The 117249-nt window shown below is 48.7% G+C and overlaps 3 protein-coding genes across 3 annotated transcripts in view; 2 read left to right on the top strand and 1 right to left on the bottom strand.

The window, feature by feature from the left end:
- LOC113451674 (D-serine dehydratase-like) overlaps window positions 1-17275 on the top strand; it is a 24610-nt gene extending 7335 nt beyond the window's left edge. The window contains exons 3-8 of the mRNA XM_087917730.1: window positions 4357-4626; window positions 6415-6592; window positions 8653-8774; window positions 11416-11605; window positions 13562-13667; window positions 14075-17275. Coding sequence (XP_087773856.1) covers window positions 4357-4626; window positions 6415-6592; window positions 8653-8774; window positions 11416-11605; window positions 13562-13667; window positions 14075-14164 — 956 coding nt within the window. The 3' untranslated portion in view covers window positions 14165-17275. The remainder of the gene's footprint in view (window positions 1-4356; window positions 4627-6414; window positions 6593-8652; window positions 8775-11415; window positions 11606-13561; window positions 13668-14074) is intronic.
- Window positions 17276-19521: 2246 nt separating this feature from the next.
- Window positions 19522-37372, top strand: LOC113451676 (tumor necrosis factor receptor superfamily member 16-like). The gene is given in 7 exon segments (XM_026723059.2): window positions 19522-20039; window positions 27080-27212; window positions 28715-29098; window positions 33104-33323; window positions 34884-35029; window positions 36956-37162; window positions 37165-37372. Coding segments are annotated over 7 exon segments (1239 nt in total). The 5' UTR covers window positions 19522-19988; the 3' UTR covers window positions 37263-37372.
- A 5387-nt stretch (window positions 37373-42759) lies between these two features.
- Window positions 42760-115430, bottom strand: SETD2 (SET domain containing 2, histone lysine methyltransferase). Its single transcript, XM_087917124.1, is given in 26 exon segments — window positions 42760-43666; window positions 44430-44531; window positions 46693-46773; window positions 48484-48595; window positions 48753-48910; window positions 49782-49898; window positions 50426-51107; window positions 52227-52386; window positions 53079-53127; window positions 63610-64025; window positions 64028-64060; window positions 64063-64261; window positions 76672-76800; window positions 86491-86625; window positions 87432-87558; window positions 90948-91045; window positions 91403-91480; window positions 92691-92814; window positions 95006-95134; window positions 95686-95817; window positions 97170-98007; window positions 98010-101586; window positions 102343-102358; window positions 111108-111251; window positions 114448-114586; window positions 114914-115430. Coding segments are annotated over 26 exon segments (8454 nt in total). The 3' UTR covers window positions 42760-43504.
- Window positions 115431-117249: the final 1819 nt, after the last annotated feature.

Here is a 117249-nt window from a genome sequence, read left to right as displayed (position 1 = left end):
TCTTCCTCCTCCTCCTCCTCCCTCCTCTTCCTCTCCTCCTCCTCTCCTCCTCCTCCTCCTCCTCCCTCCTCCCTCTTCCTCCCTGCAAGGAAACCACCCAATCTCCCTCCTCCTAGCACTGATGATGTTCCCTAGTTGGGTCATGAGATGTCTGCAAGGAAACCACCCAGCTCAGAGAGCATCAGGGACCCCTCAGTCCTCCTCCTCCTCCTCCTCCTCCTCCTCCTCCTCCTCCTCCTCCTCCTCCACCTCCTCCTCCTCGTCTTCCTCCTCCCCGTCCTCCCTGCAATCCTCCCTCCCTCCTAGCACTGATGATGTTCCCTAGTTGGGTCATGAGATGTCTGCAAGGAAACCACCCAGCTTAGAGAGCATCAGGGACCCCTCAGTCCTCCTCCTCCTCCTCCTCCTCCTCCTCCTCCTCCTCTTCCTCCTCCCTCCCTCCTCCTCCTCCTCCTCCTCCTCCTCCCATCCTCCCTTCCTCCCTGCAATCCTCCCCTCCCTCCTAGCACTGATGATGTTCCCTAGTTGGGTCATGAGATGTCTGCAAGGAAACCACCCAGCTCAGAGAGCATCAGGGACCCTCAGTCCTCCTCCTCCTCCTCCTCCTCCTCCTCCTCCCTCCTCCTCCTCCTCCTCCCCCTCCTCCTCCCTGCAATCCTCCTCCTCCCTCCTAGCACTGATGATGTTCCCTAGTTGGGTCATGAGATGTCTGCAAAGGAAACCACCCAGCTCAGAGAGCACCAAGGGACCCCTCAGTCCTCCTCCTCCTCCTCCTCCTCCTCCTCCTCCTCCTCCTCCTCCTCCTCCTCCCTCCTCCTCCCGTCCCCCTGCAATCCTCCTCTCCCTCCTAGCACTGATGATGTTCCCTAGTTGGGTCATGAGATGTCTGCAAAGGAAACCACCCAGCTCAGAGAGCATCAGGGACCCCTCAGTCCTCCTCCTCCTCCTCCTCCTCCTCCTCCTCCTCCTCCTCCTCCTCCTCCTCCTCCTCCTCCCCGTCCTCCCTGCAATCCTCCCTCTCCTCCTAGCACTGATGATGTTCCCTCAGTTGGGTCATGAGATGTCTGCAAGGAAACCACACCAGCTCAGAGAGCATCAGGGACCCCTCAGTCCTCCTCCTCCTCCTCCTTCTTCCTCCCTCCTCCTCCCTCCTCCTCCTCCCTCTTTGCCAGCATCCCTCCCTCCAGCACTGATGGATGTTCCCTAGTTGGGTCATGAGAGGCCTGCAAGAAAACCATCAAACTCAGCACCAAGGGACCACACAATCCTGCTCCTTGTCCCATTCTCCTCCTCCTCCTCTCTCCTCCTCCTCCTCCTCCTCCTCCTCCTCCTCCTCCTCCTCCCTCCTCCTCCTCCCTCCTCCTTTGCAAGAAACCACCCAATCCTCCCTCCCTCCTAGCACTGATGATGTTCCCTAGTTGGGTCATGAGATGTCTGCAAGGAAACCACCCAGCTCAGAGAGCATCAGGGACCCCTCAGTCCTCCTCCTCCTCCTCCTCCTCCTCCTCCTCCTCCTCCTCCTCCTCTTCCTCTTCCTCCACCTCCTCCTCCTCGTCTTCCTCCTCCCCGTCCTCCTGCAATCCTCCCTCCCTCCTATGCACTGATGATGTTCCCTAGTTGGGTCATGAGATGTCTGCAAGGAAACCACCCAGCTCAGAGAGCACCAGGGACCCCTCAGTCCTCCTCCTCCTCCTCCTCCTCCTCCTCCTCCCTCCTCCTCCTCCTCCTCCTCCTCCTCCTCCTCCCTCCTCCTCCTCCCTCCTCCCTCCTCCCGTCCTCCCTGCAATCCTCCCTCCCCTCCTAGCACTGATGATGTTCCCTAGTTGGGTCATGAGATGTCTGCAAGGAAACCACCCAGCTCAGAGAGCATCAGGGACCCCTCAGTCCTCCTCCTCCTCCTCCTCCTCCTCCTCCTCCTCCTCCTCCTCCTCCTCCTCCTCCTCCTCCTCCTCCTCCTCCCCTCCCGTCCTCCTGCAATCCTCCCTCCCTCCTAGCACTGATGATGTTCCCTAGTTGGGTCATGAGATGTCTGCAAGGAAACCACCCAGCTCAGAGAGCATCAGGGACCCCTCAGTCCCCTCCTCCTCCTCCTCCTCCTCTTCCTCCTCCTCCTCCTCCTCCTCCTCCCTCTTTGCCAGCATCCCTCCCTCCTAGCACTGATGGATGTTCCCCTAGTTGGGTCATGAGAGGCCTGCAAGAAAACCATCAAACTCAGCACCAAGGACCACACAATCCTGCTCCTTGTCCCATTCTCCTCCTCCTCCTCTTCTTCCTCCTCCTCCTCCTCCTCCCTCCTCTTCCTCCTCCTCCTCCTCCTCCTCCTCCCTCTTTGCCAGCATCCCTCCCTCCTAGCACTGATGGATGTTCCCTAGTTGGGTCATGAGATGTCTGCAAGGAAACCACCCAGCTCAGAGAGCATCAGGGACCCCTCAGTCCTCCTCCTCCTCCTCCTCCTCCTCCTCCTCCTCCTCCTCCTCCTCTTCCTCTTCCTCCACCTCCTCCTCCCTCGTCTTCCTCCTCCCCGTCCTCCCTGCAATCCTCCCTCCCTCCTAGCACTGATGATGTTCCCTAGTTGGGTCATGAGATGTCTGCAAGGAAACCACCCAGCTTAGAGAGCATCAGGGACCCCTCAGTCCTCCTCCTCCTCCTCCTCCTCCTCCTCCTCCTCCTCCTCCTCCTCCTCCTCCTCTTCCTCCTCCCCGTCCTCCCTGCAATCCTCCCTCCCTCCTAGCACTGATGATGTTCCCTAGTTGGGTCATGAGATGTCTGCAAGGAAACCACCCAGCTCAGAGAGCATCAGGGACCCCTCAGTCCTCCTCCTCCTCCTCCTCCTCCTCCTTCCTCCTCCTCCTCCCTCCTCCTCCTCCTCCCTCTTTGCCAGCATCCCTCCCTCCTAGCACTGATGGATGTTCCCTAGTTGGGTCATGAGAGGCCTGCAAGAAAACCATCAAACTCAGCACCAAGGACCACACAATCCTGCTCCTTGTCCCATTCTCCTCCTCCTCCTCTTCTTCCTCCTCCTCCTCCTCCTCCTCCTCTTCCTCCTCCTCCTCCTCCTCCTCCTCCCTCTTTGCCAGCATCCCTCCCTCCTAGCACTGATGGATGTTCCCTAGTTGGGTCACGAGACGCCTGCAAGAAAGACGCGCAGCTCAGAGAGGCCCTGTCGGTCGGATCTCCAGTCTGCGTTTTTATCCCTTTGATGCTTGCTTGTTATCGGCTGCCATAGTAACAGGGACTGGGGGTGGGGGGGGCGAGGGGGGGTCGAGATGGCCCTGGGGTTCGGGAAGAGTGAGAAAGGCCCATGGGAACTAAAAGGGAGTTTTGCTCTCGAGAACCGCCGGGGTGGCTGAAGGGAGTTGTTTACGCGCCGTCCAAGGCCAACCCGTCTCGCAACTCCAGGTGGCCGAAAACAACTGAAGAAGATGGGCGCCCACCCCCACCAGGACACCATCTGGGTCATAGATTAGATATTCAGCCTGGGTCGCTGGTGTGGGGAGGGGCCGGGGATCGGGGGCGGGGGAGACTTTTATCTAGCTTTTTGCGCCTCTTGGCTCAGGTCCTCCTTTCCTTTCTCTGCCCTCATTTCAAACTCGGTAAAAGTACTTTGCCTCTGTCTCAGCAGAGTCCGCGGGGTGTGTGTGTGTGTTTGTGTGTGTGTGTGCGTGCTTCCTTAGGGTTTGAACCGAGGCCGGCCTGACAGCACCAAGGATCCCACCCCAAACACCCTCCTTCCTAGCACTGATGACAGGCCCTAGTTGGGTCGTGAGACGTCTGCAACGAAGGCACCCAGAACCCCACAATTTTCCTTTCTTCCTTTCCTTCCTTCCTTTCCTTCCTTCCCTCCCTTCCCTCTTCCTCCTTTCCTCTCCTTTCCTCCCCTCCTTCCCCTCTTCCTTCCCTGATGATGTTCCCTAGTTGGGTCATGAGACGTCTGCAACGAAGGCCCCCAGCTCAGAGAGCACCCAGAACACCACAATTTTCCTTCCTTCCTTTCCTTTCCTTCCTTCCCTTCCCTCCCCTCCCCTTCCCTCGTCCTCCTTTCCTTTCCTTTCCTCCCCTCTTTCCCCTCTTCCTTCACTGATGATGTTCCCTAGTTGGGTCATGAGACATCTGCAACGAAGGCCCCCAGCTCAGAGAGCACCCAGAACCCCACAATTTTCCTTTCTTCCTTTCCTTTCCTTCCTTTCCTTCCTTCCCTCCTCTTCCCTCTTCCTCCTTTCCTTTCCTCCCCTCCCTCCTTCCCCTCTTCCTTCCCTGATGATGTTCCCTAGTTGGGTCATGAGACGCCTGCAAGGAACCCAACGCAGCCTCCCCCCGCGCCCCAGCCTCCTCCTTCCTTTGCCTCCCCGGGAGAAGGTGGGGCGCCTCATGACTGGGCTCCTGAGGAAGTCAGTCTCACGCTGGCGGAGGCCCGCCACTTTGCCGATGGCGGCTTCGATGACATCCTGTACGCCTACCCGCTGCCCTTCGACAAGGTGGCGGATTGCGCCTCCCTGGCCGAGAAGCTGGAGGCCTTCCAGGTGATGGTGGACAGTCCGCAGGCCCTGGGGCAGCTGAAGGGGAGGCCCCTGCAGACCGGTCGGCCCTGGAAAGTTTGGCTGAAGATCGACTGCGACAACGGACGAGGTACCTGCCCTTCCTCCCTCCCTCCCGCGGGTCCGGCGGGTAGTCCTCGACTTACGCCCACGATAGGGAGCACTTTCGTCGCCAAGTGAGACAGTTTGCTAATTGAGCTGCGCCCAATTTTACAACCTCCTTTCGCCACATTCATTAAATGAATCACTATGGCCATTAAGCGAGTCACGTGGTTTTTAAGCGAATCCGGCTTCTCCTGCTGTCTTTGCTCACCTGGGGAAGTCACAAAAGGCGATCACGTGACCCACATCACGGACCCTGCAACCGACGTAAGTTCATGCCAGTTGCCAACGTTGATCCCATGGCAACAGGGACCCTGCAAGGGTCATAAGTATGAGGACTAATCATCAATCCCCTTTTTCAGTGAGGTCTTCACTTCAAACGGTCATGAAGGGAATAGTTGTAAGTCGAGGACCAGCTGTGTCCCCTTAGCTTCCTCTTCCTCCTTTCTGCTAGTCGTGACCCCCAAATCTTAAACTGGGGGTCTAGAAAAAAATTTGTGGCAGAAAATAAAGGACACAGAACAGCTAAAAATTGAAAGCAATACAGACAGTCCTCAACTTATGACCAAAATGGAGTCCAAAATTTCCATTGTTAATCAAGGCAGTTGTTAAGTGAGTTTTGACCCCTTTTATAAACCTTTCGGTCACACTGTTAAGCGAACCACTGTGGCTGTTAAATGAATCATGCGGTCGTTAAGCAAATCTGGCTCCCGCCTCAACTTTCCTTGTCACAAATGGTAATCACAGGATTCCTGGCACACTCCGACTGTCGTAAATACGAGTCAGTTTGCCAGGCGTCTGAAGTTTGATCACGTGACCATGGGGAGGCTGCCACAGTCGCAAGTGTGAAAAACAGTCACAAGTCACTTTTTTCAGTGCCGTTGCAACTTCAAATGGTCGCTAAATGAACCACCTGCGGACAAAAAGTCTAGGCCGGGCCCAACTTCCAAAGGAATTCTGGGAATTGAAGTCACCCATTTTAAACCTGCCAGGAAATCCTGAATCGGCACATATCGGATAAACAAAGAAAAAAATAATACATAAATAAGGAACAAGTCCATATTGAGGAAGCTTATGCCTCTCCCTCCCCCTCTTCCCTCCCAAGCTCATCCCCCTCCCCCGGTTGATCAACAGAGTAACGAGTTCGAATTTGCCAGATTCCTTGCAGGATAGGGTGCTGTATTTTCTCTTGCGTTCCCATCTTAACAATTCTAAGATAGACTGCTCCTGAGAGTGGAGGTTTTGCCTGTCCGAACTCAAATCTTTAGGTTTCTCGAAGGCTTCAGGCACGTGAGGAGGTTGGGCTTTAATTCCCACAATCTCTTCCCTCCAGGATGACGGGCTGCCTGGGGTGTTTTTCCTGAGGGTGCCAGGTGGCAGAAGAAAACCTTGCAGGGCAAACCTCAGACTTATAACAGTTCATTTAAGGACCGAGCGGAAAAAAGCAGCTTATGACCGTTTCTCACACTTACGACCATTGCAGCATCCCTGTGGTCACGGATTCACATTTATAACGGTGGTTGCAGTGTCATTCCCCCCACTTGTGACCTTCAGCCAAGTGAAGTCGAGTCAAGATTCACTTTAACAACCGGGTGACTAACTTTACAACTGCAGGGATTTGCTTAACGATGGCGGCCAGAAAGGTCGTGAAATGGGGAAAAACTCACTTCACAACTGTCTCGCTTTGCAGCGGAAATTTTGGGCTCAATGGTGATCGTAAGTCGAGGACTTCCTGCGCGGTCGGGAATCAATCCCTTTTTTCTCCGCTTTCTTGCAGCCGGCGTGAAACCCTCGGACCCGTCAGCCTTGCAGCTGGCCAAGGCCATCTCCGAGGGCGCGACGGAGCTGGCGGGCATCTATGCCCATTGTGGCAACTCGTACGGGTGCCAGGGGGTGTCAGAAATCCAGTCGGTCGCCCAAAAAACCACGGAGTTTACCCTGAAGTTCATGGAGCGGTACGTGTTTATTCCTTTACTCGTTTCTCTGAGTCCCTGGCTTGTTATTATTATTATTATTGTATAAATAACTCAAGATGACAAACCTACTATTTTCTGTTTTCCTCACAACAACAAGTGGGAGAGAAGGAGGGAAGGAGAGAGAGAGAGAGAGAGAGAGAGAGACTGAGACTGTCCAAAAGTCACCCAGCTGGCTTTTGTGCCCAAAACAAGACTAGAACTCACTGTCGCCTGGTGATTGGCCCAAAGTCACCCAGCCGGATTTCCCGCTTAAGGCAGAACTGGAACTCGCTGCAGGATTATAACTCAGTTTTCATCTCATCCGTGTTGTGCGTCTTTGGGCTGCAACATTTTTGACCCTTTTTTTCTCCCCATGCCATGCAGCTAGTCCTCAACTTGTAACCACAGTGGAGCCCAAAAGTTCCGTTGCTAAGCGAGACGTTGGTTAAATGAGTTTGCCCCGCTGAACGATCTTTCTTGCCACCGTTGTTAAGCTATTAGCACGGTTGTTAAGTGAATCTGGGTTTTTGCTTGACTTCGCTCGCCAGGCGGTCGCAAAAGGGGGGCGTGTGGGACAGCGACCTCTGAACTTTGACCACGTGACTGTGGGGACCCTGCAAAGTTCGTAACTCTGGAAAAATGGTCCTAAATCAAATGTTCGCTGCCGTGGCCAACTTTGAACGGGTCACTAAACCAACTGTTGTAAGTCAAGGACTTCTTGCGTGGCATGTCTCTTGAACGCCCCTCCCCCCATAATAACCCCACCCCACCCCCCCAAACCAGGCCTATCCAGCTAAACATCCTTTGTGGAAGTCTCTCCCTGATGCCCAATTCCGGTTAAAAGGCTGTAAAAGCTAATCCTTGTTTATTACAGGGTGTAAATGTTAAATGTTTGAACTGAACTGGAGAGGAGGGTGCAAGATGTTTATTTGCAGAATCTTTCATCTGCCCCTCCTTCCCTCCCCTCAATCCCTCCCCCTCCCCAATCCCTCCCCCTCAATCCCTCCCCCTCAAGCCCTTCCCAGAAATTCAGGTGAGCTGAGGCCCCTTTGAAGTTGCCTCTTCAAAGGTCCAGCCGTGTCCAGGTGGCCTTTAGTGGCGCTTGCCCTCCCCTCCCCCGCCTTTCCAGGGGGGGCCCTCCCCCCCCCCCCGCTCAGACAAAACTTGGGGAGGGGGATTTGCACCCCATAGAGAAAAGGCGGGCGGGATTTTAGTGCTGGGTTGGGGGAGGAAATTTTTGCCAAAGGATTTTGTAGATCCTGTCGATGAATCCGAGAGCAGCCCCTTCAAAACAAGGGTGAGGAAGGGGCTTTCTCCGTTTTCCCCCCTCCCTTCAGGACAAGCAGAGAATAAGGTGGCCTGTTTGGATGCCTTGAGGTCCTCCAGTCCAGCCCTATGATCCGGGAAGGGAGAAAGGGAGGGAGGGAGAAGAAAGAATAAGCGGAAAGGAGAGAAAGACAGAAGGAAGGAGGCATGACAGAAGGGGGAAAGAGGAGGAAGGAAAAAGGGGAAGGAGAGAGGGGAGGAAGGAATGGAGGAAGGAGGTAGGATGAGAAGGAGAAAGAGAAGGAAGGAGAAAAGAAAGAAAAGAGGAAGGGAGGGAAGGAAAAAGGAAGGAAGAAAAGGAAGCAGATAGGAAGATTGAGAAGGGAAAGATAAAAGGAAAGAAGCGGAAGGAAGGAAGGAAAAGGAAGCAATTAGAAATGGAAAGATAGAAGGGGAGAGGAGGAAAAAAGAAAGAGGAGGAAAAAGAAAGGAGATAGAAGCAGGAGGAAGGAAAGACGGGCAGGAGTGGAAAGGAAGCCAGCAGAAAGAAAAAGGAAGGAAGGAGAAAGAGAAAGAGAGATGACATTACCAGCATCCCTTCTCTCCCGCACTCCCACATTCTCACAGTCAAAACAAAACCTTTTTCTCCACATCCAAGAATCTGGCTCAAATGTCTCCCAGCCAGGCGCCTCCCTCCAAGGGCAGCCTGCAGCTTTGGACAGTGGCTAAACGCATGGTCGTAAGTTGGGGACCACGTGTATGACAGGAGAGTCCCTTGTGATTCCCTCTCTCAGGCTCCGGGAAGCTGGGGTGCCCTGTCCGAAGTCCAGTATCGGCTCCACCCCGTCCTGCAGCCACCCGGTGCCCGCCATGGGCGAGCTCAGCGAAGTCCACCCGGGAAATTACATTTTTTACGGTAAGTGGCAGCAACAGAGGTTCGCCCGCCTTGACAACCCCGCTTCCCAATCCCCCTTGTACCAGCCCTCTCCCTGAAACGGGCCTGTTCGTCTTGTGGACCTCAAGGGGTCCCACAATGCTCAGTGACACCCCTTGAGAGGACAGGTCCTCCCTTCTGCTCTGGGACCAACTAGGTGTCCTCTCTTACCCCCTTGTGCAGGCTGGGCATTATTTTATCATTTCATTTTATTTTATATGTTGTATCATATTTTTTTTATATTTTATTTTGTTTTATTTTACTTTATATTTCATGTCATTTGTTTATATTTTATTTTATTTATATATTATTACTTTATATTTTGTTTTATTTTTTATTTCAATTTATTTTTTTACTTCATATTTTCATTTTATATTTTTACTTCATGTTTTCATTTTATATTTTTACTTCATATTTTCATTTTATATTTTATATTGTTTTATTTTATATTTTATTTTACTTATATTGTTTTATTTTATTTATTTATTATTTATTATTCTTTGTTTTATATTATTCTATTATTTCATTATTTCATTTTTATTCTTTTATTTTATTATATCCCTTCTTTATTGTTTTTAAAAAATCAAGGTGGCAAATATCTCCAACACTCCTTCCTCCTCCTCCTCCTGCTCGTTTCCCCACAACAACAACCCTGCAAGGCGGGCTTGGGCTGAGAGGAGTCGGGGGCGCCGAGCCAAAGTCACCCAGCCAGCTTTGATGCCTAAGGCGGGACTAGAACTCCCAGCCACCCACTTTCTAGCCGGGTGCCTTAACCACCAGCCCAAACCGTCTCCCTCAGTTGGCCTGACAGGCTAAGCGGATGCAGGTGTTGGGCCTAATGCTTCCCATGTGTCAGCCGCCGGGCCTCAAGCCTTGTTCCAGAGCGGGACCAGGAGGGGAGAAAGGCAGCGCCAGATGACAGCGAAGATCCGGGCGGTTTTTGTTAGAAACTCCCCTCGCCTCCCCCGCGCCCCCCACCATCCAGCTCTCCCTTCCGGCAGCCAAAATGGCTGTTTGGGGGCTTCGGAGGCGAAGGGCCACCTGTCTCTACTGGCCCTCTTTCATACGATGCAAAATATGAAACATATGAAATTATAGATGTATGCACTGTGGAAGATGCACGGAGAGAGAGAGAGAGAGAGAGAGAGAGAGAGAGAGATCAGGATTAGGTAGGTAGGTAGATAGATAGATGGATAGATAGAAAGAAATGATAGATGATAGAGATCAGGATTAGATAGATGATAGATAGATAGATAGATAGATAGATAGATAGATAGATAGATAGATAGATAGATAGATAGATAGATAGATAGATAGATAGATGAGAGAGAGAGATCAGGATTAGGTAGGTAGGTAGATAGGTAGATAGATGGATAGATGGATAGATAATAGGTAGATAGATGGATAGATAGAGAGAGAAAAGAGAGAGAGAGAGAGAGATCAGATTAGGTAGGTGGGTAGGTAGGTAGGTAGAGAGATCAGGTTTAGGTAGGTAGGTAGGTAGATAGATGATAGAGAGAGAGAGAGAGATCAGGTGTAGGTTAGAGGTAGGTAGATAGATAGATAGATAGATAGATAGATAGATAGATAGATAGATATGATAGATGATAGAGAGAGGGATATCAGGATTAGGTAGGTAGGTAGGTAGATAGGTAGAGAGAGAGAGACCAGGTTTAGGTAGGTAGGTAGGTAGATAGATGATAGATAGATAGATAGATAGATAGATAGATAGATAGATAGATAGATAGATAGAGATATCAGGATTAGGTAGGTAGGTAGGTAGATAGAGAGATCAGGTTTAGGTAGGTAGGTAGGTAGATAGATGATAGAGAGAGAGATCAGGTTTAGGTGGTGGTAGGTAGGTAGATAGATGATAGATAGATAGATAGATAGATAGATAGATAGATAGATAGATAGATAGATAGATAGATATGATAGATGATAGAGAGAGGGATATCAGGATTAGGTAGGTAGGTAGGTAGATAGATAGATAGAGAGAGACCAGGTTTAGGTAGGTAGGTAGGTAGGTAGGTAGATGATATAGATAGATAGATAGATAGATAGATAGATAGATGAGATAGATAGATCAGGATTAGGTAGGTAGGTAGGTAGGTAGGTAGGTAGAGAGATCAGGTTTAGGTAGGTAGGTAGGTAGATAGATGAGAGAGAGAGAGAGATCAGGTTTAGGTAGGTAGGTAAGTAGATAGATGATAGATAGATAGATAGATAGATAGATAGATAGATATGATAGATGATAGAGGGATATCAGGATTAGGTAGGTAGATAGGTAGATAGAGAGAGAGAGACCAGGTTTAGGTAGGTAGGTAGGTAGATAGATGATAGATAGATAGATAGATAGATAGATAGATAGATAGATAGATAGATAGATAGATAGATAGATAAAAGATGATATAGACAGAAATGGTAGATAGGTAGACAGACAGTCAGGAAACTCTGGGAATTTAAGTTCACAAGGTTGAAGAATCACCAGGGTGAGAAATGGTGCACTGCTGTTTTGGCCAGCGGCTTTGCTTCCTTCCTGCCCCTCCGCAACAACCACCCTGCAAGGTAGGATGATGGTTGGAAGACCACGAGTGGCCCAAGAGATTTCCTTCCCTTCCAGATGTCCAGCAGACATTGATTGGCTCCTGTCAGCCTGAGGACGTGGCTGTGCGCGTCTGGACGCGAGTGATCGGTCACTACCCAGACCGCAACCAGTTGTTGGTGGACTGCGGATGGACCGGACTGAGCCTCCACAGCCTGGGTCAGCTGCCCACCGGCTTTGCCCTGGTGGACGGGCACCCAGACCTCAAGTAAGGGAGCTATAATTCTCGGGCACCTGGTCCTTCCTTCCCGTCTGTCCCTGCTTTGCGCCTGAGTCGTTCATCTTATCAAGATATCTCTCCTTCAGTCTCTTTATCCATCCCTGTCCCAGATCCGTCTCTCTGTCTGTCTGTCTACAGGTAGTCCTCGGTTTATGACCACAATTGAGCTCAAAATTCCTGTTGCTAAACGAGACAGTGGTTCTGTGAGTTTAGTTCTGTTTTAATGACCGTCGTAAATATGAACCAGTTGTCAAGCAGCTGAAATTTGAACAGGTAGTCATGGGGATATGCTGCAACGATCGTGAGTGTGAAAACTGGTCAAAAGTCCCTTTTTTCAGTGCCATTACAACTTTGAACAGTCACTAAGTGAATGGCTGTAAGTCGAAGAATACCTGTATTCAGTTACCTGCTGTGACATTTATCGATCTTTTTGTCATTGTGACTTTCTTCATTTATCTGTTATCTATCATTTATCTATATTTTCTGTCATTTTTACCATTTATTAGCATTTCTCTATTATTTATATCACATCTATCTCTTCATTTATTTATTTATCTATCTAAATCTATTTATTATCTATTATGTATCTAATTTTCTATCTTTCATTTATTATATATTAACAATCTATCCGTCCGTCCGTCTGTCTATTGCAACAAGTATTTATAGGCTTTCCTTCTGGGCTCCTGTGCAAAAACTGTGCGCACGCTTGCACGCTTGCGTGCCAGCACCCAGAAGCACGCCCCCCCCACGCCTCCTATGCATGTGCACGCAACCCCCACCCACCCAGCCCCTGCTGCCCCCTTACCTGCACTGAGCTTCACACATGATTTTTGGCCGGTTTGAGGCCTTTTTCGGCCTCCCAAAGGCTTCGGGAAGGCTTGTGCAGGCTTTGCAGGCCAAAAACTAGGCCCATTCCATCAGTTCTGGTATTTCCGGAAAAACAGGAAGTGACAAAACAGGCCTAGTTTTTGGCCTGAAAAGCTTGCAGAAGCCTACCTGAAGCCTCTGGGAGGCTGAAAAAGGCTTCAAACTGGGCCAAAATCAGCTGTGAGGTGCATGCATGTGCAGTGAGGCAAGTCTGCTTGCAGCTCACGTGCCGGCACAAATAGTTCTGCATGCCACCTGTGGCACGCGTGCCATAGATTCGCCATCACGGCCATATTGCATGCATAATGAAAAATATAATACGTTAGGGAAAAAAATCAATATATAAATGACCTTCATAAACATAAACCTTTAACTCAGGGCCAAGGGCTCCCTGGAGCAGAGAGGGGGCCCCTTCATTTCTTTCCCCAAAGCCAGCTGGACTTCCACAGGTCGCTCTCCCCGCGACCCACTCCCGCTTCCTCAAGGCTTACCCTAAAGGACGGCAGCCTGTCGAGTGGCTCCCCCTTTCGCTATTATTTTCCAGCAAGGACAATCCGGAATGATACAGATAGTCCTCAGCCTACGACCACAATGGAGGCCAACATTTCCATTGCTAAGCGAAACATTCGTTAAGTGAGCTTTGCCCCATTTTATGACATGCCACAGTTATTAAGGGAATCCCTGGAGTAGTTCGGTTAGGAATACAGTTGTTAAGCGAATCTGGCTTCCCCCATTGACTTTGCTGGTCACCAAATGTGATCACGTGACTCCGGGACACTGCAACCGTCGTAAATATGAGTCAGCTGCCAAGCGCCTGAATTTTGATCACGGGTCCAGGGGGGATGCCGCAACAGTTGTTAGCGTGCGGTTGTAACTTCAAATGGTCACTAAATGAACGGTTGTAAGTCGAAGACTACCTGCACAGTCTCCTACCTTGGGCAGGGGGTTGGACTAGATGACCTCTGAGGTCCCTTCCAACACCAGAACTCTGTGAAAGGGCACAGTCTTCAAAAGGAGACATTTGCAAAGCGAAAATCCTATCCATGAGGAGACAAGGCTTCTGACCTTCCTTTGCAGATTGGTGGGGATGACCCAGGAGCACGGAAGAATCGAACCCATGACCGGGGAGCTGGATTTTGCCAAGTACCCTCTGGGCAGCCTCCTGGCTCTGATTCCTTATCACGTAAGTCTGGCTTGGACCTAGAAACGGACATCCCCGTCCTTGCTGGTTTCCTGTTGGTCTAACTGCTCCCGAAGTTGCATTCACACAATCTATTTAACCTGGATTCTGAATCATCTATTTTTTTTCCCCTCTGCACAATGCCCAGAACCCTAAATTAACCAACCTGGCAGGAATGTCCCATGACATTCGGCCACAAAAGCACCCTAAACCAGGTTAATCGCAAGCAGGTTCTCCCCCCCACCCAACCCCAGGTTGTGTGAATGCATTCTCTGGGCTTTTTTAAAATTTTCTTGACCCTTCCGGGGGAAGAGTGCTTGCCAACAGAACTAGCCATGTTTCTGAATGTCTCATTTTTCTCTCTCTTTGTCTTTGCAACTGGGGGGTTGTTTGCTCTGCCCAAACGACAGGCGTGTGCCACGGCCGCGATGCACCCCGTCTTCTTTGTCCATAGCGGCGGTTGTGTGGTGGAGACGTGGAGGCCGGTGCGAGGCTGGTAGAAAGACAGGATGAAGAAAATGCGCAGATCTTGGCCTGTGGAAGCCTTCGAGGGTCTTCAGGTGATGCATTCCCACAATCGTTTGGACTTTCCGCTGGTGCGGGAATGTCCGGTTTCAACTTCCCAAGGTCTGAATTGGTGACTTAGCTGTATGTAAAGTCCACTCTGGGTCAAGCCCTGGTTGCTGAACCGTCCAACTCCTATCAAGCCACGAATGGTGGCTTATACAGGCATGACCAACTTAAGTCGGTGAAACTATTCTGTTTGTGAAAAGAAAGATCCACCTGACCAGCAGAGGTTGTCCTTGACATACGCCCATTGCTAAATTAAGTGAGTTTTGCCCCATTTTACAACTTCTCTTGCCACCTCCGTTGTTAAGTTAGTCACATGGTTGTTAAGTCAATCTGGCTTTCCAGTTGACTTTGTTTGTCAGAAGGTCGCAAAACGGGATCACCTGACCTCCTCCCCCCCATGGGACACTGCAACCGTCATAAGTATGAACCAGTTGCCAATTGTCTGCGGCAGTAGTTAAGTGTGGAAAATGGTCATACGTCACCTTTTTCACTGCTGTTGTGACTTCCAACGGTCACTAAATGAATGATTGTAAGTCGATGTATCAGTGGCGTTCCTGTTGTTTTTTAGAAATGCGTACAAAGCCTTCGAGGAAGGAGGAAGGACCCCTTTCCTCATCAGGCACAGGATTAGGGGTAGAGTAGTCCATCCCTGAGATGTAGACTAGATAGATGGGCCCAGGCCTGATCCCACGGGGTCTAAACCTGGTTTAAAGAATTTGCAGTTTTCAAAAACATCTAACAGGCATTCATCTTGCGGGTGTCACATGGAGACACACCCTGCAAATTGGAAATGAAGGCAGCCTTCCCTAGTGGGAAGGGGGAAGCTGAAGGGGCGGAGCTTCAGCCACGAGGCCGCGCCCACCCTCTCACAGATTTGATACCCCTCCGAGGATTTCCCGCCCCCCGTTGATGCCGCTGTGACCCCCATATTCAGATTTTGCCCCCAAAGCTGAAGGCAATCTCTAAGGACATTGATCCGTTTTGATTCCCAGAAGCCCACTCCTCTTAAAGCCTGCAGGCTGGGGGATTCTGGGAGTTGAAGTCCATCCATCCCTCTTAGAGCATCTTAACATTTCTGACGTTGAGAAACGCTCTGGCTTGTCCTACACCCCAATTTTGTATTTTTCTGAGGCACAGAATCAAAATTAGTGTTGCAATTTTTATATTCAATTCCCGATATGCCGTTGGTCCTTCCGTGCTAACCCCGGTTCCTAGGAAGAATCCATGAGGGAAGCAACTTTGGAACTAAGGAGAAATTTCCTCACAGCCAGAACAATTAACCAGTGGAACAACTTGCCTCCAGAAGTTGTGGATGCCCCAACACTGGAGGCTTTTAAAAGAAGAGACTGGACAGTCGTTTGTCCCAGGTGGAATAAGGACTCTTGCTTGAGCGACAGGTTGGACTAGATGACCGCCCGGGTTCCTTCTAACTCTGTTATTCTGCTATAAGCAGGATCCCTTGCATTCTGCTATAAGCAGGATCTCCCCCGTGCCTGTTCACTGCAAAAGCCACCCAGTCCGTTAGTCCACATTAAGGAAGAAGGAAGCCGAGGGATGAATCGATTCTTGACGCCCGCTGCCATCGCAGGACTTCAAAAGAGGACGTCATAAAATTCAGGGGGCTTTTCGGTGGGGGGAGGAAACAATGGCACCTTCCTCCCACCTTCTCTGATCTCCCCCAGCGACCCCTTTGAAGTGGCCCATTGTCGTCCTTCTTTGCATCCTGCAGAGAAAAAACACACAACCCTGCCAATTGTCAAATTGGGCAGGTACAAACTTCCAGGCCAGAGAGGCTAGCTGTAAAGAGCCTTGTAAATTGTCGACAATAAATTGCAAATTCCTCTTTTTCTTTTTTTAAATCTCCCAAGGCATTCTTGTTTGGGATCGATTCCTTTATTTCTGGAATTAATATTATTTTACTCAACGTTTCTACAACCCGTCTCCCCTCAGAAGGTGACCCGGGGCGCCTGACAGATGATAAAAAGACAAACAACTCAAGTTATTAAAATCACACAAATTAACATTTTGAGACTGCTTTTTTAAAGCAATGCCGCTGTTTTGCGATTTGGGGAATAGCCGTTCTGCCTTTTCGTTTCCTTTCTTGCAAAGTTGCAAGTTCAAGCATGCCGTTTTCTGTTTCTTCTTCCCTTGTGGTGCTTTATTTGATGAGACTTTTATTTTGTGGCATTTTATGATTATATTTTTTTATACGGAATCGGTTCGGGCACTTTCCAGCAGGCAAAATGATGATGAAGAAGATAATGATAACATAAGGCAATTAGATAACAGGAGGCAAGGCCTGGGGACAGGCTGTGAGAGATAGCTGATCTTGGAAGGTGGAAGCGCCAGTCAGAAGCTGACCTGTTTTGTGGTGAGATGGGAGACCACCAGGAGATCTGAGTATGACATTCCCGATTTCAAAACAGAAATAAAAATTATCCCCAAAAGGAATGATAAACCATTTATGTGTACATAAAGTTCCCAAAGTTGAAAAAAAAACTAGTACAAAACTGGATACCCCATTGCAATGGGGTATGAGACCACATTTGGGACCAGTAGTTATGACCATTTTTCAGACTTACGACCATCGCAGCCTCCCCATGATCATGTGATCAAAATCCAGAGGCTTGGCAAATGACTCAATGTATGACAATGTCACATGTTTCCCTTTTGCGACCTTTTTGACAAGTAAAATCAACGAGGAAGCCAGATTCCATTTAATGACCATGTCACTCGGCAACTGCAGGGATTCACTTAGCAGCTGCGGCAGGGCAGGTTGTAAATCGGAGCAAAATTCACTTAACAACCGTCTCACTTAGCAAAAGAAATTTTGGGTTCCCTTTCCTCCCATTTTATTCCATTACATAAACGTGGACACAGGGATAGTAACATTTAGAAAAACGTGATTTGTGACTGGTCTTGGCTCCATTGTGGACATAAGTCAAGCACTGGCGATACGTCTTTAGTGTCTCAGATCAAAGCTTCAGCAAGCAAAGGTTGATGTTAACAAAATAAAATAAAAACAGTTTTACAACAAAGTGTGTCCAATTTTTATTTTTTCTTAGCCATGGCTTCTTCCCATATTATTCCACTACACAAATTGGGACAGGCTAGGAAAAAAATGATTTACTGTCTGCCGTAAATTGATTTAAATCTGTGTTGCAGTCTTTCCTGTGGTCATTCGATTGCAATTCAGGCATTTAGCAAGGAGGATTTATTTAAAACGCTTTCACCATACATGATTTCATATACTTTATGCATTCAGAAGGAATGTGGTAGCTTTTTTCCCCCAGCTAATGATTTTATGAAAAGGCATGAAATTTTGTAAAGTCATAATTGATGCATCCAAAAGGAATGTCGTAGCTCTTTTTCTATGGCAATTTTATATAAAGGCACCAGGTTTTCTAAGGTACAGCTTGCTAGCCCAAAAAATAAATCAATCGGCAATTTGATAATAAAACTTATCAATTTCTCATTTTGCTTTTAATTTTTAAAGCGGGAGCTTTTATGACATTTTCTCTCCTCCGTCTTTAAGGAAGAATATCTCTGGCTAGCCCCCTCCCCTATTCCCTACCCCCCCCCTTTGTCTCCTGCAAGAGACCGGAAATACATCTCCTGGAATTTGGGGAGGGGGTAGCAGGGTCCGAAGATTGCAGAGATCAAAGGAGGGGAAAGAAAGGCCTCTGGGTCAATTCTCAAAGCCCCCCTGCGTGGAGGAACCGGGACAAGTTTATGTCCTGCACTTCAGGGTCTCAGCCATAACCCAAATAGCTGAAGGGGGGGAGACCCCTCCTCCCTGGCTTTAATTGTGGAGGCTGGACTGCCCAGTCGGGAGCAATTTTGGATTCAGGGATTCTGGCCGCAACTGAGAGCAGAATTCAGAATTTGGTTAAGCCCCCTACCCGAGTCACTAAAAGCGATCGGGCGTCCGTGTAAATTCTCTAATTAAATGGGCTGAATAATATTCCCTAAATAATAATAACTATGCTCGTTTTGGTTTTTAAGAAGAGATTGGCACAAACGTATTGTCTGAAATGCTATAGGGGCTCTGCCTGAGCAAGGGGGTTGGACTAGAAGACCTCAAAGGCCCCTTCCAGCTCTGTTTTATAGAATTTATATTCTATAATTACAGAAGTATAATTATAAACTATAGAATTTATATTCTATAATTACAGAACTATAATTAGAGAATTTACATTCTATAATTTAATTATAGAATTATAATTATATAAGTCTATACATATTTTATATGAAAGAAATGCTCTAATTATTCTCTAAATAAATGAACTTGAGTGAATTAATAAAATGAAATAAAATACAGGTAACCCTCAACTTACAACCGTTTGTTTAATGATCATTCAAAGTTACAATGGTAGTAAAAAAAAAGGGACTTGCTACCATTTTTCACACTTATGACCATTGTAGCATCCCCGGGGTCACCTGATCAAAATTGGATGCTTGGCAACTGTCTCATATTTATGACGGTTTGAAATGTCCCATGGGTCACCTGAACCCCTTTTGAGGCCAACTGCAGAGCAAAGTCAATGGGGAAGTCAGACTCATGTAACGACCGGGTAACTTAATTCAACAACTGCAGGGTTTCACGTAACAATTGTGCCAAGAAAGGTCATAAAATGGGACAAAACTCCCCTAATAACTGTCTCACTTAGCAACGGAAATGTTGGGCTCCATTGTGGTCATACATTGAGGACTACTACCTGTAACAAAATAATAAACAATAGAAAATAAACAAAATTAAATTAAAATAATAAAACATTTAGATCGGTAAACAAGGTGATTGTTAAGTGACTCACATCCAATTTTATGAGCTTTTTTTGCCCACTGTTGTTAACTAAATCACTCGTTGTTAAGTGAATCAGGCAGTTGTTAAGCAAATCCGGCTGCCCCCATTGACTTTGCTTGTGGGAAAGCTGCAGATGGTGTGACGATTGTGTTACTCACTGTACAACCGCAGTGATTTGCTTAACAATGGTGGCAAGAGACGTTGTAAAACGGGGCAAAACTCACTTAACAACTGTCCCCACTTGGCAGCAGAAATTTCGGGCTCCGTCGTAAGACGAGGACTACCTGTACAGGAGTCTGGCTCACCAGATTCCTAATGTGTCAGTGCGTCTGCGTGTGTGTCTTTGTGTGTGTGTATTGCATGTGCGTCGCAAACGCCCCCCCCAATACACACACACCCAGCGACTCTTTCGCCTCTTTGTCTCTCCTCCCCTCTGACGGGGCGGGCGGGGGGCTGGGAGGGGCGGGCGGGGGGCGAGGTCAAGGCGCAGGGGGGAGGGGGAGAAGGAGGGGGTGAGGAGGGCGTGTGAACGGGGCCGGCCCCACAGTCCCGGCAAAGGCAGAGCCCGCAGCAGAGACCCCGCAAACCGCCCAGCCCGGCCCGGAGGGGAAGCGGCCGGCGAATCCCGAGCAAAGCCGCGCAACTACCGACTAACTCCGGCAACTTCAAAGGCGCCGCTTCCCTCGGCTGGAAAATTGGGGAAGGGTCGCTTTCTTTCCCTTTCCTTTTTTTTGTTCCTTGCTAGCCGGGCGGGAGTTGGGAGGGCGACGACACGCATCTGCGGGTCTGCTGCGACCCCGGCCGGGAATCTGCCTGCCTGCCCGCCTCTCCCTCTCCCCCACCCGCGATCTTCCGAGGAGTGGTCAGACAAGAGGGTCTCCGTCGCCCCCCGCCCGGCCGGGATAAACGCCCCGCTCCCCTCCTTCCTCCGGATCGTCCCCGACGAGATGAAACTGACCGGGAGCTTCGTCCTGGCGCTGCAGCTGCTGGCTGCCAAGGTGGGTCGCTCCGGGGGTCGCTTGGAGGGAGGGATGGAGACCACCCCCCATTATTCCAAGCATGGGGTAGGTCCCTCGTTAAGGTGGTGCGTGCAAAAAGGAGGTCCAGGGGTCGGAGAAGGGCGGCTGGAGGTTTCCTTGGGAGTAAGGAGGACCCTTCAGGTATCCCCTCCCCAAGAGGAAAACCCCTTTCCTCTCGGGGAGGGGGATTGGGGGAGGTCTGGCTTTTTGGGGGAGGACGGGAGAGTTTGGGTCTCTTCGCAAACTGGCTGCAAGTTGTGGGCCTTGGGAGGGGGTCTCTCTGTCCCACCAAGGCCCCATTCACACGACCCGCTCAAGCCGCGTCCTGAGTGCGCCCCCTTTTCTGGGCTACGGAGGGTTAGGGTCGCTCCACACGCGCCGGGCAGGACCGAGCAAACGCCGGGACGGGAGAAGGCTGGCTCTGCGAAGCAGGAGTAAGCGAGGCGGGGCGGGTGGGGGCGACGGGAGCGTTTTCAAGCCCATCTGCTTCAAACTCGCTTTCAGTCTGTTTGGGGATAGGAAGGGAGGGGGGAAAGAGAAGGAGAAATAGGAGGACAGGAAGGAAAGGGGGAAAAAAGGAGGGAGGGGGAAGAAAAAAAGAAGGAAAAGGAAGGAGAAGAAGTGAGGGAGAAAAGAGGAAGGAGGGAAAAGGGAAGGAAGGAAAGAGGAGGAGGAATAGGAGGAGGAGGAGTAGTAAAAAGTTACGAAAGAGGGAGGGCAGGAGAGGAGGATGGGACCCTTAGAAGGGGAATACTTTGGGGAGGGAAGGCTGCATATTCCTGAGTCTCCTTGGAGCGTCTCCTCCAGTCCTCTCCTGGTTTCCATTGGGACTCAGTTTGCCAGTCTGTGAAATGGGAAGAGCTCCTTTTCCCAAGGAGCCCTGAGAGGCTGAATTTGCACATCAGGGGTTTTCCCAAACGGTTGCAATCACCTTCGAAGCTCCCTTTAAATTTAAATTGGTTTGGGATTCCCTGGCAGCGTTTGGCCCCATGTTAGTCAGGTCTCAGCGTTCACAAAACTCTGTCATTTTAGGGGTTTCATTTCAGCTCAGTTTAAAGTTGAGATCTACTGCAAAAAGAAAAGAAAAAAAATACAGGAAAATAGAGATTCAACCCAAGTTTGGTTTTGCATTCACACAACATCCTTAACCCAATGGATGGATTATAAATGCTTGCTTGATTCACACAGTACCTTGAATTGGGGGGAGTGGACTTCCCCCACAGAGCCAACTACTCCCCCTCTGGGCCCTATATTGTGTTAACCTGAACCCAGTAATGTGTGAATGCTTCGACTTTTACCTTCATGTGATTTTCAATGTCATGTGACAGCAACAAGTGGATTTGTTTGCCCTTACAACAAATGGATCACAAGGAAGGTGGGCATTTGAGAACCCATCTCTGGCGTGTTCGTTCCGTTTGCATAAATATTTAAATGGCATTATAAATGCATTTTTATTATTTATTTATGAAGACAATATATATGGGCCGCACAACATTCACGGTGACTCTCTGGGCTGCGTACAAAAATGTAACCCCAATCCAAAATCAAAATCCAAATAGAAAAATAAAACCCCAATACAGAAATAAAACCTCATTCCAAAAATAAAATCCATATAGGAAAATTAAACCTCATTTCAAAAAATAAAACCCCAACGCAAAAATAAATTTCCAATGCAAAGATGATTAGCAGTAACACTACAATACCAGTAACACTACAATACCAATGGTGCTTTGTAGCACCATTCAGAATCAACTTTGGCTCTTGAAGGACTTTTTCTCTTAAAAACTGAACCAAAACAAAGAGGAATGAATATCTAGGCTGAAAGGAGAAAAGAGAGGCACCATAAACTTAATTTTTTTAATTTTTTTTTTAAATGGGGGAAGCATCAGTTTGCATGCACAGTTAAATAAAATTCTTGAGACAAAGGAAATGGCGTGTCATTTTGACAAAGCTGAGCTGCTAAGGGCTTGCAATTTAAATATCATGTGTAAATAGATACAGAGACCAGTTAAAAAGACAGGAATTGCAAAGAATTTAAAAAGTGACTTGCAAGAATTTTGGCCTAATGCAAAACATATTGTTAAGCAGCTCAAAATATCTATTGTTCTCTTCCCATTAATTCCCACCCAGCTTTCCTTTCTAGCTCAGCCAATGGAAAATCATGAAAAAAAGAGGATTAAAGTTCCCATTGATGCTGGAAATGGAGATTGTAATATTTTATCTAAGAACTATTTTTCTAATCTCGAGACAACATAGAGCTTAAAAGAGTCTGGTTGATGTACAACTACAGTAATTAAAACTCTTTGGAAACTTTCCATGCACAGATAGCCTTCCATTGGCCACAACTGAACCTAAAATTTCTGTTGCTAAGCAAAACCAATTCCATTTTACAACTTTTCTTGCCTCAGTTGTTAAGTGAATCACTGCCGTTGTTAAGTTAGCCACACGGTCATTAAGTGAATCCGGCTTCCCCATTGACTTCGCTTGTCAGAAGGTCGCAAAAGGGGATCATGTGACCCCAGGAACACTGTGACTGTCATAAATATGAGACAGTTTGCAAGAATGCAAATTTTGATCATGTGATTATGGGGACTCTGCAACAGTCGCTAAGTGTGAAAAACGGTCATAAGTCCCTTTTTCCAATGCTGTTGTAACTTCAAACGGTGTGCTAAATGAACTTTTTAAAGTCGAGGACGTCCTGCACTGTGAAATTGTGGAATTAAGGATGAACCAGAAAATACCACCCAAAGTATTGTTTTATTTTGTTTTCTGTTTGGGTTTGTGCTATGACAGCAATAATTATTATATTTTTTTTGCAACTGGAAAAAGCTGTTGCGGTTTTTTAAAAAATAGGAGGATTAAATATTAATGTTAATAGCACAGATTTGTTTTTTGGAGACTGGCTAAATATATTAATTTTTTCTCCAAAATTTTGCAAATTTTTCCTTAAAGGAATATTTGGGGGGGGGGGAACACTTTTTGAAAATATCTAAATCAGTCTTTAGGCAATTTGGCAACCTTAAGGAAGGTGGACTTCAACTCCCAGAATTCCCCAGCCAGCATTCCAACTAGGGGATTCTGGGAGTTGGAGTCCACCTGTCTTAAAGTTGGGGAAATATCCATCTAAACAACTTGCAAAAGACGTGTGAATTTTATCGAAAACAAGAAAAACCTGCCCCTTTTAAGGAAACTCTGCCTCTTACTTTGTGGTCTCCTTTCCTCTACACCCCACCTGTAATTCAGCAAAAGGATGCCAAGATGTCCCCCAGTTGGGCTATACCCCCTATCCCGTCCCCTGGTCTGCGGGGCAAACCTCTCGTTTCAAGGCCACTCGGGGTCTGGCAAAGGGTACAATCATTCCCAGCACGCTTGTCAATGGGCCCATTTTACAGAGAGAAAACTGAGGCACGGAATCCCGAAGACGGTTGGTTAAAGAAAACCGTTTGGGTCTCTTTTTTTTTCCTGCATCCCGGCTGGATTGCTCCAGGGGGTTTGGGGTTCAGATTAAGCCCCGCTCCCCAAGAAAGAAGGGGGCATGCTGAGCCTCTTCCCCCTCCCTTCCTTTTTCCAAGAAAAGATTGGACCACCATATGTCTGGGATGGTATAAAGACTCCTGTTTTGGACAGTGGGTTGGACTAGATGACCTCCAGGATCCCTTAGGATTTTATGCTTCCTTCCCTCTAGTGGATTTCACTTTGGGGTTAGTGGAGACCACATTTTTCCAGGGTCACTCTTCACGTTTTTGCCTGGCTCATCTCCCTCACAAAGACCGGGTCCGGCTGCCTAAAAAGTCGCTTTATATAGGTGGTCCTCAACTTATGACCACAACGGAGCCTAAAATTTATGCTGCTGAGCGAGACAGTTAAGTGAGTATTGCCCATTTTGCAACCTTCCTTACCATCATCAAGTGAATCACTGTGGTTGTTAAGCGAGTTGCGTGGTTGTTAAGTGAATCTGGCTTCCCCCATCGACTCTGCTTGTAGGAAGGTTGCAAAAGGCAGAGTCACGTGACCACCACCACCCCGCCCAGGACACTGCGACTGTCATAAATATGAGTCCATTGCCAAGGGCCCAAATTTTGATTGCGTAACCCAGTGCGGTTTTAACTTTGAACGGTCACTAAGTGAACTAAACTGAGGACTACCCGTGTTTTCAATTTTTACGTGCTGCGCTGTCGCCTGCAGGGGTTTCTGGCTTGGAGGAAACGGCAGGAGAGTTTGGGGTGGGAATGTGGGTCTGTGCGCGCATATTTGTGCGTTCAAAACTGGAAGGAATCCAGAAGACATATACGAGTTTCAGCTTTTCCTGCCAAAACGCCGCAGGGCAAAAAAGCAAAACATTCTCGGCTGGTGGAAAGCGAGATCTTCCCTCGTCCCTTTCATAAGTGAAGATCCCCCCCCCCCCAAGTATCTCCATGGAAAGGCTAGCGGACTCTGTGCATTGCCTGTGGGTCTGGCCGGGCTTGCCCGCCTGGGAGAACTGGCTGGACTGTGGATGGGGCACCACCAGGAAATCTCAGGCAGTGATTATTGCCTAGATAGGAAACCTTAACTTGGAAGAACAGAGGTGGAAGGGAACTTGGAGGTCCTATAGTCCAACCCCCCCTGTTCCAGCAGGAGACGCACACACACACACCCCTGCCATTTCTGACAAGGGGCTGTCTAGTCTCTTCTTAAAATCCTCGAGTGTTGGAGCACACACAACTTCCGGTGGCAAGGAGTTCCACTGGCAAACAGTCCTTCGCTATTAGGAAACTATCCTAAATTCCAGGTTGATTAGTTTCCATCCATTGTTTCACACACACACACACACACACACACACACACACACACACACACACTTTTCTTTGGGGTAGCGCTGATAGGACAGGGCGTTTTGCAATCTCTTGAGATCCTTTTCTCTCCTACCCAACCCTTAGAAACCCCCAGAGGGCGAGAAAATTGAACAGGGTGACTTTAAGACGCATGGACTTCAACTCCCAGAATTCATAGCTGGATGGAGAACCCTGGGAGTTGAAGTCCGTGAGTTTTAAAGCAGCCAAGCTGGGAAAAACCCAGAAAGAGGAAGAAAATGTTGCACAAAAGGAACTGAAGAAAGAAAGAAAAAAAGAGAGTAATAGGCTGGGTGCCTAAATGCAAGACTAGAACTCACCGCCTCCCATTCTACACAACTACCCAGTTGACTTTCATGCCAAAGGCAGGACTAGAACTCCCCGTCTCCTGGTGATTGGTCGAAAGTCCCTCAAGCGACTTAGAAGTCTCAGGCAGAATTAGAACTGACGGTCACCTGGTCATTGGCAGGACTAGAACTCACGGCCACCTGGTGATTGGTCAAAAGTCCCACAAGTGACTTAGAAGTCTCAGGCAGAATTAGAACTGACGGTCACCTGGTCATTGGCAGGACTAGAACTCACGGCCACCTGGTGATTGGTCAAAAGTCCCACAAGTGACTTAGAAGTCTCAGGCAGAATTAGAACTGACGGTCACCTGGTCATTGGCAGGACTAGAACTCACGGCCACCTGGTGATTGGTCAAAAGTCCCACAAGTGACTTAGAAGTCTCAGGCAGAATTAGAACTGACGGTCACCTGGTCATTGGCAGGACTAGAACTCACGGCCACCTGGTGATTGGTCAAAAGTCCCACAAGTGACTTAGAAGTCTCAGGCAGAATTAGAACTGACGGTCACCTGGTCATTGGCAGGACTAGAACTCACGGCCACCTGGTGATTGGTCGAAAGTCACCCAGTTGGCTTCTACGAGTGAGGCAGGACTAGAACTCACCCTCTCCTGGTTTGTAGTCCATCACCTTCACCCCTACTTCATCTGGACTCTCTCCTCCCACATCTTTTGCTAGACACCACCCCCACAAAAAAACCTGTTCCTCTTTCAACCCTCCCCCCCCCCACCATTACCCAGCCCCATTGGGAACAATGGGCTTTGTAGTCCTTCTTTGTAGTTCTTTTGGCATCATGGCAAAATCGGGGGAGGGGGAAGAAGTGCTTTAAACTCTCCAAAACCAGGAAGTGGTTTTTTTTAGTAGGGAAACTCCCCCCAATTCTCTGAAAACTGAGTGAGGGGAGGGGCTGTGGGGGGGCGGCGGGGAGGTTTCCCTCGAATGGCCTTGAATTCCAGCCGTCTTTTTCTGCAGAAAAGAGCAAACATATTTTTTTTTTGGTTGTCGTTCACGGTTGCAAGGGGCTTCGCCCCCGTGGGGGTCTCTCTTAATAACCTTCGGAATGCACCAGGATCACGGCCCCCCCCCATCAAAAAAACATGACCGTTGGTCCAGCGTGGAGGAATCTGCCTGGGGGAGGGTGGGTGGGGGGAGGCAGCTGGCAGGCAGGAATGTATGTGGACCCCACCCTGGTCCAAAGGAACAAAAAGTCTTTCTGTTCCTTCCAGGGTCCCATTTCCCTGCCCCCTCCAGCCCGCCCCCCCATTCCTGAAACCCACCCAGCTGCTCCTCCCACCCCCCTCCAGATCCAAGCCCCTCTTCTAATTAAGCCGAAACCTGCCCTGTCACTCCAGGAAGAAAGCGTATCGTTTTACACACACACACACACGCACGCACACACCACCCCCAAAAGGGTCATCTAACCCGTCCCTCTTCCAAATAAAGAGAGAGGAAAAGGGTCTGGGGGGGGTCTCCTGCCCTCTGAAATAAAGTTCCTCGACTTAGCAACGATTCAGACCCTTTTGGCAACTGACTCGCATTTACGACGGTCGCAGTTTTCCCAAGGGGATCATGTGACTCTCACCCGTTTTGCAACTTCCTGACAAGCAAAGTCTACGGGCCGGGGTCTCCAACTTTGGCCACTTTAAGCCTGGAGGACTTCAACTCCCAGAATCCTTTGCTGGCTGGGGAATTGTAGTTGAAGTCCACCAGGCTTAAAGTAGCCAAGGTTGGAGATTCCTGGTCTGCGGGGAAGCCGCGATTACTTTCACTGTTGTGACTAACAGAACCACAAACTCTGATTGTCGTCTCCTGGTCTGATTCTCCGGTCTGACTCTGATTTCAGCTCCTGGCGCATCAAGGCTGTGAAAACGGGGAAGTGGCTTCGTCGGGAGAGTGCTGTGCCCTGTGCCCGCCGGGCTTTGGGGCACGGGTGCCTTGCGGGAGTAACAAGACCATTTGCGAACCCTGCCAAGAAGGTGAGTATCCACCTCCTTGTGGGGTAAACCCCCACTTGGAATCTACAGATGTAGAACAAAATCAGTCCCCTATTCTAGAGATGGGAAATACCCCGTTCCCCTGAAAATAAGATCCAACTGGAAAATAAGCCCTAGCATGATTTTCCCCAGGATGCTTGTAATATAAGCCCTACTCCAAAAATAAGCCCCAGCTAAGATCATCAGCCAGACGGACACATTTGGAACCGTATTTCCCCCAAAATAAGACCCAACTGAAAATAAGCCCTAGCATGCTTTTTTTCGGGGTGCTTGTAATGTAAGTCCTACCCCAAAAATAAGCCCCAGTTAAGATTGTCAGCCAGATGGATGCATTAGTACCGTATTTCCCCCCCAAATAAAATGCAATTAGAAAATAAGCCCTAATGCATCTTTTGGAGCAAAAATTAATACAAGACCCTGTCTTATTTTGGGGGAAACATGGTAGTACAGTAGTAGAAACCGGGAGGCTGAGAGTTCTAGTCCCGCCTTACAAATGAAAGGCGTCTGGGTGACTTTGGGCCAATCACCAGGAGACGGTGAGTTCTAGTCCCACCTTAGGTGTAAAAGCCAATCGGGTGACTTTGGGCCAATCACCAGGAGACGGTGAGTTCTAGTCCCACCTTAGGTGTAAAAGCCAATCGGGTGACTTTGGGCCAATCACCAGGAGACGGTGAGTTCTAGTCCCACCTTAGGCGTAAAAGCCAATCGGGTGACTTTGGGCCAATCGTTGTCCCTCATCCCAAATCACCTTACAGGGTGGTTGTTGTGGAGAAAAGAGGAGGAAGGAGAATTAGGTATGTTGACCTGTTATTTTATAAAAATAATAAAAAGAGATAAATAAAAAAATTTCACATGGCTCTAGGATATGCCCAGATTTCACCCCGGTGGCGGGGGGAGAATCCCCCCTCATAGAAAGACTACTGCCACGTGTGGTCCTTAGGCCCCCCCCATTTGAACGCCTGGGTCTTTAGAGGTAATTCTTGATTTACGACCACAATTGGGAGAATTTCCATGCTAAGCAAGACACGGTTCTGAGTGAGTTTTGCCCCTTTTTGATGGCCTTTGCCATGGCTGTTATGCGAATCACAAGGTCGTTAAGAGAATCTGGCTTCCCTTACTGTTTATTGGAAGCCAGCTGGAATGGCCGCAGACGATGACCAGGTGACTCCGGGATGCTTCAGTCTTCATAAGGGCTTGCTGGTTGCCAAGTGCCTGGATTTTGATCATGCGACCATGGGTCGTAAGTATGAGGAGTGTCATGATTTACGACTGTCAAGGGCAGGCTCCATTATGGTCATAAATCAAGGACTACCTGTAGAATTCATTCGTTTTTTCCTCTGTATTGCTGGCTGTGTTGCGCGCACGTCCCTTAATTTGTTCGTTCCCTCTAATCCTGCAAACTCAAAAGTTCCCGGGAACCGATTTGACTCTCCGTCCCAAATTTGGACGGTGACATCCTGCGTTGTGGTTTCCTCTTACCGCAGGTGTGACATTCTCCTCCACCGCGAGTGCCACGGATCCCTGCCGGCCATGTTCGACGTGCCCAGGACAACTTCCCATCCGCGATTCCTGCACCGCCACCCGTGACACGCTTTGTGCCACCAGCTGTCCGCGCGGACATTACCTGGCGCCAGGAAACGGGACCCAGCCTCAAGGGACCTGCACCCCCTGCCGAGTGTGCAAGGCGGGATTCGGGGCGGCCCAGGAGTGCAAGACGGGCAGCGACACAGAGTGCCAGAAATGCCCCGAGGGTTTTTACTCGGAGGTGAAGAGCCCGTACGAACCGTGTCTGCTTTGCCGACGGGAATGCGGACCGAAGGAAGTCATGATCCAGCCGTGCACCCCGCTTTCGGACACCCTCTGCATGGGTAGGGGGACGCGCCGTGGGGAAAGCTGGAGGGGAGGGGGAGTTAGGACCCTCCGGGAGGGGGGAGGACACAGGCTGCTCGGCGGGGATTGGCTGGATTCCGTTCTGCCGCACTGCGCAATTACCTCTGCTTGCAGCTGCCAACTTGCTAAAAAAGATTTGTGCGATCTGCTGTGGTGTGCAGGTAGTCCTCCACTTATGACCACAATCCTACCCGAAATTGTGTGACTAACATAATAACCACTGCAGGGATTCTCTTAGCAACTGGGGTACGAAAAGTTGTTCATATGTGGCCATGGACATTTTGGGCACAATTGTGGTCATAAGGTGAGGACTGCCTGTGTTTCGATGATTAGATTTGCGCGGTCCTCTTGAGGCAACCCCATATGGCTGTCCTCAAAGTTGTTAAATGAGCCGGGCAGTCATTCAGCAAATCCGGCTTCTCTCGTGGACTCGTCTAGCCTAAATTGGGATCACGCGACCGCGGGAAATGCTACGATGGTTGTAAGTGTGAGGACCGGTCATAACTCCCTTCTTTCCATGTTGCTGTAACTTGAAATGGTGATTAAATGAACGGTTGTAAGGCAAGGACCACTTTCATTTACAGAGGGTTGTGTTTATAAATAGAGTTTATATTCAGTTTATAAATAGATCTATTTATTTATTTGTTTACATATGTTTTGGGTTTTTTTTTCCTCCGTATGGCGCCATAAATGCCCCCTCCCACCGGTTCTTGACCTATGGAAGAGAGTAATTGTAGCTCAGGGTTGAACTGGGAGGGGGGGGAGGGGTCCTTGGGGGTCCCTGAGCTTGGCTGTTTTCTTGCAGACGTTTCAGGACCCCACTAGGGAACCTCATCAGAGCTAGAAGGGAAGCGGGGTTGTGGAGAGGAGGTGGAGGAGGAGGAAAAAATGAGAAAAAGGAGGAAAACGGGATGGATAGAAAAAGCCAGGAGGAGGAGAAGAAAAAGGAGATGGATGAAGATGAAGAAGACGGATGGAGAAAGTTAAAGGGAGAAGGTGGAAGAAAAGGAGAAAAAGAAGGAAAAGGATGGATGGAGAAGAGGAAGGAGAAAGAGGAGGAGGAAAAGGAGGAGGAGGAGGAGGAGGAGGAGGAGGAAGAAGGCAACTGTGGGGTCCTTGGTGCTCTCTGAATCCAGTTATTTTCTTGCAGACGTTTCATGACCCAACTAGGGAACATCATCAGTGCTGGAAGGGAGAGGCATTCACTGTGATTTTTCTATGCCAGTGGCTTACCCGTCAGGTTACTCTTGACCTGCTTGCCTCTGCCTCCCTTTTGACCCCTTTGCAACCCCAAAACCGGGGGGCAACCCGCCCCACACCCAGATCAACCCGACCAAGTTCTCCTCCTTAGATGTTCCGCTCTGAGGCCATCCTCCGGAGCGGTAGAGAGATCCGAATTCGGATCCTCCTTCAGCTTAAGCCCTTTTCTTCCTGTCTCTGTTTTTAGAGACTCTCTTGGCTGTTTTAGGGATGATTTTCTGCTCTCTCTCTCTCTCTCTCTCTCTCTTTGTGTGTGTGTGTGTGTGTGTGTGTGTGTGTGTGCCTGCCTGCCTGCCTGCTAGACTCCTGCAGTTGCTGGTATTCGTCATAATCTTCCTTTTGTTCCTGGTCCTTGTCTCTAATCCTCCTTGCACCCGGAGGGGGTGGCGGGGGAAGGACTCCCCCATAGACCGAGACGGAAAGGGAGGGCGGGGTGAGTGGTGAGTCAACAGCAAAAGCCACACACACACACACACACACGCACGCACGCACACACACACCTCCACACAGGCACATTCACACTATTTCTCAGCTCTGCCCTGCCTCATCCTGCAACTATTTCCCGGCTGAGGGTGCACAGCTGGTGGAGGGAGATTGGGGGGGCGTAGGGGTGGGGAAATCTCTTCTTAAGCCCTGAAATGAAACTTCGGTTTTTGCTTTGGGAGAGAAAGAAAGACGCATAATAGGGCAAGTGTCTGTTTTCAGCTAGTGCTAAAAAAAACCAAACCATCCCAGGATCAACTAACTGCAAGAGAGAGAGAGAAACAGAGGAAAAGAGAGAGAGAGAGAGTTGAGGGAGAAAAAGAAAGAAAGAGAAAAAGAGAAGGAAAGGAAAAGAACAAGGAAGAGAAAGCGAAAGAGGAGAGAAAAAGAAATCGGGGGAGAAAAAGAATTAGAAGGGGGAGAGAGAGAAGGAGAAAAAGAAGAGAAAGAAAGAGAGAAAAAGAAAGGCAGAGAAAGGAAGAGAAAGTAACAGAAAAAAGAAGAGAGAAAATAGGAAGAGAAAGAAAGAAATAGAGGGACAGAGAGAGAAATAGAGAAAAACAGAAAAATGACAGAAAGAGAGACGAAGATGAAGACAGAGGAAGAGAAAAAAATTAAAAGAGAGGAAGAAATAAACAGAAATGAGAAAAAGAGAAAAACAGAGGAAGAGAGAGAGACAGAGAAAGAGGGAGGAAGAAAGGAAGAGAAAGAAATAAACAGAAAGAGGAGGAGAAAAAGAGAGCAAAACAAAGAGAGAGAAAGTTGTAACTGGTCACTAAACGGATACGTTGTAGGTCGGGACTACTTGTATAACCCTGGTCTCGGTGGGCTTTAGACGACCCGTCAAGGCAGCCCCTAAAAAACCCTGCAAAACTGCAGAACTTAAAGGCAGGACAGCACAAAGCAACACTGGTTGAAGCCAACAGGCAGGTCACACTCTCAAGAGTTGTGTTGTGTTATAAATCTTGTTGACAAAGAAACAAACTGTCAAACGGCCAGAACTTGCGAGGGATTTAAAAACAGCCATTTGTCTGAAATGGGGTAAGGTTTCCAACCTGGGCAAGGGGAGGGTGGACTAGAAGACCTCCAAAGTCCCTTCCGACTCTGGCCTTCTGTCATTCAGAGGAAGATAGAAGGTTCTCCTGCCTGAGCAGGGGTTGGACTAGATGGCCTCCAAGGCCCCTTCCGACTCCGTGGCTCCTGTTAAGCCAGCCAGGGCTCAGATATCATGGGAACCGGATCCCAAGATTCCCTGGGAATCTTGAAATCCGGGCAATGCAGAAATCTGCTTCCTGACTGGTTGCTAAGTGCATTCCTGGAGGTTTCGGGGCTTCCATCGCAGCCAGGAACCCACCGGGTCTCTGCGCAGAGACAAATGTGTGCCAGATGTGCGGGAGGGGGTGGGGGTGGAATGGGGGGGCAAATTAGGAAAAGTGATGAATCCCTGATGTTTTCCTTTCCTTTCCACCATCTAGCTTGGTTTTTGCAAACCGGTTGTGTTTTTATGTGTGTGTGTGTGTGTGTGTGTGTGTGTGTGTGTGTGTGTGTATCCTTTTGGTCTTTTGAGTTTGGAGAAATACTTTGGGATGTGTGTGTGTCTTCTACAGGAGGTCCTCGACTTACAACCACTCTCTTTAGGGACCGTTTGAAGCTGCAGCAGGCTGCAACTGAAAATAGGGACTTACAACCCTTTTTCTCACCCTTGCGACTGTGGCGGCCTCCCCGGGGTCACGTGATCCAAATCCAGACGCTTGACCACTGACTCGTATTTATGACGGTTGCTATGTCCCCGTGTGTGTGTGTGTGTGTGTGTGTTGTCAACGGGGAGACCAGTTTCGCTTAGCAACCGTGTGACTAACTCAACAACTGTAGGTATTCCCTTAACAGCTGGGGGCAAGGAAGGTGATAAAACAGGGCAAAACTCACTTAACAACTGTCTGGCTCAGCAACGGAAATTTGGGGGCTCCGTTTCGGCCGTAAGTCGAGGACTACCTGCAGTTTGGGGTTTTCTTGAGATTTCAAAAATAATTTGCGCTTGTTTTTTTCCTCCCCTTCTTGACATCTCTCTCTCTCACACACACACACACACAAATACACAAACACACCCCAACCACCATGACACCTCCCAGCCCCCCAAAGATCCTGCCCCCCCCCCCCACAAAGATGCTTCCAAGGCATGGGGGGGGTTTGCCTTCGCCTTGTTTTAACCTCCTGTTTCATTTCAACTTCAATTGGGGCAGATAAAGAGCTGCACATCCTGAAGCGGCCTGAAGGGGCGCCCCAGAAGGACCCTCCGAGAAGGAAGGCGCCCCAAGAGGAGGAAGGCAGCGGGGCCCACAACGCGTCCTCGGAGTTTGTGCCCTCCCTGGTGGACGACCACCCCAACAGCATCATCCCCGTCTACTGCTCCATCTTGGCCGCCGTGGTGGTTGGACTCCTGGCCTACGTGGGGTTCAAATGGTGAGTCTGCGGGGGGCCGGGGGGGGCGGGCGGGGCAGGGGGGCGGGACCTATTCAGAGTTTTGCAGCGTTAATTCAGCACCGGAAAAAAATAAACGCAGATGGCGGATGCTTCGTTTAACATCTTTGTAGATTTTACAAACCAGTTGTAGATTTCTCCAACATGGAGCAAACTCAGACAGAAACATGGCGCAAGGAAGGTCGGAGGACAGCAGTCCGGCCTGCAGCAAGCAAGTTAGTTTCTCTTTCACTTTAGTTCGGCAGGCAAGCGAGACCCACAGCAGAGGAGAGAAGCCGTTTCATTTTCAATATAGACAGGCTCAGAGTTCAATACAAGAGCCACGCCTAGCCTACTTCTAGTTTCAGTTTCCAAACAGCCCTCATTGGCTGACTTTGTTGCTATGCCTGTTCCTTGGCTGACCTTGTTACCAAGCTCTGTTCCAGTTCATGAATATACTCGACAGGGGACACACACACACACACACACACACACACACACACACACACACATCCTTATGGGAACCTACCCAGCCCTCCACAAATTCCCCGCTAGGAAGAAATCTAAAAAAATATGAGCATCCCTCTTTTTCCCCCCTGAGTGGCTACTTTTCTCCCTGCGGGGAAATAAGATCCTTGGCCCCAACCTCACCCCTCTAGCTAAGGCTAGAATGAAGCTACAACGTCCTCGACTTACGACCGCGATTGAGCCTGGAATTTCTGCTGCTAAGTGAGGTGTTTGCTATGAGTTTCGCCCCATTTCTCGCCACCGTGGTGGAGTAAATCGTTGAAGTTGTTAAGTGAATAACCCGGTCATTAAGTGAATCTGGATGCCCCATTGACTGCTCGTTGGAAGGTCGTAAAAGGGGATCACGTGAACCCCCGCCCAGGACATTGTGACCGTCATAAATACAAGTCTGTTGCTGACGGTCTGAATTTTGATCACGTGGCTTTGTTTGGACTCATATTTATGACGGTCGCAGTGTCCCAGGGATCACGTGATCCCCTTTTGCGACCTTCTGACCAACGAAGTAAGTGGGGAAGCCGGATTCACTTAATGACCCTGTTCCTCAGTTGGAGCGATTCACTTAACAACGGCAGCAAGAATGGTTGTAACTCACGACTGTCTCACTTAGCAAAGGAAATGTTGGGCTCAGATTGTGGTCGTAAGACGAGGACTATCCATATGCAGCCATTGGATCCCACCCAGATAACCCACTGGCTCAATCTCTCCACCCTCCCTGCAGAACCTCCCTATCGCTTCCCGCTCATCCGTCTCCTCCTCTTTTTGCCACATTCCTCTTTTCCACCCCTCCGGCCATCTGTTTGGAGACGTCACTAAGGGAGAACCTCTCTTTCTGCGCCGTGCTTTTTAAGAGGCAGCCAACAAAAGCAGCCTCCAAAGTTATAATTTTTTAGAACTTCGCACGCCGCCAGATTTAGCCAGACCTGGCTGCGATTTGGGGGCCGGCCAAGGGCTGGCTTGCATTGCTTGCTTGCTTGCTTGAAGGGGGGAAATAGAGGGAGGGTCTCCAAATCACCCTCTCCTCCTGCTCTGATGCAGCCGGACGACGTGCCAGCAGAAGCACCAGCTGGCCAAAGCCCGGATGGGGGAGTTGGCGTCGTCCCCCGAAGGCGAGAAACTTCACGGAGACAGCGGGGTTTTCCTGGACACGCACAGCCTGCAGGAGCAGCACTCGCTGAAGAAGGGTAAGGTTCACACACACACACACACACACACACACACACACCAGATTAGGAGAACACCGTCTCCAGTTGGGTCTTGAGAACCAAGCAGGACGTTGATGCGGGAACTCTTCTGCGGGAACTTCCGTTCCCCGAGTTGCTAGTCCTCATGGTGGGGAGGTTTCACCGTGAATACCTGGGTGCGGAGTTGATTTTTTGGGGCCTCCTTTTCGGATATCGATCAGGCTTCCAAGGCCCAGCCCGTCTCTCCGGGGAAGAAGATATGAAATTGGAGGGAGGGAGGGAGGAAAAAAAGAGAAGGAAGGAAGGAAGTAAAGGAAGAAAGGAACTGGAAAAGGGGAAGGAAGGAGAAAAAGGAGAGGAAAAGAAGAAAGGAAATGAAGAAAGCAGAGAAGGTGAAGGAGGAAGGAATGGAAAGAAAGGAAGGAAGGAAAAGGAAAGGAAGGAAGGAGAGAGTAGGAAGGAGAGAAAGAAAGAGGAGGAAGGAAGGAAGGAAGGAAAGGAAGAAAGGAACTGGAAAAGGGGAAGGAAGGAGAAAAGTAGAGGAAAAGAAGAAAGGAAATGAAGAAAGCAGAAAAGGTGAAGGAGGAAGAAATGGAAAGAAAGGAAGGAAGGAAAAGGAAAAGGAAGGAAGGAGAGAGTAGGAAGGAGAGAAAGAAAGAGGAGGAAGGAAGGAAGGAAGGAAAGGAAGAAAGGAACTGGAAAAGGGGAAGGAAGGAGAAAAAGGAGAGGAAAAGAAGAAAGGAAATGAAGAAAGCAGAAAAGGTGAAGGAGGAAGAAATGGAAAGAAAGGAAGGAAGGAAAAGGAAAAGGAAGGAAGGAGAGAGTAGGAAGGAGAGAAAGAAAGAGGAGGAAGGAAGGAAGGAAGGAAAGGAAGAAAGGAACTGGAAAAGGGGAAGGAAGGAGAAAAAGTAGAGGAAAAGAAGAAAGGAAATGAAGAAAGCAGAAAAGGTGAAGGAGGAAGGAATGGAAAGAAAGGAAGGAAAGAAAAGGAAAAGGAAGGAAGGAGAGAGTAGGAAGGAGAGAAAGAAAGAGGAGGAAGGAAGGAAGGAAGGAAAGGAAGAAAGGAACTGGAAAAGGGGAAGGAAGGAGAAAAAGTAGAGGAAAAGAAGAAAGGAAATGAAGAAAGCAGAAAAGGTGAAGGAGGAAGAAATGGAAAGAAAGGAAGGAAGGAAAAGGAAAAGGAAGGAAGGAGAGAGTAGGAAGGAGAGAAAGAAAGAGGAGGAAGGAAGGAAGGAAGGAAAGGAAGAAAGGAACTGGAAAAGGGGAAGGAAGGAGAAAAAGGAGAGGAAAAGAAGAAAGGAAATGAAGAAAGCAGAAAAGGTGAAGGAGGAAGAAATGGAAAGAAAGGAAGGAAGGAAAAGGAAAAGGAAGGGAAGGAGAGAGAGTAGGAAGAGAAGAAAGAAAGAGGAGGAAGGAAGGAAGGAAGGAAAGGAAGAAAGGAACTGGAAAAGGGGAAGGAAGGAGAAAAAGGAGAGGAAAAGAAGAAAGGAAATGAAGAAAGCAGAAAAGGTGAAGGAGGAAGAAATGGAAAGAAAGGAAGGAAGGAAAAGGAAAAGGAAGGAAGGAGAGAGTAGGAAGGAGAGAAAGAAAGAGGAGGAAGGAAGGAAGGAAGGAAGGAAAGGAAGAAAGGAAATGGAAAAGGGGAAGGAAGGAGAAAAAGTAGAGGAAAAGAAGAAAGGAAATGAAGAAAGCAGAAAAGGTGAAGGAGGAAGAAATGGAAAGAAAGGAAGGAAGGAAAAGGAAAAGGAAGGAAGGAGAGAGTAGGAAGGAGAGAAAGAAAGAGGGAGGAAGGAAGGAAGGAAGGAAGGAAGGAAAGGAGAAGAAAGGGAAGGAGGAGGAAAGGAAGGGAAGAGCGGCTCCGTCCTTCAATCCTTCAGCAGCTCCGTTTCCTCTCTTTCTCCCCCTCCCCTCCCCCCCCAAAAGCAGGACCCAGAGCCGACGCCCGCCTGTACAGCAGCCTGGCCCACCCTCTGCAGGAGGAAGCAGAGCAGATGCTGGAAGCGCCCACCCCCTGCGGCAAAGACTGGCGCAGTCTGGCCCAGCACTTGGGCTACCCGGACGAAACCATCGAGACCATCGGTTGGGGTGAGGCCCCTGCCCACACGCTGCTCTCCGATTGGTCGGCCCAGGAGGGGCCACGCTGGAGGCCCTGTGCCGGGCCCTGGTTGCCATCCAGCGGGGGGACGTGGTGGACCACCTGAACGCTCCCCTGGAGGTCAGCTCGATGGTCTGAAGGCCTCCCCACAACCCCGTTGCTGCCGAGCCCGCCAACCCTTATTTTGTCACTCCGGGGTTGTTGGGGTTTGTTTTTGTTTTGCTGAAAATAGCGGTTAAGATTTTAGCAAGCGGTGCAGGGGGTGAGGGAAGGGGCTTTGCTTTCGGGGTGTGTGTGTGTAGCGGGGGGTGTCTTTTGGGAAGAAGAAAGGAGAAATTGGGCAAACCATCAGGGTGGGCTGGGTGGAAGGAGAGGCGAAAACTACCATCCTTCTCTAGAACAGCTGTTTTGGATTTCCTGGTGGTGCCCTGTCCACACCGGTTTAGTTTTGGCTCAGTTAGGGTCCTTCCGGTTGGTCAACCCAAGTCTCCCTCTCTCTCATTCTCTCCTTTTTCTCTCATTCTCTATTTTACTTTCATCCTCTCCTTTTTCATTTTCCTTTTTCTTTCATTCTTCCTCTCTCAATCTCTTTCCCATTCCCATTCTTTCACTTTTTCATTCTTTCTCACTCTTTTCTATCTGTTCTTTCTTTTCCTTTCATTCTTCCTCCCCATCTTTCTATATTTCATTCTTTCTTCTTGAGTTTTCTCATTCTTTCTTTTTCATTCTCCCTCGTTCTCTCATTCTGTTTCTCATTCTCTCTCTCTCTCTCTCCCTCTCTCTCTCCCTCCCTTTCTCTCTCTCTCTCTCTCTCTCACACACACACACACACACACTGCACACTGGCCATTCTCCTTCCTGTCTGGGCCAACCTCATGATGGAACCTTGATCAGGGCTGACCCCGATGTGACTCTCACCACATGCTGGACCCTGGCTGACCCCCAGCAGAACATGGCTTAACAAACCCAGTTTGTTACCCAAACGAGCCCCTGGGTGGCTCCAAGCGGTGGTTGGGTGGGCTTGTCCACACCCCTGGGCCCACATTCCCACAAGACGCTGAACCCTCAACCTCCCCCAACCTATTTTCACAGAATCTGAGGTTTAACTCTGGGGCTGACGATCCAGAGATGCCCACTTTACCAAGAGGATGGACTTCAGCCACAGGGGTGTGGCTGCCATTTTGACTTATTTGACCTCCCCTGGCTGCTACAATTTGCTTCCCGTAGCTCCGTCCGGCCAGAACATTTCTGCAGGACTGAGTTTGCTTCCTGCTTCCCTTGAATTTTATTATTTCCACAAAATGAGACAAGCTGTGTTGGGCAAGCCATAAACCATAGTTAATTAATCGGAATGGCTGCTATCACTCACCTCACAAGCTGAGATTCAGTTGCAGATTATCTTGGTTTACCCAGCACTCCACAATGGTGTTTCAGAGCCTTGGCCCACGATGGGTGGATTTCAACTCCCAGACTCAATTTTATGCTGTCATTAAGTGAGTCACCACTGTCCTTAAGTGAACCACCCGGTCAAAGGGCAAACATTTTATGCAATGGTTCTTTTTTCCTGGAAAAATGGCAAAAAACGTTGCAAAGCACAGTCACCATGGGACAGTGCAACTGGACATAAGTGTGAGACAGTTACCAGATGCGTGAAATGCAATCACAGGGCTGGTTGTCATGTGGCTGTTGTAAGTTTGAGGACAGCCGTATATAGTTTCCTCAAAATGAGCACACAAAGCCAATAAGTAAAATACAGGCAGTCCTTGACTTACGACCACAATTGAGCCCAACATTTTCATTGCTAAGACGGTTGTTAAGCGAGTTTTACCCAATATTACGATTTTCCTTGTGCCACAATTGTTAAGTTAGTCACATGGTCATTAAATGAGTCTGGCTTCCCCAATTAAGACTTTGCTCGTGAGAAGGTCGCAAAAGGGGAATCGCGTGACCCTGGGGCACTACGACCGTCATAAATATGAGTCAGTTGCCAAGCGTCTGAATTTTTGATCACGTGACCACGGGTGCGTTTGTGTGTGCATGCTGCAACCGTCGTAAAGTGTGAAAAAGGTCATAAGCCACACCTTTCAGTGCCCGTGGTAAGTTCAAACGGTCACTAAAGAAAAGGCTGTAAGTCAAGGACTACTTGAACGGAGCGGTGACTTATAAATGATTCTGTAGTAACTTTGAATGGTTGTTTAATGACCAGGTCATAAACCGAGGACCGTCCTGCTGAGAAGAAGGACGGTGATCATTTTTTTGGGGGGGGTTAATAAAATTAACTTCCCTTCTGTAAATAAACCTTTTGCTGGTGTCCCTCTTGAAAGAGGATTGTAAATATACAAACTATTGTTGTTTCCACAATTTTACTGTTTAAATAAAGTTTTTGGTTGACTCTACAAGAGGTAGAAGACAATAAATACGCCCCCAGGTTTCCAGAGAGAAGGAAAAAGGAATATATCCGGGGGGGAGAGAGGGGTCTTGGGGATTTGAAGGCAGGTTTTGGTGTCCCCCAAATAAATCACGCCGCCCGTCTGAAAGGATTCTCCCCCCACCCCCCAAAAAAATCCAGAATCTCCCCAGGAAGTGCCACAATCTCCCCAGGGAGGATTGGAACAGCAACCTTGGACTGACCGCCAGGAAAGTCACACGTCCAGCAGCCTAGGGTCAGTCTGGGTCTCTGTGGCAAGGTCAGTTCCCAGGTGGTCAGTCCGGAGGGAGGCGGGGGTGTGTGTGCGGGAGGGTGTTTCCCGGCGGTTACAGAAGTGTGTGGCCTTAGCAAAATGAATGCACACCAAGGGAGGAGAGCGAAGAATGGAAGGAAGGAAAGACAGGGTAGGAAAGAGAAGGGGGGATGGAAGAAAAGGGAGGGGAAAAAGAGGAGGAATGGAAAAAAATAGGGAGAGGGGGAGAAAAAAGGAAGGATGGTCAAAGGGAGGAAAGAAAAAGAGAAGGAAGGAAGGAAAGATCGAGGGAGGGGGAAAAAAGGGAAGAAAGTATGAGAGAGAGAAGGAGGTGTGAAGGGAAGGGAAGAAAGTATGAGAGAGAGAAGGAGGTGTGAGGGGAAGGGAAGAAAGTATGAGAGAGAGAAGGAGGTGTGAGGGGAAGGGAAGAAAGTATGAGAGAGAGAAGGAGGTGTGAAGGAAGGGAAGAAAGTATGAGAGAGAGAAGGAGGTGTGAGGGGAAGGGAAGAAAGTATGAGAGAGAGAAGGAGGTGTGAGGGGAAGGGAAGAAAGTATGAGAGAGAGAAGGAGGTGTGAGGGGAAGGGAAGAAAGTATGAGAGAGAGAAGGAGGTGTGAAGGGAAGGGAAGAAAGGAAGCAAACTTCTGATTGCCAGAGAAATTTCGGGCTCCGTTGTGTTCATAAATTGAGGACTACCTAAGAATTAGATAACATGGCAAGGTTGACATCAACTTTAAGCTCTTCCGGTTGAACAAGCCAGGTAGAAGAAATACCTTTTTCCTGGGATATCTCCAAATCTGAGCTGATGGAACTGCCGGAACTACACATAGAGGTCAAAAAGTCAAAGATGGAGCCCAGGAACAGGCAGTGGAAGCTTCCGCCCTGCTTACAGAGACAGTTGCAGGAATTTGTGGCTGCAGTTGGGCGCGATCTGCTTTCTGGGGAGGCAGGAGAGCTGGGAAGAATCTCGGGGTGAGCCAGATACCAACGGGGTGGGGGAACTTTGGCGGGCTGTTAAAAAATTAAAACTGCTAAAGCTGAACTCTCCGGGAGGCTTGCCAATATTTTCCAGATGTTCCACAGATGTTCCTTTATCTTTCCCTCCTTCCCTCTCCTCCCTTTCTTCGTTCATCCTGATACCTCCTTCCCTCCTTTTTTTGGGGGGGTCTTCCCTCCCTCCCTCAGTCCCACAATCCCTTCTTTCCTCTCTTCTCTCCCGCTTCTTCCTTCCTTCCTTCCTTCCTTCCTTCCTTCCTTCCTTCCTTCCTTCCTTCCTTCCTTCCTTTCCTCCCTCTTGCAACTATCCCAGCTGGCTTCGGACAAGCAAAGAAGGGAGATTCGCTTAACAGCCACGCCAAAAGTATAGGTCATAAAATCAGGCAGGGCTGACCGAACCCCGCTTGCTTAGCGATGGAAATTCTGGTTCCTACCTACTTAGCTGTATTTTTTTCTTTTTTAAGGTTTGCAACAGGGCGCTAGCAGGATTTCTTGTGGGAGGCTGGGGGTGCAGGGGCCCCCAAGTTACCCCAAGGACGGGCACGGTGCCAATGGGGCTGCGAGGGAGGCATCCTGCGGTACCCGAGAAAGGAATATTTGGATGCCAACGGTGGCCTCCTCCCTCGTGGGCTTTTAATTGCCCGGTGAAAACGCCGCCCGGGTCCTGCCGAAGAACAAGCCCCGGTTGGGACGAGATAGCGCCTCCCTGAAAATCTCGAGGGGAAGCCCTGATCGCGCAGCTGCCAGGGCTGGCAATGGTGCAATGGTGCACACGTCTCCTTCCAGGGGCGCCAGCTGCTGAGAAAGCCCAGTGGCCTTGAGCATCAAAGAGGAGAAGCATCTGGTCTTGCTGAGAGCCGGCTGGGGAGGAGATAGGAGATAGGAGAGAGGAGGAGGAGGAGGAGGAGGAGGAAAAAAAACGTGGTGGGCTCCTTGGTGCTCTCTGAGCTTGGCGGTTTCCTGGCATATGTCCAAGACACAACCAGGGAACATCCATCGGTGCTAGCGGGGAGGGGGGTTGCAGAGGAGGAGGAGGAAGAGGAAGAACAAGGAAGATGAAAAAGAAGAAAGGAGGAGGAAGAGGAAGAACAAAGAAGACAGGACTCTGCTGCTTGGTGCTCTGTGCTTGGCTGTTTGCAGACGTTTAACGACCCAGCTGATTAACGTCATCAGGGCTAGAAAGGAGGCAGGGGAAGGTGGGAGGCCACTTGGGCGAAAGGAGGCACCGGAGGAGCAGGAGCCCGTGGAGCACCCGGAAGTTTTCTGAAGCAATGGGGGCACGCCCACCCCCACCCCCCACGAGCGAAGGGATCCCCTGGGCCCCTTGACCGATCAGCTCTCCGAATTTCCCATCCGCCCTGACTGGCTGGGGAATTCTGGGAATTGAAGTTCCAGAGGGACTCTGCCCGGGGGGCCTCCCCCTTCCAAGGGGCGGGAAAGGGTGGGCTCTGGTCCAAGGGGGTCCCAAGGGGTCTCTGTGTCCTCCTTCGGCCTGCGGGCCAACCTCCTCTGAGGAAACCAAGGCCGCCCCCGAGGTCCCCCTTCGGAGCGGGTGGGGTGCAAGCGGGGAACCCTGGGAAGGACAACCTGGAGGGCGCCGGGGGGGGGAACCCCTCGCTCCGCCAGAGGCCCCCCCTTGGCCAGGGCCTCATTCGAGGCAAGGCAGCTCTGCTACCTGCAGGCCACTCTGGGCACCGCAGGCAGGCCGGCCTGAAAACCCTCGTCGTAAAACAGGGCTGTGTTGCTGAGTGCCCAATTCGTGCTACCCTCGAATCCAGGGGATAGGTGCCCTCCGGGTAATCCATCACAACTTTAGGCAACCGGTCACAAGTCGAGGACTGCCTGTTGTAGAACCTTTTCTTTCCCTACTTCTGTTCTGACTTATTTACTTTTTCTGTTTCGTCTGTAAAACTTTACCTTGACTCCCCGCAAGGGCGAAAAAATAAATAAATAAATCCATTTTTCCCACATTCCTTTATTACCATTTTCTTTTAATTTTTTAATTTTTTTTTTTCATTTTACATAGAAACTTCCGTAAAAATTGGAGAAAGTAAAATGATTTGAAAGCAGTAAATCAGTCTTATCAACAGGCAGCACGGCCTGCTCCAAACCTTGAGCCGGCCTCTTTGCAAATATTTACATGATAACAGGTGAAACCTCTGCAGAGAACAATGTGGGGAAAAACAAAACACCGGAAAAAGAGGGGAAAAAAAGTGGAAGAAGAAGAAGAAGAAGAAAAATAATAATAATAAACAATCCCTCCTCTTTTTTTTTTTCCTTTTTGTTTTTTAACAAAACTATTCTTACAAAGTGTTCCCATGATATCAACAGGTGTTGGGATGCAAAAAAGAGGCCGGGCCGAACAAAAGAAAGGACAAAAAATAAATTCAATATATTCACATAAGAATATTATACAGGTCTCCGTGGGGAAAGGGGGAGTGGACTCGCGCGTTGCGTTGCGCAAGGGAAGCACCGCCCCGTGGTCAGTTTTGGGGGGCTCTTGCAAAGTGAGGTGCTTGTGAGCCGGGGCGTGCAAACCATTTGAACGCCCCACTTTCTGCTGCTACTCTCGTCTCCGGATCCAGCTTGGAAAGGAGACGTTTGTGTCGGCCGAAACGTGTGTGTGTGTGTGTTTTGTGTATTCCGTAACAGTGTGAACTCTGCCCAGGAAAAGCAGAGGGTCAATATATATATATACACCCTCCTACTCCATGTCGGTGTCTTCTTTGGGTTTGTACACGGTGCCGAATTTCTGCATGTATTTCTTGATGTATTCCTTCGTTTTGTGCTTGACGTTCTCGTTGCATTCCAGGTCTTCCGGCGTCTTGCAGTATTTCAGCTCCTTGTTCATCACGCCATGGGTGAGCTGGGAGGAGGAGAGACCCACAGAATATTATATTTGTGGCTCAACTCTGGGGTCCTGGGTGCTCACATTTCATGACCCAGCTAGGTAACATCATCAGTGCTAAAAGGGGAGGTGGGTGGGTGGGGGTTGAGGAGAGGAAGAGGAAGTCCTTCCTTCCTCTCCTTCTCCTTTTCCTTCCTTCCTCAGCCTTGGGTTTATTTCACCCGAGAGACTGTCCTAGTCCTCCTGAGGCAGAATTTGAACCCCGCTCCACATGAATGTAGCGGGGCAGGTGCATCTTCCTGGCAGGCTGGCCACTGAGGTGCATCTCTAAGCTTCCGCTTGGATGGCTCATCACAACCTCAGGGTTCTATAAATCGCGGAAGGAAGAGGAGGAGGAATAGAAGAAAGAGGAAAAGAAGAAGGAAGGGAGAAAAAAGGGAGAGGGAAAAAGTTAAGAAGGAAAACAAAAAAGAAAAATTAAGAAAGGAAAAAGGAAAGGAAAGAAAGAAGGAACAAAGGAAGGAAATAAAGCAATAAGAAAAAGGAAGTAAGGAAGAAAAAAAAAGAAAAAAGAAAGAGAGGAAGGAAAGAACGAGAGAGAGAGAGAGAGAGAAAAAAGGAAGGAAGGAAGGAAATAAAAAAAGAAAGGAAGAAAAGAGAGAGAGAGAGAGAGAGAGAAAACCTGGGCCTGGGAGTCTGACTCCCTCCTCCAAGGTATCACCTGGCAGGGACCATGAGGCCTGCTTGCCTTGGAGGGTCCCGAGGGGAGGGGGCTGCTCACCTTGCGTGCCAGGTGCTTGAAGTCTTCTGTTGTGGTGATGCGCCCCACTTTGCAGTCAGGTTTGCGATAGGGGTTCAGGCATTGCACGATAAACTGGGACATCTGGGGGGAGTGGGGGGACACAAAGAAAAGCCATTATGAGACCCTGCCGGTTGGAAAATACACAGGCAGTCCTCGAGTTAGGACCACTAAGGGGACCAAAGTTTATGTTGCTAAGTGGAAACATTTGTGAAGTGAGTTTTGTCCCCTTTTACCGCCTTGCTTGCTAGAGTTGTAAAGCGAATCACTGCACTTGTTCAGTTGGTCATAGTTCTAGCCCCCCCTTTAAGCCTGGAAGCGGTTGGGTGACTTTGGGCCAATCCCCAGGAGACGGGGAGTTCTAGCCCCGCCTTAGGCATGAAAGGCAGCTGGGTGACTTTGGGCCAATCCCCAGGAGACAAGGAGTTCTAGTCCCGCCTCAGGCATGAAAGACAGCTGGGTGACTTTGGGCCAATCCCCAGGAGACAAGGAGTTCTAGTCCCGCCTCAGGCATGAAAGACAGCTGGGTGACTTTGGGCCAATCCCAGGAGACAAGGAGTTCTAGTCCCGCCTCAGGCATGAAAGACAGCTGGGTGACTTTGGGCCAATCCCCAGGAGACAAGGAGTTCTAGTCCCGCCTCAGGCATGAAAGACAGCTGGGTGACTTTGGGCCAATCCCCAGGAGACAAGGAGTTCTAGTCCCGCCTCAGGCATGAAAGACAGCTGGGTGACTTTGGGCCAATCCCCAGGAGACAGGGAGTTCTAGTCCCGCCTCAGGCATGAAAGGCAGCTGGGTGACTTTGGGCCAATCCCAGGAGACAAGGAGTTCTAGTCCCGCCTCAGGCATGAAAGACAGCTGGGTGACTTTGGGCCAATCCCCAGGAGACAATGAGTTCTAGTCCCGCCTTAGGCATGAAAGGCAGCTGGGTGACTTTGGGCCAATCCCAGGAGACAGGGAGTTCTAGTCCCGCCTCAGGCATGAAAGGCAGCTGGGTGACTTTGGGCCAATCCCCAGGAGACAAGGAGTTCTAGTCCCGCCTCAGGCATGAAAGACAGCTGGGTGACTTTGGGCCAATCCCCAGGAGACAGGGAGTTCTAGTCCCGCCTCAGGCATGAAGGCAGCTGGGTGACTTTGGGCCAATCCCCAGGAGACAAGGAGTTCTAGTCCCGCCTCAGGCATGAAAGACAGCTGGGTGACTTTGGGCCAATCCCCAGGAGACAATGAGTTCTAGTCCCGCCTTAGGCATGAAAGGCAGCTGGGTGACTTTGGGCCAATCCCCAGGAGACAAGGAGTTCTAGTCCCGCCTCAGGCATGAAAGACAGCTGGGTGACTTTGGGCCAATCCCCAGGAGACAATGAGTTCTAGTCCCGCCTCAGGCATGAAAGACAGCTGGGTGACTTTGGGCCAATCCCAGGAGACAGGGAGTTCTAGTCCCGCCTCAGGCATGAAAGGCAGCTGGGTGACTTTGGGCCAATCCCCAGGAGACAAGGAGTTCTAGTCCCGCCTCAGGCATGAAAGACAGCTGGGTGACTTTGGGCCAATCCCCAGGAGACAGGGAGTTCTAGTCCCGCCTCAGGCATGAAAGGCAGCTGGGTGACTTTGGGCCAATCCCCAGGAGACAAGGAGTTCTAGCCCCGCCTTAGGCATGAAAGGCAGCTGGGTGACTTTGGGCCAATCCCCAGGAGACAATGAGTTCTAGTCCCGCCTTAGGCATGAAAGACATCTGGGTGACTTTGGGCCAATCCCCAGGAGACAGGGAGTTCTAGTCCCGCCTCAGGCATGAAAGGCAGCTGGGTGACTTTGGGCCAATCCCCAGGAGACAAGGAGTTCTAGTCCCGCCTCAGGCATGAAAGACAGCTGGGTGACTTTGGGCCAATCACCAGGAGTCGGGAGTTCTAGTCCCGCCTTAGGCATGAAAGGCAGCTGGGTGACTTTGGGCCAATCCCAGGAGACAGGGAGTTCTAGTCCCGCCTTAGGCATGAAAGGCAGCTGGACTTTGGGCCGATCACCAGGAGACAAGGAGTTCTAGTCCCGCCTTAGGAGGGACAGCTGACTGGGTTACTTTTAGCCCAGCCCACCCCACAGGGTTGTTGTTGTGGGGAAAATGTAGGAGGAGGGAGGGAGGTGCTTTAGGTCCTCTTCTGGCCACCTTCAGTTATTGATAAAAATACTAAAGGCGGGACATAAGTAAAATCAAAACCAAAACAAAACAAAACGAAATATTGAAACTGAAAGCAAACTCGCCTCTTTCCGGAAGACCTCTTTGCTCTTCTTGGCCAGTTCACTGGAAGTGTCTGCTTCAGCAGTTTTGGGCTTTTTGGAAGACTGGAAAAAGGCCGACACAAACAGAATTATTACAGGAAAAAAAACCTTGCATTTTGCAAGTAAGGAAAGGGTTTCTTCCCCCAATGAGAAGCCAGAAATTTATAATCGTTTGCTCCGGGATTTGTTCCTTTAACCCTTTTTTGCTCCCCTGTCAAGAGTTACTTCACTGCTTATTCTCTTGTTTGCATTTTCCGTTTTCTCCCCTGCCTCTGGCAACAACAACAACAACAACTTCAGAGCAAGTGTGACTGGAAGCAAGGCAGGGGAGGATTCTGTGACAAAACCTAGGGGGAAATTTAGAGCCACAGAACGTTATTTTGGCAGCTGGATCCTGGTTACTCTCCGAGCGGAGACGTCTCGTGATCCAGCCGGGTAACATCATCAGTGCTGATGATGGGAAGAAAGAACGTTCTGATCCCATGGCTGAAGTTTAATGGCAAGCAGCGGCTGTCCAGCCATGACATCTTCAAGACCGGTGAACTTCAACCCTCCAGAATTCCCCCGCCAAACCTTGCTGGGCTGGGGGATTCTGGGAGTTGAAGCCCACCAGAATTAAAACTGCCCAAGTTGGAGACCCCTGGCATGGAGAGCATCTTTCAGGATTTATCTGAGGAGTTCGGGGATTATATCTTTTTTCTACGAGATTACTGAGAGTCCTCAGGTTATGATGGGCCTGCTTAACAGCCATATGAAGTTATGACAATACCCCCCCAAGGCCTTTGTGCGACTCATTTTTCAACCCACGCACAGACACCTTACAATGGCTGTGTTTTGGGGGCTGACTCTGACGGGCAGTTTGGGGTGGACCTGCAGTCACACGAACCGTGATTCGCGATTTTTCCCTTTTTTTTGCCACTGTTTACTTCTGGTTTCCGGCAAAAGGAAAAAGCCCGTTGGGAAAACCAGTTTCGCTTAACAAACGCAGTCTGCTTAGCAATGGCAGTGCTTCGCTGAACAGCCGCCTCATTTGCTCAACAACCGTCGTAAAAACCCATTGCAACGTCTTGACTTATAATGGCAACAACTGGGAATCTCTCCTTGAGCTTATGACCGGGCTAATTAACCTGCCTATAACTCAAGTAGTTATATTACCCGAATAATTAGCTATGGAATGCACAGAGAGTCTACCATTAGAGGGTAGTCCTCAACTTACGACCATAATGGAGCCTCCCCATTATAGCCACAGGTCCCCCGATGGTCATATAAAACAGGTCAACCAAACAGCAATCCAATTTTGCTCAGGAAGGATGCAAATCCTTCGGGGGTGGGGTGGGGGGAGAGAAAAATGTCACAAAAATCAGGTTCCACGATGGCAGAACACTGGTGGGTGGGTGGGGAGGACTTCAGAATTGGAAATTCTCTTTTGGAGGGGGGGAATCCTTCGTAAATCTGAGTACTATCTGTAGTTTGCCAGCTGACTTATTTCCTGCTTATTTTTATTTTTTAAAAAAATAACTATTTTATTAAATTAAAACAATGCATTAATTTGCTTTCATTATGGTTTTTTTTTTAATAAATAAAAACCTTGCCAACACCTGCAGCTTCTCCATTTCTGGTCAAGGGCTAACTTCGAATCTGGGTCAGGCGTCCCCTATTTCGGGCCCGTTACGCATTCGAGCGGCCGCTAAGCCATCCGGGCCGTAACTGGGGAACGGCTTGGGTTAGAGACCCCGCGCTATGCCCGTCAGGGGGAGCTTCCCTCCAACTCACTTTCATGGGGTTTTCGTCGTACGTCGGTGTGCCAAGGTCCATTTCGGCTTCGTGCTCCAGGCCGGCATCATCTTCTGGGCTGTCCCAGTTGGGAGGGTCCCATTGGGTTTGCCTGCACAAAGCGGGGGTGTCAGTCCTGGATTCCCCTCCCCCCCAAAAAAAAACGCCCCCCAGACCGCTGGTGCCGGTTGGGGTTTCCAGGAACAGGCCCTGCCACGTGGCGAATGTCCACAGGCCTTCTTTCTTTCCTGAGCGGAGGCCGGCCTTACCTGGTGACCACGTGGTAGTAGTAGATCTTGCCCTCCGGATCACGGGCCGTTTTCCAGTTGGGGGGCAGGACGATGGTTTTGGGCTTGGGAGGAGACGGAGGAGGCAGGTCCAGTAGGTTGTTGGCCACCACCAGTTCTGGCTGAAAAGGAGGAGGAGGAGGAGGAGGAGGGAAGAGAGGTGAGAAAAGAAGAGAGATCGGATCTGCAAAGCAATCCTCTTCAAAAACTTCCAATATTTGTAGCCTGCTTTTATAGCAGCATCAATGAAGACTTGTATGCCGCTTTGCACGGTGCTTTTACAGCCCTCTCTGAGCGGTTTTACAGAGTCAGCCTCTTGCCCCCAACAATCTGGCTCCTCCTTTGACCCACCTTGGAAAAGGACAGGATTCTTTTTAGGAATATTTGCCCTGATGGGAAGTGTAATGCGAAACACGCACTATTAAGGGGAGTGTTTTCAAGCTTGGCCCCTTGAAGATAAGGTGGACTTCAATTCCCAGAATTCCACAGCCAAACCATGCACGAATCTTCCAAGCAATCAAGTTCAGAAATATCGCTGTAAAAGGACTCTCCTCTAACAACTACTCATTCGGCGCCCATTTGGACTTAACGACAGTGCTGAACCATGCTACTTAACGACCCGACCTCATACTTCCAGCCATCCCAGCATCTCCGGGGTCACTCGTGACTTTTCCTGCTGGTTTCCATTAGGCGAGGTCAATGGGGAAGCCAGCAGGGAATCGGAATTTCCTGTCACGTGAGGTCCTCATTTAATAGCCCACAAAGTCCTCGCTTAACAACAGCCCCCCGAGACTGATGAAAGCGTCCTCCCGATAGGTGGGGAGCTCACGTGGTTTTTCAACTTAGGAATGACGCAATTTCCAGACCCGTTGTTACCGTTGTTAAACGAGGACCAAAGAGTCCTTTTTATTCAGATGGGCTCCTGCAAAACCATTTCACAAGTATGATGGCACCACCACGACATGAAAGGAACAAGCTCCCTCCGCCTCTCTACCTGTTGGATCGGCGGGGCTGTCCGGTGGTGACGATAGTGGCGACGGCCGTTGTGGGTTGCACCACCACGCTCGGAGGGTGAGTGGTGTAAATCTGTTGTCCTTGGATGTACTGAAGACTTGGCTGGGCGTAACTCTACAACAAAACGGAAGAGCCATTTCCGAGGATTAGTCTGCATTCGTATTGTCCTCAATTTACAAAAGATCGTTTAGTGACTTGTTCAGAGCTACAACGGCACTGAAAAAAGCGACTTATGACCGTTTTTCACACTTACGGCCGTTGCAGCATCTCCAGGGCCACGTGATCAAAATTCGGATGTTTGGCAACTGACTCATATTTATGACGGTCGCAGTGTCCCAGGGTCACGTGATCCCCTTTTGCGACCGCCTGGCAAGCAGTCAATGGGGTAAGGTGGACTTGCTTCACGACCACGTGTCTCACTTAATGGCAGTGGCAAAAAAAGGATATAAAATAGGGCACAACTGTCTGAACACCCCCGGGTTAGCAATGGGAATTCTGGCCCTAGTTGTGGTCGTAAGTTGAGGACAATGGAGAGGTGGTCTCAACGAGCTTTGCCCCCCGCCCATTCTGAGCGTCTTCCCCCCACCACCTGGCGGAAGACCGCGTCCAATTCTGCCGCAACTTCACCTGGGCGAGATTACCTGCACGATGGGCTGCGTGGCCTGAGAGTAAGGCGAGGTGACTCCGTAGACCGTTGGGCAGGCCTGTCCTTGGTAATAGATGGTGGGCTGAGACTGAGCCGGCGAGTAGGGGGGCTGCACTGCCACGGTTGTCTGGCTGGAGTCCCAGACGCCGTAGCTTTGTCCCTGGACCGGACCAGGCGCTGCCACGGGCAAGACAGCCACGCCGGGCTCCTGGTGGACCATGGGGTCACTCGGGGCCACGTACTGGGGCGTGGACACCTCCAGGGGGGCTGCTACATGCTGGACCACCGGCACAGGCTGTGAGGTGGCCAGGCCGGGCTCCATGGCGTGGCCCACCAGAGTCTGCGAGGGCTCGTAGGAGGCCGGCGAGCACATGGGCTCCATGCTGGGGGTGGGAAGGAGCACCTTGCCAGCGTTGGGGTTGCTGGGGTCCACGTAGGCCTGCATGGGGTAGCCTGGGGGGTAACCCATGAACGGGGGGTGGGAGGCCCCGTAGCCCAGGGAGTCGTAGGGCAGCGGGGACGCCATGCCCAGGCTCTGCAGCTGCTGCTGCTGCTGCTTCTGTGCCTCGCGCTGGGCGACCTCCTGCTCAAAGAGCTTCCGCCGTTCCTCGGTGGACAGCTTGCTGCGGTCCTTCAGGCGGACCTTCTTCTTCGAACCCGTGGCCAGCGTGTCGTAGCTGCGGGGAGAGAGAGAGAGAGAGAGGGAGGGAGGGAGGGAAACAGGGCTGAAAATCCCAGCGGAAGAGGGCCGCGTGCGCGCGGATCGAGTGGGACTAGAACTCCCTGGCGCCCAGCCAGCAGCCTATCCACAAGACCAAACTGTCTTGTTAAAAAATTCAAGCAGGTTGGACTCCGAGGCACCATAACGCAGGTAGTCCTCGACTTGGGACAGTCCATTTAGTGACTGTTCAAAGTTACAATGGCATTGAAAAAAGCGTCTTATGATTGTTTTTCCGCCCTTAGGCCACTGCCGCATCTCTGTGGTCCTGTGATCAAAGTTTTGGTGCTTGGCAACTGACCTTTGGAGCCTCCCGGTATTTTTCAACGGGGTAGCCCGATTTGCTTAACAACCATGTTGCTAACTTAACAACCACAGTCATTCAGTTAACAACTATGGCGAGAAAGGTTGTAAAATGGGGCAAAACTCACTTAATAAAAGTCTCACCCAGGAACAGAAATTTTGGGCTGAATTGTGGTCGTAAGTCGAGGACTAACTTTATTTTAGGTATCTTGGCAAAGTTGCTTTGTGAAGCCATTCCCCCATCGACTTCTGGCAGGCCTCGTGTCCGGGGAGGCTATCATTAACACAAAACCCACACCGTCTTTGCAAGTGATTAAATAGAATTTTAGGCATTTTTTAAATTTGATTCTTCCCAGCACACGCCGTGTTTTTAGTATTAAAAAAAAAAATCTTTACAAGGATTGCTTTATATATCGTCTTAGGAACGGCTGTTTTGAAGCATGGGCAACCTAAAAAGGTTTTTAAAATGAGTTTAAAAAACCCTTTCAACCTGTTTTATATGCAGGTAGTCCTCAAGTTATGACTGTAATGGAGGCTGTTGCATGTGTACCTAGCTTAATGTCTCCAACGTGGCTGGCCATTGCAGTCATTAAGCAAGGCGACCAGGATCACTGTGTTGGCCCTCCTATTAAATAAATGGTCGTAACTTTGAGCACTGGCTGCCAAGTCCCTTTGTTCAGCGCCATCACAATTTCTGCCGCTGAACGAATGATTGTAAGTTGAGGACTACCTGAAAGTGTTAACGGAAAAGTAGGTTGAACCCTTCCCAACTTGCCGGTCATCCGGTCGCTTGGTGCCTCGTTCGTAGGCCGACGGGGGCGACAAGGACTCCCTCCGTTTTTTTTTCTCTTTGTTCTGCCTTTCCAGCTCCCGCTCTCTGTTCTGATTTTTGAGAGCAGTCGGGGGCTCTCGGCCCATCATCTCTCTCCCATGATCTGGTAACAGGACGGAGAAAGGTGGTTTACAGGGGGGACATTTTGTTTAACTACGAGGCCAGATCTAACCAGCATTGGGAGACGAGGTGGGGGAAAAAAAAAAAGAAAGAAAATTAATCAAGACAGCCAACCTGCAAAGCTGCCTTTCGATGAGATGAGTGGCAAGATAAAAATGAAATAAGTAAATACATAAAACATCTCATAAAACCACATTCTTTTTCTTAACTGAATGGTTCAGAATACTAATAAACAGCAGGTTAGTGTTTAGAAATACAATTTCTCTCCCCACACCTCCTTCTCTCTCATTCTCTCTATCTATCTATCTATCTATCTATCTATCTATCTATCTATCTATCTATCTATCTATCTATCTATCTATCTATCTATCTATCTATCTATCTATCTTTCTGTCTGTCTGTCTGTCTGTCTGTCTATCCATCCATCCATCCATCCATCCATCCATATCTACTTATCTCCATCCCTCCACCTATCCTTCCATCAGTTCATACCAGTCAGTCAGTCAGAGGCCCGTTCTCCTCCTCTTTCACAATGGTAGACAATCTGTCTTCCAGACCTGGCTGTGGGCTTATAATTTAGCATTTCGCCATCTTGGCTGCATCCATCTTAAAGCTGCTCAGGTTAAGAAACGTTGGTCTAGAAAGCTCCAAAGAGTGACACCTTTGCATACTTACCGCTGCTCTCCTTTTCCACTTGGCTCTTCTTTGGGATCCGGTAGACCTCCTGCAATTAGAAACACAAAAGGTTAAGGATCAGCTGTACCTTTAAGCAACCTAGTATTATTGATATATACATATACATATACATATACATATACATATATATATATATATATATATGGTATATGGTATATGAAATATGAAATATAACGCAGTATTGTAATGTAATATAATAATGTATTATAACATAATGTAAATAATACAATATCATGTCATAATACTATCATACAATGCAATATAAACAAAAAAAATATGGGAAAAATAACAAAAATCAATAAGAGTAAACGATGATACCGAATCACAAAGAATGAGATTCTTCTACATGCCATCCTTGCCAAAGTGAAAATCACCCCCACCAATTTCAAAATCTAAGCTTGTTTCTGATTCTTCGTAGTTCCTCTTTCATCAACCGTGAAGCACCTCTGTCCTCACCCACAATAGATTATGCCTTACCGCTTGAAGGACAAGGAAGTCCTACCACCTACGTGCAGGCAAAGGGTACGTTTATGAGCTGACATGGACCAGAAAACCATGATTCGAATTAAGCCAGGAAGTCGTGAATTAGGCCCCAGGTACGAGAGAAGGAACATCACCCTACTTGAGAGTCCTGCCTCCTAAGGAGGGCCTTCTCCGTGATGGCTCCTTCTCATTATTTGAAGGACCCTATTTTCCTAGCCACATCAATAAAAGTCTACGGGTATTCTCAGTCCTCCGGGTCACAGTTGTCCCGAAGGTGCCTTTTCAGCAGGCAACTGGACTTTTCTTTGAGGGTGTTTCACTTCTCACCCAAGAAGCTTCTTCAGCTCTGTTCTCCAGCTGAACCAGGTACTTGGATGAGAAACGAAACGCCTTCAAAGGAAATAGAAACACCAAGAAAAGTCCTGGTGCCTCCTGAGAAAGCACCTTTGGGGCAGTCCCATCTACAGCAGGGAGACAGGAGGTGTTACAGGAGACGTGGCCTGGAGACCCCAGGGAGATATGCAGCTTACTGAGTTGCTGTCGGGGATTTATTGAAATATTATTTCTGCAAGGCTATGGAGCGAGTTGAGTGGCTATGGATATTTTCTAAATAAATACATACTGTGTGTTATTAAACAAAACCATTAATGCTTCCATCTCAGCGTTATCTTCCTTAACATACCTAGTGCAATGCTGCTTTCAAATGCAGGTGGTCCTCGATTTTAAACCATTCGCTTAGTGACCGAAGCTGGAACAGTCCTTAACAAAAGGGACTTGGGACTCTTCTTCACACTTATGACCAATGCAGCATCCCTGGAGTCAACTGATCCAATTCAGACGCTGGGCAACTGACTCACATTTATGGCGGTCGCAGTGTCCCAGGGTCATGCATTCCCCTTTTGCGACCTTCTGACAAGCAAAAGTCAACGGGGAAGCCGGATTCACTTAATAACCTCGTGACTAAATGAACAACTGAAGTGATTCACTTAACAACCGTAGCAAAAAAAAAAAGGGTGGTAAAGCGGTGCAAAATTCACTTAAACGTGGTCTTGCTTAGCAATGGAAGTTTTGGGCTCAACTGTGGCTGTACTTTGAAGACTACCAGTAGTACTTAAATCTGTTAGTCCTGCTTAAAACTTATTACAAGCAAGAACAGAAAATATAAATATTATAATTAATATGAATCATTTCCCCAAGATCCAGTGGAGATTATGGTTAGTTGCATGAAAGTAGGAACCCCAGTGAGGCCTAAATAACCAATTCCTTCTGTCCTCATTGAAGGGCCAACTGACACTTTTTTTCCCCACTTCCACGGAGACGGGAAGGAAAGGTTTTTAACCAAGTTTACTAAGTGTGAAAAGTAAAAAAACAAACTATCAGACATGTAAGAGATTCCAAGGAAAGATTTTGTGAACAAAAATCTCGCCACACAGCCAAATGAAAAAAAAAAAAAAAAACCAACAAACAAACTTCCCACGGTGGATGAGAACAATTTTGGAAAAAGGACAAAAATAAATGAATTCCCCAACTTTTTTGCAATTGCTTTGCATTAAAAAAAAAAGGATGCGAAAAGAGCCGAAACTGTCCCTTGGCTGTCATCCTTTTCTCTTTCCCTCTGATGCGCACAGAAACACGCAGGGTGTGGATCAGTAGTGTGGTTGCAGACCACGGGTACTTCTTGAGTTAGGGTAGGGTATGAGGGTTATAAAGTCTGTCTGTCTTTTTCTTCCCTTCCTTCTTCTTTCCTATCCTATCCTATCCTATCCTATCCTATCCTATCCTATCCTATCCTATCCTATCCTATCCTATCCTATCCTCCCTCCCTTCCATGTCACTGGCAAGAAACCCCATTTTCTGAATCCATTTGTGAGAACTGTTTAAGTGTACACCATGGTCCAGGGGTCTCAATGGTGGCCACTTTAAGACTTGTGGACTTCAACTCCCAGAATTCCTCAGCAAACCGGCTGAGGAATTCTGGGAGTTGAAGTCCACAAGTCTTAAAGTGGCCACCATTAGAGACCCCTGGACCATGGCCACTAAAGAAAGACATCTTTTAAGGAAAGCTGGCCGAGGAAATTCTGGGAATTGAAGTCCACAAGTCTTAAAGTTGACAAGGTTGGAGACCCCTGCCATGGTCGTTAAGTGAACCAATGGTTTGCTCTCGGGCCAGTTTTGTCAAAAATCAAATGATGCACCCAGTTTTCCACAAAACTGTTACAAGACAGTCCTATGGCCATGAGATACTGCAAATAGCCCAGTTATCAAGCATCTGAAGTGCGACTATGTGACCATGGTACGTGTATGTGGGTGCGTGTGGGTGCGACTGTTGGAACTTCAAATCTTGGGTGTAACTAATCCCCGCCCCATGCAGATTGGTTATTAAGTGAAGCACCTGTTCACTAGGGGCCGGTTTTGCCAAAAAATGGAAATAAAACGTCAGTTTTCTGCAAAAGCATCTTAAAACGTTGTGACATGACAGTGGCACACTGGAAACCGCCATAAACACAGGACTGGTGGCGCCCGTCCCACAGTCATGGAGGGCGAAGAGGAATGGCCACTGGGACTTTGGATCTGAGGTGTAGGTAACTCTCAGGTAGGTCTTGGCAGGTAGCCAAGCAATTGGTCGTAAAAAGTCAAGGACTGCTTGGATTGGTAGCATAAAGTCAGATGTTGAATTTTTCTTTAAAAATAATTTTGTTTAAATTTCAACAGGCTTAGTGAGAAGCAGAAAGCAGGAATCAGCTCAGCTCAGCCGCCCAAAATGGAGAGGAAAGGATACGGGCAGTCCTCGGCTTATGGCCACAACAGAGCCCAAAATTTATGTGGCTAAGCGAGACATCTTTTAAGTGAGTTTTGACCTGTTCTACAAACATTCTTGCCACAGTTGTTAAGTGAACCACAGCATTTGTGAAGATGGGCACATGGTTGTTAAGTGAATCCGGTTTCCCCACTGAGTTGGCTTGTCAGAAGCTTCCCACATTACCCTCCCCCCAGGGACGCCACAGCCGTCGTAAATACAAACCAGTTGCCAAGGGTTCGAACATTGATCACAGGGACACTGCAACTGCCGTAACTGACTCAAGTTTACGGCAGTTGCAGTGTCCCTGTGATCAACATTCAAACCCTTGGCACAGCAATGGTTGCAAGTGTGAAAAACTTTGTTCAGCACTGTTATAACTTCAGTCACTAAATGAACTGTTGTATGTTGAGGACTACCTGTAACTCCCCTCTGTGGCATCCTGGAGTATTTCTTGTTGGTCAAGAGGACACCTTGAGGCCATCAAGGAGCACCTGTAATGAGGGTTCCTTCCTCCCCCGCCCCCCCGTAACCTCTCTTCTGGGGCGACACTATCTGCACCCTCACAATAAAGATCATCCTGAACCGTTCATTTAGTGACCGTGTGAGGTTATGGCGGGACACACACAAAGAAACGGGCCTTGTCCTCTCACTTACGACCCCTCCATCACAGGATCAAAATTCAGTCGCTGGGCAACCGGCGTATATTTATAATGGTTCAAGCATCCTTGGGCTCACGGGGTTCCCTTTTGCAACCGTCCCAGCCACCTCCCGACAGGCAAAATTAAGGGCGGGAGGGAGGCGAAACTCGATTTGCTTAACGACTGTGTGATTCACTTAATAACTGCTTAACCTCTGTGGCGCAGGAGAACGTAACCTCGGGCCCAACTTCCTTAACAAGCGCTTTGCTTAGCCACAGAAATTCTATTCTCAATATTCTCTAAGTCGAAGACCACCTGTATCTATATAACCTCCCGATTCTGGGGAAAACGCTAAAAGTTTAGAGGTTTAGTACGCCTTGAAGATTAAAAAATAATGCGCATTTTTTTCTCCACTAGAAGAACTGAGATCCTTATCATCCTATATCTGCACGCTACAGAGAAACTTAGCTGTCTTACAAGTATCCTCCAACATGGGAGATTCCACATAGGATGCTTACTAAGGACAGGTCTTAGAGCAGGCAGGCTGAGAAGTGCACGCAGGTTACCTCTGCTGAGACTGAGAAGCGGTGCTTAAGGCACCTGCCTAGAAACCAGGTGACTGGGAGTTCTGGTCCTGCCTTACCCACACAACCAACTAGTGATGATCTTGGCCCAGTCACTTATCTCAGCCCTCGGAGGCAGACAACAGCCGACCCCTTCTCAAATCGCTCTCTCCCCACCAAGAAAACTGTCCAGGTAGTCACACCACTGACTCACAAGGCGCAGCCAAAAAAAAAACACCCCAACGCAAGTAGCATGAAACTAGCCTGAAGATAATGACTAATGGACGCTCAATCAATCTACGGTTTATTTAACTGATAGGTAATGTAAGCAAGTTTTTTAATGGAGGACCCACTGGCTCTTGGGCTTCAGGACGGTGGGATGGCTATGAAGGATTTCTAACCTGGATAACGTTCAAGGCAAGCCACCACTGTCATTTTTGCCAATTTGGAGAGGCGACCAGCAATGGAACCATTACTCACCCCACCTTATAGATGTTGGACACTTTCCCACAGGGTTAACTTTGTCTGTCTTTGTGCAAGACTTACCTGTCACTCATACATCCCCAGTTCCGGCTCTTCGCGCAAATCCACGGAAACAAAGGCAATGATGGTTTGTTAGTGCAACGGTGTCTGTTTTCAGCACGGGGAGACCCATGCACCTTTTCCCATCACTGGCAGGAAAAGGGGTGCATAAAACCCGTGCTGAAAACGTACGGGGTTTCCCCCCGCCCCCCCCAGGTCTGTGTGTGGTTGTGCTGGTTTGCAAGGTGGATTCCGTGTCGGATGGGCCCTGGCTTGGGTTCGAGGCCTTCCCTCCAGCGAAGCCCTCGAAGCGCCAAGCCAGGGCTGTAGGCATGTGCAAAGGAGTACACGTGGTGTGTAAAATAAAACAAATAGCTCACACGATCCGGCTCTCCCGCCAGGAATTAGGGGGTGCTTCCCCAAGCGTCGTTGCTGGACGCCCCCAAATTTTTCAGCCTCAAAGAGTTTAGCCACCTCTGTGCTTTCATTTTTCCGGTCTTAATTCAGCCTATCGCTCATGCGTCAGGCAGCTTGTCAACCATCTCTCGCTGGGAATTTTTTTCTCTTCCACAGGCTTTTCCACTCTTCAGGAGGACGGAGTTGATAATGGGAGCTGTGGGCCAGCTGGGGATGTTAAGGAGCTCCTGGCTGCCCTGAGAAGCTGCATGGAAATGGTTGCAATTACTACGAGGGGCTCAGGGTGAGGAGGTCGGGGGAGGAGGGGGGAGGACGCGGCCTTGAAGCCCCACCCGCCCACAAGAGGAGGCTTGGAGGGACGGAGGGTAGGACCTCTGCTTCCAAGGCCCTCGAGCTCAACCCTTGAGTCGCCGAAAGTTCTTTTCTTTCCAAAAGGCAACTTGGAAATTTCTGGGGTCCGTTTTTGTTTTCTGTTTTCCTCCTTGAAAATATTTTCTTCGGTTCGTGGATAAGAAGCAAAAAGAAAGAAAGAGAAAAAGAGAGAAAGAGAGAAAGAAAGAAACAAAGAAAGAAACAAAGAAAGAAAGAAAGGAAGGAAGGAAGGAAGGAAGGAAGGAAGGAAGGAAGGAAGGAAGGAAGGAAGGAAGGAAGGAAGGAAGGAAGGAAGGAAGGAAGGAAGGAAAAAGAAAGAATAAAAGAAAGGAAAACAGAAACCGAGAAAGTCCAGTTATCTTTTGGGAAGAAACGCATTTTTGAGAACAACCGTGACCTGGTGGATGGTAATGGAGAAGAAGCTCTGTAGATAATTCCACCCGCTACCCGTCTTACTCTTAGTGGGAGTCACCCAACTGGGTTTTTCCTTGGACAGCTTTTTGTCAGGTTGTTTTAAAAAAAGATGTAAAATAGGCTGCCTAAGAGTACAGGTGGTCCTTGATCAAAAGAGAGCCCCAAAATTTCCACTGCTAAGCGAGACAGCTGAAGAGTGAGTTTTGCCCCCATTTTTGTAACACTTCAAGCCGTGGTTAAGTGAGTCACGCGGCTGTGAAGTGAATCTAGCTCCCCCCACTGACTATGCTAGAAAGAAAGCTGCAAAAGGACCATCTTGGGGCTGGAAGGGACCTTGGAGGTCTTCTAGTCCAACCCCCTGGCCAAAGCAGGAGTCCTTATACCACCAGCCAATTCATTTCCCCCTAGGAGAAACTACGACTGTTGTGGAGGGCTGTGAAGGCATGCACAAACGCACAAACAAATTGACAAAAAATGAAACAAAAAAAGGCCTCATATCGTATTTCCGGAGGGAGGCTGATTAATTCCACTGATTATTATTTTTTTTCTCACTGTTGGGAAATTGCTCTTTAATTCCAGGTTAGATTTCTCTTTAGTGAACTTACATCAAATTCTTGGAAAAGTCAGACAGAAGCAGCTAACTCTTAAACGCCATGACAACGGACAGGAGAGACCTGAGATAACCCACGTGTGGGAAGATAAGATATTCCCACAGGTAGGAATCTGAGAGTATAAGATTTCAGATACATGGCTGGCAATGCAAGGAGATCCTGCATTGGAGATTTTCATTAATCCATATATCCAAAACCAGCCCCTTAAAAACCTTCCTGAATGCTGCCTAGGCGGTCACCCAAAAATGTAAATGTGGTTTAGCTTTAACTTCTGAAGTAGTAACCTTGGATAGAGAATGATTCCAGAGCTGGCCAAGATTGAGCTGAGAGCCAGAGGTATCCTGAAAAGGAAACGAAAAACCTAAAAATGACCTTAGCAAATATATGTATTTGTCCTTGACTTCACTTAGAAATTAAACTTGGTTAATTCTCAAGCTTCAACGTCACTAAACTGCTTTTAGAAGTTTCTTTCAGATTGCAAACATAAGATTCTGCAGTTCAACAAGCTATACTTTAAACAGCCAGGTTTTCTCCCTAAGGCACTTAATGTCAGAAAGCAACCTGTCCCAAACTCACAATACCTTCAGTTTCAATCCAGACAGGATAATAGATACAGGGAATCACTGAATACAGAAAAACCGATATTGTAGACGTACCCCACGCACCCCCACAAAATAATATACATATATATGCAAAAAAAAAAAAATGCAACTAGAAATAAGAAAAAGAATGAATTATACCAACACCCCCCTCACCCCGCTTCACTTACTAGCCAGCCCCGCATCTCTCAACCTTTAAGAAGGGTCCAGTGGCAGCACTCAAATGCTTTGAGAACTACTTCTCCGCCTAAATAACTGGGTGGGTGTGACTGGGTGGCCATGTGACTGGGTGTGGCCAGTGGGCGTGGCCAACTTGATTGGTCTCAAGGTTAGGAAATGTCTCTGTTCCGTTATTTAGAACAGACTAGGATAAACTGGGTTGGAAGGGACCTTGGAGGTCTTCTAGTCCAACCCCCTGCTTAGGCAGGAAACCCTGCCCCACTTCAGACGAACGGTTGTCCCATTTCTTCTTTAAAATTTCTACTGTTGGAGCATTGCGGAGATAGGGAGGTAAATGGTTCTACTGATAAATTGTTCTAAATGCCAGGAAATTTGAGGGGCTCCTACAAAAATGAGGGTGTCAATCTATTCTCCAAAGCACCAAAGGGCGCAAAAAGAAACGACGGATGGGAACCGACCAAAGAGAGAAGCAACCTAGGACTATGGAGAAATTCCTTAAGGGGAACCACGGAATAAATAGCTTGTCCTCAGACGTTGTGGGGGCTCCATGACTACAGGCTTTCAACAGGGAGGGAGGGAGGGAGGGAGGGAGGGAGGGAGGCACACCCCAAAAGGAGAGGACCACTAAAACAACACAGAAAACTTAAAAACAGCCATTCCTCTGTTGTTGTTGTTTTTTTAAAAAAAGAGTCAACCCCAAAGCAGAGGCAGCCGTCGAGAGGGAGGCTAAGAGCAGCTGCGTATGCTCACTGGAAGCCCTTAACCCTCCCGGACTCTATCCTTCTATCTCGGCTCTGCTCCCGGCTGGGGGCTTCGCAGCAGAAGCAATACAGCTGGCTGGACCAAACATGCATTAAATTCACGGCCCGAGTGACCAAGCTGCACCGTTGTCCCCTCCTGTATCTCCTCCCACCCCCACCCCCCAGGAAGAAACAAGAAAGTAGCCAATGTTGCAGCAGCTATAAAGGGTCCTGGGGAACTCCAGGGCGTATCAGATGATGACAGAAGTGCTAACTTAATATTCTTTATAATGAAAATATTCGTAATCGTTTTCTTTCTTCCTGGAGGGTAGTTAACCCCCATCCCTGGATGGGTTTCCCTGCCTTAATCCTGTCCGTTTCTGTTGTTTATTGACTTGATTCAGCATAAGGCTGCATTCCAGCTGCAACTGTTAAGTGGTTCCTGGCTGCCTGTCCAGGGGTATTAACTGAAGGGAGAGGTAGAGAGAGAGAGCCCAAATGGGAGCACGTGTGCACGGGGCAGTGCTGGGAACCGGAAGAGCAGCTCCCTGGCGTGTATGGCGAAGACCAATGAGTGCCAACCCCCTAGTCTTCCTGTTCTGGCACGCACATGCGTGTGAAGACCAGTTGGCTGGCACGCATGAGCGCACCGGAAGCCAAAAGACCAACAGGCGACAGCTGGTGTGCCCGGATAGATGGCTCTGCATGCCAGTTCTGCCATGTGTGCCATAGGTTTGCCATCACAGCCATAAGCAATTAACTAATGGTTCGGGTGAACGGGTGAGAACTGGCTGAATCCCACCTCCTAGTGGATGGACTTCAACTCCCAGAATTCCCAAGCCAGTAAGTATATTTCCACTCAACTTGAGGCGCACTGCCTGGGGAATTCTGGGAGTCGGGAGTCCTCCCCTTTTAAATCATGCTGGCTGGGGAATTCTGGGGGTTAAAGTTCACCCCTCTTAAGTCATTGCTGGCTGAGGGATCCTGGGAGTGGAAGTGTCCCCCTTAAAATGGCTGCTGTGGAGATTTGTAACTTGGGAAAAGTAAAAAATCGAAAGACAGGATCTAATCTCACCGCCCCTTTCTCTTCTTCTTCAGGGGGGGGTTTCCCTTTGCTGGCCTTTCCAGCACTCCATTTCTGTTTGTCTGTTTGTTTTTTTGGGTGCTAATTTACTAACAACTCAGGAACAATAACACCACCGACCCTCTGGGTGGGCCGAACCTTTCTGAACTATTTGCTATTCCTGAAAATGCAAAACAGGTTTCGAACATCTATTCAAATGCTTTGCAGGACAACCGTGCTCCCTATCCCTCGGATTAAGAATTTGATCACACGACTGATAAAATTCACCTTACCGGTAGTCCTCGACTTACGATCATAATGGAGCCCAACGTTTTGTTACTAAGCCTGACAGTTGTTAAATGAGCTTTGCCTCATTTTACCACCTTTCTTGCTAAATGAATCACTGCGGTTATTACTATTCGTTAAGTGAATCTGGCTTCCTGCTTGTCAGAAGGCTGCAAAAGGGGATCACGTGACTCACACACGCACACATGCACACACCCCAGGATGCTGCAACAGTCATAAATATGAGTCGGTGGCCAACTTTCTGAATTTTGATCACGCAACCCTCGGGAGGCCGCAGAGGTTAGCATGAAAAACGGTCCCAAGTCGCTTTTTTCAGTGCTCTCATAAGCTGCTTTGGCATTTTAAAAAAATCCAGTTTGTAATAGAAGGGCTTCCACTCTGCTGGAAATTAACCTGCTGAAAGTCCAGCTTCCTCAGATTTAAACGATGAATTCACTAATCTGTTATTAACGGATTAATTATACTATGCAGGCCCCGCCACCTGTGGTGCGACAGGCGACCTGACTTCTCATTCCTGTTCCTTCCATGGCTGAGCCAAATGGGGCTTCAGATCACACGGCAAAAAAACAAAAAATTAAATGGGCCAAACTAGGAAATAATAGGTGCAGTGATCTTGACAAGCATTAAGCTTCCAAGCATCTATGACTTCCTTCCCCACATTCTGTTATTCCTTCCTTCTCCTCTCGAAAGAAAACTCGCACATGCAAACGCAACCCAACACACAGGCGTTTTAAACAAAAAATAATAATAATAATCTTACAAAACCTGAAGCCCCAAAAGACTAACTTTAACTTTAACTTACTTTGAGTTCTTTCCAGCCATCCAGCAGCTTGGTAGCCAAGTCGCTCAGGTCCATCAACTTGTCGGTCGGTTCTTGGCTTCGTTCGCTCTCCACATCGGAGACCCCTTCCTCTTCGTCTTGGGAAGGGGTTTCAGCCGCCACGGGGTCCTCCAGCTTGGGGGTGTGGCTCTCCTTGCCCTCCCCCTCGGGCTCCACCTCCTGGTCAGCGGCGGCGGGAGCCTTGGGGGCCTCCATCAGGTCTTCCGTGGCGCCCTCCTTGGTGGCCTCCTGCTCCAAGGGCGGCTCGTCCCCGGCTTCGGTCGGGAGGTAGTCGGGGGGCTCGAGGTCTTCCTTGCTCTCCTTCAGCTCCACCTCGCTGGCCGTGTCCGAGAGAGCGCTGTCCATGCTGTTCTCGCTGATGATCTTGAGCCTCCGGAGGCCAGCTTCTTGGGGGTGTCCATCTCGCCCTCCAGGAGGGCTTGGAGGTCGGGTCGGGCGTGTTGAGGGGTGTGTGAGCCCGGGAGGTGTTCTCGCTGGAATAACTGTCCCCTTCGCTCAGTTGCGGGGGGATGGCGGACTTGGTCCGGGCCCAACGCTGGATGATGGGAAGGATTTTGCTCTCCTCCAGCATGTTCTTGTTCGGGATGGGCAGGAGCTCCAGCGTCCTGATGATCTGTCAACAGAGACAACACCGGGGGGTGGGTGGGTGGGTCAGTTCCCCATTAAATGGGCCTTGGGTTACAGACCTTCTTGGATTGGGACCCCCCCACTCCATCCCCACGTGGTTCTGATACAAGAAAACATTTCTAGCTCGGGGCTGAACAGTGGGGTCCTTGGTGGTCTCTCAGCCTGCTGGCACTGATGAGGTCACGTAGTCTGGTAAGGAAATGTCTGCCAGGAAGCCACCAAGCTCAGAAGGCACCAAGGACCCCACAGTTCTCTTCTTCTTCCTCTTCTCCACAAACCCCCCTCATTTCCAGCACTGATGACGGCTCCCTAGTTGGGGCATATTTGCAAGGAAAGGACCAAGTTCAGAAAGTACCAAGGACCCCGCACTCCTCCCCTTCCTTCCTTCCTTTCCTTCCTTCCTTCCCACTCTGTCCTTCCTTCCTTCCTTCCTTCCTCCCTTCCTTCCTTCCTTCCTTCCTTTCATCCTTCCTTCCTTCCTTCCTTCCTTCCTTCCTTCCCACTCTGTTCTTCCTTCCTTCCTTCTGTGTGGCCCTGATAATATTCCCTGTTGTGAAATGTCTGCGAGGAAACCATCCGGCCCAGAGAGCACTAAGGGTCCCCCACTCCTCCTTCCCTGATAATATTCCCCAGTTGGGTCATGAGACATCTGCCAGGAAAGGACCGAGCTCAGAGAACACCAAGGACCCCACAGTCGTTGTCCTTCCTCCTCCTCTCTGCAAACCCCACCTCTCCTCTAGCACGGATGACGCTCCCCAGTTGGGTCATGGGGCGTTTGAAAGAAAAGCAACGGAGCCCAAAGGGCAACAAGAACCACACATATATCTTGGCCCCCCACGGAAGGACGTTCACCGGAAGACCACAAACCTGGATCAACCAGAGATCTCTACGTCAGCAAAGGGGGCTTAGAACATGCCTGAGAAGGTAACAAGAGCGGCAGTGCATCATAGGTTGAGCGTTCTCCTTTCCGGCTGCCTGGAACTCATCGCTCGCGTATTCCGGCAACTACTTACAAGCTCCAACGCTGGTCTAGAGTAGGGACCACCGACCGTGGCAACTTTCTCAGGCCGGTGGACTTCAATTCCCAGGATTCCCCCTTAAGGGGGCTGTTGGGAGTTGAAGCCCCCCCCACAGCTCCGAACTGAATCTGGGTGAGGCGTCTTGCGCCCCTCCAGCTGCCGCGCACACGATGGGGCGGAGGGGGAGTAAGGAGAGGAGAGAAAGATAAGACGGGCTGGAAGTAGTTAGTAGAAAAAAAAATGCGGAGCTCTCTCCCCCGGGAACCAAGGTCATCCCAACAGGTGGCCAAAGGGGAGGGAGGAAAGGGACGGAGGAGCCCACCAGCCACTTTGATTGGATTGCGAGGTGAACCGGGACCCTGCGGGGGGAGGGGGAGTTTTCGCTCCCTTAATTACATGGGAACAGGGGGAAACTGGCCGGGCAGATGGGCCCAATCAAGAGGTTCGGCCTTGGAGGTCTGATTTCACTGGAGGTGTTACGAGGACACCCCCCTCCCTAAAGGCTGCAGGCCGGGGGATTATGGGGACTGAGGTCCATCCCTGCTAAAGCCTGAACTCTGAAGGATTATGGGGACTGAGGTCCATCCCTCCTGCCGGCTGGGGGATTATGGGGACGGAGGTCCATCCCTCCTAAAGCCTGAAGGATTATGGGGACGGGGTCCATCCCTCCTAAAGCCTGAAGGATTATGGGGACTGAGGTCCATCCTCCTAAAGCCTGAAGGATTATGGGGACTGAGGTCCATCCCTCCTAAACCCTGAAGGATTATGGGGACGGAGGTCCATCCCTCCTAAAGCCTGAAGGATTATGGGGACGGAGGTCCATCCCTCCTGCAGTCTGAAGGATTATGGGGATGGAGGTCCATCCCTCCTGCAGTCTGAAGGATTATGGGGACGGAGGTCCATCCCTCCTGCAGTCTGAAGGATTATGGGGACGGAGGTCCATCCCTCCTGCAGTCTGAAGGATTATGGGGATGAAGGATTTGGGGACTGAGGAGGTCCATCCCTCCTGCAGTCTGAAGGATTATGGAGGATGGAGGTCCATCCTCCTGCAGTCTGAAGGATTATGGGGACGGAGGTCCATCCCTCCTGCAGTCTGAAGGATTATGGGGACGGAGGTCCATCCTCCTGCAGTCTGAAGGATTATGGGGACGGAGGTCCATCCTCCTGCAGTCTGAAGGATTATGGGGACGGAGGTCCATCCCTCCTGCAGTCTGAAGGATTATGGGGATGGAGGTCCATCCTCCTGCAGTCTGAAGGGATTATGGGGACGGAGGTCCATCCCTCCTGCAGTCTGAAGGATTATGGGGACGGAGGTCCATCCCTCCTGCAGTCTGGAAGGATTATGGGGACGGAGGAGGTCCATCCTCCTGCAGCCTGAAGGATTATGGGATGGAGGTCCATCCTCCTGCAGTCTGAAGGATTATGGGGACGGAGGTCCATCCCTCCTGCAGTCTGAAGGATTATGGGGACTGGAGGTCCATCCCTCCCCTGCAGTCTGGGGGATTATGGGGACGAGGTCCATCCCTCCTACAGTCTGAAGGATTATGGGGACGGAGGTCTGAAGGATTATGGGGATGGAGGTCCATCCCTCCTGCAGTCTGAAGGATTATGGGGATGGAGGTCCATCCCTCCTGCAGTCTGAAGGATTATGGGGATGGGGTCCATCCCTCCTGCAGTCTGAAGGATTATGGGGATGGAGGTCCATCCCTCCTGCAGTCTGAAGGATTATGGGGACTGGAGGTCCATCCCTCCTAAAGCCTGAAGGATTATGGGGACTGAGGTCCATCCCTCCTAAAGCCTGAAGGATTATGGGGATTGGGGGTCCATCCCTCCTGCAGTGTGAAGGATTATGGGGATGGGGGTCCATCCCTCCTGCAGTCTGAAGGATTATGGGGATGGAGGGTCCATCCCTCCTGCAGTCTGAAGGATTATGGGGATGGAGGTCCATCCCTCCTGCAGTCTGAAGGATTATGGGGACTGGAGGTCCATCCTCCTGCAGCAGATCTGGGGGATTATGGGGATGACCGAGGTCCATCCCTCCTGCAGTCTGAAGGTCCATTATGCCTGCAGATTATGGGGGAGTCCATCCCTCCTGCAGTCTGAAGGATTATGGGGATGGAGGTCCATCCCTCCTGCAGTCTGAAGGATTATGGGGATGGAGGTCCATCCCTCCTGCAGTCTGAAGGATTATGGGGATGGAGTGTCCATCCCTAATGGGGACCTGCAGTCTGAAGGATTATGGGGACTGAGGTCCATCCCTCCTGCAGTCTGGGGAAGGATTATGTAGGAGATGGGAGGTCCATCCCTCCTGCAGTCTGAAGGATTATGGGGACTGAGGTCCATCCCTCCTAATGCCTGCAGATTGGGGGATTATGGGGATTGAGGTCCATCCCTCCTGCAGTCTGAAGGATTATGGGGACGGAGGTCCATCCCTCCTGCAGTCTGAAGGATTATGGGGACTGGAGGTCCATCCCTCCTGCAGTCTGAAGGATTATGGGGATGGAGGTCCATCCTTCCTGCAGTCTGAAGGATTATGGGGATGGAGGCGGTCCATCCTCCTGCAGTCTGAAGGATTATGGGGATGGAGGTCCATCCCTCCTGCAGTCTGGAAGGATTATGGGGATGGAGGTCCATCCCTCCTGCAGTCTGGAAGGATTACTGGGGATGGAGGTCCATCCCTCCTGCAGTCTGAAGGATTATGGGGATGGAGGCAGTCTGAGGATCCATCCTCCTGCAGTCTGAAGGATTATGGGGATGGAGGTCCATCCATCCTCCTGCAGTCTGAAGGATTATGGGGACTGGAGGTCCATCCTCCCTGCAGTCTGAAGATTTTCATGGGGACGGAGGTCCATCCCCCCTTCCTAATGCCTGCAGGATTATGGGGACGGAGGTCCATCCCTCCTGCAGTCTGAAGGATTATGGGGACAGGTCCATCCCTCCTGCAGTCTCCTCCTGAAGGATTATGGGGATGGAGGTCCATCCCTCCTGCAGTCTGAAGGATTATGGGGATGGAGGTCCATCCCTCCTGCAGTCTGAAGGATTATGGGGACTGAGGTCCATCCTCCTGCAAAGCCTGAAGGATTAAGTGGGGAGGAGGTCCATCCTCCTGCAGTCTGAAGGATTATGGGGACTGGAGGTCCATCCTCCTAATGCCTGCAGATTGGGGTCATGGGGATTGGATCCATCCTCCTGGGGGATTATGGGGATTGAGTCCATCCCTCCTGCAGTCTGAAGGATTATGGGGATGGAGGTCCATCCTCCTGCAGTCTGAAGGATTATGGGGATGGAGGTCCATCCCTCCAGCAGTCTGCAAGGATTATGGGGATGGAGGTCCATCCTCCTGCAGTCTGAAGGATTATGGGGATGAGGTCCATCCCTCCTGCAGTCTGAAGGATTATGGGGACTGAGGTCCATCCCTCCTGCAGTCTGAAGGATTATGGGGATGGAGGTCCATCCTCCTGCAGTCTGAAGGATTATGGGGACGGAGGTCCATCCTCCTGCAGTCTGAAGGATTATGGGGATGGAGGTCCATCCTCCCCCTCCTGCAGTCTGAAGGATTATGGGGACTGAGGTCCATCCTCCTAATGCCCAGATTGGGGGATTATGGGGATTGGAGGTCCATCCTCTCTGCAGTTATGGGGATGGGGGTCAATCCTCCTAAAGGATTATGGGGATGAGGTCCATCCTCTCCTGCAGTCTGAAGGATTATGGGGATGGAGGTCCATCCCTCCTGCAGCCTGGAAGGATTATGGGGATGGAGGTCCATCCTCCCAGAAGCCTGAAGGGATTATGACTGAGGTCCATCCTCTCCTAAAGCCTGAAGGATTATGGGGATGGAGGTCCATCCTCCTGCAGTCTGAAGGATTATGGGGACGGGGAGGTCCATCCTCCCCGTGCAGTCTGGAAGGATTATGGGGATGGAGGTCCATCCTCCTGCAGTCTGAAGGATTATGGGGGATCCATCCCTCCTAAAGCTCAAGGATTATGAGGTCCATCCTCCTGCAGTCTGAAGGATTATGGGGATGGAGGTCCATCCCTCCTGCAGCCTTGTGAAGGATTATGGGGGGATGGAGGTCCATCCCTCCTGCAGTCTGAAGGATTATGGGATGGAGGTCCATCCCTCCTGCAGGCTGCATTATGGGGATGGAGGTCCATCCTCCTGCAGTCTGAAGGATTATGGGGATGGAGGTCCATCCCTCCTGTAGTCCTGAAGGGGATTATGGGGATGGAGTGTCCATCCTCACAGTCTGAAGGGATTATGGGGATGGAGGCCCATCCTCCTGCAGTCTGAAGGATTATGGGGATGGAGGTCCATCCTCCTGCAGTCTGAAGGGATTATGGGGATGGGGGTCCATCCTCCTGCAGTGGGGATTATGGGATGGGGGTCCATCCCTCCTGCAGTCTGAAGGGATTATGGGGATGGAGGTCCATCCCTCCTAAAGCCTGAAGGATTATGGGGATGGGGGTCCATCCCTCCTGCAGTCTGAAGGGATTATGGGGATGGGGACCATCCTCCCTGCAGTCTGAAGGATTATGGGGATGGAGGTCCATCCTCCTGCAGTCTGAAGGATTATGGGGATGGAGGTCCATCCCTCTAATGCCTGCAGTCTGGGATTATGGGGATTGGGTCCATCCCTCTGTAGTCTGGAAGATTATGGGGACGGGGGTCCATCCTCCTTTAATGCCTGCAGATTGGGGGGATTATGGGGATTGGAGGTCCATCCCTCCTGCAGTCTGAAGGATTATGGGATGGAGGTCCATCCCTTCCTGCAGTCTGGAAGGATTATGGGATGCGGAGGTCCATCCCTCCTGCAGTCTGGAAGGATTATGGGGATGGAGGTCCATCCCTCCTGCAGTCTGGAAGGGATTATGGGACGGGAGGAGTGTCCAATCCCCTCCTAATGCCTGCAGATTGGGGGATTATGGGGATTGGAGGTCCATCCCTCCTGCAGTCTGAAGGATTATGGGGACGGAGGTCCATCCCTCCTGCAGCCCGGAAGGATTATGGGGATGGAGGTCCATCCCTCCCAGCCTGCTGATTGGGGGATTATAGGGATTGGAGGTCCATCCCTCCTGCAGTCTGAAGGATTATGGGGACGGAGGTCCATCCCTCCTGCAGTCTGAAGGATTATGGGGATGGGTCCATCCTCCTGCAGTCTGAAGGATTATGGGGATGGTCTGAAGGATCCATCCCTCCTAATGCCTGCAGATTGGGGATTATGGGGATGGAGTGGTCCATCCCTCCTGCAGTCTGAAGGATTATGGGGATGGAGGTCCATCCCTCCTCCCCGTAAGCAGTCTGAAGGATTATGGGGATGGAGGTCCATCCTCCTCCTGCAATGCCTGCAGATTGGGGATTGTAGGGATTGGAGGTCCATCCTCCTGCAGTCTGAAGGATTATGGGGATGGAGGTCCATCCCTCCTGCAGTCTGAAGGATTATGGGGACGGAGGTCCATCCCTCCTAAAGCCTGCAGTCTGAGATTATGGGGATGGAGTGGGTCGGAGTGTCCATCCTCCTGCAGTCTGAAGGATTATAGATGGAGGGGATTATGGGGACTGGAGGTCCATCCTCCTAATGCCTGCAGGATTGGGGGATTCCATGGGGATTGGGGAGGAGTCCATCCCATCCTGCAGTCTGAAGGATTATGGGGATGGAGGTCCATCCCTCCTGCAGTCTGAAGGATTATGGGGACGGAGGTCCATCCCTCCTGCAGTCTGAAGGATTATGGGGATGGGGTCCATCCCTCCTAAAGCCTGAAGGATTATGGGGACTGGAGGTCCATCCCTCCTAATGCCTGCAGATTGGGGGATTATGGGGATTGAGGTCCATCCTCCTGCAGTCTGAAGGATTATGGGGATGGAGGTCCATCCTCCTAAAGCCTGAAGGATTATGGGGACGAGGTCCATCCCTCCTGCAGTCTGAAGGATTATGGGGATGGGGGTCCATCCCTCCTGCAGTCTGAAGGATTATGGGATGGAGGTCCATCCCTCCTGCAGTCTGAAGGATTATGGGGATTGAGGTCCATCCCTCCTGCAGCCTGGGAGGATTGCGGGGATGGAGGTCCATGCAGATCTGGGAAGGATTATGGGGATGGAGGTCCATCCCCTCCTGCAGTCTGAAGGATTATGGGGATGGAGGTCCATCCCTCCTGCAGTCTGAAGGATTATGGGGATGGAGGTCCATCCCTCCTGCAGTCTGAAGGATTATGGGGATGGAGGTCCATCCCTCCTGCAGCCTGAAGGATTATGGGGATTATGGGGATTGGGGAGGTCCATCCTCCTGCAGTCTGAAGGATTATGGGGATGGAGGTCCATCCCTCCTGCAGTCTGAAGGATTATGGGGATGGAGGTCCATCCCTCCTGCAGTCTGAAGGATTATGGGGATGGAGGTCCATCCCTCCTAAAGCCTGAAGGATTATGGGGATGGAGGTCCATCCCTCCTGCAGTCTGAAGGATTATGGGGACTGGAGGTCCATCCTCCTGCAGTCTGAAGGATTATGGGGATGGAGGTCCATCCCTCCAGCAGGCTGAAGGATTATGGGGACTGGAGGTCCATCCTCCTAAAGCCTGAAGGGGATTATGGGGACTGAGGTCCATCCCTCCTAAAGCCTGAAGGATTATGGGGACTGAGGTCCATCCCTCCTAAAGCCTGAAGGATTATGGGGATGGAGGTCCATCCCTCCTAAAGCCTGAAGGATTATGGGGACTGGAGGTCCATCCCTCCTAAAGCCTGAAGGATTATGGGGACTGGGGTCCATCCTCCTAAAGCCTGAAGGATTATGGGGATTGAGGTCCATCCCTCCTGCAGTCTGAAGGATTATGGGGACTGTGGGGAGAGGTCCATCCCTCCTGCAGTCTGAAGGATTATGGGGATGGAGGTCCATCCCTCCTGCAGTCTGAAGGATTATGGGGATGGAGGTCCATCCCACTCCTGCAGTCTGAAGGATTATGGGGATGGAGGTCCATCCCTCCTGCAGTCTGAAGGATTATGGGGATGGAGGTCCATCCCTCCTGCAGTCTGAAGGATTATGGGGATGGGGTCCATCCCTCCTGCAGTCTGAAGGATTATGGGGACGGAGGTCCATCCCTCCTGCAGTCTGAAGGATTATGGGGATGGAGGTCCATCCCTCCTGCAGTCTGAAGGATTATGGGGATGGAGGTCCATCCCTCCTGCAGTCCATCCCTCCTGCAGTCTGAAGGATTATGGGGATGGGGAGGAGGTCCATCCCTCCTGCAGTCTGAAAGGATTATGGGGATGAGGAGGTCCATCCCTCCTGCAGTCTGAAGAGGATTATGGGGACGGAGGTCCATCCCTCCTAAAGCCTGCAGTCTGAAGGATTATGGGGACGGAGGTCCATCCCCTCCTGCAGTCTGAAGGATTATGGGACGGTCCATCCCTCCTGCAGTCTGAAGGATTATGGGGACGGAGGTCCATCCCTCCTGCACAGTCTGAAGGATTATGGGGACCATGGAGGTCCATCCCTCCTGCAGTCTGAAGGATTATGGGGATGGAGGTCCATCCCTCCTAAAGCAGTCTGAAGGATTATGGGGATGGAGGTCCATCCCTCCTGCAGTCTGAAGGATTATGGGGATGGAGGTCCATCCCTCCTGCAGTCTGAAGGATTATGGGGATGGAGGTCCATCCTCCTGCAGTCTGAAGGATTATGGGGATGGAGGTCCATCCTCCTGCAGTCTGAAGGATTATGGGGATGGAGGTCCATCCATCTCCTGCAGTCTGAAGGATTATGGGGATGGGAGGTCCATCCCTCCTGCAGTCTGAAGGATTATGGGGATGGAGGTCCATCCCTCCTGCAGTCTGAAGGATTATGGGGATGGAGGTCCATCCCTCCTGCAGTCTGAAGGATTATGGGGATGGAGGTCCATCCCTCCTGCAGTCTGAAGCGATTATCCTGGGGATGGGAGGTCCATCCCTCCTGCAGTCTGAAGGATTATGGGATGGAGGTCCATCCTCCTGCAGTCTGAAGAAGTTATGGGGATGGAGGTCCATCCCTCCTGCAGTCTGAAGGATTATGGGGATGGAGGTCCATCCCTCCTGCAGTCTGAAGGATTATGGGGATGGAGGTCCATCCCTCCTGCAGTCTGAAGGATTATGGGGACGGAGGTCCATCCCTCCTGCAGTCTGAAGGATTATGGGGATGGAGGTCCATCCTCCTGCAGTCTGAAGGATTATGGGGATGGAGGTCCATCCCTCCTGCAGTCTGAAGGATTGGGGATGGGGATGGAGAGTCCATCCTCCTGCAGTCTGAAGGATTATGGGGATGGAGGTCCATCCCTCCTGCAGTCTGAAGGATTATGGGGATGGAGGGTCCATCCCTCCTGCAGTCTGAAGGATTATGGGGATGGAGGTCCATCCCTCCTGCAGTCTGAAGGATTATGGGGATGGAGGTCCATCCCTCCTGCAGTCTGAAGGATTATGGGGATGGAGGTCCATCCCTCCTGCAGTCTGAAGGATTATGGGGACTGGAGGTCCATCCTCTAATCTGCAGATTAGAAGGATTATGGGGACTGGAGGTCCATCCTCCTAAAGCCTGAAGGATTATGGGGATGGGGGTCAATCCTCCTAAAGCCTGAAGGATTATGGGGACTGAGGTCCATCCCTCCTAATGCCTGCAGATTGGGGGATTATGGGGACTGAGGTCCATCCCTCCTAAAGCCTGAAGGATTATGGGGATGGGGGTCCATCCTCCAGCAGGCTGAGGATTATGGGGATGGAGGTCCATCCTCCAGCAGGCTGTGGGATTATGGGGATGGAGGTCCATCCCTCCTAAAGCCTGAAGGATTATGGGGACTGAGGTCCATCCCTCCTAAAGCCTGAAGGATTATGGGGATGGAGGTCCATCCTCCTGCAGTCTGAAGGATTATGGGGACGGAGGTCCATCCCTCCTGCAGTCTGAAGGATTATGGGGATGGAGGTCCATCCCTCCTGCAGTCTGAAGGATTATGGGGACTGAGGTCCATCCTCCTAAAGCCTGAAGGATTATGGGGATGGAGGTCCATCCCTCCTGCAGTCTGAAGGATTATGGGGACGGAGGTCCATCCTCCTGCAGTCTGAAGGATTATGGGGATGGAGGTCCATCCTCCTGCAGTCTGAAGGATTATGGGGACGGAGGTCCATCCTCCTAAAGCCTGAAGGGGATTATGGGGATGGAGGTCCATCCACTCCTGAAGTCTGAAGGATTATGGGGATGGAGGTCCATCCTCCTGCAGTCTGAAGGATTATGGGGATGGAGGTCCATCCTCCTGCAGTCTGAAGGATTATGGGGATGGAGGTCCATCCTCCTGCAGTCTGAAGGATTATGGGGATGGAGGTCCATCCCTCCTGCAGTCTGAAGGATTATGGGGATGGAGGTCCATCCTCCTGCAGTCTGAAGGATTATGGGGATGGAGGTCCATCCCTCCTGCAGTCTGAAGGATTATGGGGATGGGGGTCCATCCTCCTGCAGTCTGAAGGATTATGGGGATGGGAGGTCCATCCCTCCTGCAGTCTGAAGGATTATGAGGATGGAGGTCCATCCCTCCTGCAGTCTGAAGGATTATGGGGATGGAGGTCCATCCCTCCTGCAGTCTGAAGGATTATGGGGATGGAGGTCCATCCCTCCTGCAGTCTGAAGGATTATGGGATGGGAGGTCCATCCCTCCTGCAAAGTCTGAAGGATTATGGGGACGGAGGTCCATCCCTCCTGCAGCCTGAAGGATTATGGGGATGGAGGTCCATCCCTCCTGCAGTCTGAAGGATTATGGGGATGGGGGTCCATCCCTCCTGCAGTCTGAAGGATTATGGGGATGGAGGGTCCATCCTCTCTGCAGTCTGAAGGATTATGGGGACGGAGGTCCATCCTGCAGTCTGAAGGATTATGGGGATGGGGGTCCATCCCTCCTGCAGTCTGAAGGATTATGGGGATGGAGGTCCATCCTCCTGCAGTCTGAAGGATTATGGGGATGGGGTCCATCCTCCTGCAGTCTGAAGGATTATGGGGATGGGGTCCATCCCTCCTGCAGTCTGAAGGATTATGGGGATGGAGGTCCATCCCTCCTGCAGTCTGAAGGATTATGGGGATGGAGGTCCATCCTCCTGCAGTCTGAAGGATTATGGGGATGGAGGTCCATCCCTCCTGTAGTCCTGAAGGATTATGGGGATGGAGGTCCATCCCTCCTGCAGTCTGGAGGATTATGGGGATGGAGGTCCATCCTTCTTAAAGTATGCTGGCTGGGGGATTCTCAAAATTGGAGTCCATCTATTTTAAAGCCTTGTGCCCTGGGAATTGTGAGACTTGTAGTCCACTCATCTTAAAGTTGCCACAGTTGAAAAACGCTGGTAGAGTCTGAAGTTCAAAGGTGTCTCCCAGCTTTTTGACTCTTAAGCAACATCTTCTAGAAGATATAATGCTGAATGTCACAGCAAACTACGAGAATGAAGTGTGCCATCCTATAATTGATTCCCAATTCTCAAAATCCGGAACTAATCTGCTTTAAGGCCAGTTATTGCCATATAGTTTGTAATGTATTTTGAAATTAATGGATGGAAGCTGAATCAGGATATGTCCTTTGCAGTGTAGACCAATGAATAATGGAATGTCTGTCTATGTATCTATCTATGTATCTGTGTGTGTATCTATCTCAGATGAGGCCTTCATTTATTATCTCATCTGAGATTAATTTTCAGCTCGAGGCTACTTTCGTGTCAAATCCAACTGTTTCTCCACATTCAAATGGCCACGTGACCATAAAAGAGGATTTAAAAATGTTTTCTGAAGGAGAGCTGCTGTCAGCAAAGAAAACAATGCTCGGATGGAATGACATGACGCCACGTGGGGAATAGGACAGGGATTCGTGCTCGAGCCAAGGAAAGTTTCTCTCCACTGGTCTCTTTAGCTAGCACCGATGAGGTTTCCTAGCTCATGGCCAAGGCCTTGGTTCTTATTCCTCCTCCTCTTCTTTCTCCGCACAAATCCCCCCTTTGTTCTGATGACATTCCCTAGTTGGGCGATGAAACGCCCGCAGGAAAACCACCCAACTCACAGGGCACCAAGGACCCCACAGCCCTTTTCCTCCTCCTCCTCCTGCCTCCTACTAACACTGAGGGCGTTCCCTAGTTGGGCCATGAAATGTTGGTAAGCAAACCCAGCTCAGAGAGCACCAAGGGCCCTATGGGCCCTTTGTCCTCCTCCTCTTCCTTCCCTTCTCCTTCTCCCCTCCTCTGCAAACTCTCTTCTGGCACTGGTTGTGTTCCCTGGTTGGGCCATGCGTATCAGGAAACCCCCAAGCACAGAGACCACCTAGGCCTCCCCTCCGGCTCATCTGTTCCTCTCAACACCTGCCCGTCAAAGACGCAATCATGTCATTCCGGCCACGGACCTCCAGCTGCAGTTTCAAACTGTTGGCTGTGTTTCCTCTGCTGTCCCCGAGTTCTGCCATCCAGATCCAGAGGAGGGACAGGCCGTGGCACTCCAGGAAGGACTTCAGACAGGCCTGAGAATGGGTATTCTTAGATAAAACGAAAAAAAAGAGGAAGGGAAGGGAAGATGAGGACCAAACCGTTTTGGAAGCTCAAGTTGAAAGAAGAAGAAAAAAAAGGATAGAGATCACAAGGATCACAGTCGGCTTAGATCGATCAAAACGCACCACCATCCTCACAAGTGTTGCCTGGCATTTGAAGTGGCTAATGTCTTGTTTGAAAGACAATTGTGAGGCGAGGGGTTTAGGATCTGGGGAGACTTCAACTTGGCAGCCTCCATTCAAGTTTCTCAACTGATCTGCAGGAGAGGCACTGGCAACCCTTGGTGGGTTGATCTTCTCGAAGAGGACAAGGGCAGGGCGGACCTCTCAAATTCCCGCCTGCATTATTACACCACGGAAGTATGTGGGACGGAACTGCTCCTGCGCGGACTGCAGGTAGTCCTCAACTTACAACCGTTCATATAGTGACCCATTCAAAGTTACAACGGCACTGAAAAATGTGACTTGGCCATTCGACTTACAACGGTTGTGGTAATCCAGTCACGTAATCAAAATTAAAAAACATTGACTACTGGTTCGTATTTTGGGCATTGCAGTTAGTTAGTAGGCATTGTCTTGTACCCTATTGGCTTCCACAGCGGGAACGTTACCCTAAAATAATGTATTTTCCTGAGCTGCTTTTCTCTATAGTTGCAGTGAGTCTATCTAAAAATGCTATCCAGTAGTTCACAAGGTCAGCTCTCTCACATCAATCAATCAATTTGATCCTTCCAGTGTGTGCTTGCTTACTCTCTTATAATCCCTTTCTCTCCAACGAATGGAAATAGAGGGAGTCCTCAATTTATAAGCGTTCGTTTAGTGACTGTTCAAAGTTACAAAAACTTATGATCATTTTTCAGTTATGATTGTTCAAGCATCCCGATAATCATGTGATCAAAATTCAGACACTTGGCGACTCGTATTTATGATGGTTGCAGTGTTCCGAGAGTCACACGTTTCCACTTTGTGACCTTCTGACTAGCAAAAGCCGACGGGGAAGATGGATTCACTTAACAACCGTGTTGCTAATGTAACAACTGCAGGGATTCACTTAACAACTGTGGCAAGAAAAACCATAACATGGGAGAAAACTCACTTAACAAATGACTCGCTTAGCCACAGAAATTTTTACAATCAAATCCAGATTAAAACTCGGCCTGCCCTCCAGAATCAGTTTTTGATGTTGGCAGCCAAACAGGAGATGTTCTCCTGGGACATGCTATCGCAGAGGTCTTCAAATGTGGTAACTTAAAGACTTGTGGACTTCAACGCCCAGAATTCCCTAACCTGCCATGCCTGGTTGGGGAATTCTGGGCACTGAGGTCCACAAGTCTTAAAGTTGCCACATTTGGAGAGTCCTGTTTTATTGGATATTACCAATATCCAATAAAAAACCTATGCTTGACTTAGATGGAGGATTGTCCAACTTAACCCAAGATGAAACTCAACTTGAATGCAATGTGTGGTTGGCAGTTCAAGGGTGTGGTGGAAACCAGCTACTTCTTCACACAGGCCATTGCTATTAGGTGAACATGGTAACCGTGATTTGTTCGACCAAGTTCAAGAGTTTTTGTGGTGTAGGAACCGGTGCAAAGAGAGTTTCAATTCAGTTCTTGAAGAGGGCAATAGATTGGATGAAGGTCAAAAGAGAGTCAAACCAGACAAAATCAGATATTGTTAGTCAGTGACTCGTCTACTTGGCTAAAGGAGAATTTTAACCTTCAGGATCAACTGTGATGGTGTCCTTCTGTCTTGCATTGCCGGAACTCTGGCATGGTGCAAGATCCTTTTATTAAATTATTCTGGTATTTTATTTAGAACCCCATAGAAAAAGAATTAATGACCAAGTTATTAAAAATACAGATAGTCCTCATTTAGGAAAACTGCTTTAGTTCTCTGTCTTGGGCACAGACTGATCGTGGCTACTACGACTGACGAAAAGCCACTTTATGACCAATGCTCAGTTACGACATTCACTCCATCTGTTCTAGGTCTACCATTACAGTTAGTTAGTAGGCATTGTCTTGTGCCCGACACTGGGAACATGACCTGGAAAACCTATTTTCCTGAGCTGCTTTACTTTATAGTTGCAGTCTCTAAGAATGAAGCTCTCTCACCATAATCAATTAAATTGATCCTTCCGGGGGCTGGCAATGTTTAGCGTGTTCCTTTAAATAAGGGGTGTCCAACTCGTGTCATATGACGCATCCTGAATCCCCCGCTTTGCTAAACCGGGCATGGCCATGGTCAGCGCATGACCCATCCAGCCCGCAGGCCACAAGTTTGACAGCCTTTCCTTAAATGTATATTCCCCAAGTGCTATTGTGTTTACTCTCTTACAATCCCTTTCTCTCCAATGAATGTAAATACAGGGAATCCTCAATGGTTGTGCAAAAAGTGACTTAGGATAATCTTTCACACTTTTTGCAGCCTAGTCCTCAGAGTCACATGATTAAAATTCAGACGCTTGACAACTGATTTATATTTATGGCGGCTGCAGCGTCCCACGGGGAGAGGGCCACACGATCCCCTTTAGTGACCTTTCGACAAGCAAAGTCAATGGGTATCCAGATTCTCTTAACAGCCTTGTTGCTAATTTAACAAAAGCTGTGATTCGCTTAACAACTGTAGCAAGGAAGGTCTTAAAATAGGGCAAAACTCACTTAAATGTCTCACTTGGCAAAAAATAAAATAATGGGGCTCAATTGTGGTCCTAAGTCAAGGACTACCTGTACAAACTTCCATTCTCTTCTTGCTAAGCCTTCCAAATGGCTGTTAAGATTTGTCCTTTTACCCACTTTTGTGACCTGAGCTCTGAAAACCTTCCTTGCCCTTTGAGCTCACCCAGCTGTTTGTGGGTCACAATCGCCTCTCATGGCAGATTACAGGGAAGTTGAAGTAAAATTGTGATTTTTGATTTTTCACTGGTCAATCACTTCTTTTAATGACAGAGTTGGCGAAACCAAGTGCAATTCTTTAATGAGGACTTCCTGTAACTTCTTCTCCAGCATTAAGCAACACAGAACTACCGACCGTGCTCACTTATGGATGGGGACTGGGAGTGGCAATGCCATCACTAAGGGAGACAAGCCGTGAAGTGATATGTGATGTTACTGCAACTGACTTAAGAGTAACAATAACCGTGTTCGTTAGGCAACGCATGACTGCAATTTGAAAATTCCTGCTGGGTCACCTGGGGATCGTATTAATTGTTGGAATCCAGCAGGGGAAGATTGCAAAATGGAGATCACGGGAAGACAGGACGCTGTGACCATAGTAAATATGTGCTAACTGCCCAAATGACAATCCCGTGACTGCAGAGACATGGTGAAGGCCAAGGTTCAGACACGAAATTTCTTACTGAAGCGACGCCGTAGCTTCAAATGGTCGCTGAATGGGGAAGTTGGTTAACAAATATTAACGATACAGATAAATAGGGCAGTTCCTCTAAGAACGAGAAAGGCTAGCTAGAAATATGATTAAGGGCCGCTTGGATGATATTATATAGAACTGTGATTGCGAACCTTTGGCACCCATGCCAGAAATGGCACACGGAGCCACTTCTGCCAGCATGCGAGAGGCTGCCTGGGAGAGCCCCACTGTGCATGTGCAACCCACCAGCCAGCCGATTGTCCGGTAACTGCCGTGCAAGCGCAAGGGGAGACGCGAGCGTGGGACGCGTGCACAGGCATGCGGTGTGTGGGTTTGTGTGCGCATGCCCAGAGGCATGCGGTGCAGGGGAATCACACACGCATTGCATCATGAGTGTAGGCACACGAACACATATGCATGCACTTTTGGCACACAATGTGGAAGAGGTTCACCACCACAGATATAGAACGTGGAATAATAGTGCTGGAAGGGAACCTGGAGGCCTTCTAGTCGGACCCCCCCTGCTCCTGCCTATAGGGGATCAGAGGCTTTGAATAGGGTTCAGTCTTATCCAATAAAAGGGTCATTTGGCAAATAACCCAATATTGTGTATTGCGTAAAAGCTGGTTTAAAAAATAGTTGTGCTTGCCATATAAATATATATTTAATTTCATTGAGGTCTCTGAAGGCTGTTTAACACAAACAGGCAGGTCCTCATTTAATGAGGTCAACTCATGTGAAATGGTCACTAAGTGAAAACTGCAATAGCCTAAGTGTGATCATTGTACATACAACTTGACTACGGATTTTTGTATTCAATTTTTTTTATTTTTCATAAAGTGGACAATTTAATAACCTTTAAACATTCCACTTCACAGATCTCTTCAATTCCAACATACGCTCGCCAGAAAAAATACACTGTAATAATTTACTACCTTTCAAAAACTTTGCATATTTTTATGACAATCTAAAGGACACCAAGGTTTTTAAAGCCTTAACACTGTAGCCGTATGTTTTTACACAACTACCCTACATAGAAAACGAAAGCGTTAAACTGAATCCCAACGTACGAAAAGTTGGCTTATTACACAAGTACAAAATGTTGCTTTACAAAAATAAAACAGTTCAACATCTGATTTTTGCAGTTACAGGACCTGCAAAGATCAAACTATTCAGAAATAAACCCCAAAATTAGTCTTTTTTGAATGAAGGCAAATTAAAGTCTTTTTCTGCATTTAAAAAAAAAAATTCAGCTAGCGGGCATAGCTGAGGGCTGACAATTGTCTGGGTATTTTATTTCAATCCCTGGAGAGGAAAGGAAGAACTAACTTTCTTAAAGAACGCACTAATTTTAGTTTGCATTCTGCTTTCTCTTTTCTTCTTCATATATTTCATGGTAACAGTGCAGGATTTGGTGGACTCTCTCACGTACCCTTTCAAAACGTTCTACATCCAGATCCATCCTTTCTAACTCTGATAAAATGTTGTCAACCTCTGTGAAAACACAAGCCAACCTTCTCATGGTGAATTTTTTAGCCTTAATTTTTCTTTTTTCCTTTCGTTTTCCTTTTTCTTCTTCCTCTTCCTCCACAACCTCCTGGGCTGACAATTCTTCTCTTAGCTCGATTAATTCTTTGACAGAAAGCTCTCCTTCCATAGACGCTATCCACTTTCTCACGGCTTCAGCGTCAACCTGTAAACCGAGGGTTTGCGAGAGAGCCAAAATGTTCTGGTTTGTTTTCCCCAAATCTTCGTCAGGGTTGTCAAATCCTTCGAAGTTCCTGACAAGATCTGGGAAACGTTTTAAGCACTTTCCCCAAATGCCTTGCATGCACGGCGCAGCGACGCCCTGCCACGCTCTGACGATGTTTTCCATGCAGTGGAGGATATCGTACCGTCTCCAAAACTCGTTCAAGCTCACCCTGCTTTTTTCCATCGTGGCTACCGCTTCGGTCAAGAACTCCTGTAAATAACACGCCTTGAATGATGCCATGGCCCCCTGGTCCATCGGATGCAAGAGAGGGCTCGTGTTTCTGGGCAGGTAAACAACCTTCACATCTGCCTGGAGATCATCCAGAGGCGAGGGATGTCCTGGTGTGCTGCCGAGGATCAGGAGAATCTTAAAAGGAACCCTCGTTTGCGAGCAATAGTCCTTGGCTTGGGGCACAAAGTAAGTCCTCAGCCAGTGCTCGAAGAGGAAGTGGGTCATCCAAATATTCCGACCGGATTGGTAATGCACCGGAAGGGTGTCCTTTTGGAACGCACACGGATCCTCCGATTTGTGGATCAGAAATGGCTTCAGCTTGAAACCGGCAACGTTTCCGCCCAACAGCAAGGTGATTCGGTCATGAAAAGTTTTACACACAGGTACAGCTTGAGCTTCTGGGCACAGGTGGGTGCCCTCTGGCCATTTTTTCCAAGATAACCTAGTTGAGTCCACGCTGAATATCTGTTCAGGCAGATATCCCCCTTCTGCTAAGACCTCGTCAAGCTCGTCCCGGAACCGCTGGGCAGCTTGTTCGTCAAGGCCTGTGGTTTCTCCTTGGTGGGTATGTTTCGGTAATTAAATCTTCGCTGAAACCGCAGAAACCAGCCGCGGCTGGCGTCGAAGGTTTTGGTGCACGCTTCACCGGCTCGCTCCTTCAGCATGGCGAAAATGCCGCGTGTCTTCTCCTGAATGCGATGCAAGCTGATTGGTTCCCCCTTGCGGACCTGATCCTCAATCCACAGCACCAGCATTTGCTCTGTCTGGTGGATGAGGCCCATTCGGTGCCTTGTTATGGTGGTGTCCGTTCCCGTGGATCCTTTGACCAGTGCTCGGATCTTCTTCCTGTCCCTCAAAATCGTCCAGACGGTGGTGTGAGCTAGTCCTTCTTCTCGGGCGATGAGATTAGTCTTCTTCCCGGCTTCGTGCGCTTTGATGATCTTCATCTTCATGTTGAGATCGATGGTCCTCCTTTGCTTCTTGACACTCCTTTTGGCTGAAGTGGCGGCCTCTGGCTTTGCAGACACCTTGGTATGGGGTGCGACCAGGTGGACGACGGCTTTCCGTCGTCTCGTTATCGTTTTTCTTGTCCCTGGTAATTCCTTCAAGGCTTCTCTGATCCTTTTCGAATCCTTCAAAATTGTAAATATAGTGGTGTGCCCCAGGCCTTCTTCTCGGGAAATAGCGGACACCTTTTTCCCACCTTCATACGCTTCAATAATCTTCATCTTCCGATCAAGACTGATGGATGTCCTACGCTTCTTGCCACTTCCAGCAGATGAACTGGGGGTGGTAGGCTTTGAAGACGGCTTGGTTGGGATTTGAACTTGCAAGCATCTTGGTTTGGGGGAGAGGGGAGGGATTTGGGTCAACCGACATATTGGTGTGGGATGTGGGTGGGTGAACCCGGTCCTCCCGAGGTTTTGTGATAACTGTTCTCGTCCCTGGTAATTCTTTCATGGCTTCTTTGATCCTTTTCTGGTCTCTCAAAATCGTGAGGATGGTGGTACGAGCCAGGCCTTCTTCTTGAGCAATAATCTGCGCCTTCTTCCCGGCTTCATATGCTTTGATGACCTTCATCTTCAGATCAAGACTGATGGTTTTCCTAGACTTCTTGCTATGCCCTTCAGTTGAGCTGCGGGGCTTTGGCTTTGCAGGTGCCTTGGTGTGGGGCGTGAGTGGATGTAGGAGGCCTTTCCGTGCTTTTGTGATCCTTTTTCTGGTCCCTGGTAATACCTCGAGGGCTTCTCGGATCCTTTTCTTATCCTTCAAGATGGTGGAATAGGACAGACCTTCCTCTTTCGCCATGATCAGCTTCTTCTTCCTGGCACGGTATGCTTTGACGATCTTCATCTTCAGATCAAGACTGATGGATCTCCTTCGCTTCTTGCTGCCTCGTTCCGTCGAAACGAGAGCTAGAGACACCTTGGGACAGCTTCTGGATGTGTGTGGGAGGTCCTTCTGCTCCCTTGTCCTTGGTGATCCACTCATGGCTTCTCTGACTCTTTCCTTGGATGAGATGGTGGAACAGGCCGGGTCTTCTGCTGATACTGGATCCACCTTCTTCTCGTCATTGTGGGCATTGACAGTCATCATCGCCTGACTGAGGTCAATTCTAGTCTCTTTGCTACTACTTTCATCCTCTGGCTTCAAAGACATCTCAGTATGGGGTGTAACTGTGTGGGTGAGATCTTCCTGCTGCCTTGCTGTTACCTTCATCCCTGATGTTCTTTTTATCCTCCTTTCTGATCCTCTTCTTGTTCTTCAAAATGGCCGGGATGGTGGAACGGGCCAGCCTTCCTCCTCTTTCTTCTTCCGTGTCCATCTTCCCGGCATTGTGGGCACTGAGGTCTTTCATCTTCGAATTGAGATCGATGGCCTTGCTTTCCTCCCCGCTACTTCCTTCATCTGAAGTGGGGTTCTTGGCTTTTGAAGACATCTTGGTATGGGGTATAAAGGCGCGTAAATAGTAAATAAGCAAGTGAAAAATTAAGAGCAGGTTATACACGAGCGCGGTTTAACTAACTGCAATGACACACTCAGGACTGGAATGGCACAGGGTTGGACTAGAAGACCTCTAAGACCCCTTCCACCTCTGTTATTCTGAAATCTTACAGGGTTCTCCTGCTTGAGCAGGGGAGGTTTCACTAGGAGGCTTCCAAGATCCCTTCCAATTCTGTTAATCCTGATCGAGAGCGAGACACTGTAAAGGTCATAAAAGCAGGAATGGTCATAGCCATCTTATTTTACAGGGAGTCCTCAACTTACAGCACAATTGGGGCCAGAAATTCTGTTGCTAATAGAGACAGTTGTTTTAAGGAAGCTGTGTTCGATTTTATGATTGTTTTTTTTTTCTTTTTTTGCCATGCTGTTAAGCAAATCACTGCGGTGGTTAAACCAGCCACGTGGCCGTTAATTCTGGCTTCCCCCACAGATTGGACTTGGCCACAAATGGCGATCAGGGGATCCCAGGATGCTGCGACCGCCGTAAGTACATCCAAGTGCCCGAATTTTAATCGTGGTGATTGTGTAGATGCTGCAATAATGATTCGTAACCGAGAAGACCTGGGCCTTTTTTTTTTTTTTTCAGGTCACTTTTTTCAATGCTGTCATAACTCCGAAGCAAATGGTTGGAAGCCGAGGACCGCCCATACGGTCAACCTGCTTGCGGATGGGTGGCTATCTGAGGTATTTGCTAAACAGGAACAACCTTAGAAGAGTTTCAAGTTATTACCGCCCCCCCCCCCCACCCATCGTAATTGAAAAGGGAGGGAAGAGGAGCTGCCAAAATAATGTGCCTCAGCCAACTCCTTGTGAGAAAATCTATGACAGGAACCCTCCCTTGTGCTATAGGCACCATCACCAATGTGTTTAGCCCAATTCATCAACCGCTTCCCAAAGGCAGAATTTACAATCTGGCCCAAAATCCAGGTGGTTTGATCTAGGAAGGGAACTAAAAACCCTACGACGAATCCATGGATGGTTCCCCCAAAATTATTGGAAGTACAGGTAGTCCTCGGCTTAAGACCACAATTGCACCCAAAATGTCTGTAGCTGAGACATTTGTTAAGTGAGTTTTGCCCCATTCCGTGACCTTTCTTGCCACAGTTAAGTGAATCACTGTATTTATTAAGTGAATCTGGCTTCCCCATTGCCTCTGCTTGACAGAAGGTCGCCAAAGGGGATGACATGACTCGGAACACGCCATAAATACGAGCCGATTGCCAAGCACCTGAATTTTGATCACATGACCAAGGAGATGCTGCAACGGTTGTCGTTAGTGTGAATGGTCATACGTCACTTTTTTTTAGTGCTGCTATTAAATTTGAACAGTCACTAAACGAAGTGTTGTAAGTCGAGGACTGCCTGTAATTTTGCCCAGGGCAAACTTTTTCATCCTTCCTCATTACAGAATTCCCCATTTAGATAATTTTTTTTTTCTAAATTCGGAGTTTCTCAACTTTGATCCCCTTGAAGATGGGTGGGCTAATTCAACTCCCAAATTTCCCAGCCAGCAAACCCCTTTGTACAGCTGGGGAATTTGGGGAGTTGAATTAGCCCACCCGTCTTCAAAGAGTCACGGTTGAGAAACTCTGTTCTCAACAACGCAGGTAAAAACTGATGGTTTCAAAGAATGATGATAGCGTCTAGTTCACTTTCACTGAAAATCTCTTACCTGTTTTAAATAAAGAACGAGAATCCCAAACACTTCCTACATCAGTAACTCCCAACCCCCAGGCCTTTAAAACCTTAATTATTTTTGTCTCCAAACTTTCAATGAGCACCCCTCGACTAACCAAGCCGCCCAGCAAAAGACTCACCTGGATGAGTTTAAGACAGGTGAGCTTTTGTTCTGGTGTCTCAATTCGAACCATCAGGCGGGACAAACTGAGGACTTGATTCTTATCAGAGAGCCCTTCGCCATTCTCCAGGAGCGCTTCTAATTCTCCATCCACCTACGAAAAGCCAGAGGAGAGATGCTAGAACCAGGCTCAGAGCCACAGAATACTTGTGGCTCAGGGCTGAGTTGGAGCTCTCTGAGCGTGGCGGTTTCCTTGCAGAAGTTTTATTACCCAGTGAGGCGACATCATCAGAAGGAGAGACGGGTGTTGCAGAGAAAGAGGAGGAAGAGGAGAAGGTGATGGTGGGAGTGGAGGAGGAGGAGGAGGACAATGGCTATTGAATCCTGGATCTTGGTAGGTTTCTTGCAGACCTTTCGTGACCCAACTAGGGATGAAGGTGGAGGAGGAGGAGGGAGAGGGAGAGGGGGAAAAGGAATTGAAGTCAATCCTTCTTAAAGCATGCTGACTGGGGAATTCTGGGAGTTGACGTCCTCCTCTTTTAAAGTGACCAAGTTTGAGAACCACGAGTCTAAAGCTGGACAACGCTGTTTTTCTTTTTTTGTATTAGCAGCCACAGAGATCTACACTTACACGAGGGAAAGCATGGGAGAAAGCATCACAGTGAACCACCGTGTCTACAATATCACAACGTGACACTAGGCTTTAGGGCTCTCGCACACACGGAGGACAGCAACACAAAAGGACTCCAAAGCCGTAGGACTGACATCGTAAGTGCTGTGCCACGAAGACCTCAGTCTCTGTCTCTTGGGCCAAGGAGGGTGGCAAGAATGCTGGTGTGTTGAAGTGGAGCAGCTGCCCAGCCCTTCGCAGCTTTGCAGGATTGCGGGAGAGCCATGGGCATCCGGCAACCACCCAAGCGGCCCGTTTCTTATACAGAACTGCCCTGCTTCAATGCTTACCGAATCTTTCTTACGTGACCGTTCCTTCTTCATTTTGCCTCCTGCAGCACGAATGCTGACCCGGTTCTCTCCGCCCAGGTAACCCCGACAGTTGGCGGAGCCACAGAAACATTTCTGGGCTTCTTTGCTGTTGGAAAAACACATCACAACAGTGAGGGACTGAAACAGGCTTCATCTCCTCTTCATCTCTCCACCTTTCTATTTCTCCATCCATCCATCCAATATGAATATAATTCTACCTATCTCTGCCTGTATCAGGGGTGGGCAAACTACGGCCCGCGGGCCACATCCGGCCCGTTGGTCTGTCCAATCCGGCCCGCCCCTGAAAAATAATCGCTGGGCGTGGGTATTGCCCTGCGCCGCGTGGCCCCCAAAGAAGCAAAACAGTGCGGAGCGCTCTCGAGGTAGGAAAGGAAAGAAGAACTTTGCAAAGGCCTCGGCTGGGAGTTCGAAATCACCTTCGAGTGCGACCTCTCCGAAGGGGAGACCCCGCCGATCCCCCTTTTTTTTCCGGGGCTTCCAGGCTTAAACTTTGCAAAGGCAAAGTTTGCAGGCGGAGCGCCTTCCCGCCGAGGAGCGGGAAGGGTTCCGCCCGGCGGGCTGCTTGGAGCGGGCTGCATAGAGCCACCTAAAGCTAGGCCGCTGCTGGTGGAGCCTTGCCCTGCCTTGGTGCCCTGTTTCCTGGCTTGACGGTCCTGCTCAGGCAGCACTTTAAAAGCCTGCTCCCAGCACCCGAGTAACTTCCCAGCAACTTGCGGCTTCCTTTTTCCTCGCGGGCGCTCCTGCCTGGCCCCGAGCTGCACGGCAGAGGGGAAACCTGGAGCGCCACCGGGTTGCCTCTTCCAAGCAGTCCGCCCGCCCGCCGGGCGGAACCCTTCCCACTCCTTGGCGGAAGACGCTCCTGCCTGCAAACCAGAGCAACTTCCCAGCAACTTACTGCTTCCTTTTTCCTTGCGGGCGCTCGCGCCTGGCCCCGAGCTGCGCAGGTGTGAGCGCCCGCAAGGAAAAAGGAAGCCACAAGTTGCTGGGAAGTTGCTCGGTTTTTCCGGAGCTTCCAGGCTTAAACTTTGCAAAGGCAAAGTTTGCAGGCGGGAGCGGGTTCTGCCCGGGGGCGGGCGGGCTGCTTGGAGGAGGCGACCCAGCGGCACTCCGGGCTTCCCCTCCACCGTGCGGCTCGGGGCCATGTGCGAGAGCGCCCGCGAGGAAACAGCAAGCCACAAGTTGCTGGGAAGTTGCTCGGGTGCTGGGAGCCGCCCTTGTGGTGAGCGGCTTGTCGGGTGCGTACGCGAGGAGGAGGGCTTTTAAAGTGCTGCCCGAGCAGGATCGCCGAGCCGAGAAATGCGGCACCAAGGCAGGGCAAGGCTCCACCAGCCACAGCCTAGCTTTACATGGGCTTGGATGCCCCTGAGCGTGGTTTGCTGTTTGTTCTCTCCTGGGACTCGCACTTGGAAAGCATGGAAAGTAGTAGCAGGAGCAGCCGCGGTGTTACTTTTTCTTATATATATATCTTATATATATATATATATTGTATTTTCCCATGTCATAGTAGCTGTGCTTTAGAAGTTGTTAGCGACGTTTCAGCAGAATCTCATCGGCCATCAACAGGCTTCTGTATTGTGTTCATGAACACTATTCAGACGAACACAATACAGAAGCCTGATGATGGCAGATAAGATTCTGCTGAAACATCACTACAACTTTAAAAGCACAAGCTACTATGACGTGGAAAATACCCGAGGCAAAGCCGAATGCCATACATGTAAGTACCCACGAAAACTTAAGAAAACAAATATATATAATATATATATATTATAAAGGGCCCATTATAAAATGCAGCAAATTATATATAAGAATATTATATATATATTACATTATATATATATTTTATATATGTATATATATATATTATATTATATAATATTTATATCTATATTTATGAAACAATCACATGGAAGTAAAGTGTTCAGAACAGCTTGTCATATAAATATCAAAGTACTAATGCTAATGAACCGTGAATTGAAAGATTGTCAGTATCATTTTAGACAACACCATGTACCATGCAGGTTTCTTATCCTCACATTCAAGATAGTCACCCTACGAGAAGCAGTAAGAAACAGGCATGTGAAAGAAAGAAACACAGAACTAGTAAAATGTTGAAAAGAAATAGCTTTTTCGGAGATAATGGTTGATGAATTAAAAAGGGGATTCTGCAGGGTGACAAGGGATAATAAGAGTATCTCTGCAATTAAAAATATTTAGAAAATAGGGTAATATAGATACTGATAACTCTTATTAAAGGGGGGGGGGAATATGCTGTGGAATCCAACTGAAAAGATGTAATGATTAATGGTTTATTGGGAATTAAGATGAGGGAATAAAGGTATATTCTAATCATTAAGGTGCCACACTCAAAATAGTAAAAGAGGGGAAACTTATACTTGTTCTTTTTTCTTTTTTGTGGGTGTGTTAAGATCTGTATTAATTTAGAATTAATAAAAAAAAATGTGTAATGGAAAGGGAATATGACAGACTAAAGAACCAGCTAAATTAATAAGTTTAATATAGATTATTAAAAGCAAGGAGAGACATTGGTAACTTCATTATTACCACTATTAGGCAAATATATATTGTTTATTTTTATTTTTGAAATAAATATTAAGGATTATATTTGAAATAATTGAGATGAAATAAAAAGATGTTTAGATTGAGATTAATGAAAGAACTTAGAATTAAACTTTATTATTATTTATTAGGCAAACACATATTGTTTATCTTTATGTTTAAAAACAAATACTAAAGGATTATATTTGAAATAATTGAAATGAAACAAAATCGATTGAGATTAATGAAAGAGGCTAGAATTAATGTGTTCGTTTCTCTCCTTACTGGAAATTTGGAATGGAAAAGGTAATAATAGAATTAAGTATGCATATATCAATGTATAATTTCTGTCATATTTGTATGTAAAGATGATGACCTGGAAATATGTTGTCCACCAAAAAGAGATTTTTGTTTTCTAATGTGAAAAACTGAATAAAGTCTGTTTAAAAAAAATAAAAGATAGTCACCCTACCTACATTATCTACTTTTTATGGCGAATTCCTCCCTCCTGTATTCCTCTCTTTTCCCTCCCTCCCATCTCCAGTTCTTCCTTTTATTTCCCCACCCTCCCATCCATCCATCCATCCATCCTCCCCCCTTCCCCTCTTTCCTTCCTTCCTACCTCCAATCTCCCTTTCCTCCCTCCCATCCATCCATCTCCTTTCCTCTCCCTCCCTTCCTTCTCCCCTCTTTCCCTCCCTCTAAAAAGATATTTAACAAGATGGAAAGATTAAATTCTCCAAACTAATCAGCTGCACTGTCAAATATATTACAAGAAATATCAATTTCTTCTCTGCAAGAATATTGGAATACTTTCAAGATGACCTGGAAAGTATTATAGCTCTTCCGACTCAGAAGAGAGAGAGAAAGAGAAACAGCAAAGGAATGTGATGAAAACAAGGAAGCAACACCTACCCATATCGCTGGAACTGGTAGTCAAAGGTTAGCTCTGAGCCGGAAGTTACCAGCTTGGTGGTGAAAAAGCCCACCCTTAGCTGCCCGTTCACTGTCCACTAAAAGAAAGTGGGGAGAGGGGGCGGACAAAAGACGATAACAGGATTAAATTGCAACTTTATAACTGTGGCATTTTAATTTTTTAAGTGTGCTAGAAATCACGGTTGCTTTGAAATACTTGGCTTCAGACTGCCAAAAGATACACGTTTATACGAACATATACGCAGCTTAGGAATTGTCACGCCCCGAAAAGTGAGAGCAGGAAGACACACACAACCATGGGAACTTAAAATCCAGGTTGTAAGTTGCCCCGAGGTTGGTCCTCTACTTTCCTTTAAAAATACTTCTCTTGAAAATGTCCGTCCAGGGTGAGAAAAGGAAAGTGGTCCCACATCACTGTCTGTTCCACGACTCACCTTCTGTGTCTCACAATTTGGTTCACAACTGTGGTTCATGAAACGAGAGCAGTTCCCTTTTTGCGTGGCGTCGATTATCTGAAAAGGGAAAGGAAATCGCTACAGAGCCAGTGCTCGTTTTAAAGACCACTTGTTCCGTGACCCTTCAAAGTTATGGTGGCGCCGAGGAAGTGGGACTGATGGCTGATCTGTGGCCTTTCCTGCTGGTTTCCTTCAAGCAAAGTCAGTGGGGAAGCCAGCGGGGAATCGCAAGTCTCAGTCACGAGATGTCCTCACTTAAAAACCACGCAGGTTTTGTTTAACAACGGCAACTGGAAGTCCTGGAACTCCTGCCACGAGTCACGTGACATCACATTTTTATGACCGCGTCACTTGGTGAGGAGTATCTCCAAATTATTGTGGTTAAACCTGTACCGCTTTTAAAAAAGAGGATTAAAAAAAAATGAACAAAACATACAAAAGCACACACAGGTACGTGAGGTACTATGCCGGTTCCATTGTTAAAAAGACGGCGAGACGGCAGCCACTGCTACTGTCCAGAGGTTCTGTATAAATGCAGTCCTCGATTGACAATTATAACAGAATATCTGTTGCTAAGCAAGGTTGCCTGATTTTAAGACTTTTCTGACCAAGGCTGTTAAACAATTCACTGCAGTTAAATGAACCATTTAGTCGTTAAATCGCTTCTCCCAGATTTAATTATCGGAAGCCGCCTGGGACGGTCGCAAATGGCGACCATGTGACCCACGGACATGGCAAGTCGTAAACATACACAAGATGCCAAGTGCCTGAATTTAGGTCAAGTGACCTCTTGCAATTGTCATAAATACGAGCCAGTTCCCAAGAACCTGAATTTTGATCCCATGACCATGTGTGAATGAGGAGGCAGCTGTAAGTGTGATACGTCACTTTTTTTTCAAGCTGTTGTAACTCTGAACAGTTGCTAAGCAGAGGCGGAAATTCAACAGGTTCTGACCAGTTCTGGAGAACCGGTAGCGGAAATTTTGAGTAGTTTGGAGAACCAGCAAATACCACCCCTGACTGGAGATCTTACAGTATCCTTCCCCTGCCACGCCCACCAAGCCACGCCCACAGAACCCGTAGTAAAAAAAAATGAATCCCACCAGTGTCGCTAAGGTGTGGTAAGGTGAGGATAATCTGAACCAAATTAACTAAAACACATCAACAAGAGCCGTTGTAACTTCAAACAGCCACTAAATGAATGGTCTTAAGTCAAGGGCAACGTATAGCAAGTTATCAACTATAATTTATTACAACGAATGCTCACCTCATCATTTTTCAAAGCCATGAAGTAATAATGGATGTTCTTGTTTCGGGCATATTCCTTCACTCGAGTTTTGAATTCTTTGTGATCCAGAACTTCTCCACAGTATTCAAGAACAAAGGTGTTACTAAGCAAGACAAAAGGAAGACAAGATGATGGAAAAAGGGCAAAACATGCACAACTAAAACACAGCAATATTACGTTTGCATGGATCTATTTACCTATCTATCCATATCTATCTTATCCATCCATCTGTTCTGATCAAGGCTTCCAAGACCGTAATTACGGACATGCTTATTTTAAAAACAAGTCTTGTTTTATTGCAATGCTGGGAATTGTTTTCATTCCCAGCCAGTAATGAATCTCAAACAGTCCCTCAAGATAAGCACCCACCTTTCTTTCCTGTGAAGTACTGCCAAGAACAGAAGTGCCCAATGAATTAGAAAAAAAACCAGCGAAGTACAAAGAGCTTCAATGATGAATCTGAACTGAACGAACGACTTTGCTTCCTGCAAAGGTATCGCTCATCTTGGCCTGTTCTTTATACCTTAGGGGAGGGGCAATCACTTCCCAGTCTTACTCCCAAGTCGCCCCTTTTGTCTCAGCTGCTCTCGCCTTCTAGCAGCTCTGCACACATGCGCACTGGGAACAGGCTCCCCTGGGTCCTCTGCCTCGCTGCTGCCAGACTCCGGAAGCTCTGAAGGCAGCACAAAACTCCCAGATGGTCCTGGCCCCACCCTTGTCCAAGTCCTCTCCAGACTCCCGGACTGGTCCCTGTTCCTCCCCACTTTCCGCTTCCGCCTGCACCAGCTGTCAGCGAACCACACCACCATCCATCCATCAATCTCTAAACTATCCAACTCTACCATCTATCCATCAATAATTACCTATCTCTAATCTCTAATCTATCCATCTCTATTCTACCTATTTCTAATCTGTCTGTCTGTCAATGTACCTACCTACCTACCTACATACCTTCTGAGGGCAGAAATCAGAATTTCAATGTGTGCGATTGTGTACACAGAAAAGTGACAATAAAGGTTATCTTACTAGTGCCTTGGCTTTCACTCACAATTGAATTTAAGGAGCGATGGAGATGCTCCCTAGCAAATTTGTTGCCTTCAAGTGAATCACAGGCTACACGTTTCTGCTAGTACAGGTAGTCCTCGCTTTATGACAACAGAGCCCCAAATTTCTGTTGCTAAGCGAGGCAGTTGTGAAATGAGTTTTGCCTCATTTTACGACCTTTTTGCCACCACTGTTAAGTGAATCCCTGCAGTTGTTAAGTTACATGGCTGTTAAGTGAATCCAGCTTCCTCATTGACCGTACTTGTCAGAAGGTCGCAAAAGGGGATCACGTGACCCCCCCCCCAGGGACATTGCAACTGTCGTAAATACGAGTCGTTGCCAAGTGCCTGAATTTTTACCACATGACCATGCAACGGTCCTTAAGTGTGAAAAACGGTCATAAGTCATTTTTCCCAGTGCTGCTGTAAACTTAAAGGGCCACTGGATGAATGGACATAAGTCAAAGACTATCTGTACCCACTTACTATCTTCCTTCTTGAGAAAAAGATGCGAGGACGAAAGAGGTTTGAAGACGTTTCTCTTTAATCTTATTAATGCCTGGTTTTAGTCATTGATCAGGATGGGGAGGAAAGCCCTTACCAGATATTCTGGAGCTTTGGAACGGCTGCGGAGTCTCATCAGGGTCTCTTTCGTGTATGGCCTAGTGGTTAAGGTACCAGGCTAGAAAGCAGGAGATGGCGAATTCTAGTCCTGCCTCAGGCATGGAAACCATTGGGGTGACTTTGGGCCAATAATCGGCAGACAGCGAGTTCAAGACCCACCTTAGGCATGAAAGCCGGCTGAGTGATTTGGGGCCAATCCCTAGGAGACGGTGAGTTCTAGTCCCACCTTGGGCATCTAAGTTAATTGGGTGACTGAATCAATCAACAGGGGATGGTGAGTTCTAGTGCAACATTGGGCATGAAAGCCGGCTGGGTGATTTGGGGCCAATGACCAGGTCACAGCGAGTTCTAGTCCCACCTTAGTATTTTGGGGCCAGTCACTTCTCTCAGCGAACTCACTTCAGAGTTGTTGACGTGGGGGAAGCGGGAAGAGGAAGCTGTGTTGTGCTCACCCTCATTTGTAAAAATAACAAAGGTGTGATACAAAACACCCATAAAGGCATTAAAAAAAAAAACCCACGATTGACAGAACCACGAAGACACATGTGTGGTTAAAGATCCACCCCAGGGACCTCAGAGATGGGACGGCTTTCTTTTTGCAAGCAAGCGCAGTTCGTGGAGACTTACGAAGGAAGGTCCTTGGCCGCTCTGAGCCCCCAGCCCTTCTTCTCCGTCAGGATGACTTCAACGTCTGCGTGCTGCTTCCTCTGAAACCGCCGATTCGAGCAATGCTCTCCGTTGGGACACCTGGAGGAACTGAAGACAAGAGAGAGCAAGCTGAACAAGCGCACGGGGCCCCTGTGCATCCTGGCTCTGTGGCTTATATTCCCAGTCAACCCAACTGAGCAGGCAGGCAGGCAGATGTTATAATCCCTCCTGTAAAGGAGACCCCTCTGGTGGAGCCCAGGAGAAGGGCCTCCTCTGTGGTGGCCCCCTCCCTGTTGCTTGAAGGACCGCTTCTTCCTAGTTTTATATCCGTCAGACCCACCAAAGCAGGGAGGCAGGAGATGTGATGGGTCTCCTCTCTTAAGGAGGTTCATCAGGTGGGACCCAGAAGAAGGGCCTTCTCCACGGTGGCTCTCTCTTAGGTTATTTGAAGGACCACCTTTTCCCAGTTATCTCCATCAGACCGCCCCGAAAAGCAGAGAGCAGGAGATGTTTTAACCTTGTATGTTCCTCATCTCTACTATTAAAATAAAAAAGAATTGAGGGAAGGCAAATTTTAACAATCACAAAACAGATTCCGTTTTGCGACACGTTTTCCTCCCTGCACGTCGTTGAAAAGGACAGCAAAACGGGTTTTTTACCATTCGATCATGAGCAGGCGGTTCAGACAATCCTCTCCACACGCCACCTCTCCCTGGGATAGTTCTTCTTTGGAAACGGTTGGACATTCACACAGCATCCGTTTGATGTCTCGGTGCGACTTATTCTTTTTTCTAAGGAAATCGTGTTACATTGGTAAACATTTTTTCAGGAAAATATCCCTTTGAACAGGGTAAATAAGCCTGGCCCGATTATTTTGCTATCTCTTAACCTCAGTGTCTTTAAGGTTAAGGCCAAACATTTACAGAACCCCCATAAATTATTCATTTAAAACTGTGTTTGGTGGACACGCTGCTTTATGTTCACAACTATGTGAAGTCACAGCTGCCAGTTGTGTTGGCCTTCCTATGTATCCACCCCAGGTTGAGTTCTGCAGCCATATGAACTCCCATAAAACACGTAGTTCTTTTTATAGGCGGTCAGTTGTAAGTAAATTCACATCCAATCTGACTTCTGCAGCCACATGAACCCGGAAAAAAGATGTAGATACGCTAATCAGCTGTCCATACACCAGAAGTAAATTTACAACGAACCCGGATTCTAAAGCCCTGTGAAGACTCAAAAAGATGCAGCTACTTTAATGAGCCGTTAGACACACAAGTAAATCCACACCTTATCCAAAGCATTTTCTCCTCATTGGATATGAATGGTGCATCCCTCCAGCTCTTCCCATTTTCCCACTAGCGATCCCTGAGCAGGTCGTAATGGGGTGGAATCGTAAGGATCCACCCCGTTCTGACACGCTCGGGGGCAACATTTTAGGCTCTATGGGATAGCCAAATCCTGCCCCATCCGGTCCAGCAGGAGGGGTATGCTCAGGATGTCATCAGCCAAGGAATTCCTGCTGAAGGGATCCAGAAGAAGAGCATCTCCTGTCAGGCCCCTGCTCTTTGGAATTTAATGCTCCTTGCAAAAAAGAAAGACTGGCAGAATTGGGGTGGGGGATGGGGTGGGGGGTGGGGTGGAGTGAATCGGTCTAGGATCCTTAGGTAGCCACAAGTGAGTTAAGTCCAACCCTCCTTGAATTCTGTTGACCCTTTTATTTAACTCTTAGCAGGAGTTACCCGGTAGTTGAAAAGGTTCCCGTGGATAGGTTTTTAATAATAATATATCAGGAGACGGTGAGTTCTAGTCCCACCCTGGGCATGAAAGCTGACTTGTTGACATTGGGCCAATCGCCAGGGAGGACATCGGGAGTTCTAGCCCCGGCTTAGGCATGAAAACCAGCTGGGTAACATTGGGCTGATCACCAGGAGACGGTGAGTTTTAGTTTCATCTTAGCCATGAAAGCTGGCTGGGTGACTCTGGGCCTAATCACTAGGTGACAACGAGTTCTAGTCCCACCTTAGGCATGAAAAGTGACCGGGTTAATTTTGGGTTGGCGTGCTCTCTCTCAGCCCAATCCACTTCGGAGGTTGTTAAAATAGATAGGAGTTATTTGTAGAATAGAAATAAGTAACATTACCTTTCTGTCAAATACATGTTTTCTTCAATGAGGTCGAAGTAGCAGGGCATTTTCCCTTCCTTGGCATAGTCCTTCCAACGCTGGGGGTCCCGAAAGTCTTCCATGAAACACAACGGACGATCCGTTGGGGAGCCCTGGGGCAGGATGCTCAATGGCTCCCTCTCTGTTTTGAGTTTCTTCCTTTCCTGGGAGGCCCCGTCACTCTCCGAATCGCTCCCCAAGTCAGTTATCCTTTTCTTTAGTGGCCCCCGTTCCTTCATGTCGTTTCTTTCTGTCGCCTTCGTCCCTTGTTCTTTTCTCTCGCGCGCCATAGGGAAGTCCTTTGCCGAGTTGCTGCTGATCTCGTGAGCCTGTACCGACCCCTTCTCCCTGGGGTCCCGTGACTGGAACTTCACGGACTGGTCAGGGAAAAAGAGCTGGCTTTCATCCACCCATCGGTCTACTTCTTCGTACTCCTCGTGATCCTCGGTGAGCGAATCAGGGACCTGTCCTTGGATACGCTCGTAACTAATGGCAGAAGGTCGGTTGGTCAGCCTTGGATCCCAGTAGCCGTTGTCAGGCCAGTAGTTGTGAGACCCCATGTACGGGACTGGGGGCGGGGGATAAACGTAACCTGGGAAGACTCCATAACTACTATCGGGCTGTTGGTACGTGCTGCTGGGCTTCTCTGGTTGGGAGAAATCCCACCCCAAACTCCCCAAGTCCTCCGTCGAATGAAAGCCGTCTTCCCGAGAGAAATCGGCAGGATGGGGAAGACCCACAAAAGCAGGCCTGCCCTGCCTACGGTCTGACTTGGAAACGCCGCCCATCGTGTCGGTCATTTCAAAACCGGAAGGCGGTGCAGATCTTCTCCTTGTGATGCGCCGACCGACCGGGTAATCGAGGTGGTTTCGTTGTAGACGATTCTTTCGTCCGGCTTATGGAAAGAATCGGTCGCCGGCTCGGAGTGGCTGGTGCTGTCAACGTCGTCGCTCTGAGGCTGGGAGGCCTCTGGCAGAGGGCCCCCCGACACTTCAGTTCTCTTGACCTCTGTCGACGTAGCTAAGCTTCTCTCTGATTCTCTAGGAGGCAAAGTTCTGGTTTCATTTGACAGGTTGTTATTCAGTTCCAAGCTATCTGGCACACTTTCACAGAACGGCTTGGTGGACTCAGGCCGGCTGTCTTCCCAGGGATCCATGTAACGTCGGTTACTCTGGCTGTTCCGTGAAGAACACGAGCTGCTCTCTTCCAGGGTTAGGGTGGAATTCTTTGGAATGACCACCACGGACTGAAGGCGGTTCCTGGGAACGCTGCTGTCATCCGAATCAGAGTCCTCGCTCTCGCTCTCGTCGCTCAGATGCTCGCTTGCGCTTTCGGCCGTATCAGAATAATCTTCGTTGTGCGCAGAAGAGATTTCTGGAGTATTGCTGCTGCTGCCATATCTGGGCTCTTCTTCCATGGTTTCAGTTTCTTCTACGGTGACGACAATTTGACAAGAAGGGGACAACCCTTCCGAAAAGGCGGATTCCATCAGAGGGCCCTCTTTGTCTTTCATCACCAAAACTCCAGGGGCTGGTTTGTCTAAGTCAGGGGTCATCCCTTCATCAAAGACCACTGCATCTTTCTCCTCAAGTTCTTCCTTTCCAGGAATCTTCTCAGGTTCCTTCACTGGCATCTGTAAATAATAACAATGCTCATTTTTCAAAGGAGATTTTGCTTTTTGGACAACGGAATCTGCAGGCAGGATATCTAACTCAAGGGCAACTTCAGGGCACGTTAAGACTTCTTTAGCCATTTGTTGGATGGGTGTGTCCAGATGGAGCACATTTTCAGAAGTTGGTTGTTGCTGATTGTCTTCTTCCACAATATACTCCTCTGTTGTAAAACCTCTGACTGGTGCGGGCTCCACTGAACTGAAACCTGTGTATTTCTCATTTTCCTGAGCCAAACCGGATGGATTTTGATCATCTACACTAGACGATGTGAATGTTTGAGCAGAGATCTCTGCGTGAATGCCCACTTGAGGTTCTTGAGTAGCTTCTGTGTCTGAAGGCTCCACTTCAATTTCAATTTCTGAATAAGACAAAGAAACAGAAGTGTCATCCGGCAAGTAGCAAGGGGTGGGATCTTTGGTTTTACAAGAGGAATCTGTTGGATCACTCCCTTTTTTAGACAAGGTTTTAGAGTGACTGACCTGCTTGGTAAAAGAAGATACACATTCAGGTGAAGGAGGATTTGAAATCTCCATGTTCTCCTCCAGCAAGTGGAGGTTGGATTCGCCGGAAAAAATGAGAGACTCATCTGGATTGCATCCTTTGAGTAGAGACAGGGTTTGGAGACTGTTTGATGATAGCTTAGGACTTTTGGCTTGAGGGGGCAGCTCAGATCCACCTAAATTATCATCAGAAGACAGGTCGATCTCTTCTGCTTCAAAGGGAGAGGATAACCTCTTCCGGCTCCTCCTTTCCGGGGACCCATTTATATCCAGTTCTACTGGAGAAGGTGTCCTTAACTGCTCTTGCCTTTCTTTACCTAAAGATCCCATGTCCTTAATACTGATATGGCTATCGATTCCTGCAAGTTCATTTACGGTAGAAAGAGGCGAACCCATTTTTGATTCATCTAGCTTTCTAAATGTCAGTGAGTCACTGAACTGACTTACTGGAGAAACAGTCCTCTCCGTTTCTGGCTTCTGGGTAAGAGCGGTTTTCGTTTCACAGCCTGGTACACCAGAAGTCTCCGAGTCTACACAATTAGACTGATCTTTGACGTCCTCAGATTCTGTACAACAGAAAGAACTCTTAAATTTATCTGACTTGGGTGCAGATGTCTTGGAAGAGGTGGGCTTGGATCGGGACGAATTCCCGCCTTCTGCTTTAGAATGGGAGGCTCCCCGACGATGTCGTGGCTCATTGACAGGCGAGGACCTTTTTGATATGTCGCTTTCGGAAATCCTTCGTGTTTCTCTATCTGACCTGGCCTGCTTTCCTCTTCTCTCCACATCAGGATAAGCAGAGTCAGTCTTGCCGCTTTCCCTCTCTGACTTCGAGTAAGAGGACGAGGTCCTGGAATCTCTGTAAGACGAGGAATGAGAAGATGCGTGCCGTGAATCTGCGGACAATCTAGAATGGACCCTCCGATACTCTTCCTCCGAATCGGAACTCTCCCTCACCCGGCTGTCCATGTAAGAACGGGAGTACCGTGTCTTCTCTCTGTACGGTGAGCTTCTGTGGTATCTCCGGTCAGAGTCATAGTAATGGGACCGCTCGGATCTAGAATAAGATGTGCTGGTTCTAGAACCCCTTTCAGATCGGGAACGGGAGTGGCTTCGCCGCCTCTCTCTCTCTGATCTGGACCGTGAGGAGTACCTTGAATCTCTCTCCGACCGGGAATGGCTAGAATATTTGTCATCCCTTTCCGATCTAGACCGCGAAGAGACCTTTGGGGGCTCTTCCGTTTTTGAAGCCACGGAGCTTTTCCGTAAATCCTTTTCCTTCTCTGAGCTGGCCGCTGCTTTGATTTCGTGGGACCGCTGACTCGAGGAGGTCCTCACCGAATCTTCGTCCGATTCAGATCCTGGCAATGCCCCCTCTGACAACGAGAACTTCCTCCTCGGCTTCTTTGAACTTGGGGCAACCTTGGAGTTATCTGCAATTTCTTCTTCCTTCCCAATGTGGGAATGCCTTTTCACCGATGCTGGCTCCGCTTCCTCAGAAACCCCTGGGGCCAGATGTTCTTCAGACTCCCCCAGAGCGGCATTTTGTAGTTCAGAAGACTGTTGTGGTGGGCTGGGTGATGGTTCTGTTATCATTCGGACAACGGTTTCTACAGGGGATGTCAAGAGAGGGGTGACGGGCACTGGTATTGCAACCTGGGCTGCACCTACTGGAATCAGCACTGGTGTGGGAGCTGGTTTTATCTGTGGAGGAGGAGCGGGCGGGGGAAAGGGGGGAGGAGGGGGAGGCGGGGATGACGGCATCTCCCCCAATTCTGCTGCAGCAGGTGGTGGTGGTGGTGGCGGCGGAGCTACTGGGAGCGGCGGCAATGCAGAAACCAGGGAAGGTTTCGTGGTAACATTTAGCAAATGCTTCTTGAAATGAATTTTGCCCAGTTCCGCCTTCGGCTTTGGCGGGGAAAATTCCTCAGGAGTTCCCAACGGATCACCGAGTTCTGTTTTCAGCTTAGAAGTGAAGTCACTCGGAAGGGGCGAAAGGGACGTGCCTGGGCTTTCGCTGGACTTCTCATTCCCCAACGCAGCCAGGAACCGGTTTGGCAACGTCTTCTTGGTAAGGCTGAAGCTGAAGGACACTTTCTGCCTCCCTTGTTCCTCCAGATTCACTTTTGTCCGGGTACCTTTGGGTAAGAAACGGCTCGATGCCACTCCTTTGAAGACGGGGCCTTTGACAAAGCCAGGTTTCTGGGCACTTTCGCTCTTGCCCTACAATGCAAAACAGCAGCCAGTGAGAGCTGTTCCGTTTCCAAAAAAGAGGAATGAATAAAAGAAAGATCGCGACCCAAAGAAAAGAAAAGCCCCCCCAGAGAGATGGCAGGTCAGGCTGGTTGACTGATGACAGATTTTCTTATCTGAGATGTTTCATTTAATATTATGTATTAATTTAGCAAATACAGGTAATCCCTGCCATACAACATTTAGCGACTGTTCAAACTAACAACGGGACTGAAAAGACTGACTTACGACTGGTTTTCACACCTGTGACCATTGCAGCATTCCCCAAGGTCATGTGATCAAAATCCAGACGCCTGCCATCTAACTCGTATTTACGACAGTTGCAGTATCCCCGGGGCCACGTAATTCCCCCTTTGCGTCCCCCATCCAAGCAAAGTCAGTGGGGAAACCAGATTCACTGAATAACTCTGGGATTATTGACTTAAGAACCGCAGTGATCAACTGTGGCAAGAAACCCCACAAAGTGAATGGAAACTTTGGCCTCAACTGTGGGTGTTAAATCGAGGGCTAGCTGTATGAAGCATCCTCTTAGACAGACATGGAAGGAAGGGTAAAAATCGTGGGTTTTTTTTTTTTAATTTACTCTTTTGACCACTTCCCCTCTAATGGCCAACTCCTGCCACACGTCAAATCTTTATTTTCAGTCACCCGAAACAGAACAAAAATTCCCTCACGAGGCCTTCCCTACATTCCCCCCAAACAGAAGTGGAGTCAGTTAGTGCTTACCTCATTTTCTTCTTCCCTGTTGCGATCCGGATGTAACCGTGTCCGGAGGGGGGGGCGGGGTTGGAGAGGAAGAGGAAAACAGAGAAAGCGTGAAAACTTAAAAAGGCAAAAACAAACAAACAAATGCTTGCTTTACAGATTTAACAAATAAGTTTCACTTGTCCTGAACACTAATCTCTCAGCGAGGACAGGCAGTAACCTGGCTCACTTACAAACTGTCAACATAGGTGGTACAAGCTATTTCTCCAGCCCTGTTATGTGTCACTCCAAAAAAAAAAAAAAAAGAAAAAAGAAAAGTGCTCTAGCAGAGCCCTCCTCGGTAAATTTTGGGTTTTTCCCAGCAAAACTGTCAATTCTCAAGCATGTGTGCGGTCATATCGAGAGTCCAGCAGCGCAGCACCTTTCCTTCCCAAAGTATTTATTTATTTAGGATATTTATATGGCCGCCCACTCACTCACAGTGATTCTGGGTGGCTTACAAATAACAAAAGCCTAATATAAAAAGAAATAAAAACAAAACAAAGGGTAGTTTGAGGGCCTTCCTGTGTTACAATTCTTCCGATATCAGAAATGTGAGCCACCTCCAAGGAGGAAGAGGGTCTGGAAATGCCATTCTTACATGCGTTGATAGGGTAAACCTTGTTACAGCAAGTTGCGGCACAAATCTTGCAAAAAATTTCTCCGGGTTCCTCATTCCGGAATCCCAATGCAATCCAAAGAATTCAGCTTCTAGTTTTACTGAGAGAAAGCAGCGGAAAGGGAAATATTTGGGAAAATAAAACAGGAAAAGGCATGGATTCTCACGCAGGCGGTCCTTGATTTACAACCACAACTGGGAACTTCCATCACTAAGCAAGACAACTGTATATACAGATAGTCCTCGAATTATAACCATTTTCTTTAATGTCCATTTGAAATTAAAACTGAAAAAAGTGACTTATCATAGTTTTTCATGCTTACGACTGCTGCAGCATCTTCACAGTCATGCGATCAAAATTCAGGTGCTTGGCCACTGGCTCATATTTATGACGGTTGCAGAATCCTGGGGTCACGTGATCCCCTTTTGCAACCTTCTGACAAGCAAAGTCAACGGGGAAACCAGATTTGCTTAACGACTGTGTAACTAACTTAACTGAAGTGATTCACATAACGGCTGTGGCAAGAAAGGTTGGAAAATGGAGAAAACTCAACTGTCTTGCTTAGCGACCTAAACTGTGGGCTCAACAGCAGTCGTAAGTCGAGCAATGCTTGTACAGCAGGAAGGCCACAACAGCAGCAAAACTGACCTCAGCTGAGGTCAGTCACACAGAATTTTCCCCCAAACTATTCACCCTCAAAATTACCCCAAGTTTCAAAGAATAAACTTCAACCATCATTAAATCCAGTTTTAAACCAGTGTTCCCATCGGACAGCTGCTGTTGGTTACTGATGTAGAGGGTTATTTAAAGAAAAAAGAAAGAAAATGGTTTTTGAATTTTTATCAAGGATAAATGACCTGCTAAATGACCTGCTAAGTTAAATGGCATGCTTTTCTGTTTCCAGTCTTTTTTTTTGCAGAGGGTTACAGAACAAAGAGTTTTTAGTTTGTATGAATTGTTTGCAATTTTGATCTGGTTCTGGGATATTTTACTATTTGCATATTTTGTCTACCTGGCTAGACAAGATCATGAGTTCTAAAAGGGAGAGAGGTTTGATGCACATACCCCTACTAGCACCAATGATGTTCCCTACTTGGATCATGCCTGCAAGAAAAACCACCAACCTCACCGAACACCACTAGGAGGAGAAAATGAAACTCCAGGTTCTGGAGATATATCTTAAGATTACACTTTATGCAAGCAACTGAAATAATATCTTTCTATGCCATAAAATCATGGCAGAAATGTCCTCAGTCCCAAAATCACATACCTCAGCTTGAGGCAAAATCTGAATAAAAAAACTGCTTTGAATTTAAAAGAAACCTCCTTTGAGAAATGAAAAATATTACCCTTACTAAAACCTTCAATTCATATTCTTTTCCTCCAAATTCCTTCTCAGTATAAGTCCTCAGGACTTCTTCATACCTTTTGGAGGGTACCTGTTGACTTGCTAATGTTAATATTCCAAACCATTCTCAAGTCAATTACATTGATAAAAATTTCTTCCTGACACAAATACGATCTTTTCCAAACTACTTGCTACACGTACAACACTCCGTAAAGCAATGTGTCTCAAACTTGGCAACTTTAAGAGAGATGGACTTCAACTCCCAGAACTCTGGCTAACAGGGTAATTCTGGGAGATGAAGTCCTCGCGTCTTAAAGTTGCCAAATTTGAGAAACACTGTTCTGGAGAAATTGACAAGTTACACCAAACATAGTCTTGTACTGTTGTTAATGTAACTGTCCTTTAAAACACCACCTATTTATTTATATTGCCAAGTTTTGACAGGAAAGATGTTATCACCGTAAAGTTGCTTATTTTGCACAGAGCTGGTAACCTAGCATACTAGATTAAAACTCACTTAAAAGCTGTCTTGCTCAACAACCAAAGTTTTTGGTCATAACTGGAGGACTAAATGTATATTTAGACTTTCCCTTATGCACAAAGTCATGAAAGGGTGGGGAGAGCAAAATGTTACCTGGGAAATTGCTGGTGACAAACATGGATTCGTTCTGATTAGAGAACGGCAGCTAAAATAAGATCTCCCAGATCTGCAGATGGTTTATGAGAGGGGGATTTCCCAGGATCTGAACAGGTCACCTGGGTTAAAAAGAAGCTTCTGAGCCCGTGGGGTGTGTGTGTAATGTGTGTGTGAAGGAAGCGTAAAAAGGAAGCATAAGAAGATGGCCAGCTACACCGCTGCGGTGAATTTGAGTCGGTTGCTGTGGACACAGCAAACAGCACTATTTGCTTGAGAAAACCGACGTGAGAAGCAGGAAGCGCCGAACCGTTGGCCAGCAACTCAGAATGACCATTAAACCTGGAATAGGTGGGACGCAAGAGACCTGGAGGAAAATACAGAATTCTAAGACCTGCAAGACTCAATAAAGTCCCATTTGCAGGCTGTTATGAAAAGTTCTGATTTTCTAGAATAAAAAACAAAACAAAACAGGGATATACAAGCAGTCCTCAATTTACCACAGTTCATTCAGTGACCATTTGAAGTTATAATGGCACTGAAAAAAAGGGGGACCGTTTTTCCACACTTACGACTGTTGCAGCATCCATCCCCAAAGATACGTGATATATAATTCAGACGCTTGACTTGTATTTGTGACGGCTGCAGCGTCCCGGGGTCGCACGACCCCTTATAGTGACCTAATGCCAAGCAAAGTTGATGAGGAAGCCAGATTCGCTTCACAACCGTGTTCCTAGCCTAATAAAGGCAGGGATTCACTCAACAACAGTCATAAAATGGGGCACAGCTCATTTAACAAGTGTCTCACTCACAAACACAAATTTTAGGCTCAATTGTGGTCCTAAGTCGAGGACTCACTACCTGTACCTCCAAGTGTAAAATAAGGCTGACCAAAGTTTCTCCTTAAAGAGTATCTTACTACTACCTCTTTGTTCCAACATCTTCCAAAGTCTTTGCTCAAGGCAGAGAGCGCGACGGAAGACACATGACAGGGTGTCCTCAACTTATGACCACAATGGGGCTCAGAATTTGTGCTTCTGCCTACGGAGTGTCCATGGAGCTTCTCCAGGTCCTGGTTGTCCCAAAGGTGCTTTTTTTTTTTCAAGAATCAACCGGACTTTCTGGTTTTTTTCCTTTGAACATGCTTCGCTTCTCATCCAAAACGCTTCTTCCGCTCGAACTGGATGCGGTTTATACCGGCTGGCTGCAAGGAGTGTAAATCCTTCCATTCCCCACCACCCAGTCAAAAAACCCTGAAAGTCCAGTTGCCCCTTGAAAAAGCACCTTTGGGGTTCTGCTTCTAGGCGAGGTAGTGAATCGCACCTCCTTTTACAACTTTTTTTTTGCCACATCTCTTAAGTGAATGATGCGGTCGTTAAGTGAATTTAGGTTCCCTGTTGGCTTGTTAGAAGGTCGCAAAAGGGGATCACATGACCCCAGGAAACTGTGACTATCAAAAAGACGGTTCAGTTGCCAAGCGGCCAGATTTTGATCACGTGATCATGGGGATGCTGTGACGGTCGTAAGTGTGCAAAACGGTCACGTCAACTTTTTCCAGTGATGCTGTAACTTCAAATGGCCGCTAGACAAATGGTTGTAAGCCGAGGACTGCCTAGAGTGGCATTAGGAAGGGGGCAAAAAAGAATGAAAAAGTGCAGATGTCAAACAATTATTTTCAAGAGCCGCAACGGTCTCCCCGATGCACTATAATCATCACCTCGTAATTGCAGCAACGGCTGGGCTCTGTTTAGCTCACTTTGCCAACGGTGTTTTGCAACTAGCAAACGGTTGGGCTGAAAGCTAAAATTACCAATTAATACTCCCTCCAGGGAGGGAAGGAAGCAAAAGATAAGAAGAGCCAAGGGAGCGACTGGAAAACAACATAAAATTTTGTCCACCCGCTCATATGCCCAAGGCGGAAGTCACAAGAAAATGCTGCAAAGATAGAGTGAAATTCAAATTCAAATCATGTGACACTTCCAGCATTGGATTCCATTGTCCTCCCAATGTTACCCAGTCTCTGAAAAACCCTCTTGCCCATTACAATAATTTACAACAATTCATTTAGTGGCCGAGGTTACAGTGCCACAGAAAGGACTGTTACGACAGTTTCTCACACTTATGACCATTGCAACGTTCCTGTGGTCATGTGATTAAAATTAGGACACCTGGCAACTGTCCCATATTTATGACGGCCACAGTGTTCCCGGGTTTACATGATCCCTTTTTACGACCTTCTGACGAACAAAGTCAATGCTTAACAACTGTAGGGATTCACTTAACTGTGGCAAGAAAGGTCATAAAATGGGGCAAAAATCAGCAACTGTCTCACTTAGCAACAGTAATGTTGGGCTCCACTCCAAGACCAGGAGTGCCTGTAATCAAGATGTAAGCTCACCATTACATACCTCCGGAGCTCTTAAGTCTCTGGCATTGCGATCCCTGAGTCTGAGCCGTGAGATAGAAGTAGCCCTTGATTTATGACCACAACGGCATCCAAAATGCCAGTCGCTAAGCAAGACAGTTGTTAAATGAGATATGCGTCATTGCATGACCTTTTCTGTCACGGTTGTTGATCCCGTGTCTGTGGGGGATGCGGTGATGGTTATAAAGGTGAAAAACGGTGATAAAGTCAACTTTTTTCAGCACCACTGTAACTTCTGGATGGGGCTTAAGTGAATGGTTGTAAGTCAAGGATTGCCTGCATCTTATCAAGTAACGCCATCCCTGGCCGCGAGGGGACAGTACGCAAAAGACCACCGTGTTACATGCACAACCAGTTTCTGTTAGGCCACAACTGAAAAAAATGAAGACTGCCTGAGAGAAATCTGAACTGTGTTGTCTTTGACCCACAGCAGCCTGTGAGAAAGCCATCGCGCAAAATGGTTGCCAGGCTACAAGTGGGAAAACTCCTATTCATCGAAAGGCAAAATGGTAGTTGGCGTCCTTTGTCTATAAGTTACAGAAATATAGAATAGCAGGGTTGGAAGTGACCTGGGAGGTGCTCTAGCCCAACCCTCTTCTCAAGCAGGAGAGTCCGGTCTTCATTTATCCCGGATTAACACGAGGCGTTAAACTGGCTGAAGTGAACCGTGATTTATTGCTTAAACTGTTGGGATTCGTGATCTATATTACAAGTCAAATATTAACCAAGGACATTTCTGATCTGAGCACTTGGTGAACCTGACCTGGAAATAAAAACTAATGATTCTAAAGAGAAAGCAGGACAAAATGAAATGCTTTTCAGTGGTACAAATGGATTTATTTTTATGGGATAATTTATAAATATTGTTCAAAAGGCAGGGTGTTAATAAATAAAAAAAATAAATTTAGATGTATTTGTATCCCTTTATTATATTTACAAATAACTCATGGCAGCGAACGTATCCAATGTATATTTTTCCTCCTATGTTCCCTACAACAACAACCTTGTGAGGTGGGTTGGGCTGAAAGGGAGGGACTGGCCCAAAGTCACCCAGCAGTCTTTTATTCCTAAAGCAGGACTAGAACTCGCAGTCTCCAGATGTTTGGCCCAAAGTATACCTAGCTGGCTTTCATGCCTAAGGCGGGACTAGAACACACTGCCTCCTGGTGATTGATGCAAAGTCATGCAGCCGGCTTTCACAATTAAGGAGAGACTAGAACTCATTTCAAATCGGGATGTATGGCGTGTGTCTGTGTGCATATTACACGAGACAGTGTCAGGCCTGCCTTTCGCTGGCCTCCTGCCATAAATCGGGAGCGGAGGGAATTTGGGGCAGCCCACCCTGTGGGCCTAGGAACGAGGACACGAAGGGCCGGCGTGGAGCCATGTCGACAAAACAACCCAGCCGCCAAGGACACCTGGCTTGGGAACCGAACGGAGAGTGCGGCCGGAGGCGCCAAAGAACCCAGCCGTTCCCCAAACACCCCAAAGCCATCCCATTGGACCTTGATGGACTGGCCAAGGGGGGAGGGCCAGCGAAGGCGGGGGGGGGAGGAGAGAAATACTGACATCTACTTCCAAGCACTTGAGTAAAAGAAAACAGCCAAAACCAAATGAAATAAGCTCATTTCCACTTGACAACCGGGGTCAGCTTCCCAGCAGCCATCTCCTAATAACTGAACGGTTTCACCTGTTTCCCACCTGCCTTTAAAAAAATGAACCCCTTAAATGCATTTGACCTTGTCTGCTTATAAAATATCGAAGCGAGGAACACTTTGGTTTCCACTGCCAGCCACCTCTGTCAAAACTGCTTTTCTCAGCAATTATCCCAGGGAAGGGATATATTACATATTATATATTTCCGCTGCAATCACGAGAGATTTGTCAGGTTTCGGCTAAAGAAGAAGAAGACAAATAGCCATTCCTGAATTTGCAAGGGAGCCCTTCACGCTTTGGGGGCTTCATCTATCCGTGTTCAGCGAGAGGAAATAAGCACTGAATCTCTTTCTCCCTGCCAAGAAAACCTAAAGAAATCAAACTGTAACTGCAGGGAGTCCTCGACTTATGGCCACGGTTTAAATCAGGATTTCTATTTGCTAAGCTGAGGCAGGCAGTTGTTGAGTTGAATTGCATCCAATTTTCCAGGGGGGTGTTAAGCAAATCGTGCAGCCCTTAAAGAAACCCAGCTCTCCCGTTGACTTTTGCTCGATGGAAGCCAGCTGGGAGATTGCGAATCCGGGGATCACATGACCCCCCCAGGATACACTGCGACGGTCGTTAAATATGAGTCAGTAGCCAAATGCCCACAGGCGTCTGACAGGACGCTGCAAGGGCCGTTAAAAGTGATGCTGTAACTTCAGTCACTGCAGGAATGGTTGTAAGTCAAGGACTAACTGTAATATCATTCATTTAGTGACCGTTAGGATTTATAGACGCTTTGAAAAATGTGGCTCGCGACCATTTCTCACACCGCTGAAGCATCCCCATGACTGAAATCCGGACACTTGGCAACCGGCTCGTATTTAGGACGGTCGCAGTGTCCCGGAGTCACATGAACCCCTTTTGCGACCTCATGGTAGGCAAGGTCAATGGGGACGCTGGATTCACTTTACAACCGAAGTGACTCACTTAACAGTGGCAAGAAAGGCCGTAAAATGGGGCAAAAGTCACTTAACAATTGTCTTGCTTAGAAAGGGGAAAATTTGTGCTCAGCTGTGATTGTAAGTCAAGGACCACCTGAAATTTGCCTGTTAACTGTAACTTCCTGTAACGATAAACCATACGCTAATAATTTCCCCTATTTGAGTTCCCTCCCTAGTGGAAGCCACGTTCTCCGGCAAGCGAAGAGCATCTTTGAGACATGATGGATTTTATTTCCAAACTGCTCTCTGCCCTTTTCCTGTCTTAAGTTCGACACTCGGCTCTCACAGGCACGCACCTCTTAAAAAATGTATGGCACTTGGAGAGCGAGGCCAGTACGGAACAAATATTGCTCAAGATGCAATTCAGGCAGCAACTGAAAAATTCAAACACCAAACCACGTTTACCTCTGTTTCACCTAACCCCCCCAAAAAGTTACAATTATCTGGTTTTAACACAATGGCAGGCGCCTTGTAGCCCATGAAAGGGGCGATCCCTGAAAACATGGGGCAGAAGTCGCCCCCCCCCCACCCCCCCGAATGTAAACACATTTTAGAGGCCCTATCCGTGCAAGACATTATTTGCAATTTTGGAATTTATTTAAACAGTCCCCCCACCCTTACAAAAGGATAAAGAGGAGGAATATATTAAAAAGCAAAATTTGTTTCCTGCCAATCTAGTCAAAAGACTAACATTTTGAAGGAGCAGAGAAGGGAAGAAGGAAGAGAAAGTAAAAAGGGAAAGGAGAGGAGAGGAAGGGAGACAAGAAGAGAAAGAGAGGGAAAGGAAGGAAGAGTAGAGAAGAAAATAAGAAAAGGAAGGAGGGAAGGACTTCCTGCCAGTAATTCTACCCCAAGAATTGTTGAATGTCCCCCATTTTAACACCTGCTACGCAAAGATATCCATGGGGGTGGGGGGGAATGTTGAATTTACGTTAGCAAAACAGAAGCTGAATTTCATTTTTTTTTTTGGTACAATTAATTTCTGGAATTGCATAATGTTGCTTAGGCATCCACATAAACAAGGAGAGCAATTTGCAAAAACAAAGGTATACCCTATTGCCTTGGTCCAAGTTTTTACCTTTCTACCTCTTCAGACCCATCCATATTCTTTTCAAAGATACACCTGTGGTCCCTTTCCACCTCAGAGGTGACTGCAATTTCAGCGCTGCTAGATGCATTAGCTTTTTGGTGTCCACTGGGATCCTTCAGTATGAAAGCCGTGCTATAAAAATAAAACAGGATTCAAGAGAAACAGTTGAGGGTTACATGCGCAGGTGAGAAAGGGAGAGAGAAAGGAAGGGCTGAGCTGCCGAAATCCATTTTTGCCAGAAAACATAAATGGCAGCCCAGTTCTGCTCAGGACGGGGATTAACAAAATAACAAGAGCTGGAAGGGACCTTGGAGGTCCTCTAGTCCAACCTCCTGCTCGAGCAGGAGTCTCTATCCCATCTCAGACAAGTGGTTGTCCAATCTCCTCCTTGAAAACCTCCAGTAATGGAGCACCCCAACTTCTGGAAACAAACAGATTCACTGTTCTCACTGTTGGGAAATTTCTCTTTTATTTCTAGGTTGGTCCTGTCCTTGATTCGGATGAATCCAAGGACTATCAATAATGCATTTTTTAAATATAAAAAAAAAATGTGGGTGCTTTTGTCCTCTACAAGATATTTGTCTTTTTTATTGTCTGTAAGCCGCCCAGAATTGCTGTTATCAGGGAGGGTTGGCATCTAAATTGAATAAATAATACGGATGAAGTTCCTCAAAGCCACAACTCTCTCCCTTCTATAGGCATCTATAAAAGTCTAATTTCTGAATGCCATTAGTTCAACTATGTCTTGAGACAATGCAAAATATCTCTTTGTATAACAAAAATGAAAGAATATTGGGCACAAAGCTACCAAGAATACAGGTAATCTTTGTCTTACAGCAAGCAGTTCGTTTAGTGAGCATTCTAACTTACGCCACTGAAAAAAGTGACATGACCGGTTTTCATACTTACAACCACTGCAGCCATCCCCATGGCCACGAGATCAAAATTCAGAGACTTAGCAACTGACTTATACTTACAACAGTTGTAGTACCCTGGGGTCATGTGATCCCCTTTTGCAACCTTCTGACAAGCAAAAGTCAATGGGGAAGCCATGTTTATTTACAATTTACAAGTGTTACTAACTGAACTCCAGTGATTCACGTCATAAAATGGGACAACATTCACTTAACAAATGTGTCACTTAGCAACACAAATTTTGTGCTCAATTGTGGTTTTAAGTCAAAGACTACCTGTATTTTCCTTTGTTCTTTTTTTTTTTTTAATATGGGGGGAAAGGTAGGGGAGATCCTACATATAGGAAAGGGGGTTTTAGAGAAAAATTCCTAACAGGCTTATAGAAAAAACCAAGTGCCTCCAAGCAGGTGCTCTCTCCTAGAGCTGGATTCAAATTCTTGTCAAACAATAGCAACCCTTTGTCCTTTTCAAGTTTGCTTCCAAAGATTTTTTTTTTTTAAAGTAGCTGCTGAGAGCATGTTGTTACACAGTTCCCCCAATTCTCAATCTTTCATGTTTGGGGATTGCTGCTTCAAACTTTATAAACCTTCTCCTCTCCCACACCAGACCTGGATTTAAGGAGATTTGGTCAGATTTGCACAGATAAACCTGTGGGGGACATTTTTGACCAAATCTCTCCCCCCCAATCATGGCTCCCTCTGAGCCCAGGAAGAGAGGCAGGTGCTCAAAAGATTCCCCCACATGTGCTAGCTATGCTCTGACTCACTTGTGCCCTTTGGATCCAGGTCAAGGCTCAACTTGTTATATCGGTTACTTGCAGCCCTCATGCAACAACTTCAGTTTAATGGGTTATTTGCCCAGGGGGACTATGTTAGAAACTGGTGCTATTGCGAAGGACCAAACCAATGGGGTTGTGAAGATGCACAGGCACCACACGTGCACACATATGTAAACTCTGGGGAAAAATAGCAGTTACCTAGGGGAAAAAAGGCAATCCACGCAGACCAGACAGGCAGAGCCAAAGGCCCAATATAATGCCTAGGACTGGAAGGGACCTTGGAAGTCTTCTAATCTAACACCCCCACCCCCCCACCAGGAGACTTTAATCTTTCCTTCTCCAGCTAAGAGACCTTGGTGGTTTTCTACTCCAAGACAAGATATCTTATCTTTTCTCTCCTTTGGCCAAGAGACCTTGGCTATCTTCAAATTCATCTTTCTAGTCGAGCAGGAGACCTTGGTTTTGTCTTCTCCGGCTATGAGACCTTCCTAGTGGAACAAACGCTCCCCTCCCTCCTCCAAGGCAGGAGACATCAGCCGTTCCTTCTCTATCTAAGGGACCTTGGAGGCCTTCTAGTCTGACTTTCTGGCCAGGGCAGGAGACGTTAAGTCTTTCCGGAGGGAACCTTTTGCCTCTAAAAGGTAACTGACAGGACAGTATTATAGGAATAACCTCCCATCTCTTCCCAGCAGGAAAGCCAACCCAAAAATAGGAAGAAAAACAAAAAAACACAGCTCAAAATACAGAATTGGACGAGGAAGATGTTACTCTGGAAGACAGGTTCATACAGCGGCAACTGATGTCTTAAGGAAAGGAATCGCGCCCCCCCGCCCCCCCCCCACAATACCAGACCAAACAGGTTCACAATCCATCCATTCTGGGGGGGAAGAGGCACCCCCCTTCTCCACACTGCAACAACCCCACACACACACACACACACACACAAAAATCCAGGCTCTGCTACTTCAGGCCCTGCAAATGGAGGGGGAACCTAGGGGAAAAAAAAAGGGGGGGACAGACAAATAACACTCGGAAAGCCCCCCTCCCCTGCGCCTCAATTTCACCCACCCCACCCCAAAAGGGGAGCTTGGAGGGGCTCGTCCACATTGGCAGGAGGGGAATTGGGGTGGGGGGCGTGTATGTCAAAAGTCCCCCCGCCCTCGAGGACCTCCCCCAAAGGCCCCTCCATGAGGAAACTGCTCCCCTCTTTCCCCCGCCAATGGTTTCCAGGGTGTGAGGAAGAGGAGGAAGGGGAACTGAGGTGGGGGGTCCTCCCCAATGGGAAAAAAAACCCCTCGGTTTCTTAGACGAGCTCCCTCCCCCACACAGAAAAATCGAAATCCCGCCCGGCTTTGTTTCTCCCCGGGCTTAGGGTGGCCGGGGTCGGCCGCCGCTCTCACGCGAGGCCGGGGATGCGCGGCCTAGCCAGGCCCGGCTTCTGCCTCTTCTCCCTCCGCCGCCTCAGAAAGGCCCGGGGGCAGCGCATCGAGAGTGGGGGGCCTCTGAGGATCGGGGGCGACCGTTGCTCCTGTCCGATGGGGCGGGGGCGGGGTCGCGAGGCCCGAGGAGACTTTCCTTCCCTCTCCCCTCCCCTCCTCCCCGATTGCCCCCCCCCCCCCCCACAGCCCCACTTACTCAGGGGTCGGGTGCTCCGGATCGTAGAAGTCCCCATCGCGGCGGGCGGTAGCGTCTCCTTCACCGCACGAAGCCCCGATCCGCCCGCCGCCGGGCGAACGGACGGGATGCTCCGCGCCCTCTGCGCCGCCGCCTCCCGCTCACATCCTTTTCCAACTCCGCCGAAGGCCCGAGGACAGCCGAGCGCCGCGCGAGGACACGCCGAACGCGCCCGAGTGCCGGTCGACTCTAGCCGAGCTCTGAACCGCCGTCGAGCTCGCCCAGCCGAGTCGCATTGAGCCGAGCTCGAGCGGTTTTCTTACCCCAATCTTCCCGGCCACGCCTCCCACCTTTCCTGGCCACGCCCCCTTCCTTCCCCGCGATAGGTCCAGCCCAGAGGTCTCCAACCGTGGCCACTTCTGGACTTCAACTCCCAGAATTCTTGGCGTCCACAAGCCTTAAAGTGGCCACGGTTGGGCATCCCTACGAGTCCAGCCGGCCGCGGCTTTTCCCGACCGCACGTGTATAAGCACCTCGTCGGGAAGCGTTCCTCCTCCCATCGTCCCCAGCCGGCGCGCCTCATAGGAGTTGGAGTGCCCGAGCAAGAGAATTTCTTCCCTGCCCGACCTGAGGGTCGTGGATTGCCTCGTGCCATGGGGGATGAGGGGGAGGGGTCTGGCTCTAGGGCTTAGCCCATGGCTCCCCAGTGGGCGTGCCCCATGGGACTTGGAGTGTCCGACTATGTAGTTACTCCCTGTCTGATCCTGGAGGGTGGTTTTGTAAAACGTGCCCCGTGGAGGGCTCGGCTGGCCGCGCTTATAGCCCAGGGTCCCCGACTTAAAGAGTTTCTCCCTGCCGGACCGGGGATGGCGGATTGCAGCGCGCCGTGGGGGGGTCCCTGCATCGCTAAGCTCATCGTCCCCGGGCCCCCATGAGTGTTGGGAGTCCCAGATCAAGATATTCTCCTCGCTTGCACCCCATCTTCCCCAGCCGGCGCGCCCCATGGAAGAGTCCCCTGCTGAGGGTTTCTCCCAGTCCGACGGGGGTCATAGATTGCAGCGTGCCCAGGGGGCCGCGGGGGTTGGACTGCTCAGCCCATGCTCCCCACCACGTGCTCCCTAGCTCACGCGCTCACTGGGAATTGGGAGTCCCCTGCTGAGAGTTTCTTCCCGCCCGACGCGCGAGGGTAGATTGCACCGTGCTATGGGGGCTCTTGCAGCCGCGGGGCTTGCAGCCGCTATACCCTATGGGAGACAACAGTCTCTGCCCTACTTGGGAGCCTCCTTGGCTGCGCCGCGGCGTGGGGGCTCCTGCGAAGCCCCCGAAGGGACCCCTGAATCCTAGTTTAACTAAGGCGGTTTCCAACAAGCCTGAGTGGGTGGGATTCAGTCTTTTCTTTGTCCCCCCTCCCCAAGCTCGACCGTGTCGGCGAGCTCCCCCTCCCCTCCCGAAAAGCAATTTTACAGATGGGAAATCGAGGCTGACCTCGTGACTCCCCAACAGCCTACTACAGTATCAGCCCCGGTGACGTCATAGGCAGTGACGTCATTCCCCTTCCTTCCCCCGCCCCCATGTTGGCACCTCCTTGTTTTGAGCGTTGCAGGGACGAGAGTAAATTCTATTTACCTGGCCTTCGAGGCACCTGCAGTATAAAAATAATCACAATTCGATTCTGATTTTACAGTTATTGGAGATCATCAGTGTCAACTGGCTCATTTCAGAGTTCTAGCAATACCATTCCTTTGGTGGTGCTGCTTTTTGCACAACGATTAACAACCCCACAAGTAGGTGTGCAATTTTTCAACTGCAAATTTATAAATGTATATACAGTGAATAGTTAATCTCAGCTTGACCTGCCTTGCAGGATGGTGGTGGGTGAAAAAATAGAGGGAGGAGGATGGGGTAGGATTGCTGCCCTGAGTTTGTTTTATCAAATTTATCGGCCACCCATCTTACCACAGGGTAACTCTGTAAATAACCGAGTTATTTATAAAATAAAAGGATACAGGTAAACAAACAAATAGGAAGGGCCTCCCGTCCTGATCATTGTTTAAAATTCAAGCTTAGATTTCACATTTAATCTAAACTCTCGGTGAACACTATTTGGGGCTTATGAAAATGTATAACCAAGCCTTGGATGGATGGATGGATGGATGGATGGATGGATGGATAGGGAGATGAATGGATTAAGAGATGGACAAGGAAGAAGGAGGGATGGAGAGATCAGATGGGTAAGGAAGGATGGATGACAGTGATGGATGGATAAGAGTGATGGATGGATAGATGGATAAGGAAGAAGGATGAATGGATGGATGAAGATGGAAGGATGGAGAGATAAGTTAGAGGAGGGAGCGATGAGGAAGGATGGATGGATGACAGTGATGGATGGATAAGAGGGATGGATGGATAAGGAAGAAGGATGAATGGATGGAGAGATAAGTTGGAGGGAGGGATAAGGAAGAAGGATGGATGGATGACAGTGATGGATAAGAGGGATGGATGGATAGATGGATAAGGAAGAAGGATGAATGGATGGATGAAGATGGAAGGATGGAGAGATAAGTTAGAGCAGGGAGCGATGAGGAAGGATGGATGGTTGACAGTGATGGATAAGAAGGATGGATGGATGGATAAGGAAGAAGGATGAATGGATGGAGAGATAAGTTGGAGGGAGGGATAAGGAAGAAGGATGGATGGATGACAGTGATGGAGGGATAAGAGGGATAGATGGATAAGAGGGATGGATGGATGAAGATGGAAGGATAGAGAGATAAGATAGAGAGAAGGGATAAGGAAGAAGGATGGGTGGAGAGATTAGAGGGA

Source organism: Pseudonaja textilis, chromosome Z (assembly GCF_049901715.1).
Source record: "Pseudonaja textilis isolate UNSWEBS1 chromosome Z, rPseTex1.2, whole genome shotgun sequence".
NCBI classification, from domain to species: domain Eukaryota; kingdom Metazoa; phylum Chordata; class Lepidosauria; order Squamata; family Elapidae; genus Pseudonaja; species Pseudonaja textilis.
Note: the sequence above shows the minus strand (reverse complement) of the source record. Positions and strands in the feature narration are given on the sequence as shown.